The sequence below is a fragment of the Lissotriton vulgaris genome, unplaced genomic scaffold, assembly GCF_964263255.1.
Source record: "Lissotriton vulgaris unplaced genomic scaffold, aLisVul1.2 SCAFFOLD_5717, whole genome shotgun sequence".
NCBI classification, from domain to species: domain Eukaryota; kingdom Metazoa; phylum Chordata; class Amphibia; order Caudata; family Salamandridae; genus Lissotriton; species Lissotriton vulgaris.
In genome coordinates this window covers 1-119,000 of record NW_028246336.1, presented here as the reverse complement: position 1 = coordinate 119,000, position 119,000 = coordinate 1, and the positions used below count along the sequence as shown (strand labels likewise).

Genomic DNA, 119,000 nt, shown 5'->3' with positions numbered 1-119,000 from the left:
CTCAGGGCCTCCACAGCATCACTCAGGGCCTCCACAGCATCACTCAGGGCCTCCACAGAATCACTCAGGGCCTCCACAGCATAACTCAGGGCCTCCACAGCATCACTCAGGGCCTCCACAGCATCACTCAGGGGCACCCCAACATCACTATGCGCTACCAGAGCATCACTGAACGCCACAGCATCACTGAACGCCACAGCATCACTCCGCGCCATCACAGCATCAATCTGTGCAACCATTCAACTACAACTGGTTCAAATATGTTCGCTCAATGTTTCAAGCTTTGTTACAAATGTCACAAAAAGATGTTAATATTTCACTTCTGATCTTGGATTTTCATCACAATAAAATACACTGAACATATTCTTCACAAAAGTTATTTACAAATGTTTAAGCTATTGCCATTATAAATTACAATCACTTTTATTTAAGTATTATTTATTAAAAAAGATTAAAAGCCATTGTTATTTGTAATATCAATACATCTAAGTCACGTAAATACAAAACATGTTGCATTACAAATGCTATAGGTGTCACATTTGCGAAAGATATAACTATTGGCATTGTAAATGACAAAGCTATTAATTTAGCTATTTTCAAAACAAACACATAAATAAAAGAATTGTCATTTACAAGACCAATAGCTCAAACTTTCCTAATGCAAGACCTATTGCATTGCAAATGCTTGTTAATCATCAGTCTTTGACCCAGTACAAGAGAGAGAAAGGCAGGAAAAGGTGAAAGCATTAGGAAGAGAAAGACGGGAAAATACTTGCGACAAAGGGAGAAAGTGGGGATGAAAACAGAGATGCTGGGCGTGCATGGTGGTGGGTGAAAGCAGCCAGAGGTTGAATCTAGATTAGATGGCCCCGGTATTCACCAATCCTGATATTCAGCTGCAGCATTGACGGGATTCTGAGACAAACTTTGGACCCCAGCACTCATTATTTTACAAATTAAGCAAAGGACTGTCTAGTCAAGCTTTGGAGCCCTCCCACTCAGAAAGGACTCTTTTCTGTATCAATACGCTCTGGACTCACCCCTTTACTGTCAGTCGCCTCCTTCTCCTCTTTGTCTGAAGGCATTTTCTGTCCCCTCTTTGTTGGAGCAGGGGCCCGACGTAACAACAATGTGCAGAGCTGGAGAACAGGAAAGAACGAATAAACAAAGAATTTGCACTTTGAACACGTTATCAAGCTGGCCAAAGGACATTATTTATAACCAGGCCTAGCATCAGCTGGGCCATTAACACCCTTTCCTTTCCAGTCCCCAGCGAACATTGACCAGACTGTCCTGTCCACACACACTGCATCTGATGTTATTGCGATCAAACGTGCCAGATCAGCACACAAGCACACCCCATCAAGGAAGAGGGAGTGTCAAGCATTTCGAATCAGAAGTCCCTGATCCCCAGTCGACGCACTGTGGGATAATGACCAGAGAGCATATTAACAACAGAATGTTGCGGCGCTGCAACGATTTAGGTGCGCCGTTTTTACAAGAATATGGTGCACCCCTGTGTTTTTCCTTGCGCCGGCGCCAAAAAATCTGCCTGATGGCAGCGCAGGCACCCTTGCACCACCAGGATTTCATTAGGTTTAAGTAATGTGCTTCCACTGAAAAGAGTGCTTGTGTTGCTGCACTTTTGTTCTTGTGGCTAAACTAATACTCAACACAGCAGGACTAAGTTGTTTCTAGTGGCATGCTAATGGTCATGGCTATATGCCCGATCTGTTGAGGAATGTTATGATATAAGCAGAAGGGCTGAGGTATTTATTGTGAAAAGCTGATTTTGGTGTCCAGTCTGGCCCTGCTCCTGCACCTCTTCTTCCTCTCTCTCTCCGAGTTCACTTACACACTCACTCACATTTCCTACACATTCTTCCTCCTCAAACAGACATTGTCTTTTCCACCTCATAGATGTTTGACCTTCTTCAAAGAACTCTCCAGTGAGGCCACCAGCATTGATGGACCAAAGCCAGGAGGATCCTCAGGGAACAGGAGCTGGTCCTCATGAGGGCGTGAGCATCAGGACATAAGGCGCCCCTCACTAAGCATGGGCGAATTTTGCGAATTGGCAATTCGCGAATTTGTGGATTTGCGAATTGGCAATCCGCAAAATTCGCGAATTCTCGTGAATTTGCGGATTTATTTGTTTTTGCGTGTTTGCGGGTGTTCGCGAGGCACTTTGCGTGTTCGCGGGTGTTCGCGGGTGTTCGCGAGGCGCTTTGCAATTTCACGTTTTTTTTTTTTGCCTGCCTAATCACTGCCACCCTCTTGTTTTTTATGTCCATCTGCCCTCTGTACCACTTGTTTCTGTGCCCTCCTGCCCTCTGCCCCACTAATTTTTTGTCCCCTTCTGCCCTCTGTCCCACTTTTGTGCCCTCCTGCCGTCAGCCCCACTTAGAATGGCGCTGGCAAGCTGCCAGCGCCATTCTAACACCTTAGCAGCTATGGAACGTCCAGCTCCAGTGCTGAACGTTCCATTGCGCAGGTGCAGTTGGAACGTCCAACGGCCGACGGCAGCACTCCCGAGGTAGTGGTGCCGTCGGCCGTTGGACTGGGCGCAGCACTTATGAGGCTAAAATAGTTAGAAATAGCTTCAACAGGAAGCACTAATAGATAAAGTAAAGCAGGTGCTCCAGTTGAAGGTCAAATTAAGTTACACAATCATTAATCACCCCAAGTTTGGGGGTGATTAATGATTGTGTATCTGAATTTGAGCAGCACCTGCTTTACTTTATCTATTAGAGCTTCCCGTTGAAGCTGACTTTTGTAACTATTTTAGAATGGCTCTGGCAGCTTGCTGGCGCCATTCTAAAAGAGTTACAAAAGTCAGCTTGAACTTTTGACCCAATCCCCGTTCGCGGATTTCCGTTCGCAGATTTTGTGGGAAATTCGCGAATCTCGCGGATTGCGAATTTACCGAAAATCCGCGAAATCCGCGAGCGGAACAGATTTTCCGCCCATGCTTACCCCTCACAGATACTTGATCCAAATGTCTTTGATTCTGAACCTCAGGGAAGGGCTATCCTGACAGGGAAGTCTTGAGGGACCAAAGCCCAGAAGGATGTTTAAGGCAGAGAGAAATCTTTAGCAGGGGATGATCCTCAGAAAAAGCTGCACCCCTGTCCTCAGGACCTAGGTGCTTGATCCAAATGTCCTTGATTCTGGACCCCATGGAAGAGGAGGGGCTATCCTGGCAGGCAGGTCTGTTACTTAGAGGAAGAGTGGCTGGTATTTCATGCTTGTAAGGGTCCCATGGTCGTGGTACCTGATCCTCCGGCCTTGGGCTCTCAGACCTTTAGGACTGTGCTAGACTAAGGACAGGGGTGCCTGTTCTTTGGGACATGGGTGAGTTGATGACGCTTCCGCCAGATTACCTGGTCTCTGTTGCTGTGTGGACATCGTGCTTACCGCGCAATCAGGAAGTCAAGGAGCTCCCTGTCTCCTTGGAGTGTGCTTGGTGTTTGAACATGTCAAGGAGGTTTATGATTTGTTGTGGTAGTTAGAAAGGTCCTCTTCAAATTACTTTGTGCTGGACAAGAGCCCAAGGCGTGGCCCTACCATTGTCCTTCTCGCAGCTTGGCTGAATGGGGGAAGGTAACTCCCAGCAGCTGGGGAAAATTACAGGAGGGAGTGAGGGAGGAAGTGGGGGATGAGAGGGGAAATCACTGCCAGAACAAACACCCACTGTTTCACTGGCCATTTAGCCGTTCAAACAAAGTAAATACACCTTTCATTAAATCACAGGGACATGGCACGCAAAGAGCGGAGGAGTCCAAATAAACAAGAGCGGCACAAATTCTACAACTTGCTGAAGACAAATGACAATATGCCCCTACCTTCGCTGGCAGACCCAGTGCTGTGGTCCAGCACTGACTTACTGGCCCACGGTCAGTACCCTAAGCCCATGGTCGGTTGTCTGTTTTGCCTGTAGAGGGCAATAGAGTGTCAGATTGATTATACAGGCTCAGTGCCTCTTAAACAGACCTAAAGCAGCCATACAGGCCAAGAGACGGTTCATATATCAAGGGGGAGACCTCAGATGAACACATACAGCTGCATATATCCATCCACTGCCTCATATGTTCATGTCATGCCATCATGTGCCAAGCCTGCTACATATGCAGATGTTCCTATGGATCCCCCGTGTACAATCTCCGATACCCAGGACTACTCTTGTGCTCATATTCCTCCAACATACATGACCTAGTTCAGTTTCACATTCATAGTACTTAAAAAGCCCAGTTATCAGATTCATATATATTAAATTTGTCTGCCAATGCTAACCATCTCACTGTGTCGCAGTCCCAGAAGAAGCCATGCGGGCTGGCAGCACCACCTGGCTCCAGGGATAGGGACCCGATTCCCTCCATTATACCTTGGATGTCTGCTAATGGGCCCCCTTAGCTCAACTGCCATATGAAAGCTGATCATGATATGTTTGTAAGGGACAAGTTGCTTAAATGGTCTTCTTGATATTTACGAAACATATATGTCGGTATTAATTGTATCCGAGAGGCCATCATCCAGGTGGTGATCGCCACTGTGCTCTCCCACCTGGATTATGCACACTCTATTTATTTAGGCCTACCCCTCTATCTGCTGAGGCGCCTTCAGATGGTGCAGAACTATGCGGCTAGATTGATCACGGCGCAACCTAGATGGCAATCAGCCACTCCATTGCTTAGGAACCTTCACTGGCTCGCCATGGCCCAACGTTGCTCCTTCAAAACTGGCTGCATGATTTTTAAATACCTCCACTGCAAAAGCCCTACATTTATTAATAAACTCATCACGAAACACATTCCTTCCCGCAATTTGCGCTCATCCCATCTGGCCCTTCTCCAGATACCTGCTTTTAAACGCAAGCGTGCTGGGGGTTGCTGATTTGCTATTCTGGCACTCCGTCTGTGGAATACCTTCCCCCTTGAGATCCGGACTTGTCCGGATCTCATGTCGTTTAGGAAAGCCTTAAAGACCTGGCTCTTCAGACAAGCATATCAATAATCCCAGCACACTTCATGACTTCAGGCATCGTTCTCTGTCTTTTATCAGCGCCAGGAAACCAATCGGTGGCAGTGCGCTTAATACATTATTTTTAACATAACATAACATCTTATGTATATAGCGAACATTATTATGACCCTTGTGTGGATTTGTGCTTTGATGGTTTTAAAAACTCTTTTAACCGAATAAAGCTTATTGTTGACACTGACACTGTGACACTGTGATCATGATATGTTTGCTTTGTAGGTGAGGGTTAGTCAAGCTGATTGGCTGGGGCAAAGACTGAAACTGTGAGTGTTCTTGTTTGGTTCTGCTACATTAAAGATGCTCTGTTTTTTAACACTGGCTGATGGCTAGTCAAGCGCTAGCCAACTGACTTCACACTCTCATTGTGGCGAAGGGTGTTCTGCTCTTCTTTGTCTCCCTTCCTCATGGGAAGGGACAGGCCAGATGTCTGGTTACTCTGTCATTTTGGGATGAAGTGAAGTGTCTGTCAGATGCTTTCTCTGCCCGAGGGTGCTATACTCACCAGGAGTTACGTCAGGGACCAACTCCAGATGTTTAAGGAGACAGAGAAAAGTTCCACCAAGCTCCTGGAGTGCAGGCGTGCTGCAGCTGCTGCTGCAGATGGTCAGAGGAGTGACTTGGAGCATAGTTGCTGCAGTGATCAGATATCCCTCTCAGTAGGTTGGGCTCAGCACTTCATGTAACTAGTTGCAGGAATCAGCTTGAGGGGATGATCCCTGAAGGTGGTCATGTGGGCGATGGAAGGAGCCATCTAACCCCAACACCCGACTAAATCAGCACAATAGGGGGGTTTGTGAGGGAAAATGACTGGTGCGAGATTTAGACCCCTTTCCACGTGCATGCAATGAACAGTCAGTATGCCGGAGTGGAGTCATTATACAGCTGCACAAGGGGAAACATGGATTTACTCCATTGCTAGAACCCCTGAATGGAACTGCAGTCTGCTGTCTGTTTGAGGCTCATATCAAGCTTGACAAAAGGGCTAAAAGACTTGCCCCTCCTCTGGAAGTAGGGGTAGAAGCCCCCATTAGGGCTTAAAATGTTAACAGCATGGTGTGAGAGGTTGGGTTAGCCACCCTCTGCTATATTTAGGTGGCTCTTGTCCAGGACCCATTTTCACGTCTGACGTTTAGGCTTACCCAACAATAAAGTTTTGCAAAACCATGACAAAACAAAAGAAAAACATTGACAAAGGCAAAAGGCTGATGGCCAACTCCAGCCCTATCCGCTTTGTCCGTGCTTGTTAATGGTGCAGGAAACGTGTGAAGGCTTGTGCAGCTAACAATAAGATCAGCCAAGTACTGGGACTTTGGAAGGTATTACGCCGCCATTGTATGGCCATATCTGAAACATGCTTTAATGAATGTTGCAAAGGCCTCTCGATAAGCTATATATACTGGCATTCCAGGCATTTAGTCAACTAGGAAATGTTTAACAAGGGGGTTGTTTGGTACTTACTATCTCCAGTGCTAGCACTCAAGTAAAGGGATTGTCTGGTGTCCCTGGCTTTTCAAGATGCCTATTGCCATTTCACTATCATTTGACTCATAGGCGTTACCTCAGTTTCACAACAGGGTCCCAACACTACCCGCTCCATGTCCTACAGTAGCCCTGAAGACCAGTCCTTGAGTGCTCCCCAAGGCTTTGTCTCTCAGAGAGAAGGATTCCATTTATTGCATTCTTGGATCATACCTGGTGAAGGTGGTCATCGGTCCATTTTTCTCCGTTTTTCACCATATCTATTTTTAGAGTCCTGTTGTGTTATGCCCAACATTCCCAAAGTACGGCTGGGGCACTGCGCAACTTTCATGATGGCTTATAGCAATTTCTAGAAGATCTGAAAACCAAGGTTAATAGGGTGATAGATGCAGGAGATATTAATTCGGGGTCAGGGTAGACATTTATCGTGTGTTATGGCTGCAGTATTGATGTAATTTATCTTTGTTTATCATCAATTTTGGTTTTGATAACCTACTTCTAAATTGTCCTTTTTGTACATTTTTTTACTTTTTTGATTTATTTTACTAATGTACATTTGATTGTGCTTTTATGGATGTGAAGCCGAAATAAAGTAATTTTGACTGATAGTAATTTGGGGTTGATCAGCATGAGGATGCAATGTTCAAGAGAGTGACAGATGATATTAATGACCTGATTTCGAAGCAGCATATTCATGGACCACTCAACCTGCATGCCACCAACAAGCTTGGATGGTTACTTTTTGTCTGAGACATATGTAAGTGGTGTTAACACCTTTACCTTAGTTTGATCATCCTTTTATTAGCAAATCTTTTCACTTGACAGCCCAGGCTGAATACAATGCCCAGGGAACAAAGGAAGTCGATCACAGTCTCCTGATATACGCTTATGCAAGTGGGGGGGGGGGGGGGGGGGGTGCTTCCTTGGTGGCCTCGGTATACTCTCTGTTGACCTGCCTCAATTCCTCTCCAACAGCTGTTATATATCTAAAGCAGTCACCTGAACCCAGTTAAAGCATTCAGTTAATTTATTGGTGGTGGGTCAACACTCCCATAAGGCAAAGTAAGGCTTATGGCACCACCTAGTGATAATGCTAAATAACCACGAAAGTCATAACAATTGTAATTATGGTGTCTTGTTACAGGCAATTTCAGCTGCCTATTTCTGCATGGATTATATTAATTCATGGCCTCAGGACCACGACATATTACGGAATGTTATACCTTTGCAATTCACTTCCCATGATGATGTTGGTAAAAAGGCTAGATACTGTAGTCCCTAACCTGCCTGTAATAATTGCCTTTACTGTGCCTTCTTTTGTGTTTTACAAGCAAGTCAGGGTAATTGGCCTGTTGCAGCTTGCATGCACAGCTCTCCAGCGGAAACATGTTATGTTGGCCGGAAGTCTGCAAATCTTTGCACTGTTCTCTTCACCTGTATGGATCAGTTACCACTTATGATGAAGCAGAACTGGGATATCCGATGATCTCTCAAATGTGCCTCTATCCTGACCTGCATCACGCTCTGGTAGATCGAAGCTGCTGCAATCCAGCCCTATTAAGTGTTCTTCATGAACTGGTCTAAAAACATGGAGAAAAATATTCAGTTTCACAATCAAAATGTTATCCTGATGTGCATCCTAGATCAGAGACAATGACAAATGCATCTGAATATTCCTGACTGTAGTACACCTTGGTATCCCATTGCTGCGATACCTTCCTGGCTTACAATGCAGCCGTACTCTGATTTGCAGTGCACCCAGGTACCCTAGTATTGAGACAACCACACATAGTCCGCGCCCTAACGCGCAGTGCACACTAGTCTTTGAGTACAGACACATACAAAGATTACTCACAAACCCTTCAGTTTTGACTCGAAGAGTTAACTGTGAGTGTCAGTGTGCACTACTCTTTGAAAACAGGCACATGCACAGTTTACTCACACAGCATTTCAGGTCTGACTCACAGTGTTGTAACTTCGAGTCTCCCCCTAATGTGCAGTGTGCACTTTTCTTTGGATACAGACGCATGCACAGATTACTCACAAAGCCCATCAGTTCTGATTCGAAGTGTTGTAACTGTGAGTGTCCGCCCTAACATTCAGTGTACATTACTCTTTGAGTACAGACACATGCACAGATTACTCCCCAAACCAATCAGTACCGAGTTGCAGCATGAACTGGTGTCTCACTACTGACAGGCTCACAGTACTCTTAAAAATCCATTTTGCTCGCCTTACATGAGTGTGGGTTAAAAAACGGTCTCTTGTTCTGATAGGGTTGCTTGCGTGCACGTTAAACGCCTGTCTCTTTTTCTGGTAGGGTAGCTTGAGTGCACGTTAAAAGCACGTCTCTTTTTCTGGTAGGGTAGCTTGAGTGTACGTTAAAAGCCTGTCTCTTTTCTGGTAGGGTAGCATGAGTGTGAATTAAAAGCCTGTCTCTTTTTCTGGTACAGTAGCTTGAGTGTACGTTAAAAGCACGTCTCTTTTTCTGGTAGGTTAGCTTGAGAGTGGGTTAAAAGCGTGTCTCTTTTTCTGGTAGGGTAGCTTGAGTGTACGTTAAAGCCTGTCTTTTTTCTGGTAGGGTAGCATGAGTGCACGTTAAAATCCTGTCTCTTTTTCTGGTGGGGTAGCTTGAGTGTACATTAAAAGCCTGTCTCTTTTTCTGGTAAGGTAGCTTGAGTGTACGTTAAATGCATGTCTATTTTTCTGGTAGGGTAGCTTGAGTGTACATTAAAGACCTGTCTCTTTTTCTGGTAGGGTAGCTTGAGTGTACGTTAAAAGCCTGTCTCTTTTTCTGGTAGGGTAGTTTGAGTGTGGGTTAAAAGCCTGTCTCTTTTTCCGGTAGGGTAGCTTGAGTGTACGCTAAAACCCTGTCTCTTTTTCTGGCAGGGTAGTTCAGACAGTGAAGGTGCTTGTTTGAGTAACCTGCAAGTGTGTAGGGTTGAATTTCTGGTGGTCTTTCCATCCAAGGGTCAGAAAATGCATACTAATAAGTTATGTATTAATAACACGTCAGTCAATGACACAGGTCGATTCTGTTTAAAGTACTGTGCAAATGTCTTGCGTTTTATCTGCACACCCCAATTGCTTGTTTACCCCAAGTGCTTGTTTAAACCACTGCATATAATTGTGCAAAGAAACCCTTTTCAAACACAGAGTGCTCTTTGTGCTGTGTAAAAAGAACTAAAGATAAGCTGGTGAGATAGTTGAGTGAGTTAAGTACATGCTGCTGAGGTCTTTGTGTAACCTAAAGGTCACAAATGCTGGTTCAGCAAGATAGCTTGTCAGGTTACATAGCCTGCCCCACAAGTGTAAGTAACCTCTGGTTTAGTTTTCAAGTTTAGTATGAAAGCTCAAGGGGTTAATGCTCCCGTGGGAGGTTTGTGATGGGTTCACAATATCCCATTCAAGTCTTGTAACACAAGGGATTCGTGTGTCTGCTGCACAGCTAGGCATGTAACTTTCAGGACACTTCCAACCTCATTAAGTCAGGAACTTAGCCTAATGCGCACACTGTAACGATCTGTATGGCAATGCAAGAAACAAGCATTCCTACTCAGGTATGATTATTGGTGTTTTTTCAGTGGCGTTTCAAAGGTAAGTAAACTACACAGCTTTAGCACTTTTGGGATGGCACCAGGGCAGGTGCAGACTGCTTCAGAAGAAGTCACAAGCTACCCTCGATCTATGGTCTGCCCCTCCGTGAGCCACGAAAAAACATGAATTTACACTGTCAATTACTATACAGGTTGAATATAGGTGCGTTACGCCCATAGGGCTAAAGGGCTTTTGCATTTTATTAGGTCTCGCTGTCGTGGGCCGCGCACATGCGCAGTGTCGCAGACGAGATTTAATGATTTAGAGGCTTTCATGTATCTGGCTTTAAGCCCCGTCCCTCTTTCCCATTGGCCGGCGTCACCGTTTATACTAAACGGTAGCCAGCCATTGGGAAAGAGCTTTTCCTGACCTAGACTTTTCTATTTTTCAGACGACCCACTTGGACGGGCTCACCTGATTTACGTTTGTCGCAAAAGCTTTCTTATCTTTATGGGGCCATGTGTTTCAAACACATGTCCCCATAAAGACAAGAAATTGGTGGACCGTGCTTGTTCAACAGTTCCCGTTCCTCTGAGCTGGGAAATTCCTGTCGGGGAGGCGGTGCAGTATAAAGACCCACCAGGGCTGGGAGGAGGGACTCTTCCTCTCTATCCTAGTTTAGCCTGCAGCAAGGGGTGGAGGCACTGTATAAAGTAGCCACATACCGCAACAAGCAGATTCAGCTTGTTGAAGAAGAGGAAACTAGTAGAGTGGAAACCCAGAGACCACACGCCAAAACGCCGCAAATCCACTCATGTGTTATCTCTCACGGACACAAGTTCCCAAAGACCGCACACCTAGAGAACCTCACTGATTCTGCAGTAGACCCTCGCTGTCCGGAGACAGTTCGCGCCTGGGGATATATTTATTTCTGTGCCTGTTGAGTGGGATGTGGTGACTTCTGGCACTCTGCGCCATCCTGGCGTCTGCAGGTGCCGAATCGGTAGGTGGAAGTGAAATTGGGATTGGTTATATATATTGTGATCATGTCTCATGGAAAATGTGCTTGGTGGGCTATGTGATCTGTATTCGGGCACCAGATATATTAAACTTTCCGTAGTGTCTTTACCTAGTGGTTGTGTTGTTGTTGTGTATCGGAGCTTTAGCCCAAATGGCATTAATGTATAATCTTACTTTTGGTTTCTTTGCTTAGTTTTAAAATGTGTTACAGGTCTGTTTTTCAGTTCACTGTGGTTGAGTTTTTCTGTACTCTGCTGCGGATTCAAACTAGCTCCCTGTGGGTGTTATATTTTAACAGGTTCGGGGTTACTTGTGAGATATCTGCGTCCATGCGGTTGTAGTTTATGTTTAGGGCTGTGGGAACGGAGAATAGCTACCTTCCTTATGGTCGAGTGTTCTATGAATAGGCATCAGAAGTCCAGTGCTTAATTTGTGCCGGTGCTTTCCAGTGCTTAGCACCGGCACTTATCGGTCAGGGCCGGGTCTACACAGGATATCAGCTGCTGCCTGCTCACTGACTTCACACAAGTCTTCCCAGTGGCGTAGAAGAGCTGATAAGCGTTAAGCCATAATGGGACACTCCGCATAGTGCTCCGAGACGCAGCTTCTTGCAGGGCTCAGTAAAGTCATAAATAGTTAAAAGATTTCTGCTCTCAGCTCTGACCGGCTGAGAGAGCAATGTAACGAATCTGCCCAGCCAGGCTACCACATATATATTTCTGCGGCGCCGCGCGATGACACACTGCTACAATGTTGCAATTCCCGTACGTTTAGCTCTGGCTGTCACCCTGACGTCACAGGCGGGCCCTTCAGGTATTGTGCTAGTACTTGCTGGCGCCATGGTGGACCATCGTCACATCCTGTCTATCTGAGGTAGGGAGGGAGATGGCTGGTTGCTAGATTTGCCGCCCGCAAATCATTCATAGATTTCGCAGCTTCCTGCTGCAGCTTGCACCTGCCGAGGGACGCAAAGGAAAGAGTCAGTGACCCGAGTTGCACCAGTTGTTGCAGGACAGCCTGTCACTGGACAGTCCCGCTCTGGACTCATTGAACAGCCTGGACGACTCGCATCTCAATAAGGGAACGTGAGTGATAAAAAACAACTTTTGCATTTACTTTCATTTGCCGTTTTTTCTTTTGTGCTAAATGTCTATACAGAGACATGTAAATACTTCCTGCCAGATTCATGTGTACTAAGCGAGGGAAAAAAATAATCTATTCTGAATCCCCACGGAGGCCTGGCAGAGACAGGCAGGGGTCATAGCGAGAGCTAGTTTCACAGCTTCCCCCTCCCCCTGCAACCAGCAGCACACGGTTTATTAATCCAGCCTTTGCAGAGGTGAGCAGCCCTGGAATTGCCGCTCGCATCCTCAAAGTAAATCAGTGCCTCTAAACTCTAAAGTAATCTCTAGCTGCTGAATTAGCTTGATATAACTCCAGCCGCTGCCTTTCCAATACACACGTGTATTTTTTTATGGGGTGTTTATGCTGTTTCACACTCGTGAGCACACCTCTGATGCACCACTACAGAGGTACTGAGTGTTTACCTCCCCACCCGCTTGCTAAACATACAGCGGGCTCGTAATAGCTGCAGGCAAGTATTTGTGAAAAACTCCTCCTTAACCCCACATCGCCTTCTGGCAGAAATCTGTTTATTTTTAGAGTCTGCCTTTGATTGACGACAGAGTCCCCAGAGTGTAAAAGAGCACGGATGGGCGCAAATCCTGCTAGAATGTTCTGCAGGTACGTGTGGACAAGTGGTGACTAATGTAAATATGCCCATAAAAGCTCTTATTCGCCAATCAGTTCACCCGATGACCTGGGATCTCTACTACCTTACCCTGACCTACTCACTGCTTAGGGGACATCCTTAGGCTGCTTGAAAACATATGAGATTAGATTCAGAGAGATAGAAGGGAAGAGAGGAAAAGGGAATGTTGGGAAAATGTGATGTTCATATAACAATATGTCATGTTACGTTTACTTTGAAGTGCTGGTGGTGAACAGAATTGTAAGGGAGTATAGGAAAGAGAGGAATGTTCTGGAATATTGGGTAATGAGACATAGGGGAGGCGCCATAGGCGGCTGTTTCAAATTGCCTTTCCTGCACTGCCTAAGGACGATTCAGTATGCAGAATTGTATATATAAGTGTAGCAGTAATTGTGAACGCACCATTTTCGACATTGACACACAGTATTACTACACGGGGCCGGAAGAGATATTTGTAAAGCTTCTCCTCTGCCTTGTAATCCCACGACCGGACCACCCGACAGGTGGTCCACCGGAGGAATTATTAATTGCCCTGCTGAAGAGGACACATAATGGCGCCAGAGAATGCCCTTTAAATCAGCTGGGTCTCTCCCTGCCTGCAGAAACTAATTTAAGTGTTGCAGCAAACTATTGTATTGTTTTAGTTTGGAGGGGTAGGTGCTGTAGACTCGCTGACTCAGGCTGGCAGGATGGCAGCCGGGCTCAGAGCACGCAATAATAGAAGTCATTACGTGCCATTACCAGCCAGAATACAGCACTTCTCGCAGACTTCTCGAATGAAGACATGCTGCTTAGCTCCGCTGACGTCTCTGCTCATGCACACACACACATTCTGTAATTCAAGTTCACTTTTAAGTTGTTATAGGCTTCTCATATTTTATATTTTGGTATATTGATTATTATAGCGCACTATTCACCCAAGAGAGTATCCGGGTGCTTGGGCAGTTGTGTAGGTGTGAGTTACTCTAGGTGCTTATGTGAAGAGCCAGGGCTTCAGCTTCTTGTGGAACTCAAGGAGTGATGAGGTGGCTCTGATGTGTTGAGAGTTGTGGATGTCAGTAGACCCAACAATGGAAGTGGGTGGAGCCGGGGAAGTGGGTGTTGCCTCCTAGAAAAATGTTAGCACCTGCACTTCATATTTTACAAATTAAGCACTGCCCGTAGTGCTACGTGCAGTTCCTCAACGAACTAAGTGACCCTTTTCTATGGCAGTGTTTGATTCCTTGAGGTAATCAAAGTTTTCTTATGCTTGTTAGATTTTGACTGTGTTGCTCTTTACAGCTGAACTTCAGTGGGTGCGTTCTCAATGAATGGTGGTTGGTTTAGTAGTTTGTGGGGTCCTCAAAGTTAGAATGAGTCTGCCTGCTGTAGTTGTTGACTTTAGTTCTTGGGGTTTTGTTCCTCTATTGTTTCAAGTCCCGTTGTAGTTTCCTGGTATGTGTTCGGGTTTATTTGTGTTTTGATAAACACATTTTTATTTAGTTTACAGAAGGAGAACACCAGCCAATCCGCACCGTAATACAATGATCAAGGAGTACGTACCCAAATTCTCATTACCCAATATACAGACATTGATAAACAGAGATAAGACGGAAACAGTCGGACCCCCCATAATTATGACCCCTCTCTCCAGCCACTTCCCCCAAATTCTGCGGTATTTCATTGGGCAGCCATGTGCCGCAGACATAACCTTCTCTTGTTTGGCCCACCAGTCCACCCCGTCCCGCCAACGTCTCACAGTTGGGGGTTTGGGGCATTTCCAGAAGGCCACAATGTCTCTCTTGGCCACCACCATAGTTGTAGTGAAGAACAACTTTTCGTTGCATGACCAGTCTAGCTCATCAGTGATGCCCAGGATTGTGTGCTTAGGATCGTGTGGAACCCCCCACCCAAGAACCTCCGAGAGTTCCTCTTGGATGCCTTTCCAGAATCTCGCTAGGAGGGGACAACCCAGACCATGTGAAGGAAGTCAGCGGGTTCATGGCCACATCTGGTACAGGCTGAAGACGGGCTAAGCCCCACACGATGGAGGCACACAGGGGTAAGGTATGCGGCATGTAGATAGTAGAGATGTACCAAGCACAGTCTAGCGGAGGTGGTGACTGTTCTGGGGGCCATAAGGGCATCTCGCCAGTCTTTCTCTTCCAAGGGGCCCACCCAGTCTCCCCATTGCGTCCGCAGTCAGTCCAAGGAAGTCGAGGTGTTGTTTATCAGTGTGCGGTAAATGCGGGAAATGCCACCGTTCCCCAGGTCCCCCAACATAATCTGGGCTTCGGGCAGGCTGTGGTCTGGCAGCCATGTACCCATTGTAAGATGTAGGCATAGGGCATGTCGCAGCTGAAGGTAGCGAAATAATTGCGAGTGGAGCAACGAGTACCTGGTTTGGAGATCTTCAAAAGAGTGCATGTGGTCCCCCATCAAAACGTCTCCCAGCTGCTAGATGCCTATGCGGTCCCCAGCGTCAAAGCCCCGAAGCCCGGTCACCTCCTGGAGCCAGGTCCCTTGCCACAGGGATGTGCAATGAGTCAGTGTGCGTGTCTAGTGGGTGTGCCGCAGTGCCGTCCGCCAAGCCAGTAACACAGAACGCATCACTTCCGGAAGGCGTGAAGGAATCGGAACCCCAAATAGGAAGGATTGGATTTTGGCGAGGCCCAGCTCCCCAAGCTCGAGCCTAAAGGCTGGATCGGACCACCCCTCGTTGAACCAGTCATGGATGGAGAGAAATCACGTGGCTAGATAATATAGATAAAGGTGAGTCATCCCCAAACCTCCGTCAAATGAGGGGATCCTGCTAGTGTTGAGCGCTAGTCTGGACCTACCCTTCCCCCATAAGAATGTGCTAGTTAGGCAGTCGAGTTCACGGAACCAGGCCCTGGGGAAGCACAAGGGGGTGTTCTGAAGCATGTAAAGAAAGCGGGGAGCACCATCATCTTAAAAAGGGCCACCCTCCCCATGGGGTTCAGGGGCAATTACTGCCACCCCTGGAGATCCGCCCTAGCTCGCTTCACCAGAGGCGTGACATTGAGTGCCCAGCTGAGCTCCGGTAGCAAGTTCACCCAGATTCCCAGATATTTGAATGATTGACAACGTAGGGGTATTTTGGACTGCCAGTTAAAGCATTCCCGGGAAAGGTGGAGGGGAACCATGACTGATTTGTTGGGATTTAAACGGAGGCAAGAGGCCTGCTCGAAGGACCGCAAGATGCAAAGGCAATGGGGGCCGACCTGGCAGGATCTGCCAGGTGAATGAGGACGTCGTCCGCGTAGAGGGCGATTTTATCTGATGCAGCGCTGGGCCACTCCCATCCCCGCATCTGATCGCAAGACGCTAAAGGCTCCATCACTAAGGCGAAAAGCAGGGGGGAAAGGGGACAACCCTACCTCGTCCCTCTGCAGATCGAGAAGGGCTCTGACAGGACCCCGTTGACTAGAACGTGAGCCCAGGGGAGGGGGCGTATAGAACATTGACCATGGCCCGGAAGCGGGACCAAGGCCCATCATGTCGAGAACATCATGAAGGAAGCCCCAGTCCACTGAATGGAAGGCCTTCTCAAAGTCTACTGAGAGATGCGCTAGGTATGGGGCGAGGAGGTGGCGGTGGGCCAAGGTGGAGTGCAGTCTGCAGAGACAGTGTTGGGTGCCACGAAAGGGCATGAACCCACATTGGTGGGGGTGGACCAACACAGACAGATGGGGTTTGAGTCGCTGGGCGAGGATGGTGGCGAACAGTTTGACCTCAGTGTTGATGAGGGCGATGGGGCGGTAATCAGGGCATTGAGGCGAGGGGGGCTGGGATTTTCGAGGACCACAATGGTGGGCATGTCTGTTTCCAGAGGGAAGGAGCCTTTCTCCACAGCCTAGCAAAACAACGCATCTAGCTGAGGGATCAAAACTTCCCGGTAGTGGGCATAGAACTTTTGAGGAAGGCCATCTGGACTCGGTGTCTTGCCAGAAGAAACAAGAGCGATTGCATCACTGATTTCCTCACGGGAAACGGGACGGTCCAAATCGGACTGGGTGGCGGCATCCACACATGGAAGGCAACTACCTTCCACATCCATCAAGTCCGTAAGGGACAGGGTTGGGGCTCGGGCCTCGTATAGCCTGCGGTAAAAGGCGGCAAAGACCTTTGCCATTTCCAATGGGGCAGGGCATGGCATAGTGATCCGTCTGGTGCCGCTATCTCAGGGATTATGCGGTTCGCCCTTGGGTACGTAGCCAGGCGATGATGTAATAAATGCTCACCTGGGTTACTGCAAGGTGTTGTGTTGCCTGCCCTAATAATACATCGATGACATTGATTTGCCTGTGTATCAAAAAAGCTTAAAGCGTGTCCTACTCCAAATAATTGCTACATCGGGTAATAGAGGTAAAATACCTTACCAGTACTAGTCATCCTTAAACAGATGCTTGAACTTTGAAGCTCTGATCAGGTTCCGTTGTGGTTCTGTCCTATTAAATGAAGCTGTAAGCAAAGGAAACTGGTTGCAGACCAGGCGTCTAAATGATGCAAGTTGCTTCTATGGCAATTGAAAAAAGTCTTCTTTTCAGACCTTTTTCTGGTACCTGAATTCCTTATTGTGTAGGCCCTTTCTAGTAAGAGTGTACTCTCGTATGAGTTCGGATTCTGCTCCATGAGTTTAGGATGTTAGTTGATGAGTGCCTTATGATCCTGGCGTAGAAGGTGCTATACAAATGCAGTTGTTATTAGTAGGTATCATGATGTGCCTTAGGCAGACAGGTGTCCTCAGAAAGTGTTTGAGTGGGATCTCGCTTTTCAACTGCATCCTATTTTGGTGTAGATTTGGTTGGCAGAGGATGTATCCTAAGGCACGTTACCTTATTGCATTGCTTAGGAAGAGAGGCCTTTTCAACAGATCCATTCTTGGGTGTGACAGATGTTTTTGAAAGTGACTTGACAGGATGAGCTGCTGCTAATCATGCTTAAAAACATAAGGGGGACCATGCTCAATGAAGCCTCCACACCTTGCAAACACCTTTTAGTCAAATGTTCTTTGGTCACCTTGACGGGCTTCTGCTCCCTAGCAATAAATAGTCTTTAGTGGTAGGGAACCTTATTTTTCTTGTAAATTTACCTGTCTAAACAAACTTTGTTTTCTCAATCTAAATAATAGCTTCTCTAGATACTTGGCCAGGTAGACAACAAATGTGGTTCTCTCCTTCAACTAGACTTCACAACCTCCTTCTCTCTCTATGAACCGGACCGGATCACCATAATTTTTGCTTTCTCCATCAACATTGATATCATTGTACCCTCCACAAATAAAAGCCATAAACAGTCTATTGCAACACATATAAAACCTGGCTCATCCACCTTCAAAAAGAGTGCAAATAACTTTGAGCTTCCTTTCCTCTCTTCACTAGATGAAGACGACTCCGGACTCTATGCCCGGCTCAAAAGCATTACCTGGCTGCATGCCAATCATTTTTCCATGTCAAAACTGGGAATCTTTAGCCGCAGAGAAAATAAAAAGACTTCTCACAACAGTGTTGCTGTTCTGATAGCATCTTTGTTCGATCTATACATTTCCTCCACAGCAGACAGCATCAGCCACATTTAACTCAAAGTCCTAAAAGAAGGCATGGGTCTTGGCAGGTGCAGCCCAAGGGTGATGCGCTTCCTTTCAAATGAGCTGTCGCGGCTTCCTCCAGCTCAGAGTTGGCTTATTTCATCGCTCCCTGTCTCTGCGCTCCAGCTACTGAGGATCTACAACATTAGCCTGGTGAAAAGCAAAAACATGTGGAATGCTTATGGAGGAACAACTCGCGAAACACCCCTAAGTTTAACAAGCATTGGCATAGCCAATAGGTCTCGCTTGCGCGCTGCGTAGGCGAGACCTAAAAAAAGCCTGTGACATTAGCTAATTACTGCAAGATTGTCAGAGTGAACATTCTTTGAACGGGATCTCGTTATTACGAATAATAATAAAAACGGAGTCAATGAAAAAAATTGGCCGGCGGTGAGAACCAATGCCAGACTGCTCTGTACTACAGGCACCAACGTACCGCTGCCAGACTGTCATAAACAAGTGTCTACAGGGACGTGGGCCTGTTTATTTCTGTCTGCCCTTTGTCAGCGTCTCCCAAGACCAATACACCGTTTTGTTGTTCTGTACCTTGAAACTGTTGTCACAACAGGCTCCTTCTGTTACTGAAAGCCCTTAACCCAATACTACCATAAACAGCTGTCACTTTTCTGGCTTACATCTTAGATATATTACAAATGAGTATATTAAAATCAGGCATAAGCGTTACCTGAACCTGGGGCTCCCACGCCTTCCCTGGCTCACGCCGGCTGCTCCTAGCCTACCCCAAGGGCAGACAGCACCCCTAGAGGCAGTGTCTGCAGCCCGCCCCGTGCAACCTGCCTTACGTCATTGCCCCACCCCTTCCAACCCTCTACTTTCAGAGTAGCTTGAAGTTTACACTCATTATGTATGTGGTTGTACTGAAGAGGACACGTAGAAATAGTATTAAACGTACACGTATTGCCTCCCTGGTCAACACGCTTGGTCTCTTCAGCTGCTCCAGTTCTAATGACATTTCACCCCTCTAGAACATGTATATGTGACATCATGGCTCGGCAAAAGACTGAAGCACTACCAACGCTGCAGTGGTCATTGAGAGGGAGTCTCATGCATAGTGGCATCCACAGGGGATTCTGCAAAATTAAAAACATAATGGTGACCTCTGTCTCTACGGGACACATGTTATGTTAAGTGCATTTGTAGCATATTCCCACCAAATACATGGTCTGACGCGCTTTCGTAGTTCTGAGATTCTCACTGGCTGGTGTCCATGTTCTCTGTTGGCATTTATTGTTGCTTGGATGTGAGGGATACTGGAAGTTATTGGCAATGTTGGGGAAAACTAATGTATAGCTCATTGATGAAAAAGGATAATAATAACAGCTGGCTAGATCCTGTCATAGACCTGCGTGCCTACGTACACTGCTGTCGGTTCCATTCTACTTGGGCTTCCAGCTGCCCTTGCTCAGCATCAGGATGTTAGGTTTACAGACATCTGTGTCTAATATGTGGCTTTGATGTCCCTCTATGCATAGGTGATGTGCATGTCTGCATTCCAATGTACCACAGGTGGCAAACGCTTAGCCAACTATATAGGTTGAAGTTGTGTTGCATCTTGTGTGCATGATGGAGCCGGGAGTTCTTGTATAAAATATACTTTTGTTCGGACGCAGGTGTTCTGTCCAGGAAGATCTACGAAATGTAAGGCTGCCATGATGTCCTAGAGATACCCAGGTAGCAAGAAGTGTCATCTCTGCAGTTACAAGAGGCAGAGCCCTAGCTCTCATACTCCAGCACACAAGAAAACTAATTGACACAAGTAGACACTCACAGGTTTGAACTTTGTATGCAGCTGCTGCCCAACTGTCAGCAAACTTACCGTGCGCCAAGACCGACTGCCGTACTTAACAGGGGCGTTAAAATATTCATGTCCCTGAGGACTGAGAACCCTGCAAACAGAGCAGATGATTCTCCCCTCAAAACACAGGCAGTATATATACAATCTCCATAGTCAAAGGTTATTTGGTTCGCCGTAAAAGAGGTCTGTACAAACCATGTTTTCCGACTTAGCAGGACTGCAACAGAATTTAAGTAAGGCTTCCTGCATTTAGAAACGGCCCCAGCTTTCAGACACAATAGCAAGTGAAAACCTTAAAGTTCAGCCTTGCACGGTTATATATGGTAAGCAACGTGAGGGGAGAGCAAATGTCTCAAAGCAGAAACTGCATTTTTGCATTCTTCCAGGTCACACGGGATAAAAAGTGACCTGCACTGATATTCTTGAATGTCCTGAGACCCTCTCTTTGCTGCCACGATTGCAATTGCCAGCTAAACCACTAGTGGCGCTATTTTGACTTGAAACCAGTAGAACTGGTTTCTAGACCACTCATTCCCCTACTAGTCAAGTCAATAATACTTATTTGGTTTCATTAAAATCATAAAAGGGTGGGAAAAGCTACCGGGGTACATAGAGCATCAAGCGTTTGATTAAGTTAAAGCCATTTGCTTTGCTAATGGTATTGTATAACAAAGCAAATGGCTTCAACTTAATAAAAGGCGAGACCTATTGCATTTTCAATGCTTGTTTTTATTGTCACAGTGGGAGAATGCATTTAGTGAAAAGGCATCTCATGAGTGTGGCTGCCCCCTTTCCAAAAGAAAAAAACCTGCCATTTGCTGTTTAAAGAATCTGCAAAGACGTCGCCTTACGTCTGTAAATACAATGGTGTCCATTCATCTGTAACTTTACTTTTCTGCCTTTGTTTCCTCTAATTATTAGTCATGGGTCACAAATGCAGCCCTAGAACACATTTAAAAGTGCTTTCGAATTAAATATGCTGTTTGAATTATGCACAAATAAGTGCTAAAAATACCAGCTTTAGGGGATCTTTCCTTATTTTTGTACTGGCTAGGGCATCAAAATACCGGTGGTGCCGGTAGAAATCCGATCAACTTGCAGCCCTGTGGAGGAGACAAAGTTTGTTGCATTTCCTTCACCCTCCACCCCTGATTAATGCCATAATAGCAATAGTTTAACTGATGTTAGTTCTAAAACTCTACACCAGTCAGCAATACAATGCTGAGTCACTTGCAGGTGTCTGGGAATACATCTTGCATTCAGACAACTCACTCCTTATTCTCACCGCTCATCCTTCACTTTCACGCTCACCCTGCACTCATAGCATTCACTCTGCACTCACACTGCTCACCATGTACTCACACCATTCACCCTCCTCCTACCCTGCACTCACAGAGAGAACACTGCTCACCATGCAGGCACATCACTGGCGTAACGAAAAGTGAGGGGGGCCTCCCTGCACGGTACTTAGAGGGGCCCCCTCCGGGCTCAATCAGGAGCTCTCCGGCCACAGTGCAGTGCCGAGGGGGCCTCTTGGACCTAGAGGCCCCCACGCACCGCGGGGGCTGAGTGGGCCTGTGTTACGCCCCTGAGGCACATGACACTCCACTCACTTGTCACTTTCCCGCTCACCCTACACTCACAGCGATCACACTGCACTCACGTTGTTACCCTGCACTCACACTGTTCATCCATCTCTTACCCTGTGCCCACACAAGCACACCAGTCACACTGTTCTCCCTCCACGTACCCTACGGTCACATGAGCACACCACCCACCCTGTACTCACAGTGACCACACTACACTCACACCACTCACCATGCACTTACGCTACTCACTTTGCACTCATGACACTTCAATCACCCGTCACTCTCACTGCTCACTCTGCAATCTCACTCGAACAAGCACATCGCTCACCAGGCATTCATTCCTCCAACTGCACTTTCACCTGCACCCAAACTCTTATGACACATTACTCAATGTGCGCTCACATAGGCACTCCTGTCACTCACACAGCACTCACCCTGCACTCACGCCATGCAAACAAGCACATCACTCACCCTGGAGTCACACCACTCACCCTGCACTTACTACTCTAATCTTGCACTCACACAGACAAACCTCTCTGCCTGCATTCATACAGGCACTCTGTTCATCCAGTGGTGTAACGAAACTTGAGGGGGCCCCACTGCAAAGTACATGGAAGGGGCCCCCTCCAACCACATTCAGGAGCTCTCAGGCGCGGGCAATGTGGGAAGGAGACCCCCTGGAGCTCATAGGCCCCCCTACACCATAGGGGCTGCTGGGGACCTCGTTACGTCACTGCTTCCCTTCACAGCCACAATTACTGATATCATGAAACTTTAGAAATACTACCTGTAAATTTTAAGCTAAATGAAACACAGCTTTTGTTTATATAAACCACTCACTTCCAAAGCTAATGAGAAGAAACCGTCTGTATGTTATAGTGGAGAGGTTGATTGATCGCAATCCCTTCTACGCTCTGTTCACTCATTACTTTCAGTTGCTAATATTCAAGGCCACTGGAATTATGTAGCAGGGATAAATCAAAATCAAATTATGTGGCATGGTTGACTATATTATGCTGCAAGAAAAGGCAAAGTATGCTGTATAATGCGGCACAATGATGGGATAGCATTGCCTCATTCTTTTTTTATTTTTACTCCCGTTATAAATGCTTGGGCAAATGTTTTATCCCATTAATACAAGTTTTGCACCCAAAAACATAGATAAGCAACTGAAACGTGACCTGCCAACTTTTATGAAGGGCCTTCTACTGCACAGCAACACATTTTTGAGTGTTTAGAAACTTGATCCGTTTGAGCTAATCAATCAATCAGAGTACTTGTAGAGCACGCTACTTACCCGTGAGGGTCTCAAGGCACTGAGGGGAGGGGGGTGCTGCTACTGCTCGAAGAGCCAGGTCTTGAGGAGTCTTTTGAAGGCGAGTAGGTCTTGGGTCTGCCGTATGTGGGTAGGGAGGGTGGTCCAGGTCTTGGCGGCGAGGTAGGAGAAGGATCTGCCATGGGAGATCGTTCGTTGGATGCGGGGGACAGCGGCGAGGCTGTCGGGGGGGGGGTGTACAAGCGGAGTCTGATGTTCAGGTAGGCTGGTCCGGCGTTGTGGAGTGCTTTGTGTGCATGGGTGAGGAGCTTGAAGGTGATCCTCTTGTCGACGGGGAGCCAGTGTAGGTCTCTCAGGTGGGGGGTGATGTGGCTGCTGCAGGCGACGTTGACGGACAGTCGGGTGGAGGCGTTTTGGATGCGTTGTAGTCGTCGTAGGTGTTTGGCTGGGATTCCTGTGTATAGTGCGTTGCCATAGTCCAGTCTGCTGCTGACAAGGGCCTGTGTCAACGTTCTTCTGGTTTCGGTCGGGATCCACTTGTAGATCCTGTGGAGCATGCGGAGGGTGTTGTAGCAGGAGGAGGAGACAGCGTTGACTTGCTTAGCCATGGAGAGGGAGGAGTCGAGGATGAATCCTAGGTTGCGTGCATGGTCGGTGGGTGGTGGTGCTGTTCCTAGTGTGGTCGGCCACCAGGAGTCGTCCACAGGCTGAGGGGGTGGGTCTGAGGATGAGTACCTCCGTCCAGTGGCGTCACTAGGGTTGGTGTCACCCAGTGCGGGTAACTCATGGTGTCACCACCTCACAGCTTACCCCATGAATCCATGATGGACCTCATCGAGGAGATGTATTCATCTGTGAAGCACCCACAGAGGGGGGTCCTTCTTCTTCTGGGGCCTTTTCCAAGCCCACTCCTCTACACCGGAGTCTAAAGCACGGCAGAGGTGTTACCCATCCTTTCATAACTCCTCCCAGTGTGTTCATCTTACTGTGCTGGTTTATCCTCTTCTGGTTTAGGGTTTAGTGTTACAGCGACATTGTCTGTGGCAACAAACAATATGCAGAGAGGTTTGCGTGTTTTCAGTGGCCTTGGTGAAAGGAAACAAATACTCCCTCTGCCGTTTGAACTGCATTATACAGCTTTAATCAGGGCTCCAGTGCCACTGCACCCTCTGCACCAAGGGAAGCTGTGCCCCTGTGTGTTTTCTTTTCTGTACAGATCTCGCCCTGTTTTGTATTTCAGTACAGTGTGTTCCAAGTGTGCTTGCCTGCTTTTGGGGGTGGTGTGTCGCCGCCCGCCGGTTCATATTTGGGTTGGAGTCTTTCTGCGTTTGACGCAGTCTCCCCGTGGGGTCTCCTGACAGACGGCCCCCCAGTGGTCTTTGCACGGGGCGGTGTATGCTCGTGCACGTGCCTGCATTCGATGCATGCAGGTTTCTCGTAAATGCGTGTCTCTGGCATGTACTGGTCTCTGGTTACGGACGGCGGCAGGAGGAGGAGGAGGTCAATTATGTATTGCAGAATACAGTTTTTAAAGCCCCGAATTAGGCCCTCGTTGTGATTAAAGGACAGGACGGGCTTGGATCTGAAAGAATTCTAAACTCCCTTCGGAGGGGAAAGCCTCATACTTATGGAAAGCAACCAGAAAAAAAATGCAATTAAAGTGCAGTTCATATTTAGCAGCATCGGTTAGTAGGCTCTGGCATTTACTGATGTAATTCTTCCACATTTTTTTCACGATTAGTCAACAGGTGGTTGCACTTCACTGACGCCCAGGTCTCTTTTTTCAAATAATTTGTCAGCCCTTTTCGCTTTTAAAAAGTATTTTTTGCTTTCAGTGGAAGGGGAAGTTTTTCTTTTCTTTTCAGGCGTGCACCTGAATAGATGCCTTTAAGGTTCCGCCCGTGCCTTTATGGAGCAGCCGGATGATGTCACCGTTTCGCGCTCACTTCAGAGGCTTGGGTAGAAAGGTTTCACCAAAGCTTGCTGGTCCAGTGTGAAGTGTGAGATGTGTGATAACAACACATTTCTAACGCTTTTAATGCACTGTGTAATTCCAGCTCAGGAAAAGGAGAGCTCGCTCAGGGATAATGAGTCAGTATTGGCGTCATCCCATGTGATGGTGTCACCCGGTGCGGTCCGCAACCCCGCACCTCCCTAGTGACGCCACTGCCTCCGCCTTGTCCGAGTTCAGCTTCAGACGGCTGTTCCTCAACCAGTCAGCGACGGCCTTCATTCCCTCGTGGAGGTTGGTTTTGGTGGTGTGTGGGTTCTTGCTGAGGGAGAGGATGAGCTGGGTGTCGTCGCCATAGGAGATGATGGTGAGGTCCTGATGGCGGGCCACTTGTGCGAGGGGGGCCATGTAGATGTTGAACAGCGTTGGGCTGAGGGATGAGCCCTGGTGGATGCCGCAGATGATGTTGGTGGCTTCGGATCAGGAAGGGTGGGAGGCGGACGCTCTGGGTTCTGCCGGAGAGGAAGAACGTGGTCCAGTCAAGGGCCTTCTCTTGGATTCAGGCGTCTAGGAGGCATGTCTTTAGAGTGCGATGGCAGACCGTGTCGAAGGCGGCCGACAGGTCCAGGAGGATGAGGGCTGATGTTTGGCCGTTGTCTAGTTGGCGCCTGATGTAGTCTGTGGCTGCGATGAGGGCTGTCTCGGTGCTGTGGTTTCGTCTGAATCCCGACTGGGATGGGTCCAAGATGTTGTTGTCTTCCAGGTGGCGGGCCAATTGTCTGTTGACTATTTTCTCGATGACCTTTGCCGGGAACGGGAGCAGGGAGATGGGGCGGAAGTTCTTGAGGTCCTTTGGGTCCGCCTTGGGCTTCTTGCGGAGAGCGATGATTTCGGCGTGCTTCCAGCTTTCCGGAAATCTCACTGTTTCGAAGGAGATGTTGATGACCTTCCATAGTTGGGGTGCGATGGCTGCGTCTGCTTTGTTGAATATGTGGTGTAGGCACGGGTCTGACAGAGATCCTGAGTGGATGGAGTTCATGACCTTGCATGTCTCGTCGTAGTTGACGTTGGACCAGGAGGTCAGGCGGATGGCGCTGGTGGTGTTCGCAGGGGAGGTGGAGTCTGGCGTAGTCGGGCGGTCGTGGTGTTGAAGCTGTCACGGATGTCAGCGATCTTGAGGTGGAAGAAGATGGCTAGTGAGTCGCACAGTTCTTGTGAGGGTGGGGTGTCGTTGGCGTTGGCCCTGGGGTTGGATAGTTCCTTTACGATGCTGAAGATCTCTTTGCTGTTGTGTGCGTTTCTTATCCAGGCGGACTATGAAGGAGGATCTCTTGGCTAATCTGATGAGGTGGTGGTGTTTGCGGGTGGCGTCCTTGTAAGCTGCGTGGTTGTCCGGTGTGCGTTCGTGGAGCCATATTTTCTTCAGTTTCTGGCATGCCCGTTTGGAGGCCTGGAGAAAGTCGGTGAACCAGCTGGCTCTCTTGCTGGCGTGGTTGTTGGAGGATTTCTTGAGCGGGGTGAGGGTGTTGGCCCAGTCGTTGATCCTTTGTCTGAGGTTGCTGGCTGCGGTGTCTGGGTTGGTGGGGTCGGTGGGTGGGTTCTGGGAGAGGGTGGTGGACAGCCGGTCTTCGGTGACTTTGCTCCAGCAGCGGCGAGGCAGCTGTTGGGTGCAGTGGTGCGTAGTTGGTTTCTTGAAGGTGAAATGGATGCAGCGGTGGTCGGCCCAGTTGAGGTCGGTGGTGTGGTTGAAGGCAACATGGGTGTCTGTGGAGAAGATGGGGTCCAGCGTGTGGCCGGCGGCGTGGGTGGGTGCGGTGACAAGTTGTCTGAGGCCGAGGTTGGCGATCAGGGTGGCGGAGTTGGCATCGTTGTTGTTCTCGAGGTGGAAGTTCAGGTCCCCGAGGAGCATGTAGTCCGTGGAGGAGAGTGAGTGGATGCTGGCGAGGTCAGCGATGGAGTCGCTGAACTGAGCCCGGGGTCTGGGGGATCTGTAGATGAGTGTTCCTCTGAGGGTGGTGTTGGGGTCGGTGTGGATCCAGAAGTGCAGGTCTTCGGCGGTGTTGAGGGTGTCGTCTGCGTGGGTGGCGACCTTGAGGGTGGATTTGTGGACGATGGCTATTCCTCCTCCGGTTCCGTTGGCGCGATCCCTGCGGGTGATCTTTTAGCCGTCCAGGATGGCTATGGCGATGTCGAGCGCCGAGGAGTGGTTCCATCAGGTCTCGGTCAGGAAGGCCACGTCTGGGGCGGAGGTGTCGAGCAGATCCCAGAGCTCGATGGCGTGGTTGCGTGCGGAGCGGGTGTTGAGTATGCAGCAGAGGTGGTTGGGTCCTGTCCTTGGAGGTTTGGTGGTTCTGTCGCAGGGGAAGCTGAAGGTGCGGCAGGAGAAGGGTCCATGGGTCTGTTTCGGGCGGCCTGGAAGCAGGTGTGGTTTCAGCCGGCGTTGAGTGCGTGGAGGCTGCTGGCATCGTAGTGTAGTCTGGTGCGGTGGCGTTCGCGGGGTCCAGGGGTTCTGGCACTGGGCGCGTTCCAGGCGCGGACAGGCGCAGACGGACTTGCCTTAGGCGCGCCCGCTGCGCACGTCCGCTTCGCAAGTCCGCTTCGCAAGTCCGCTTCGCAGCCACGCAGCTGCCGCTATTTGAAGGGGAGCTGGGAGGGAGGAGCAGCTGAGAGGCGGTAGGAAGGGGTCAGCGAGTGGGCGCAGTAGGCGGGGCCGCAGGGGCAGCAGCGGCGGAAAAGCGAGTGGGCAGGGGGGGCAAGCCAAGGGCACAGGGCACAAAGCGCTGGTTGGAGCTGCAGCGGGGGGCGGGGAGCGACCTACTTGGAAGGTCAATGGTCGCCCTCCTCACCGTGCAGCTGCCGCCACTTTGAGGGGAGCTGGGAGGGAGGAGCAGCTGTGAGGCGGGAGGCAGGGGATGACAAATGGCCGTGGGGGAGGGGCAGGGCCGCAGGGGCAGCAGCAGCGGGAAAGCGAGTGGGCAGGGGGGAGCAAGCCAAGGGCACAGGGCACAAAGCGTTGGTTGGAGCTGCAGCAGGGGGGGGGGAGCAACCTACTTGGAAGGTCAAGGGTCGCTCTCCTCACCGCGCAGCTGTCGCCAATTTGAGGGGAGCTGGGAGGAAGGAGCAGCCGGGAGCCGGGAGGCGAGAGGCAGGGGATGGCGAATGGGCGCGGGGGTGGGCCGCAGGGACAGCAGCGGCAGGAAAGCGAGTGGGCGGGGGGCAAGCCAAGGGCACAGGGCACAAAGCGCTGGTGAGGGCTGCAGCGGGGGGGGGAGTGACCTACTTGGAAGGTCAAGGGTCGCTAGAAACATTTTTTGTTAAAATTTGCAATTTATGCAGCCGGTGATGGATTCTGTGGCAGATGTGGCATAATTATGTAGAAAACGTTGAAACTGCAGAAGCCATAATGCCAGTGGCCTTGCTAATATTCAAGTCCACTGCACAGCTGACTAGCATTTGCACTCTGTAGCCCCACTGTGGTACATCCCTGAATTACAGTTGTACATCTGACCAAAGCCACCAGCGCTGTTTCTGATCTTTCCATGGTCTGCTATAATTAGGAAAATGCTTTAATGAAAACACGTCCCCATTATGAAACCCCAAAGCCTCCTGTAAACACTTTGCTGCCCAATGGGTCTGGTTCTTTCTTTTGATAAAATAAATAAATAAAACACTTCACCTCACTATCATCATCTTTTAAAAAAAGTAAATCTGAGCTCACAGAGAGGAGATTTTCTGCCATCCACGTGGGTCATGATCTGGTACTAGGTGTTACCATTATGTCAACTACCCTGAATTCTGTGGAAGCGAAGTGATTGCTGGCCCTATTTACAATTTCTGACCACATAGGTCTGTTCGGTCTCATCTAGAGAAGCTTTTACCTATCTCCCCTAAATGCAGCCAACGACAATCAAAATGCCATCTGTTTTCACAAATGACCTGCTAGAAATGGGGATCTCTGGTTGGCTAAGGCTTGCGCCAAAGCCAGGCAGAGACCACCACTCTAGTCAGGGCTTGGGAGTTACACGCCAAAGATAACCCCTGCTCACCCCCTTGGTAGTTTGGCACGAGCAGTCAGGCTTAGCTCTGTGGCGATGTGTAAATCATTCGCACAACACACACAGTAACAACATACTAGGCACGCCACAGAAAGAGCTCCACACAAGGTTATATATAAAAACAGCCTTTGTATTATCATAAAACACAGAGATGGTAATCACACAATATACACTGTACCAACTGGCACGGGCAATATTTACAGGGGATTATTTACACATGACAGGGCCATGTGGGCCACTGTCAGAAGCATCACTTGATAAAGATTAGTAAAAGTCAGAACAAATCATAATCTTAGAACACAACCAGGAATCACTGGCAAGACACTATACTCAGCGTCAACCTGTAACATAAATCCTAAAAGGCACTGTATCCCATAAGGCAAGAACTCTATCCTGCGCCAACCTCATAAGCTAAAGTCTGGTAGACCATAATCTCCTAAACAGAACTCGCATTAGGAAAGAAACTTAATAACATAACCTTCAGTAGGGAGTAAATCAAACCTAGACCACAGTAGGAGAAAACCTAATAAGCATAAAAGCACATCTATAAGCATAAATCAAGGTGCATAAAACATACTACAAACATTACATTTCCTAGCACCTATAAAAAGCACACTAGGGCCTTGTGCCCTACAACCCTAATATCCCCTGGGCCCACTGGCCATCTCTAAGGGGCTCAAATGCCCTCTGTCCAAAGTCAGGGTGCGCTGCCAATGCAGCGACAGTCACGGGGGCGCACTTGGTGCAAACCTAAATATGGCAGCTGCCCACTACTTGCTGGGCATCTGGGAATCTTCAATGAAGGGCCTAAACGTGCAGGCAGAGAAGGGGCAAAGGAGTGCGTCTCACTCCTGGGCTCAAAAGCATTTCCCCTAAAAATGAAGTACCTAAACGGTGCAGCTGCCCACTACTTGCTGGGCAGCTCGGAAGTAGAATTGCGGCATGGGCCCTCACTGGCCCTTAGGATAAATTGCGCCCAACGTTGGACCCTCATAGGCTCTGAAAACAAACATGTGCCTGGGAGCAGTCAGGCTCCTGAAATAATGTTGCCAAACTGGGGTAGCACAGACCCCCGAGGACCCCACTAGGCCCTGTAAGTAAATATGGCCAAATGTTAGAGCCATTTAGGCTCTGGGGACAAAATCTAGGGACAACACGGGCCCTGAAACGACTGGGGCCTCGTTGGAGCCACGGAAGCTCTAGGAATAATGGGGCCAACAACAGTGGGGTGGGCCCAGGGGGCAGGTACCGACAATGTGCCCGACACTACCCCCCTAAACAATAAAGCATGGGCCCCTCTGGGCCCGAGTCAACAATTATGGCCAGGGTAGAGCCACACATAGGCTCTTTAAACAAACTGTGCAGAACGTTGGAGCGGCCCACTGAGCACAAGGGCCGCTCTGACTCTGTGCTTCATAGTGGCACCTGACAACAAAACTTGCTCCCTCAGGGAGCGAGAGCGACATGTGGCTATGTCCCCTGCCCAGCCCTTACTCACCGGGCACCGGCGCAGGGGACTCCTCTTCTCTGGATGCGCAGGGGGGCAGGCACCGGCAATGTGGATGGAGTTCATGACCTTGCATGTCTCGTCGTAGTTGACGTTGGACCAGGAGGTCAGGCGGATGGCGCTGGTGGTGTTTGCAGGGGAGGTGGAGTCTGGCGTAGTCGAGGCTGTCGTGGTGTTGAAGCTGTCACGGATGTCAGCGATCTTGAGGTGGAAGAAGATGGCTAGTGAGTCGCACGGTTCTTGTGAGGGCGGGGTGTCATTGGCGTTGGCACTGGGGTTGGATAGTTCCTTTACGATGCTGAAGATCTCTTTGCTGTTGTGTGCGTTTCTTATCCAGGCCGACTTTGAAGGAGGATCTCTTGGCTAATCTGATGAGGTGGTGGTGTCTGCGGGTGGCGTCCTTGTAAGCTGCGTGGTTAGCGAGAGCGACATGTGGCTATGTCCCCTGCCCAGCCCTTACTCACCGGGCTCCGGCGCAGGGGACTCCTCTTCTCCGGATGTGCAGTGGGGCAGGCACCGGCAATGTGCCTCGCGCCCCCCTCCATAGGACATAGGCAGAGGTGCTTGCGGGGCTCTCTCCTCACGAGAGCCCCGTCTTCTCTATGCACCCGGTCCCCCATCTCGGGACCGGGACTTGGGATGTAGAGCCCTCAAAGCTCCAGGCTAACTCCACTTCCGGGCAGCTTCTTCGGCGGCGACGTGCGCAGGACTTCCCTCGAAATCAGAAGTCCCGCCCGCCGTCAGGCACTACGGTGCCTGACTTCTTGTTTTGCCACCGGCTGCAACGGTGAAACGCGGGGTGGGCACCCTCTCTAGATTGAAATAATAATCCGGGCAAAATCGCAGGGTGGGCACCCGCGCACAGAAACAATTAAATAAGCGGGTGGCACCCGCAATAGGCCAAAGGTGCAGGGACGGGAAATCCCTACGAAGGTGATTGCAGCCCGGCGCAGCGAGTGCAAGGCAGGAGCACTTCCTCCTGGCATAAAGACAGCGCTCTGCTAGAAAGGAAAAATAAAGCACTCACGAGGCGCTGGGGGGCACAAAAAGAACACAAATTCCCCAGAAATGGCCCCTGAAGCAAAAGGGTCCCAGTAGTAAGGTCCTCACAGGTGAAGAGGGCAGAAGGGTCCCAAGGAGAAGTCCTCCAGGTATCCAGAGGCAGGGCAGGGCCCAGGGAGGCAAGCCTTCCCCTGGGCCCCAGCAGCAGCAGCACGCCCCTGGTAGATTCAAGTAGCAGAACAAGAACATTTACTTGGGGTCACAACCCCTTATTTATACTACATTTTCTTTTGTCGAAAGGGTGCAGGCAATGGGAGAACCAGCTACAACTGTTTTGCTCAGCCCCTCTCTCCCTTTCACTGGACAGGCTAGAAACATCAGACGCACCACAGGGGGTGGAGCCAGCATTGTGGAGGGAAGGCCCAGCCCTATTCAGGTCCCAGGTGCAACTCCTCCCTCCCATCTGCATGCAGATCTCTCTATTTACCACTGGGCAGACCCATCCTGGCTCCTGGAGCCAACCACACCAGCCAGCCCCTGTCACTCACAAGCCAGACAGGCAATTCACATCTCACAGCACACAGAAATGCCAACTTCTAAAAGTGGCACTTCTCCACTAGACACAATCAATCTGGGCACACCATTGCGCAGCATTTATCCTCACGAGTTCGCACATACCAAACTCGACCCTGCACTCCCCACATATCAGGAACTACCATGGACACACATATCCCCCATGCATTCCTATGGGAGGGCAGGCCACTCTCAGCACATGCACTCAGAGTGCGCACGCACTTTACACTGGGCCACAGTGCTAAAGTGCGCAGAGGACTAAAATCACTACCAAGATGCCAGAGGCTAAAGACAAAAAGTCTGGGGGTGAACCTGCAAAAAAGGCCCAAGTCCAACATGACCCCAGCTCAGAACAGGAAGCTCGACCGCTTGGGTGGTCATCATTCTAACCCCAAGCCACCTAGCAGCTGGTATAAACCATTGAATTCAGAGTCCTCACACACACAAACCCATGCCCACAGTGTAATAATGTCACACTGCAGTCTCCCTTTCTGTGGCAGGAACTGTCCTAACTATAGAAGGGTTGCTCTCTTCAATCCCTTAACCTGCATCCCTCTTGATACTGAATCCTCAGGTCCTGGGCTAAACTCAGATTTTTCTAAATTCCAAACTTTGCCCCTCGCTGCAGTGATATATATCAAACAGCTACAAATAAGCAGCCACAACAATTAGGCAAAGTAAAGACAAGCTTTAAAACATTAGGAGGCAGTTTGGGTCAACCAATGGGGCTGCAAAGCAGTTGACTGGGATTGCAAGCAACAAAAGTGGTAGCTATTGCTGTCACAGCCATCGTTTCTAGTACTACCAACACTTATCTCCTCTTCAAGTCTTGGTAAGAAATTTAAATAAGATTCCAGGAAGTGGGCATAGAGAAACATTAGTTTTTTTCTAATTCCTAGCTAGGTGTCCTCCTTTAAGGTATTATTAAAAAATAAAATACATAGTTTTGCTATTGGGTGTGGACAGGGTATGTTATGCATTTATCCCTTTCTACGTAAGTTTAAAATAGGCTTAGCCTACTGTAGAGTGTGGATGTAGACACATTACATAGATTGGCTTTTCAGTCCCAACATGCAAAGCTCTATGACTCTTGTCGAAAAATCCAGGACTGTCTTACCGTACTTCTGATGACATGGGGCCAGTTGGTAATTCAGGCTAAGCAAGCCCGGAAGCCCGACTGGGACATGTAGCCCCTCTCAATACTGTCCACAGAATATGATCTGCTGGCCAGTTAATCAGCACCCTTCTCTTTAAAACAGCCTCTCCTCTTTCACAGTTTCATGTTGACATTTCTTGTGTGCAAGAAGTTAAAAGTGACTAAGAGTTGGCTAGATTGGAGGAGAGGGGCAGAAGCGAGGATTAAATACCTCAGCTGTTAAGACTTGTCACCCCGGTCAGATAACTTGGATTCCCTCCTTGGGTTTCTAGTATCTTCAAAGGTGTCGCACAGGCAGTTGTGCACCATTTAATTAATGAAGAGCCTCTGAGGCCCGGTCGTGCCGTTCGCACCATTTAATTTATTAAGAGGTCGGGCATCCGCACCATTTAATTCATGATGAAGAGGCTTGCTAAGTGATGTGGTCCCAGGAGTCCGCCCCCCCCCTCCCCCCCCCCCCGCAAAACAGGGGCTGCACGGGGCCTGTGTTACGCCCCTGTGTTCATCCTGCCTGTACACAGGGACAAGAGTCTGCAGGAACTCACCACTCACTTCACACTAACTCCTCTCACCATGCACTCACAGTCACTCTAACAGATCATCCTTAACTCTCCCTGCCCGTCCTGCACCACACACAGGCACATCACTCGCCCTGCATTTACAACACTCACACCACCATGCACTTACCCTCTCACTCTGCACGCACTCTCACCTGACACTCACATGGGCCCTCCTCTCACATTGCATTCATGCAGCGCACCTGACACTCACATCGGCACATTTTTCACCCTACACTCGCATCACTTACACTGCACTCACTCACACTGTTCACCATTGCCCAGCACTTACATGAGCACACCTCTTACTCTGCAATATAAACATTACACAATACATGAATATGCACATATTTCTACAAAGGCACCCACAGCATGCATGCTCTTCCGGTAGTACTAGATGCCTACTTTTCCTATTCCATCTGCATCAATGGGGCTGGTGCAAGAGGCGAGAGTGGACTGAGAATGTGGGGTGGCACAAGGAGTCTGAGGCTGTGATGGATCGAGAATCATGTGAAGCCTTCAGCCATTCCTGGCTTTCGATTCACCACAATGCTTCATTCTGGGACATATAGTTTTATTTTTTACATTGTAAGTTGGGTCTCAAAAACACAAAAATGCAAAGTGTTCCTGGATAGAATCCATCCCTGCTGTAGAAGTCAAGCATTTCATAAGATCAGTTGGATGCTGTGATATTACATGTTAGAACGTGGATTCGTTCACTTCCAACACCGTAACTGCTTGATCCACATATGAAAACAAGTCTAAACCCTGCACAGCTATTTTAAGGAAGTGTACCTTCCTTTCACATCATTCTTGTAACAAACATTGACACAGCAATATATTATTTTTGAATAGTTTATAGAGAATATGTTTTTATTAAGCTTCACTGAAAGGTCAGGTAGGTTTAGCAGAAGCAGCGTGGCAAGCTTTTCTAACACAATAAAAGCAGATTGAGGAATGGAACTATGAATGTCAGTGTGTTCGTGTGACACAGCGCAAATGTACGGATGAGTGCAAGGGATATATTGAGAGTGTGTGCGTGAGAGAATGTGTGTGAGTGTATGTGTGTTATGTGTGAAGTGTGCTGCTGGTCTGGCATACTGGAGGTTATTCTTGCCTTATGGAAAAGGACGCTAATAGCATATAGATGGGAGGAGTTACCTATGGCAAACTGTAGGCCCTGACATTCTTCTGTTAAGACACCATCAATGGCTGTGGGGGTTCAAAATGTGTAACTGAGCAAGCCGCTAGCCCAGTCATACCCAGCAGCAAGAAAACAGAACACGTGCCCCCACACCTGGTTAAAGTTCCTGATATGATGCACATGATTCTTACAATATGGGATGGATCCATAGCAGAATGTTGGAACTGATATTTGAGGTAACTCTTGTCATAGGATTTCCTGTACTCATTTTATAGGGGTGTCAATGGCAAAATGCTGACCCTTGTATACCGGAGGGAATTTTTAAGATATACATGGCTGTGGCTGAAGTATCCATGGTCAATTTCTGGCACTGTCTTATTGAATTGAAATAATCTTTATTCGGTAAAAAATTTCACCTTAAAAGAATAACATTTCCAACAATATGCATTGCAATCCATTAAAAGATAAGGACATTAAATAAAGCCTAGCACAATAAAATTCCTGATAAAAATGGAACCTTATATGATTACTGTACATTGGATGTTTACTATAGGCCCAATTACAACTTTCTCAACAATACATTGTAGGCTAAGTAATAAAAATACAACAAGCTATACTAACTCAGCTTTACATAGGTCCAGTGGCCAGCGAGTGTCGACTATCTATTTATCAGGGGGGGGGGGGGGGGGGGGGGGTCTGCTGCTTTAATCTCCTAGTACGGGTCAGCCATGCGCTGCCTAGAAATTTGGCCACCCTGCAAACCATGTCAGTTGAAGTTGAGTCAGTGGTGAGGACTCGTAAAGCCATTCTATGACACCTCAAACCCAACCCCTTGCATACTGGTTTCAGCCATATCTTCCTAGCAGTTTTATATGCGGGGCAGGCAAACAGTAGGTGCGCCACAGACTCCTTCGGGGCCGCGCACCCAGGGCATTTACGCGATGGACCATCAGCAGTGGACCACCCCGAAATAAACTCCTGAACCGGAAGAGTCCCATACCTTAGCTTTAAATAAAGGGCTCTGTCCAAAGGCTTAGTTATGAGGTCGAGGAAAGGTTCCAACTTTCTGGACCACTTAACCTTTAAAAACCGCTCCGTGAGTGAACCTCCAATCCCGCTGCGTATTGACTCTGCCTGTACCCAATCCCAGTATATCTTCTTAATCACTGGTTTGGGAGGTGGCATTTGGCTCTCCCATACCTCCCTTAGACCCAGTTGCATCACCAGCCTCCTCAAATTATACAGCCACCTGATCTTATTACCGGTATCTAGCAATATTAGTTCATCCAATACGGCTGCATAGTTAGCCAGTTCCTCGGTCCTTCGCAGCCTCACCCAGAACAGTAAGGGGCGCAGCCGCACTAGCTCTTTAATGGATCTCCTACCTAGGTCGAGTCGCAGGGGGATTAACGGAGTGGAAACGGGAAGAGCCACCAAATCCCTAAAGAACTTATTTTCCGCTATTACTAACTCAGGCACGTTTTCAAACTCCCACAACTCGGAGCCATATAGTGCAGACGGGAGTATCTGGCCCTCGTAAATCGCCATAACTGGGGCCACGGGTTTGCTTGTTGATTCCCGATGCTCCCTCAGGGTCACCCCTGACACCCTTTTATGGCTGAGTAACATTTTAGCCAGGTGATCCTTCCAATTCATCCGACTATTTACCCTTACCCCCAAATAGTCGAATGATTCTACCAGCTCCAAGGGTGCCCCATTGAGTGTGAGATTGTTTATAAATCTTTTAGAGGGTGAGAAGGCCATGAGCTTGGTTTTTGAGGTATTGATGGTGAGACCTCTATCAGTACAGAAGGTGCTAAAGCGATTTAAAAGCCTTTGAAGTCCCACCGGGGATTTCGAGATCAATAAGGTGTCATCCGCGAAGAGTAGAGTGGGGATTCGTTCCCCCGCCAGGGCTGGTGCGTCGACCTCTTCCCCTCTCAGATGATCCACCACCCCATTCACGAACAGGGAGAAGAGGGTTGGTGCCATGACACATCCCTGTCGCACTCCCCTCCTCACGGGCACCCTTTCAGTTAACTGGCCCTGAGAGCCCCATCTGATCCTCGCGTAGTTCCCCTCGTGGAGCCTTACGATGAAGCTCAAGAGGGGCCCCTGGAAGCCCATCTTTTCCAATGTCTCCCATAGCCTTGCTCGAGGGACCAGGTCGAAGGCCATCCTGAGATCTATGAAAGCCATGTAGAGGCTACCTCTATTGATGGTAACTGACTTCCAATAGATCCCAAAGAAGCGGAAGACCTGGTCCATCGTCCCCACCTTCTGGCGAAAACCTGCTTGGAGGTGGGAGAGGATATGTTCCTCTTCCATCCAGGCTCCAACCCTTGAGATGATGACCCTGCCAGCCACTTTCTGAATCACATCTATCAAACTGATAGGTCTGTAATTGGCAGGGTCCTCTCTAGCCCCTTTTTTAAACACCGTAACCACCTCAGCACCCTTCCAAGAGTCGGGCACGGAATGCCCCCTGGCGATGTAATTCATTATGAGGGCAATTAATTCCGCCCGAGCCTTGGGTTCCTTTATCAGTAGGTCACCCGGTATCCCATCTGGGCCTGCCGCCTTCTTCGGGGTCAGATGTCTAATTGCTGCTAGTACTTCCAAGGGCAGAAATGGTTCCTCGAGCTCCCTTATATATCCCCCTTCTCCACCCGTGTCTATCATTAGAGGAGGATCAGCTTCATTTCCGCCATATACTGCAGAAAAGTGGTCAACCCATTGCTTACTTGTTATATGGGAGGCTAAAGGTTGTGAACTCTGTTGCCTAGATTTGTTAATTAGGTCCCAGATTAACCTTGGGTTCCTCGTGGAGACGGCCCCATTTAGATCCTGCCAATATTTTTCTTCCCACTCTCGTTTGGCAGCTTCTACAACCCTCGAGTAATCCTTCCTAGCCGCTCTAACTAGTGAGGGATCTTTTTTGAGCAGGGCAGCTGTTAACTCTTTCCTTTTACCCTTACACTGGTAATTGTACCAGAGATTAGTGGAGATGGGAGGTATATTGTTAGCTTTAAAGCTATTCCCTTTTAAAAATTATTGGCTCACCTGCTCTATTGTGTTCTTATAGGCTCTATCGAAGGCGATCGGTGACTCTGGTACGCTTCTCAGTCCCTGTTCCCGTGCTGACAGGTCCAGGGTCAACTCTTCCACAAGGGATTTTATGCTCCCCAGTTGCTCTTCCTTTAATTGGGCCTTGTCCCATTTCAGCCTACGATTACTATTATAGGGTACCACCTCTTTAGTCAGCTTCACGGGAGCACACAGTCCCACCCCCTTTGGGTTACCCCCACCTAAGCTTTGTGCAGAGGGGGTTGTGGTCACTATCCTGTGTAGCCACCACCTCCATATCTAACAGGTATTTCCAGAGTCTAACATCTAATAAGATATAATCTATTCTAGATGGGCCACTAAGCCTATTAAATGTCATTGCACCTTCCCTATCTGAGTTAGTCCTACCATTAAGTGCTCTTAGGTTAAACTCCCTGGTTAGGGCATTGATTTGTATTGCCCTAGCAGACCATTTTCGGATAGGGGGTAATGACAAGGCTGGAATGGACCATCTAGAATCTTCCACCTCAATGCCCAAGGGGTCATCCCCACTCAGAGGCTCGAATGTACAATTAAAATCCCCACCCACTATGATTTTTGCAGAATGTGGACACCTCGCTAATGCTATATCCAAACTCGTTAATGTAGCTGAGGATGTGTCCCCCGGTGCCCCTCTAGCATAGACATTGAAGAGTTCCAACCTTCTACCCTCAGCCAATCCCCTACAGGAGAGGTGTAAGACATCCCTACACACAGAGTCATAGGTGGCAACATCCCAGTTCAGATCAATTTTGATCCAGACCAGTAGTCCTCCCGCTGGTCTACCCTTCCCACCACTTACTGCAGGGGAGAAATATGTGGTGTATCCTGATTTGTATAGAGGGAGCAGGCTCCATGTTTCCTGGAATAGGCAGACATCGAACTTCTCGATTAATATATGCCATTCCGGAAGCACCATCTTCCTTTTTAAACCTGCCACATTCCAGGATAACAAGTGAATATCTCTGTGGTCTGTAAGGGTCAATCCCGGGGCACCCTTTCTCCCTCTCCTTTCCCCCTCGTCAGTGATGGCAAGAGCGACCACATGGCCAGATGATGTCGATGATAGAATACTATCACCTACCTGACTATTATCATTCCCTCTTGCCTCCCTTAATTCCTCAAGCACGGTACCCTTTGAGGTGACACTACTTGGACAAGCACCCCTCTCCCCCATCGACTGTAGACTTCAGTCGCAGTCTTCCAAGCCCGATAGCAGCGGGAACCTGTTACCCATCTCCAGAGGGGTGAAGGGCCTCAGGTGCTCCATTCTGCTATTGGGGTTTCTATTGCTTCTCTGGGGCACCGAAGACCAGCCCGAGTAGTCAGGCGCTTGAGCGGGGTATTGTCCATAAGGGGCATACCTGCTGTTGTATACGGGCGGGGGATTGAGATGGGGAGGGTGCAAACCGTTTGGGAAAGGTAGCGGAAACACCACTGATCTAGGGTAGAAGTATGTCAGAGCTCTCGGGGTGATGCAATTGTCTCCACTTCCAGTGGGCCAGTTTAATATATAATCCACTGCCCGCGGTTTTTTCAAAAATAACCACCACCAGATCACAATTGAGCCGCCTGACGTGTACTATTTCCCCATCGATGTTATGTGCAATGGGCCTATAAGTGCGCAGCCAGTGCATTATTTTGTTTTTCAATTGAGCGTCACCTTCTCTCTTGTTTTCAGATAATGGCGGGACCCCAGTCAAAACGACCACAAACGGGACTGCTTGTGGAGGTATCTCCACTTGCGGCCTTTTGGTAACTGGAGCTCTGTTAAGTCTTCCACTACCCTGTTCCTCCCCTGTCGATCCCTTCTGTGGGTCACCCACTGGACCGGATACTGAGATATTTTGAGGCTTTGGGAGGGGCGGTCTTTGATGATCAGGGGCAACCCTACCGGGGAGCTGTGGGTTAGGTTTGGGGGGTGGAGTTTGCACTATAGAAGCTTTGATAGGAGGTTGCTTAGCAGTGGTTGTTGGTTGGGTGCCCCCTGTGCCTTGGCTAGAGTAACCATACTGCTTATAGCCGTCTCTAAGATGGTAAGCCTAATCTCCACTTTTTTAATACTCTCATTAATGGGCATGAGTAGGGATCTGAGTAGGAATTCCAGATTCCCCAGCGAAGTGGCGGGGGGTAATATGTTTGAATGTGGGGCCCTAGAGGTGGTGTCGTGATCTATGGTATTTGTACCCAAAACAGGGGGAGCCACTGCTTGCGATAGTGTCAAGGGGGGATGAATTGCTGTAACTTCCACAGTTGTCATATCGGAGCTGGCAGGGGGCTTAGCAACTTTCCCAAAGTCAGAATGAGGGATTTTGGCTTTACCCTGCCCACCCCTCAGTTTCCTTCTCTTCTTGCATGGAGGAGGACCATGCGTCTCTGTTGCTGCTGTCAGTTTCCGCCTAGGCTTCCTTGATTTAGCTGCAGTGGGGGCTGGGTTATTAAATCCACAGAAGTGCAACTAGGACTGGGGAGGGGGGGACACTTTCAGCCCAATCAGTGGGCAAACATGTAGAGGGAGGGGAACCATCCCGCAGTAGTAGTGGGACGCCATCCTGCGAAGATAGATCCTCGCTGATGTTTAGAGAGCCACCCTCCTGAGTGCCGCAAGTGGCAATAGTATCAACCAGTGGCCTGTTTTTCATGTTCTTGACTGAGCGCCGGCGTTCTGCCCTACGCTCTGCCAAGGAGGTTTCCCTGTCTCCATCTAGCAGGGCCCTTGAGAAGTAGTTATCCAGAGTCCCATTTCGTGTACCCCCTACCTTCCCAAGACAACCCTCTACAGCCAGCAATGCCATGACCACCACCTTTGTTACTGACTATAGTCCCAATATTGTAGGTGAAAGAAGGTAGGCCGAGCCCGGCCTACCCTGGCCTACGAGGGCCTCAGCAGGCCCGCCCTTTGCCCGGGCTTCGCCCCGAGCTTCGTCCCGCGCGTGTCCCGCTGCGCGAGACGAGTTGACTAATTATATCCTCCCTGGTGGGGGGGCGTGGCCGCTGCGGGAAGAGGCTGCAGGTGAGGAGAGTGCCTCGCAGTCCCGCAGCGGTGAGGGCGGGTCCTTAGTTCAGCAACAGCAGCTCGTTGGCAAGAGCCGCGTCCAGGGGAGAAAAAGTTCCAGTCCAGCGACGTGGGTAACCGATCAGCAGAGGCAGGAACAACGCCCAGTCAGGTCAGCCCAAAGACTCTGACTCTGAGTAGCACCCGCGCAGCGGGTGCTGCGAAAGTTTATGGAAGCACCGGGCAGGGGGGGCGGGCCGCTGCGGGAAGAGGCTGCAGGTGAGGCTGCGAAAGATTATGGAAGCGGCGGGGGGCGTGGCCGCTGCGGGAAGAGGCTGCAGGTGAGGAGAGTGCCTCGCAGTCCCGCAGCGGTGTGGGCGGTGTGGGCGGTGAGGGCGGGTCCTTAGTTCAGCACCAGCAGCTCGTTGGCAAGAGCCGCGTCCAGGGGAGAAAAAGTTCCAGTCCAGCGACGTGGGTAATCGATCAGCAGAGGCAGGAACAACACCCAGTCAGGTCAGCCCAAAGAGTCTAACTCTGAGTAGCACCCACGCAGCGGGTGCTGCGAAAGTTTATGGAAGCACCGGGCGGGGGGGCGGGGCCGCTGCGGGAAGAGGCTGCAGGTGAGGAGAGTGCCTCGCAGTCCCACAGCGGTGAGGGCGGGTCCTTAGTTCAGCAACAGCAGCTCGTTGGCAAGAGCCGCGTCCAGGGGAGAAAAAGTTCCAGTCCAGCGACGTGGGTTATCGATCAGCAGAGGCAGGAACAACGCCCAGTCAGGTCAGCCCAAAGACTCTGACTCTGAGTAGCCTTATTGAATGTGCTCCTTGGCCTAAGGGGCTCAACCATGAAAAAATAAATACCATGGTATAGTGGAAGTAATATCTGACTTAAGACATTTGGAAAAAACTAAATATACTCCTAGGAAAGGCCAGGCTTCCCTGGTGCACAATGAAAGTATTGGAATATTTCATGAGTGCCCTATAAGGGTCTGCGGCGTTTAAGTAATTTTGATCCCAAAAGTTTTTAAAAATCCTCAGGGAGGAAGTCTACTCTCCCTTACGTTTTCTACAACAAAATTGTTAACTAATTTTGCTTGCTGGAAGTTTGGGGGGGGTGGGGGGGGAGTATCACACCCCACCACTTGCATAGATCTTTTTTCTTTTTTTCTCACTGGCTAGGAGGTTAGCTCTCATACCTTTTCTGGAAATACTTGTCATGCCTCATTGCTGGGAGCAGGACTGAAATTAGGGCAATGAGACCTCTGTAGCCGCACCTGGCATTGACTTTGGTGGTGGGGGGGCACTGACTTTAAAAATCATTTTTGGTTTAAAAGTACATGAACTTGCTTGTTCATCAGGTAGTTTTCAGGCAACAATACAAATGTCAAGATAACTTTGGTGATTAATGTTCCTACCAGTGAGAGTATGGAGTTTTGTCTAGTGGCAGTTTTGACTCATCGTAAAGTAACTTGGAGAGGGTTAATGTGCCTGCTGCAAAGAATGTGTACCATGCAGATCACAGAACTGAGTGTGAGTGAACCGAGTAGCACTAATGTACATCAGAGAGAGGCTATGAAGAGATGAGGTGCACTGTTGGAGAGTGGTAGTGAGGGAATTCATGGAGAAGGAGGTTATGGGGGAGGAGAGCGCCAATAGACTGTTTTAACAGACACCAACAGCGCTTGAGCTGGCCCTGGCTGGGAGTCTTAGCCCACCTCCCCCAAAGTTTGGGTCTAGTTGCGTCCTTATTGTATACAGACATCAGTAGACATTTGGAAGCCAAATTGCTTTCTTGTAGCATATTTTCAGACTAACATTCAAATGCAATACATTGCAGATACTACAGTGGTACATTCACACATATGTGGTCAAGTGTGGCACAACACCCCACTGCAAAAGCCCTCTCTACCGCCAAAAACTTTGCACCCTCCTTTGTCCAATCTGCTCCAAACGTTGTTAAACACTGAACTGTTGGGTTTTCACCACAATAATGACACATTTGATGCATATAAATTCGGGTGGTGGTTGGTGGGCGGTGGGAAAAAATTATGAGGGCTGCCCAACCAAAGTTGTTTGAATGTGAATTTCCATGGTGAACACGTTCTTGGGGGGTGGGGGGTCAAAAAAGGTGAATGGCTGGCTAGTCACCAGATTTGGAAGACATGTGGAGTTCGTTCTCATTGGGTGCCTTTTCCAGGTTTGGTAATTATGTTTCAGCAATTTGTCCCAAAAAAATGGTAACTGTTTGATGCCAATGCATGAGAAGATTATGATAATTAAAAAAACGATTTGTGGTTAGGTTTATCTAATGTTCTCAAACAGGAACTGATATGATTGACTGGAGTCTCTGAGTCACAGAGCAGCCATCTTGTTTCCCTCGCATACAATTATGAACATCAACACAGTCACAGACAAAATGTAAGAATACAAAGGAAATGGGCAAATAGGTGGTTTCCCCTCAAAAACATGAGTTACCTTCACCAGTCGACAATGGTTGTCCAAAATGGGGAGCGTGTTCTTTTTAGAAGGGGGATAATGCCCCATTAAGAAACCTCCACGTTTTTGGAAACAGCAGGAATAAAGAAGACAAAAAATCAAATTGTAGAAGAGCAGCCCCAGTGAAATGAATAACTGGGGCGATTTGGGACCACCCACCTATGCAGGTTCACTTTCGGGCTATCATGACAGCATGGTGACAAATCATTGCCAAAGCTCTCATAGACGAGACCTATTAGCTTTGCCTATGCTTGTTTTACTTTGTGGGTGAGCTGCCTTCAGCTTTGGCAGCATTATAAGTTTTTAGAGGACAATGGAGTTTTTATTGGAGTTTGAAGCTAAAGTCCTCATGAGGAATAGGGAAATGCAAGCATTGGCAAGGCCAATGGTCTGGCTTTTAAGTATTATCACATCCGAACATAAGAAGGTATAAATGCACAACTGTGCATACTTGTTTTTGCACGAGTTAGCCCTTTAAAACCACGCCACTTGACATTGCCAATGCTCAATTAAACGTAAAGTAATGTTGTTGGCAAACTTACGCTTAAAAAGGGAATTTATAATATCTTACCTGTCCAATCTGAGAAATCTATTTTGGTCCACATTCTTGTAGTAGTGTGATTTCTTGTAGTTGAAGGTCATGCTAATGACTTGGATTTGATAAGTGTAGCGGAGTGTATTTGGTATGTTGAATGATGTACATGCATAGACTAATGTTGATGTTGTGTCCAGTGAACATGCGTTGGGCTCTGTGCACAATGGTTCAAAGGCCATGAAGATGTGTATACAGGGATATTATTGGACTGGGCGTCTGATCTGCAGGCACTCATTTCTTAATGTCTTGTGACTGTCTCCTCAAACATTCAGACTCCTTGCTGAAGACTGCAGCGCGCACTGGATGGTAAACATAGAGTTTTAATGAACTGCTGTTTGGAAGGCGTATGGATGAGTACATGAATGTCTATAAATTAATGATGTTTCAATGGAGGAGCTGAAGGACGAAAGTCTTCGGGCATTTGTTACACTGTCCCTTAGTACCAGTTCTTCATTTCTGCCTCCTTGCTTTTCTAGGTTCGTTATGACTCTAGCTATATTTCAGTGCCCCCTAATACCAGAAGCCATCTGAACATCTGCACCAGCGCTCTGCAGCAATACTCTTAGGCCCAGATGTGTGGTTTTTCCATGCAAAGCAATACATTAAGACACCTTGCTGTGCTGCACTGCATGAAAGGGAGAGGGCAGTAATGCTCCATATATATCGAGTTATGGCGGATTGTGGTCCGCTGCCTGCATTGGTGCACACAGTGCAGCCTATAGTCAATGCAGGCATGCACACAGCGGTGCAAGAGTGCCTGCATTAAAGGCGGGATTGTTTGTGTGCAAGAAGGGGCACATTCCTGCATGAAAACTATTTTTATAGGCGTTTTTCTCTTTCTAAGTGTGCTGCAGAATGCCTGCGGCCTAAGTGGTGCTGCCAACTGTTCCCTTTTAAGAACATTGTGGAGGTCCCCAAAGTAAGTGGGCTTGTTTGTTTGTGTTTGTGAATATGTCATCAGTGTTGTCATCAACGATGTCATTTGAGAAGCCAACAGTGATATAATGGAACATGTCACGAATAATGTGAGCTCATAAGCAGTGCATGCTGGGGATATAAGTTATAGTTCGCTCAGTAAATGAGAAGTGGTGAACAGGCTGGGTTCTAAGCTCACTGGACCACCAAATGAATAAGATTGCGCTGCTTTGGTCTATTCAAATGTTAGAGATTCACTGTGCAGTCTTTGATCATCATTAGGCTGGACTATGGAATCGTGCTGCTATATTTGGGTGCCCACAAACAGCTAGTGAACAGGCTTCAGATTGTGAAAAAAACGGCAGCCCACCTTCTCTGCCATGTTCCTAAATCTGCTTCCATTTCCTCTCACCTATGTGCTCTTAATTGGCTACCCTTTATTAAGTGAGTAAACAAAGTGGAATCCACTCAAAGTGATAGTGATCCCTAGAGTGATGGGGAACACACAGTGTTGTTTAAATGCCCCTCACACACCAACAGGCCCCTTGGTGTCATGCTTCATCATCGGGGCCTTCGCACCCCTCTACGGGATGCGGCGTGCTGCGACTCGCGGATACGCAGGAGCACTTAGAGGTGAACTATGTGTGGGGGTGTGTGTTTTTTACCAAAGTGTGAGTGAGGTGAGGTGAAAAAAAGTGAATGGTTAAAAAATACCTGGCACGTGGGAGGAAATTTTTTTTTTAATTAAATCCCCGGCTGGTATTATTAAAAGAAGTGCAGGGCGTGGTTAGATAGATACGTATTAGGGTATCAAAACCACTGTTAGAGTGTCGTCAACATGTTTCGGAGGTCAAAGCCCCCTTCTTCAGGACAAGGGTTATGCACTTACCCAAGAAACTTAAAGGACATACTGGTGCATACGAGACCTCCTCCTAAAAAACCTTTAGCGGTCACAATGTCACCCTGGGATGCCCGCCCAGTTGTCGGACATTACCCATGTGGCTCTTGTTCGGTATGTCCCTTAACAAAGGTCACAAAGGAAATACAACTGTTGCCAGACTTCAAATGGAAATTGCAAAACCACACCAATTGCAACACAAGTCATGTGATATATATGACCACATGCCCATGCAAAAAATTCTACATTGGCATGACATGTAGAAAAGTTAAGCAACGCCTATGTGAAAACCGAAGCAATATCAAATGTAAGAAAATCACGACCAAAATGTCCACTCATTACTTGGAAGCAGGACATACTATCAATGACCTTGAATGGGTTGTTCTGGAAACTTTGACCCAGAGAGACCACAATGCAGAAAGAATCCTTTTTGAGAAGGAACAAAGATGGGTTCATAGACTGGGCACAGACCGGGAGGGACTCAATGATAATATCCCGTGGGGTAGTATCTATAACTAATGACCTAACGATGAACCACCCAATCAATGATCAGATAACTAGGTTACTCTCCAACAGTCACCTTAAATTACAACAAAGAGTCAGAAATTAAGGATAATCACAGTACTATCCTTTGCCGCAATATCGTGTTATGAATAAGTCCTTACATAGAAACCGGGTGAAAATAAAGACTATATACCTTTGTTAGAGACTTAATAAATATCGAAATGACAAGAATGAATTTTAACCCCCTATAAACGATCCACTGAGATATATCTCGTATTTTACCAAATACCACTTCCAGCAAAGATTGGCTTTAAACAGAAAAAAAGACTATGAATAGGCGATGGTCTGTCTACATTACCTTCCTTATTTAAACACATGAACCCGGAAGTAGTACTGTTTCCGGGGCCGCAGTGGCAGAGTCAGAACCAGTCGCATGACGGAGTGACCGCAGGTGGCAGGAGACACAACCTCGACAAACACGTAACGTATTAAAACTGTGATAACTTAACTGAAATTTAACCTATTATAGCAGGCACCGCTGACCCACGCGGATCCCGATGAGGTTTTAATGAAACTGTAATAAGGTACGTCGAATGTGTTTAAACGCGTCCGATTTTAACATAATCTAGCTGTATGCATGGGACGAGCCCCCGAAGGTACATGAAATACGCCTTCATAATTTCGAGCCGAACAGTCTGTTTGAATGAAATTAACAAAACCCGATTATGTATGTAGTGGCTTGTGAGCGCGAAACCTAACAACATTGAGACCTTGAGCACTACCCTTAGAAGGTACATGAAATACGCCTTCTAAATCTAAAAACAATTGGACATACATAGACCTTATTGTGTGCATGGGAAACGACGCTGAAGGTACATGAAATACGCCTTCATAAGCATGAGTGTTATGTTTTCGAAAGCAAGACAGTTATCGAACACGAGTGCAGGAATATTACATCTGAAGGTACATGAAATACGCCTTCTTTAAACTGCCCTTTAACGATAAAACTGCTTGAAATGAAGCTAGAAATTTAAATTGTATGGTAAAATAAATGCCTAAATGTTTATTAAGACTGAAAAATACGATGTTTGCCATAATTGAGAGAGTTGCCCTTATCCTTGACATAGGGAGTTAGATCTGAAGTATAGTCACTTATTGAGTTGCTACAACTTTGAGCATTTTTATTGGTTCTTGGTATAATCCAATGCCTTTTTAAACATTATATGTAACCCAAAAAAAACCCCATCCCTTTGTAAAGTTTCTGTAATATAAATCTTTATCCTTCACAGGTACCATAGGCCCTTTTAGGAACTACAAGTAAATAAGGTACCTTCAGACAGTTACACTAAGCAGTACTTAGGAGTAATTTTCACTTTTTGCACCTCACCCCCTGGTCCTGAAGAAAGCCCACCCGACCTACTGGCGATTGAGGGCTGAAACAAGTCAACCTACTTCACTATTCTAGTGTGAATGAGTCATAATAAACTCCAAGTCACCTACATTGATTTTGTTGCCTCTTTGAAACCGGAATGAATAAAAGAATTGTGTCTGGAACCTAGAGACTTTTAACACACCTCACTGCATCACGAGCACCATTTCTGGTCACTACTGTTTTAACAAAGGGTATCACCTCCTGGTGGAGGTGGCATAGCCACTAAACCCTATGATTATGCAGACACGTGTGAGAGAAAGCGGAGAAAAAAGATATACCGCTCAACGTTACCACCAACCAACACGTGCATGAGGGTTTTTTATTGGGACTTGATAGAACCACTCATACATACCCAATGTTATGCAGGACAAGTGATCCTTCTCCTTTGATTAGTTGATATTAGATTCCAGGGAATTGAACGGATCACAAATTTCCCTCCCTCCCCCGCATTGATTTGGCATATTTCAAACATGCACAGCTTCCCTTCACACCCATCACTTATTCATTAGATTTTACCGTATCATTTGATGCAGGTTCGAAACACAATGTAAACAATCACTATAAACTGTAGCTTGGTTAATAGCTCTTGTATAGTGCGTTTATGGCCACCCAAAAAGCACTACATTTCTGTGCAACCAGAAGAGTTTGATGGGTGTAATTGTATGTCACTTTTGTAGATCGGTTTTAAGTGCATAAATTACTTTCCCTATTTTTATTTCAACGATTAGTTTCTATGGGAAAACTATGAGCGAGCTACACAAATGACCCCATGCTGAATTCAGAATTGTGCCTTCTTTTCAGAAATGTGGAACTTTCCAAGTTGACTTATGGGTTTCACGCATCTTTCCCGCACAAATTGTAAGCAGGTATAAACTGCAAACAGGGAAAATGCAGACCATTTGGGAAAAACTGTGTCAACCGTAGGGGGAAACTGTGACAAGAGGGTAATCTTAGCACAATTAACATTTTGTTGATGCTAATTTTATAAAAAGACACCTTTTTGCATGACCCTTTTTCCCCATTTCAAAATTAAAAACATTTGGCACATTTTGGCAATTTTCTCAGTTCCTTTGAGGATAAACTACAAACCCTTGGCACTCTTATAATCCTCTTGTGTGAAAATAAATTAGACACATTTAGTCTGGATATCTTTTACCAAAAAAAAAAAAAGATATGGAGGCTTGAGAGGAAGATACCCCAAATATTAAACGAAGGCTTATCACAGGAGACAGTGACAAGGGTGAGGCGACCCTTGGCACTTAAGAGGTTAGGGCCAGTAAAATGAGTGTCTTGATTAAGAGCGCATACTAAAGCGCCAAGCAGCAGGTCAGTCTCTTGATTGCACCACTTGTATGGTCTAGAGTTGGGCGAGTCCTTGAAGCCTTGAGCTTAGCTCACGTGCCACTTTGCCTGGCTCTGGATCAGCTTGGGGTCCTCTTCAGCCCTCAAGCACAAAACAAGCTGAAGTTAACAATCCTAGTAGTGGTAATGTAAGTAACACCCAGGTAATCACAGGAAGGGAGAGATGTGGCCTTGCAGCTAAAGATGCCGACCAGGGAACTGGTTTCAAATCATGATTTTGCTTAATTTCCTGGGATTACCCAACTATAATGAGGTCTCGCGACCTATCAATGCGCGCAAGCGCATTGAGCGGAGCGAGAATTCAAGTGCTCAAAATGCTCGTGAAACCAAGGGTTTCATTCCTGCGGTTTTGTTTGAGTTCACGTGAATCATGTGACCAAACAAGCACGCGCATCAGCCTCCCTCCCTCCCTTCCTCCCTCGTAATTGCATTTTTTCACAGCTGCACAGCACATCAAAGGGCTTCTCCAAGCGTGTGCTGTGCGGCTTCTCCTCCCCTAATTAATCATGGCTGGCTTTCAGTTTCCCGGCCGCTCTTGTTTAAATAAACTGAGGTCTGCTTTTGCAATCGTAATCTCCTTTTAATCGCACAATTCGGTAAAATTGACCCCACCGGACGTAGCTCTCATAAAAAAACATGATTATGTAACCGAACACTCCGATGGATTTTTTTTTTTTGGTCCGATTCTTTTCTAATGTATGCGCCTGATGTGACTCCACTTGATATGCTTTTCTATGGAATATTTTCAATGCAAGACTTCGTCTTTTACTGACGTTATTAAATAGTTGTCCAAATACAGCTTTTTTGGGGAGTGATTTTTTTTTTTTATTCTAAGTTGAGACAGAAAAAAGCCTTACTCTGGCTTGAGATAGATGTTGCTTTAAAAGTTTTTCAAGCTGACCGTAAACGTTAACTCGCTGAGACGCTTGATCAGAAAATCCAGACCAGTCTTTATATTTTGGTATTTGTGCTCTTGATTATAGTTTGGCTGGAGGTTACTGACAGGAATCGGTGGGAAGATCCTGCCACAGCCCGCAGGCACCAACAGCCATTTTTGCTTAGACTGGATTTCTCTCGTTAACGTGAAACCCAAGACTTGACTTTATCTGATTACGTCAGAGAAAGGTCCCGAGGCACCACTCCCTCAACTGCATTCCCCAGCCGACACCGGAACGAGTGCTGCTCAGTTATTGTACAAGGGGCGTTTAACATCATGTTCACATGAGGTTCTTTAAAATCTCATAAAATTCCTTATCTTGCGATTTGCATCCTGTGTGTCCGAGCCCATTGACCACCCACGCGGCTGTCAAACCGCTTGCACTGACCTTTCTGCCTTCGGTGACCTCTAATCAGCTGTAGCGATTGAGGTACGGGATTAGCCCAACCAGTGGTAATCTCTTGCAGGAGAGACTTTGGCAAAGCGCAGGTTCAAGAACAAGTGAAAGACTACCGAGGCTTTGATAGTAACCGTGCGATACTGAGTCTGCTATATGTTAGTCGATGACTTGTATATTAATTCACAAACCACTACTCTAAACTTCCTTCTGACTTATTGTGACATTTTGAGCCTTGGCTTTTCTAAATCGTGTTCTTTATTTACACCCAAGTTCAGCAGATGCAAGCATTGTAATGAGAACACTGCGTGCGCCCCAGCACCATTTCATGTTTAACCCTTAACTGAGGCTGCTTGTTTAGCGAGCATGTGACCTTTCCGCTCAGAGGGCTGCCTGACTTCGAAAGAATGCAACCTCATCAATAGTTCACGTGCTGTTTTTCCCCCACTGAATTTTGTCTTGGAGGCCTAGTTGTACACAGTGTTATGGTAGACGCTAAACAATGTGGCTGATTGACCCTTTAACGTTTATGCTATCATTCATTTCTGACCTCTAGTTTGGTGCCATGCAATCCATGTCATCACTCTACCCACAACCAACCTAGTGATTATCTGCCATTATTTGATTGAACGATCTGTAGAGATGTACACAAGGTCTCTGCGGTCCTAAAGAATGAAGTAACCACTGGGCGAAACGTGTCAGCTGTTTTTCTATTAGTAAAGCTAAGCCGGCTGGTTCAATGCCAAATAGATATTTAAGTATTAACATGATGCAGTAGACTTTGACGTTTCTCCAGCCGTGGACTGGGAGTTAGGGGAGCTGTTATTGTGCTGGTGTAGCTTGCTTGCATACTTTCAGCTTGGCTATTACACATGGTTTTAGAGGGAGGTTTGCATTTAAAGGAGTGTCATCAGGCCAATTGTCAATTGAGTTATGGTGCAGATACTATCGAGATCCAAAGGAGTATGTATGTCCCTTTCTTTATCAATGCTTTCAACCCATACCTTTTGCACATCTCAAAAATTGAACGCATTGTAAAACATGGAAGTTTAAAAGCATGGTTGCTCTCATCTGGTCCTGGTCATGCTATAAATAAAGTCAATCGGGTTTGGCATTTGGGTAATAAGTGGCAGTCTCATGGTTCCTCAGGGAGCGTGATTTCCTGCAACTGCCTTTGGGATTTAGCCCCTTAACGTAATTTGCTGTGATATCCAGCCATTCTCCCTGTCATTGCATCTGCTAGAGTGAATGATGTACTTCGTGAAGCAGGTGTTTGGGAGGGGAATAGTGGTGGAGGCTGTCTGATGCCATTAATCTACAACATTCTAGTTTATCCTTTGCTTTGTTTGGACGTACTCCCTCTTTCATCGGAGTTAGTGCTTCTAGATGGCCCCAGATTCCTTCCCTCCACTGGAGTCATTTTGTGAAAGTCCTCAGTATAACAAATTTAAAAAATGAGGTTTCTTTTCCAGGAGGGTGGAGTGTTGGCTGTGGTTAAGAATCCGGAATTCATCCTGGACACATTATTAGTAGAGTTTGTCTTGCTGGTGCACATCATTATGTGAAGCTTCTTCCATTCAATGCATGTTGCGCCTGTATATTGTGGCCATGTTGCAAGTTCTATCCTCACCAGCAGTTATTCAGTTGAAAGACTGATCATAAATATATAATCTGTTTAATGAAAGATGTTGCCAGGTTCCTTAAGGTCCGACTAAGACGTCAACATATTTGAGCAGTGTGTGTAAAACAATAAAATATGGGATTTTGCCCTGAGTAGAACCCAGCATGTTACCTACCAGGGTATTCCATGGTCTTTGACCCTTTGACACAAAATGCCAGGCGCTGGAAGTTTAGGGCCACAGGTATGTAGGTGTCATTTTGCAATTTCCTAATATAATTTTTTTTGATTCACTATTAGGAAATCACAAACCCCTATGTACTAACATTTGTGACACACATTTAGCGATTCTTAATGAAATAGCAATTGGCCTACCTCATTAATATTCATGAGTTGGGTCACAATTTGCAGCCCATTGGAAATCGCTAAAAATACAGTGATGTGGCATGCTGGGGACATCAGACCACCATGCCTGTGTTTGCTGTTAAATAAAGCAGTGTTTTTATTTAAAAATGTGATGCGTTTCAAAAACAACAAGCACTGGCGTTGCCAATAGGTCTCGCAGTAGGAAAGTTGGAGCTAATGGTTTTGTAAATGACAAAGCCCTTTATGTTTTTAAAATGAAAATAAAAATAAAAGGTATTGTTATTTGCAATTGTAATAGCTCCAACTTTCATACTGCGAGACCTATTGGCAACGCCAGTGCTGGTTCTATATATTGCTGCTAACTAGGACACACAGTTTGTGGTCGCAGGCAGAGCAGACACCACTGGTGTAACGAAACTTGAGGGGTCCTCCCTGCAAGGCATGTGGAGGGGCCCAATCAGGAGCTCTGCAGCCAGAGCGCTGCGCTGAGGGGGCCCCTTGGAACTTGTAAGCCCCCCCCCGCACCACCGGGCTGCGGAGGCCTGTATTACGCCCCTGGCAGACACCTCACATCATCATCATTTGGCAAAGCGGTGGCACAGCACTTCTGAAAGAGACTGAGGCATGACACTGAAGGCTCTTACTAGGCAGTTGCAAATGGCTAGGTTTCTGATGTTTTGACTTTGCTTAGCGTTTTTTCACTTTATTATTACAGAGTTCTTTGCATTCTTCACAAGTTACTCAGCTCCCCTTGGTCCTACAGCCACAAGTGAAAAGGGAGTAGAATCGAACATGGATAATTAATGAAGATCTGGTTGCCTAGGAATGTGCCAATATCTGCTAATGTTTTAAAATTAGCGATCATTGCAGTGGTAATGCAAAGGCGCCTGCAGGTGGTCACAAGGAGGAGGAGATGTGGGGGAACCTTGTGGCTAGAGCGGTTGACTTTAGAATTGGGGAACCAGATTCGAATTCTGGCCTCACCTCAACATCTAGTGATTCTGGGCAAATCGTTTAATCTCTCTGCTTCTACAAAAAACACAACATGAAACGTATTCTGATGCTTATGTAGAGCGCTCCAATACCCTCTGGCCAGGTTTGCACTATATAAAACCATATGAAAATAATTACTGAAACATGAATCGCAGGTCAGCTCTGGCCCCAAAATATGCACAGTATATATATATATATATATATATATATATATATATATATATACACACACACACACACACACATAAACGCGGCCCACCTCCCAAAAATTATTTGAAAAAAATAAAAAATTAAAATAGGAAGGCCGACCCTGGGGGATGGGATCCCCGGGGCCATAAGTGGCCTGTGAGGAGGGGCCACAAGTGGCCCGTGAGGAGGGGCCACGTGGCCCCACTCCCCAAAATGTAAAAAGAATGTAATTTTTTTTTTTTTTTAAAAGGCCATGCCACGGGTGATTGGGTCTCTAGGGCCGATTAAGGCCTCGGAGGGGGGCCACGCAGCCCCCTTCCACATATTTGCAATTAAAAAAAATGAAAGGGCAGGCCCTGCGGGATGGGGTCCCCCAGGGCCAAAAAAAAAAAAGAGAAAAAGAAGGGGGGCTACACAGCCCCCATTCTTAAAAAAAAAAAAAAGACCAGCATTGCGCTGAAGGTCACGCCCCCTTCTTGAAGAACTCTGCAAACATGCCCCCTGGCGCGTTTGCAGAGGGGGAACAAATTCCCCTTGAATACTGGGGGTCCCTGGGGGCCATCTAGACCACCAGAAACCTCCAGTATGCGCCAGGGGGCTGGGTTGCAGAGAGGTGTTCTGAGGCCACGCCCCTTTTTACACCTCTCTACAACGCAGCTCTGTGGCACTTACTGGAGGTAGCTGGTGGGCTAGTTGCACCCAAGGACCCTCAGTATTCAAGGGGAGTTAATCCCCCAACTTAAAACGCGCCACAGGCGCATTTGCACAGTGGTGAAGGGAGGGGTTGGGGCCTGAGATCACATGTGTGCAAACACACCCTGTGGCGTGGTTTAAGTTGAGAAATTAATTCCTCGTCTATCCTGAGGGTCCCTGGGGGCCAACTAGCCCACCAGGTACTTCCAGTAAGCGCCACGGAGCTGCGTTGCAGAGTGTTGTAAAAAGGGGTGTGGCCTCTGAACACCTCTCTGCAACGCAGCCCCCTGGTGCATACTGGAGGTACCTGGTGGGCTAGTTGGCCCCCAGGGACCCACAGGATTTAGAGGAATTTATTCTCCAACTTAAAACGCGCCACAGGGTGTGTTTGCAGACATGTCACCTCAGGACATGCCCCCTTCCTTCACCACTGTGCAATCGCGCCCCGTTTGCGTTTTAAGTTGGGGAATTAATGCTATTTGAATACTGTAGGTCCCTGAGGGACAACTAGCCCAACAGGTATCTGAAGTATGCGCCAGGGAGCTGTGTTGCAGACAGGTGTTCAGAGGCCACGCCACTTTTTACACCTCTCTGCAACACAACTCTGTGGCACTCATTGGAGGTACCTACTGGGGTAGTTTGACCCTAGGGACCCTCAGGATTTAAAGGGACTTAACCTCCCAACTTAGACTGGTCACAGGGCGTGTTTACACAGTGGTGAAGGGAGGGGACCGGGCCTGAGTTGACATGTGAAAACACGTCCTGTGGCGCGTTTTAAGTTAGGAAAATACTTCCCCTTCAATCCGGATTGACCCTGGAGGCCAACTAGCCCACCAGGTGCTTCCAGTACGCACCACTGTGCTGCGTTGCAGAGAGGTGGTCCAGGCCGTGCCACTTTTTACACCTCTCTGCAAAGCAGCTTTGTGGCGCTTACTGGAGGTACCTAGTGGGCTAGTTGGACCCTAGGGACCCTCAGGATTCAAATGAACTTAATCTCCCAAATTAAAACTGCCACAGGGCGTGGTAATACGGTGGTGAAGGGAGGGGGACGGGCCTGAGGTGACGTGTGCAAACACACCTTGTTATGCATTTTAAGTTGAGGAAAAAATTCCCCTTCATTCATGAGGGCTACTTTGGGCCAACTAGCCCACCAGGTGCTTCCAGTAAGCACCACTGCGCTGCGTTGCAGAGAGGTGGTCTAGGCCCTGCCCCTTTTTACATCTCTCTGCTACGCAGCTCGGTGGTGCTTACTGGATGTACCTAGTGGGCTAGTTGGACCCTAGGGATTGAAGGGGAATTATTTCCATACTTAAAATGCGACACAGGGCGTGTTTGCACAGTGGTGAAGGGAGGGGATGATGTAGGAAAGTGGCTCTATATATACTGGACCGAAGTAAAAACAGCCGAATTACGAATTCAGATTTACTCAGATCTCAGTGCTGCATTTTTTAGCCTAGTACTGATCCTGAAAAGTAATTCTAACTGCACTTACCAGTAACTTGAATTTCCTTCAATAGGCTAACATTGACTGGTTACACTTGGAAATTCTTCTAAGTGTGGAGTTTTTGAACTTTAAAATATTCCTCTAAAATAAGGCAAACTACGAATTCCTATTTACTCACCTGTTATCAGTAGAAACCTCAGTTCTGCATCTTTGAGCCCAGTACTGATCCTGAAATGTAATTCTAACAGTACTTACCAGTAACTTGAATTTCCTTCAATAGGATATCATTGCCTGCTATATAAAATATATATAAATATATTTAAAAACATATAAAATAAAAACAAACAATATTAGAATTTCAATATTTTTAAAAACATTTTTTTCAATGTATATTAAAAATATGTAATGTAATTTAAAACTAAAATGTCTAGAAAATAAATAGTTTAAAAAAAATAGTTAATCCGCATCAAAACAATAAATATAACAATTAATACATTTAAAACTTTTCATTTACAAAACCTTAGAAATTCACTGAAAAAAACATAGGTTTTAGGGGTGTTCTAGTTAGCTTGACATTTCACTCGTACAAAACCATTGAAATTCCTCTGTTATAGTTAGTTCTACTAACTATAACTCGCTCGCCTGCAATCCACTGGTGATGATGTCACATATTACATCACTAGCACCCCGTCCCAACCTTCTCCGGGAGCAATCAGGCTTCCCCGACCCCTGCCTGCCCCGACATTGCCCAGCAGCCCCCGGCTGCTCCGTCCCCCGCCTGCCCCGACATTGTCCCCCGGATGTCACAAAGGCCCAGTGTTGAGGCGCTCTGTATAAATCTCCATGGCAGATGCTGTAAGTCCCCGTCCCCCGCCTGCCCCGTCCCCCACCTGCCCCGACATTGTCCCCCGGAGCCTTTCCTCAGCCGATGTAAATTGTACCCTTCTGTTTTGTTGTAACTCCCCGTCCCCCGTCCCCCGCCTGCCCCGACCCCCGCCTGCCCGACATGGTCCCCCAGAGCCTTACCTCAGCCGATCTAAATTCTATCCTTCTGTTTTGGTGTAAGTCCCCGTCCCCCGCCTGCCCCGACCCCTGCCTGTCCGACATTGTCCCCCGGAGCCTTACCTCAGCCGCCGCTTCTCAGTTCACCGCTCCTCGCCGCTGGTCACCGCTCCTCCCGCCGGTCCCCTGCTCCTCACCTCCTCCCCTGCGCCATGTCCGCCGTTCGTCACCGCTCCTCCCCCACGCCATGTCCGCCGCTCCTCTTCGCGCTCCTGGACGCCGCACCTCCCCGCGCTCCTGACGTCAGCACGCAGGTCGCGGCTGGCGCTACTTCGAGGGGACTACTTTTTTTATAATGTAATTTTTTTAAATATAAGGTATTTTTTAACTTTATATAGCCTATGTCCATCTGCACAACCTGAAGATTACAACGATGTATCGGGTATGTGGATTGGCGCTGTGGTTCCCGAGTTTACCCGCCTCAAAGTTCTTCCTTTATAATAGTAGTATAGATAGACATGGTCAGTGACATCACTGATGACCTCATCCAGTGAATGTGGTTTGGTTCGATATTTAAATAAGTATTATATAAATAGAATCTGCATTGAAGACTGAGTGGCTGTATAAGTGTCATTCACTGCAACTCATGGCCAAAAAAGGAGACAGCACAAGAATCTAGCCTTCATCCACTGTGTGCCAAGAAGGAAGGCCACACCGCTCCCACATCTGCACTGCATGGACGAAGGTGGAGGCTGCCAGGTTTCTTCAGGTCTTTAAAAAGAAGCGTGTTTTTGCAAACTCTTCAGCCAAAATCTTTGTTCAACGCATGCATGCAATATTGTGTAACAGGAACTATAATTAAGAATTTTATCTCAGACAATCCTGTAACGCCATTGTTCATGGTCCTCATTCAAGACCTTTGTGGCAAGTCTTCTTCCAATAACTCTGTTAAAGGCCTTTTATTCCTGATACTTATTCAATACCTTTGTTTAACCCCTTTATTCCAGAACTGTGTTCCATACTTTAACTCCTCTACCCAAGGCCTTTGCTCAATACCTTTGTTGAACCCCTCCAACCAAGATCTTTGTCAAATACCTTTGTTCCACCCATCCATACAAGACCTTTGTACAATAGCTTTGTTGATTCCCTCCATCCATGACCTTTGTTCAGTACCTTTGTTCAACTCATCCATCCAAGACCCTTGTTTAGTACCTTTGTTCAACTCATCCAACCAAGACCCTTGTTCAGTACCTTTGTTTACCACCGCTATCCAAGACCTTTGTTCAAAACCTTTGTTTAATCTCTCTGTCCGAGATCTTTGTTTAACCCCTCTATCCAAGACCTTCTTCAAATAACTTTGTTGAACATCCTCCAAGAACTTTGCCTAAGTTGTGCATTCAAGAGCTCTCCCAAGACCTCCATCTAAAACCTCTGTGAGAAGTTTTCTCCATGACCTTCTGTCCTGATCTTCACAGTCATGGTCACTCTTTCCATGAATTCTTTGGACTTCAGGACTTCGTCATTTTCTGGGTATCTGGTACGGTCACAGTTTAGGCCATGTGTTCCGAAACGCCACCTAAAGTAATGTCATGACATGGAGAATATACAAAGATACCTACATTCGTGATTTACTACTTTTTGTTTCCTGAAATATTCAGTGAATTGCTTTTTAAGGGAGTTGAGCTCATATCAGACTTCCTCTCTGTTCCCATCCCCTAGCAGGCAGGTGCACATCACTCGACACTCATAGAGCTTGTGCGAAGCTAAAAGAGAGGGTTTGGGCCCCATTTGTGGTCTGGAGCAGCAATTAATCTACAAATCACAAAAACCCTCTCCCCCCCCATCCAGTTGGACCCAGGAACATAAAACTGGAGTCATATAGTGCACCCGGAATGCGAATAGCAATGAATAACCAGACACACAAGTTCTTCTTAAAGAGTGCTTTAGTCACTAGTGCAAAACATGACAGCGTATAAAATATTCATACTCTGTGGAAAGCAAGGACAAACAACACATATCGAAAGAGTACCCAGTAGGGAATCACTTTTTTGTGACTGGACTGGACGCAAGAGACATTTCAAGGCAGACCTTGCACCAAGCTCACTCATGAATGGACGTGTTGTTGTGCAAACACCAGTGCACCACATTCTCCAAATGACTTTGATACACAATCTGTAGTGCGCAGATCCAACCAGGAGAATTGGATCTATATGGGGATATCAAGGGGTCTGCAGGAAGGCTGGTGCTTCTAGGAGAGTAGGGGAGAAATAGGGTAAGTCACACATGACAAACTGCCCCAGCCCGTCCGACCTACCGGGATATCTCTTTACTTTCTCTAAAAGGCCTATTCACTTCTATGTGAATGCAAATGGCCATATAAGAGCATGCACTGGTTTATTAATGCACACAGAAGGAATGGTGCAATAGCAGTGTTACATCACTCTCCTGACAAATGTGTTTCTTGAACTGAGCCTGTGTGCACGTGGACTGTGTAAAACTCTACTTCACCCTTCCCATCCAAGAACACACTGTTCTGCTTTCGGAAGTTTCACAATTGTAGCTGGCCTTTTTTTTTTTTGCACTACCGCTCAGTTCACATGGGAGCACCACAGACACTGGCTATCGAAGAGGAAGTAAGGAAGTTAGAGCATGGGACAGCCCATGTTTAATATTGATTATTTTAATCAAGCGACAGATCTTATTATTACCAGAATTAGTTAACACTCGGCAGGTGGCACTGCGGGGGCATTTCCAGAGACCGCAGGTGGCACTGCGGGGGCATTTCCAGAGACCTTACTCACTGAACCGTGTGTGCCATTGTAGGATTCAAGTACAGGTCTCACAGCAGTGCTGGCTAAGACTCAGTTGCTTACCTGCAACATTGTTTTGCAGTTTGTCAGTGGTTGCAGATTCACATGGTGTACATACTACTGCCACCTAGTGGTTGGATAAGGCATTGTCATCAATGTTTTCCAAGATAACAGATGGAATATCTTTGCAGATCAATACACCAGTAAAGGTCGACCCAGAATTGAACCTAATCCCTCCCTTTAAAATTGCTTAGCCAGTTCATTGCACCCTAATCAGCTAATTTCATCATATGCACCTGTGCTGACAGGGAGGCTGTGAACCTATAGCCAATAAGTGGCAAACTAGTGTTGCAAGTAAATAACTTTATTGCAGCTTAGAGATTCGATTGGTTCACATGCGTTGCCCTGTGTAGCAACCAGTTGCAAAGGACAGGAAAACACCAGGCATAGACCATTTATGAGAAAAGATTGCTTAATGCTGCCCTAGCCTACATTGGCAGCCAACGAGCAATGGAGCTGAAACAAGATTACTTGTACATGTTTTAAGAGCAGTTTATCACGTCTCGGCCCTGTATAATTCAGTAAATTGTCTACTTTCCCATAGTACAGCAATGGCGACCTTCCCTGTTGTGGAATGTGCTGTGCTTTCAGTTAGCATAGAACTGCACAGCACAAACCACCTTGACAGACTGGACTCAGACATACTTCGAGGCGAACACACTGTTTAATAATGTATCTACGGCCTTTTTTTTGGAACCGAGCTGTTCTAGCATCCAGGGAGTGCTGTATTTGTTTAATTAACAGAAGTGGCCGCAAAAAGTTAAGAAGTTGAACAAATGGCTTATTGGTTACAAGCTAAACACCTATTTAACAAGATAAAAGCATTGGCCTGTGAACGATCTTATTTCTGTGCAGTAGTTTAGAAAGTTCCCAGACACTTGGTACTTGCGAGTCATTGACTTTTGTAGAGGGCGTGATGACTACGAAGAATCGGAACCTCTAAATCCGTAGTACACACTGCGGCTGCGCACAGTTGAAAAGATGGGCCCAGGAGTGCCTACTTCTGTGGATTGCTTGTGCTGGAGTAGTAAAACCCCTGCCTTCAGAATTCTAGCATGTCTCGCAAATGTTATATTTTGGGCACCAGCCCCCTCCTGGGTATCACGGTGGCGTGGAGTTGACCCCTCTGGGTGGTGTTACTCCGACCTCGGAGGTAAGTTGGCAGGTACTTTGGTCCAGTGGTGCAGTAGTGCGGTTTGACTACTATCAAGGTCCCTGCCGTGATTCTGTGTAGGAAGAGCAGCGGTTGCGAGATGTTGCCTTACTCGTTAATGTGATGGCCTTCAAATGCGCACTGCGTCATTTCAAGGCATTGCCCGGCTATAGTCCTTCAGTGCCAGTCATTTGCCCTCTGCCGGGTATCCTCGAGAGGCATTCTGTAATCCGGGGCATCACGACCCCTGAGTGCAGTACCACTGGCCGTGCAGGTGCCAGAGATGTGAAGGGGCACACCTGGGTTCCCTCTGCACCGCCCTCTCTCTGGAGAGCCCATGGTCATACGAGTCTTACTGCCCACAGCAACGATGATGTAGGTGACCACACCCCCGGACAGCACTCATGGGGAGCGAAAAGCAGAACAGTAAGTGGGGCGTTTGGGTGGGTTCTTTATCATGTGTTCCCCTGGGAGAGCCTGGTCCAATGGCAGCAGAACCTTGCAGCCTGTGGTCAGACTGACCAGGTGGAACCAGGCGCCAGAAGGGCTTCAATGAAGAAACACTTGCACAAGGTCCTCTAATCTTGATGACGTCACTTTCAGTCAAAGCCCTGTAAGGCAGGGCGTCATCTCATGGCGGTGGGATGCTGTCACTAACCATCCACGCTGTAGCCCTCGAAGTACCATGCATGGGGTCAGCATCTTCGAACCAGTCTATAAGGAGCAGGCTTTCAGCCTCATGTCGCCCGCTCACCAGATTCCTCCTGTGAATAGACCCCCGAATATCTATGGGCGCAGAAGGTTGTGCTAACACTAAAGCCAAACTACTCAGCCCCAACACCAGACACATCAACGCCATCATAGTTGATGGAAACGCCCAACACTCTCCAAGTGCCCCCCCGCCCCCTAAGTTTGCTTAATACAAGTAGTGAGGTGAAGGCATCCAGTCGAGGCACCAGCCACCGGTCAACGATGGAGATCTTATATGCAGACTTCATTAGCATGTTCTAAGGAAGCAACACCCCCAGTGCTCGTGCCATAGATTTGAAATACAGAAGGGAACAACGCAGGGATAGGCGAGAACGGACGCAAAAAGCATCAAATCAGCGCCCCTCATGCCGGAAGTTCAAGTTACTAAGTCTGTTCCTCTGCTCCAATCTTCCCCGACCAAAGGGGGTGTGTGTGTGAATGTTCAACACACATGAAAGAAAATATGCCCAGCGTGCCGATGACTGCAGGAAAGTCCCCCAAATCTCTGTTCATGTTCTGATAAAGAAAAGCGGAAAAAATTATGTGCGGCCGATTCCCCTAACCAATCACGATGATGATAAGAGACATCTAAAAAATGCTGGGTATCCGAGAATAACCCTGGGTCCATTTTGAGGGGGTTAATACAATCATGAGCCTTGTTCACAGGTTAATTTTCTAAAGATTTAAGATTCCCCGTAGAACCACTAGATGGCAGTAGAATGCAAGGATTATTAAAGACATTGGATGGCAATTCAGACTAAGGCTCGTGTAAAGCAAGTGAGGGTGTTCAGCCCTGAGATTTAATTAACAGTTACAAAATATTGAAACAGAGAAAGAATCATGCCACACCTTCTACAACCAATGTAATTAAGAAAAGTTTTCATGGGGTGTAAAATGCAAATTACTTGAAAAGCACGTGACAGGGCTCGACGCACCTAGTCTAAAAAGGGTGAACAAATTAAAGACAAAAAGATCCATTTTGTGCTGAGTCTTTTGTCAACCTGTAGTCAAACCAAGAATAGTATTAATCTAAAAAACAAACATGATTCTATATCCTATATTTAAAAATATTTTTATTATAAAAAATGTTGTGACAATACATTCATAAAATGCTCATCTCTAATTTAGTACTTAATAGAAACAGAAATAGTATGTATCAGCATGAATAAAAGATTTTTTTATCATATGTACATAATCCTACTCTGATAAACCATACACAAGTACAAATACAATGTAAATGCTAATTCATGTAAAGATTTTTTCTCTTTGCATAAGGATCTCTATCACATAAAAATCTACAACCTTTATTCAAATATTTAATTTACTAATTGAAATAAAAACAAATGTTGACGAGGCGTTTCGTAAGCTTACCAAATTGGTCTCAAGAGACGAAACTCCACCGCCAAAATGCTGCGTCACTTGTTTTTATTTCAATTAGTACATGAAATATAGAATAAAGGTTGTAGATTTTTTATGTCGTAGAGATCCTTATGCAAAGAGAAAAATTCTTTACACGAATTAGCATTTACATTGTATTTGTACTTGTGCATGTGTATGTTTTATCAGAGTACATTTATGTACATGTGATAAAAAAATAACTGCCGATACATACTATTTCTGTTTCTATTAAGTACTAAATTAGAGATGAGCATTTTAAGAATGTATTGACAATTTTTTATAATGAAAATATGGTTAGATATAGGATATAGAATCATGTTTGTTTTTTAGATGAATACTATTCTTGGTCTGCTTCTGGTACAGTGCATTTTGTTTGACTAAAGGTTGATAAAATAAGATTCAGCACAAAAGGGATCTTTTTGTCTTTAATGTGTTGAACTACCCAGTCCCTTTTGGCTCAATGTGGGTGACTCTCTGTTTTTGGACTAGTAAGGGTGAAAGTAGCTAGTGAAGGAGAACCTGAAACATGGGAACGAAGGCAGCCATGACACAGGAGACAGTGAGGGGTTCGGCCGCGGAGCGCAAACAGATGGTTAACAAGTGGGTAACGAGACCAGCAGACAGACAGCGATGGGACAAGAGATGCCCGAGGGAGTGTGAGTGGTCAACGCGTGGGCTCGGGGTGCCTGAGCAGCAAGTCAACGGGTGGGCCCATATATCACGCGTAACCAGTAAATACTGAGTGCAGGGAGACCCAGGGAACACCAGCAACAGATAAACCAATTGGTTCAGGAAATCGAACAGCAAGTAAATCAGGGGTTCAAGACATAGTGAGCCAAGAATAGGTGAATGGGAATTCCACGTGGAGCACATGCAGCGGGTTAAATTAGTCATTTTGATAACACCATCCACAGGTGAAACAAGGGGGCCTGAAAACACAGTGGAGCAGGTGCACAGACCTGGAAACAGTGATGAAATGATGTATTTGGGGACGACTATAGATCCAGTAAACGAGACCCCTCCCCCCACTCACCAGGAAAATAAAATGGCCAGTATGGAGCTGGGCATATGCATATATGTGTAAAAGTGCACACTGCAGGTATGAGGAAGGTGACAAGTCAGGTGAAGTGCAGAGGTACAGGGTCGATAGCATGCTTCTGTCAGGAGCACATGTGACGTCATCGTGTGGAGCTTCAAGTGAGGCACTTTCTGTGAAGAACTCAGGGTGAGGCTCTTCTGGGCGGAACTCAATAGGAGGCACTTGGGTGAGGAGCACAACGCGAGGCCATGGTGTGCAAAGCTTTAAATGAGGCACTTTTGTAAAGAACCCGAAGATGAGGCTTTTCCGTGAGGGGCTAAAGGTGAGGCACGTTAGCCCATTGTGGGCGCATCTCTAACGCTGTGAAGAACTCATGTTGAGTCGCTTCTGTGAGGAGCTCATAGTGAGGCACTTCAAGAGGCGTGCGAGGTGAGGCTGGTTGGCGAGGCCCGTCGGCGACGAGCTGTGGTGCCGCTCATCGATGAGGTATATCAATGACGAATGTAGGGTGAGGCACACCAGGGAACAGAGAGAAGCATCCAGGGCGGTTCTCTGTGGCCAGAGAGTCCATCCAGCATGTGTTGTCTCATCTGTGGCCACGCCCCTTTGGAGAAGAGGTCCAGGCAAAGGCACGTGATCGCTGGCAACAGAGTCCAGGGAGACACCGGTGTTTGCTGGTCAGTCAGGTACAAGCTGAAAAAAGTCAGTCAATTTCTTTCAAGAGAGACAGAGGGCAGCTCGTTGTTGGAGTCTGGACAGAGACAGGCAGCAGACCGTCAGCCAGGCCCACACGGTGTTCCACAACCTCTGAAGAAAGACCTGTCAACAACAGAAAAGAGAGGTTACTGAAGTGCCTGTGAGCATTTAGTCTCCTTCCTGCAACCAACCTTGCTATGCATGCAACAAACCTGAGGCTACCTCCTGCAAGTCTGACCAGTGTACTAACTAACCAATAGCTAAGTCACCCCCAACCACATCTGCCCTATTGCAAAGAGACACCCAGATATACTTCAGACCAGGTTTGGGAGCACATGAAACAGATTTCCACATAGATGGAGAAGCCAGTTCTTTCTGGCAAACTGAAGCAAAACTCTTCATTAATTGTATATATTGTCCTGTGCATTTTGGTTTCTTCACTGGGGGTGGTGAGGGTGCATGGGGGACAGATTACTCCAGTATAAACTATGAATGGCGCAGAGAGGTCTGCTTAGGGTGTGGCTCAAGAGTCCCCCGACAAAGGGAGGAAAAGTTAGAATCTACCTTCACGCGGAGAAGTCTCCCTCACGCTCTCTCTAACCTTCACCCATCACAAGTTAACAGTCGAGGACAAACAGGGCTGTGTGCTTAGAGTACAAAATAAGTAGAGGAAATGATGTTGCGGCTTCGGATCCACTTATCTGGATCTAGGGACCCACTGTGATAACCACAGGAACTCACCAAGTATCCTCAATGAATCCTCTACTCCCTGAAAAAACTGGTGCTATCCGTACTTCCAAGAATATACCAATAATTTGACTGCCAGCTAGAATTTTAACCAAGACACCTTGAAGATGACACCACATTTTTACACCCTGGATAACTACTCTGGTACCCTTTGACTGACTTGAACTTCACTTGGGGGAAACTAGAATCACAATTCAACCTCTCATTGTGTCAGATTTGGTGTGGATTGGTCAAAGGAGTCAAAAGTTATAACACAAGTCCTAAATCTTGTTACTTTCTGCCCAAATAAAATACAGTCTCCATCCGGCGAGTTTCTGAATGAGGAACTCAAAAACCACTTGATGAAAGTCACCACATCTTGCAGGCAGGTATTGCTCGCTTCATTTGGGGCCTTTCTTTAGTTTGGTGAATTTTCATACAGCATTTTTTTTAGATAAGCACAAACCAAAAGTCCAGTACACAAGCACCAAGGATGCACATATATAATGGTTGTGATCACGGGGCATTAGTTCACAAACAATGGAAGCAAAGGCCACTGTGCATGCACTGAGTAGGCAAATGTGCAGAGTTAGCATACACGTTTTCACAAGTATTCCAGATTTTTGCAAACGCAAAAAAAAAAAAGAAATCAAGTTCCCCTTGCCCAGTCCTCCATCTCTAAAAAAAAAAAAAAAAAAAAAAAAAAAATTCTAGAATGCTCTTTTGTTCGGTGACATCAGCAAGGTTTTGAGATTCATTGCGACACCATTCACCGGATGGCCCCTCTAACATCAAATGGTGTGCTGCGGGGCAGTTCAGGACACCGATGACCACAAATGTGAGCCAAGTTTTGAAATCTATTTGGATGAGATTGAGCCGCCATTCACCGGATCATTGTACATAAAATTCAGGCGGAGTCCTCTGGCACTCGCAGCTTTCACCTGTAAATGGAGATCTCTCCCAGAGAGTGGTGCAGCTTGTCTGGCCTGCGGAGAGGTTCAGGAGACCGATGCCCACCAGCTGTAGCCCAGACAACGGAGATGCGGGATACCCCTGTGCAGACTTCTTGGACTACGGCTCCATAGACCAGCCCTGCCCGTCTGCAGGTCGGACACGGGGTCTTGTGGGGTCTTTTCTATAGCCACATTCTTAGAAAGAATCAGGTCTATTCGTGCCAGGATACTTATGCAAATGTCAGAAGCTAAACGCGGAGTACAGGAATTGACTATAGTTATAGTAGCTGCTATTGTTCATTTTTGTCTAGCTGACTGACTCACAAACACTGTCAAGAAATCTTGAATCTTATAACAAACCAATGTTTTTAGGTAGCTTTGTTTTTAAATTGTGTATCACCTTTAAAATGGGCCTCGATCACAGCTTTTATCCAACCTACACATTTTTAACATTGTGGCACTTTTATCCGAAAATCTTAGTATGCATTTTTTGATTAATATTACAATCGGTTTCCTATTATATGTTGCTTTTATGGTCCTTGACCGAAATAAAGTATTTAAACGGAAACCGAATTAGGCAATAGATGGAGCACCCTTGAGACTTAAAGTTTACTTCTAGCTCTCAGGTCTAATATTTAGCTCAAAACCACTGCCAGTCCAAAGAGTTAATGTTTAAGGAAAGAAATGGCTGTGGCTCAAGTTCACAAGGTTACCAGAGACGAGGCTCTGGCACGAACAGCAAAAACCCGAACTCCTTTCTACGGTCTTGCTGCAGGAAGCTCCAACTGATACAATACTCCACAGCAAAAAATCATTGCTCAAGATTGCACAGCTTTGGTGTCAGTCTCAGTTGTCTTGCTCGTGGTTGTGGCTTTCCTCACTTATGACCCGCCCATAGGAGCTTTTTGGTTTCACTGTCAGTAGATTTGTCATTTTATCTGCTACAAACGCAGCACTGCACCTAGGATAATAAACACATGTTGAAGCAACAGTTTGTTGCATTTCAGTGCTCCCTAGTGGTCATTAGAAAAACTGCAGTAGAAATGTGGAAGCTTCAACATCAACCTTGACAGACAATGAAGACTACTATAAACAAGCTCTGGCAAATGCAATTAGTCTCACTGGTATGTAAACATGAATGATACTGATGGGCATTGTCAATACGTGTTTTAATTTAGTATTCTAGATCACCAACATGCCATTGTCTGTTGGGGAACACGGTATTCAGTTCAAAAGAAAAGGTGCCCAAAGGCTCAAAGTTAATCAAACTGAATGAGTGATGTGGTGCCCAATACAGTATTCCTCTACTGCTGCCCTTGCCATCTTAAGTGTTCAGTAGCAGCCTGCCCAAAGAGTCCGGAGGCTGGGGTTCGAGGCACGTCCTGGGGCCTGGATGCCGGACACGCTCCCAGTTCTATAAGCAGGAGAAACCTGCAGTCTTCCAGTAGCAACAGTTGTATTTTGCAAACAATTAAACCAGAAGCAAATTTCACTACTTTTCTGTACCTGCCGGATGACTATCACCAAACACTTCCACCTACAACAGAGACATGCCAACTACCTCGGAAAGTGCGCAATTTACACAGAACCAACCCTAATATTCCCCAAATAGATTTTTTATTTCCATCTGGTCAAGTTAAAGTTTAGTTTGTGTCTACCTAGCAATAAGCATACATTAGTTTGGCCATACCCAGGCTGGTCAGGTCTCCCCATGAATTTCATAATAATGAAATGAAATACCAGCTTTTGTAAAGCGCACAGCTACCTCCAGAGAGGTGTCCCGGTGCGGGGGCCATCGGGAAGATTAAGCAAGCTATTGCCCAGAGTCACATGGTGCTGGGCTAACCTGCCGGAGCTGATCGAACCGTGAACCTCGTGGTCCAGAGCAGGCACCCTGGCCGCTGCACCACACCTCTTCAACACCATAGCACCTTGGCATGCCTAAAGGTTGGTAGAGTTGTCTTGTTTTGTTTTCAGCTATGCATAAAGAATCTAACCCTGCGATGTTGCAAATATAAGAGCAATTTCCTATTGGGGGGTGAATGTTAGTTGTTCAGTGTTGTACATTTTGTGAAAAAGAAAAACGATACGAGTTCTTCCATGGTGCACACAAAGGTTTTTTTGGAGAGGAGCAAAACTAGATTTGGCGACCCAAACCCAGGAGAGGAGGTGGCAACCAAGGCAGAAACCTGTAGCCAAGATGGAAAGCTGCAACCAAGATGGGGACAAGCAGCCAAGACCGAACCCATCACTCCACACCTCCACATGCAGCCGATGACAAAATTCCTCATGGATAACAAAATGGCAAAAGACTTATACATTTTCAGAGCACAGGGCAGCAGCTCCCGTCCGTACGGCGTAAGGGGCCACGCCCCCTACCTTTTTTCAGGCAAGGAGAGTGTCTGTCAGGCTGAAAAAAGGTCAACCTGACAGACACTCTTATTGTTCAGGTCAGGCAGCCAGCAGAAAGACATGCGAAGCTCCCGGCTGCCTGAGCTGAACTTTGCCAGGATGAGATTTTCACAACGCTGTGGGTGCGACGTCCTCGCCTGGCAAAAGCGCCTCGAGGCCTCCCCCCCGCCCATGACAAGGGGGAGGGCAACTTATTGCCTCGGGCCTGGGCACTTCAGTTCTAAGCTCTGAAGTGCCCAGGGTAGAGTCTCAATCAGTGACACCTTGTCACAGAGTGGAGTGGGCTCAGCAGTCCCACTGACCCCATTCCACTCGGTGATGAGTGGAGACTGCTGCCTTCCCTCATTGGCTGACCTTAGGTGTGAGTGAGGTGTACGTCTGCTTGTGTACTCCCCCCCTCCCCCTCCCCCCATTCCCTGTAAAAACTTACCGACAGCCACTAGCACAGGGCATCCAATAGTGATTTGCTCAGCCTTATGCTCGCCACACACTATTAGCTTGAAATCACGAAAGTTGAGAAGGTGCCAGGGTTAGATCACCCCATATCTCTTTATAAGCTATAATAACTCACATTTTAACAGGTACAGTCTTGCCTGGCCAATACTGACCCTCCAGTGGCTGCACGCTCAACCTCTGCCAGGCTGCTGGCCTTGCAACAAGTCCTCCGGTTCTGCGATGCATGCGGGCGCTGGGTCCGGCGTGGAAGTTGCAAACCACCGTATGCAGGGGAGGAGGCGACAGCAGGAGCAGGAGAACAGCCGCCGGCGCACCACTGCCGTGCACAGCACAAACATGATGCAGTTAGCACCACCTTGGAAGGTGTTCCCAATGCCCTGCAAAGATAATGAATATGACATTAATTGACATAAAGCCACTATTATGGACTCATTTGATTTGAAAAGTAACTGCTACACATATTATGTTCCTCAGAGAAGATGAGCAGATGCTGCAGAAGCTACAAAATAACATTTTTTAAAGTGCTAATACAGGGCATATATGCCTGCAAGAAATCCAAGGAATGAACCCAGAAGCAGCCTTTCGACATGCAGCACATAAAGAAATGAATGAATTAGTACATAGTTCATAAGGTCCTGTAAAATACATAAATCTGTAAGCATTAGAGCCAAGTAGCTGCTGCTTGCAGGCATTGCATAGCACAGACTCCTGCAGGACACAGACCCTCAGATCAAGTGACACTAAGTGTTCCTATAAGCCCCTGGGACTTTTAGTCTGCTTCCACCCAAAGACACCCAATGCCACACTCTCCAACAAGCCCTAGAGCACCATTGCATCTTTAGGCACTCTGGCAGGTATTGCGCATCTGCAGGCCAGTGAGCCTGTAGCTCCTGCTGCCAACATCCAGCGCAGCATGGCACACATCCGGAGGCTCCAGAGCTTTACTTCAAGTGATACTGACAGACATGGCTGGCCTGACACTCCGGTGAGGCCTAGAAACATGGCTGCTGGTGTGCTCTCCTTTGGCCACTTCAGCTCCAACCTGCTGGTATGCACACGCCCGGTCCCTTGAGCCCTGGTCGCTGCTGAGGTCTGTAGACACTGCTTAGCCATGAACTCCCAGAAGCTCCAGTACTATTATACATCCGCTTCCTGCTCATCGGGTACTTCACTGCACGCAGACCTGACACGGTCAGCTGAATAGGCACTTGCAGTAGCTGCACAACAGGATCTGCTCGTACAGTCAAGTGTGCTGTGAACAATGGGGTCTCCCATAATTTGGCACAACAAGTGACTGAGATAGAACAGTGTCAAGTAGTATGGATGAGGGAGATGCCTCTTTAGGACCTGTCTAGAGGCAACAGTGACTGGGCAACAGTGAGTTAAATCCTCAGTGGAGGAACTAAACCAAGCTGGCAACCTCGTGTTAAGGGCCAATGCGTACTGCCCTACACAGACCACACTGAACGCAGGGTAGTGCATTGTGTGAAACTGTCCATGATGGATGGGACTGGTCCTTCCATATCCCTCACCATGAAACGTGCAAGACTCACAGCCCCTTTGTGTATTGTAGAGGCTGTCACAAGCTTCACTTCGATAATATGATACCGTTTTTTTGTGGGACAAAGACAGCCCCCTATCACTGCGCCAAGTGAAGGAACAGTTGAACATCAGGAGCTGTATTACTAAATTGTCGCGAGGCAGAATGAGTGTATGCATCGCTTTTTTTTGTGCTCCATGGCAACACATTCTATAACACTTATTGAACAGATTAATATTTTGCACCTGTGTGATCTCAGTAACAAACGGCCCCATGAAAATGAGGGATCGCCTGCCTCTGCCTCTGTGTTGTATCACAAACACCAGTGCAGTGGCAAACAGTCTACAGGTAGTTGCACTGACCGCACGCTACTTCCTATTTGAGGTTCCTCATGATTCACAGTGAGGAAATGCAAGACAATAGCCCTGCTTTGAGGCTATTTGTGGGTGAGCAGGTAGTACCTGGGGTCAGCTACAGAGTTCTTCATACCTGGGTGATTGGCTGAGGATCTCAGAGGGCCAGCCGAGGATCTACGGAGGCCAGCCGAGGATCTACGGAGGCCAGCCGAGGATCTAAGAGGGCCAGCCGAGGATCTAAGAGGGCCAGATGAGGATCTAAGAGGGCCAGATGAGGATCTAAGAGGGCCAGATGAGGATCTAAGAGGGCCAGAGGAGGATCTAAGGAGGCTAGTGGTCTACCTTGGGATTGCCTACAGTTGTCTGAGGGACTTTATGGATTGGATGGTGATTTAATAGGACCACATGGGCATCTGGGGGAGCGGAGACTTCCTGTTCCAGAAAAGTGCCCCAGAGAGTGGGCATATGATATTTGCGGGCAAGAAACGGGAACTGTTAACAGGTGATTGATGGTAAATCAGTTGAGGCTGAGAGACTCCCAGCAGCCAGCAGAAATAAACCTAATGGGACAGGTGGCCTACAGAGTGTCTCTCAGGGATGGCAGAAGACCCAACAAGAGTGGCTCTCAGGGATGGCAGAAGACTCAACAAGAGTGGCTCTCAGGGATGGCAGAAGACCCAACAAGAGTGTCTCTCAGGGATGGCAGTAGACCCAGCAACCAACCGCTGCCCCACCCTAGGAGTAGATTTGTGCCTCCACTCTCCCCCAGCATACAATGTTGGGGCGCTAGGAACTGAAAGTAGACCCCTACTTCTACCTTGTCTCCAATACAGACTGCAAGAGAGAGGAGAGACCGTCTCAGAGCAGACCCCAATCTACCTGCACCAGTCGTCATCGTCCATTTGGGCCAGATGGCCACCTAAAGTATGCCATCCCTCCAGGGCCAACTTTCTACTGTCCATGCTATACCTATTCTATCCCTCTAGTTGTTGCTGTTCAGGCTGTAGCTTTTTCTGTATAAAAGCATACACTCATGTGCCTGTTCTGCATTACAGGGAAAGCATGAACTTCTGTGCCTGTTGTTTATTAGAAGGAAAGCATGCCATCCTGTGCATATTCTGGGTTAGAGGGAAAGCCTGCACTCCTGTGCATGTTCTCTGTTGTCACATGGCAGGTTTAAGTCCTGGGGAGAAACACTGCCATTTTACATGCATAGGTTTCTTACGGTTCCTTCTTTTCTACACATTGACTTTTGACACATATTTGCTTGCATGACTGTGCCGGATATAGTTCTTAGAAACCACATTTGTTTACATTTTAACTTCATCAGCACATTATCACGACACCTTGAACATCTAATACAAAGGATAAAGTTCACTGTGCAAATGTTGTTTGTTGAGCATCTGATAGGCAACATAGCTATCATAAGAGGATAAACAACGACAGCCTAGCCGAAGTCTCGGCATGGTAGCATGGATCTGTTTATTATATATTTGTATTTGTATTTAATTTATTTATAAAGCGCTAACAATCATCCTAGGTAGGATATCACGGCGCTGAGGGGTAGGGGAACCGCATTGATTACTGATTATTCTGGTTTAGGGAAGAGTAGTGTCTTTAATTGTTTCCTAAATGATAAGAGACATTCTGTCAGTCTGAGATTGGGAGGTAGATCATTCCACTTGGTTGCAGCTAGATGAGAGAAAGCCCGCTCTCCCATCCTGACAGTCTTCACGTGGGTAGTGTTTGCTCTTCCTGAAGTTCTGGATCGAAGGTTCCTCGATGGTCTATGGAATTTGACTTTATTGTGTAGAATGGTAGGGCCTGTATTGTAAAGTACCTTGTGTGTGATACACAGTAATTTGAAGTTGGCTCTTTGTCGCATTGGGAGCCAATGTAGTTCTCGCATGCAACTTTTGGCCGAATCATATCTCTTCTTATTGCATACAGCCTTTGCCGCGGCATTTTGCACTATCTGCAGTTTAGAGAAAAGATAGTCTGCCATTCCAACAAACAGAGAGTTGCCGTAGTCCAGTCTGCTCATCAGCAGCGACTGGACAAGGGTCTTCCTACACTCAGTCGGAATCCAGGGGAAGACTCGTCTGAGCATTTTCAATAATGCAAAGCCTCTGCCACAGACAGTGGAGACATGTGATTTCATGGACAGAGCACTGTCCAGTACCACACCCAAGTTTTTCGCTTTTATGGTAGGATTTGGGGGCAAGCCCAGGTTACTTGGCCACCAGCTGTTGTCCCAGAGCTGGGGATTTTTGTCAAACAGGAGGATTTCTGACTTGTCTGCATTTAATCTCAGACAGTGCTCTTGCATCCAATTGGCCAGCTCAGTCAGGCATTTTAGTAGTCGAGTTTTAGGATCATCTTTCTCATCAATGGTGACCATCAGCTGGGTGTCGTCAGCATAAGAACACATTTCAACACCCCACTTTCTTCCAATGGCTGCCAATGAGGAAACAAATACATTAAACAGGGTTGGGCTTAATGAAGCCCCCTGAGGAACCCCATATTTAATGTTTCGCTGGGGAGAAATGAAATCACCCAGACACACTGATTGTGTTCGATCCGCCAAAAAGGATTGTAGCCATCCCAATGCCTAGTCTCGAATACCTTTCCCTTCCAGGGCTTTCAGTAGTTGGTCGTGTGGTACGGTATCAAAAGCCGCCGATAAATCCAAGAGTATCAGGACGACTGTCTTACCCTGATCCACCTGGGCCCTGATATTATCCGTCACCGCCAAAAGTGTTGTTTCAGTACTGTTGTTCGCCCTGAAACCTGTCTGAGAGACATCCAACAGTTCATTGGCTTCCAAATAAGTGGATAGCCGTCTATTGACCAGTTTCTCCAGCACTTTTGAGAGGTAAGGTAACTGGGATATTGGTCGATAGTTGGCAGGGTTGTTTACATCTAATCCTGCTTTTTTTTACTAATGGGGTGACTAGGGCCTGCTTCCAAGATCTTGGAAATTTAGCAGAGCCTAAGGAAAGATTGAGTGCTTTCGTTACGGCAGGGCAAATTACAGGGGTTAGCTGAGAAAAAATGTGGTGCGGACATGGATCTAGTGAGGATCCTGACTTAACTTCGAGCATGACTTTGCCTACCTCTGCATACACATGAGTACATCCATATCCAGATCAGAGGAGCCCTCTGCTGTCACTGCAGGGTCGCTGCTTGTCAGAATTCCAGCCCAGCTGTTTCCGTTTCCATCTGCGAGGAGGTATGTCCAACTTGTGACCAAGACGGTGCCCTGAAGACACTTCCCCTCAAGTAATGGGAAGTCAAATCATCCAGTAGGGGATTTTGGCAGATCACCCGCCCTAGGCAGCTAAGTTAAGGAGCACATAGTGGGGGTACACTAGTACAGTACTTGTATGCCAGCATATGTACACACTAGTTTAGCACAATGGTTGAATTGTTAATCCTTTTCACTATTGTTGTGATGCCAATAACTCATTTGCTTCCATCTATTAATCATTGCAGCACATATATTTTACACAAGAACTGCAAGCCAAGGAGAGCAAAACTCCTTACTTAAAGTCAGACTGGTCCTGGCTACCGAGTGCCTTGAATGTCAGGACAGAGAAAGGTGTAAGAGAATGACAGGATATAAACCGTCTCGCTGACCACAAAAATAAAGGTGACACCCGTGCATGGTATGTAGAGGCTCTGGCACTAAATGTAGACATCTGCTCATGGAACAGAGGGTTTGGCAGCAAAAGTGGACGATCGTGAATTCCTAACATATATTGGAAGATATCAGATTTCAAGAAACATGGGCACAGAAGGAAATTAAGTTACCAGCATACTTATGCAATATTAAACCAGCAATTAAAACAAAATTGAAGGGGCGAGCAGCAGGAAGTTTGGCCATATATGTTTCAGTGGCCTTAAAAATAAAGATCGAAGAATTGGAAATTAACCATTCAAACATTCAAGCAATTAAGGTCTGGCCAGTTAGCACAGGAAATAAGATCCCTTCTTTGATGATAATAAATGTATACATTCATCCTCTTGGCAGCAAAAAAAAAAAAGAAACAATAGAGATAATACTGAGCCTATTAACATTAAGCACGATGAATCCAGTCCCTTGGATAATCTAGACAGAGGAAATAAATATGAATTTCTTCCATGGGGCGCCTAGGGATCAAATATTGGAGGAGATTGATAAATTTTGGCATATCCCGGCATTTGATGCAACTAAACAACGATTAGACAAAATGGGTAAAGATACAGTGATAAACCTGGAGCATCATGGCCTTCGAGTTTTGAATGGCCGAGTGGATCCGGACATCCCAGCTCAGGCGACCCATTTTACGGCACAATCCGAAGCTGTTATTGATTACACTTTAGTGTCTCTCCCATTATACCAATCAATAATAAGCTATAATGTGGGAAATAGACTGGAAAGTGATCACCAACCACAAATGAGCAGCCTCAATCTTCATATTACCCGACACGAACAAAGCGCCCCTGAGTTAGGGGAACCTATGGGTCTGACCTATAGAAGGATAAGCTGGACTGTAAATAATATACAAAAGATCGAACAGCACGCAAGAGGCCAGTGGGAGGAAGAGTTTAATAGAATAGATCAAAATCCATTAACCCTCTGGGAGCAGTTCATAACTAATAAAGTGGAGAAAAATGCTGTGCGTTCAAAAGGCATGGTAACATCGGCTACATCTTTTCCCAAAAAAATGGCTGTTCAACTTAAGATATCGAAAAGTAAATTGAACAATGCGCTGAGGGTCCTTAGAAATCAAGCATCCTCTAATGTCAGGAGTAAGATATTACCAAAACTGAGGTCACCATCAAAAAGAAGTATGGATACAAACAAAAACTGAGCTTGATCTGTTCTTGTGCAAAATTAATTATGCAGCAAAACGTAAAGATGCACGTGAATTTTGGAGACTGATCAATCAAGCCAATGGTGGGAAACAACAACTGATGTCAAATATATCGGAAGAAGTCTGGGAGAAGCATTTGGGATCAATGACAGGTTACACCAGAAATATGATAAAGCCAACAGAAGTAAATTCAGTAGAAAATACAAGGGTCAATGATAATGAAAGGAAAACCCCCCAGCAAATGATCCAGTGGACAACAGTGGAAAAAATTATAAGTTCCAGCAGACGGAGTAGTGCACCAGGGCCAAGTGGCCTCCCTCAAGCACTATTTAAAGAAAATCCACAATATTGGGCAAAGAACTTGTCAAACTTGTTCAATAATGTTTTATGGAAGGAAGAAGTCCCAGACAAATGGAGGGGCTCAATTTTGCCTCCGATTTACAAAGCTGGTCAAGTCTCGGATCCTGCTAACTATGTTTTCTATTGGAGGGAAAGCATGCACTCCTGTGCCGGTTCTGCATTTGCGGGACAGCATGCACTGGTGTGCCTGTACTATGTTGAGGAAAAGTATGCACTGGTGTGCCGGTTCTCTATTGGAGAGAACACATGCACTAGTATGCCTGTTCTGCATTCGAGGGAAAGCATGCATTCCTCTGCCTGTTCTGCTTTAGAGGGAAAGCATGCACTCCTGTGCCTGTTCTGCATTTGCGGGACAGCATGCACTGGTGTGCCTGTACTATGTTGAGGAAAAGTATGCACTGGTGTGCCTGTTCTCTATTGGAGAGAACACATGCACTAGTATGCCTGTTCTGCATTCGAGGGAAAGCATGCATTCCTCTGCCTGTTCTGCTTTAGAGGGAAAGCATGCACTCCTGTGCCTGTTCGTGCGTTAGAAGGAAAGCATGCACTCCTGTGCCTGTTCAGCCTTAGACTGAAAGTATACACTCCTGTGTCTGTTCTGTGTTACAGGAAAAGCATGTACTTCTTTGCCTGTTCTGTATTAGAGGGAAAGCATGCACTCCTGTGCCTGTTCTGTATTAGAGGGAAAGCATGCACTCCTGTGCCTGTTCTGCATTAGAGAGAAAGCATGCACTCATGTGCCTGAACTGCGCTACAGGAAAAGCATGCACTGCTTTGCCTGTTCTGCGTTATCGGGAAAGCATGAACTGGTGTGTCAGTTCTGTGTTACAGGGAAAGCATACACTCCTTTGCCTGTTCTGCATTGGAGGGAAATCATGCATTTCTGTACCTGTTCTCTATTTGAGGGAATGCATACACTCCTTTCCCTGTTCTCTATTGGAGGTAAAGCATGCCCTCCTGTGCTTGTTTTCGATTAGAGGGAATACCTGCACTCCTGTGCCTGTTCTTGATTGGAGGGAAAGCAAGCCCTCCTGTGATTGTTCTCAATTGGTGGGAAAGCATGAACTCCTGTGCCTGTTCTCAATTGGTGGGAAAGCATGAACTCCTGTGCCTGTTGTCAATTGGAGGGAAAGCATGCTCTCCTGTGCAAGTTCTCGATTGGTGAGAAAGCATGCACTCCTGTGCCTGTTCTGCATTTGCGGGAAAGCATGCACTGGTGTGCCAGTACTATGTTGAGGAAAAGTATGCACTGGTGTGCCTGTTCTCTATTGGAGGGAACACGTGCACTGGTGTGCCTGTTCTGCATTCGAGGGAAAGCATGCATTCCTCTGCCTGTTCTGCTTTAGAGGGAAAGCATGCACTCATGTGCCTGTTCAGCCTTAGACGGAAAGTATACACTCCTGTGTCTGTTCTGTGTTACAGGAAAAGCATGTACTTCTTTGCCTGTTCTGTATTAGAGGGAAAGCATGCACTCCTGTGCCTGATCTGCGCTACAGGAAAAGCATGCACTGCTTTGCCTGTTCTGCGTTATCGGGAAAGCATGAACTGGTGTGTCAGTTCTGTGTTACAGGGAAAGCATACACTCCTTTGCCTGTTCTGCATTGGAGGGAAATCATGCATTTCTGTACCTGTTCTCTATTGGAGGGAATGCATACACTCCTGTGCCTGTTCTCTATTGGAGGTAAAGCATGCCCTCCTGTGCTTGTTTTCGATTAGAGGGAATACCTGCACTCCTGTGCCTATTCTCGATTGGAGGGAAAGCATGCACTCCTGTGCCTGTTCTTGATTGGAGGGAAAGCAAGCCCTCCTGTGATTGTTCTCGATTGGAGGGAATACATGCACTGCTGTGCCTGTTCTCGATTGGTGGGAAAGCATGAACTCCTGTGCCTGCTCTCGATCGGAGGGAAAGCATGCACTCCTGTGCCTGTTCTCGATTGGAGGGAAAGCATGCACTGCTGTGCCTGTTCTCGATTGGAGGGAAAGCATGCACTGCTGTGCCTGTTGTCAATTGGAGGGAAAGCATGCACTGCTGAGCCTGTTGTCAATTGGAGGAAAAGCATGCACTGCTGTGCCTGTTGTCAATTGGAGGGAAAGCATGCACTGCTGTGCCTGTTCTCAATTGGTGGGAAAGTATGAACTCCTGTGCCTGTTCTCAATTGGTGGGAAAGCATGAACTCCTGTGCCTGTTCTCAATTGGTGAGAAAGCATGAACTGCTGTGCCTGTTCTCGATTGGAGGGAAAGCATGCTCTCCTGTGCATGGTATCGTCGATTGGTGGGAAAGCATGCACTCCTGTGCCTGTTCTCAATTGGTGGGAAAGCATGAACTCCTGTGCCTGTTCTCAATTGGTGGGAAAGCATGAACTGCTGTGCCTGTTCTCGATAGGAGGGAAAGCATGCTCTCCTGTGCATGTTCTCGATTGGTGGGAAAGCATGCACTCCTGTGCGTGTTCTCAATTGGTGGGAAAGCATGAACTCCTGTGCCTGTTCTCGATTGGAGGGAAAGCATGCACTCCTGAGTCTGTTCTCGATTGGAGGGAAAGCATGCACTCCTGTGCCTGTTCTTGATTGGAGGGAAAGCAAGCCCTCCTGTGATTGTTCTCGATTGGAGGGAATACATGCACTGCTGTGCCCATTCTCGATTGGTGGGAAAGCATGCACTCCTGTGCCTGTTCTTGATTGGAGGGAAAGCAAGCCCTCCTGTGATTGTTCTCGATTGGAGGGAAAGCATGCACTGCTGTGCCTGTTGTCAATTGGAGGGAAAACATGCTCTCCTTTGCATGTTCTCAATTGGTGGGAAAGCATGAACTCCTGTGCCTGTTCTCGATTGGAGGGAAAGCATGCACTCCTGTGTCTGTTCTCGATTGGAGGGAAAGCATGCTCTTCTGTGCATGTTCTCGATTGGTGGGAAAGCATGCACTGCCTCTACTGGACCGCTACCTCAGTGGGATAGCTAGGGGGGGCGGTGTGCTAAGGGTGGCACCGTTTTGGGGAGGTGAGCAACTCGTGTCTGTCTACCACCATCCCTCCGCAAACAAGTCATCCGTCGGCCGCCAGCCACCACCCACCCCCAACCCGTGGAACAAGTCCGCGATTGGCCACCCCTCCACTTGCTCTCACCTGCACCAGGCGGCAAACCTAGGGGTGGCAGAGGGTCTAGTTTTGCCACTGCTCTAGTTGTACTTCGTGCGTTAGTGAACCATGTGCTGCTCTTGCCTGTGTCGCTATAGTGTGGGTGATGGAAGCTGTTAGCCAGGGCCGCTCTAGGGTGGTGCGATCGGTGCCACCGCACCGGGCGCTGACTTGGGGTGGGGAAACCATGTTTATTGTTTTAAAAGCTCCAGATGCCACGTTCCTTGTCCAGCAATTTTCAAGCATTATTAAAAATGTCACGATAGATAACTCCAGTGATTAATGTTGTTCCTGGTGAGAGACCCGAGCTTTGTCTGGGGAAAGTTTTAACTCATCATAGCCAAGAAGGTTAATATGCCTGCTGCAAAGAACTTGTCCCATTCTGCATACACTATAAATAGGTCAAGCGGTTATCGCTTTTGCCAGCAAGATCCTTTTGTTGCTTGCAGTTTAAAAGTTAAAATCCTAATATAGAGCAGTGAGACATTTACTGCCATCAAAGAGCTGCATGTAAACTGCAAGAAATATATTACAGCTACATGCTTTTGCCCAGCCTTTCCTTATCCTAGTATTGCAAAAATGTTTCATTTGGGTAGAAATCAACTCTTATTATTAACCCTTTCAATGCTGATGACGAGCTCAGCTCGTCATCACCCACGGGTGTCGTGTGCTGATGACGAGCTGAGCTCGTCATGGAAACAGCAAAATGATCATTTGCAGCACAGCGCAAAAATCCCCGCAGCAGCCATGTGGTTAAATAAAACCCCTAACAATGATGTTACATTTAAAATTCTTAATTTGTGTTTTTCCAGACCAAGGACTTTTGAATACTGTCTACAAGTATGAAAGACTTGTGAGTACTACACATTGTAGTCCTCTGTCTTAGGTAACATTTCCTATTACACCGATTTACACACGCATGATTGTCTCCGTGCAACGTATGTGTGATGTAAAGTGTCCTGAGACCCTTACCTGGTATGAGGGGTGGTAGAAAACTAAATGAATCTAAGAGACAGTGGTTATGGAGACTTGGGGGCATTGTCAAATGGTGGTAGTGAGGGAATCCGTGGTGAGGTGGTCATGGGGGGTCGACATCAAACATTTTCGCACAGGGCGCCACCAGTACTAAAGCCGGCCCTGCAGTTAGTGACGTTGATGGGTGTGCTGTAACATCTGATGACTAGATGATGACATACCACTCAATATCAGGATTATTCGGTTATCTTTAATCAATTTTGGCCAAGTTGGAAAGCTAAGATTCAAACCTAGTTATGTTCGCTCCTATGTATGAATGAAACCTAGCTACAACACAATACCTTCCACTCAGGAACCACGAATGAGTATTCACAGCTTCGACGGACAATGAACCAGTTCAGAAATCTTTGGAAGTTTGCAGACCAGCTGCAAAGCCTGAATTAGCTTCTCTTCCTAGAAGTGGGCAGCTTGTTTCTGGTGATTTTCAAGTTCTGCAAGATACACAGACTCCAGCACGGCAGACGTCTCTGCTACAATATCTTGTTGAATGTATTATTTGCCTACAGAGTGTCGCTGCTTTGCAACATTGTAACATATTTCCATTCAGAGATTTTTGTTGTTGTTAGGCCATTATTTAACACAGTGGGCCTTGGGTATTTCATATGCTAATATTCGTGTAAAATGTTTGTCTGGATAAGATAAAGTCATTCAAACACTTGTTGCCAGACTTCTCAGCAGCTCGTTCCTCCATAGGCACATTGACTGTCCTTATTCGGAGAAGTGGATTTCTGGGATGAAAATCAAACAAGTCATTGACTAAATGTTTGTAAGAATCATTCAGATAGAATGAGGAGTAAGATTTTTTTTGTTGGAAGTAAAAAAAAAAAAAAAACGCGCCATAGTACTTTAAAGACACGCCAGATAATCATGGCCAGCCAACTCCTGAGAAAAGCCATTTATCCAAGAAAGACTAAAAAGACACATTATCAAAGCCCTTTTTATGTCTGGCTTGATGGCAATGCTCCATCACAAAATAAAACAATGGGTAAAGTGTTGAAACTTTTCAAAAACTCACCTCCAGTCACAGATCTGGGTTTAATCCATCTTTATTTTGCTGGGCACATCACCCCAGTTTGGACCCAGCCATATACAAATCAGTCCTGACCCTGCTCCCCATGGGATCAGTCCAGTCCGAACTGCCACACCGAGTCCTCCTTAGACCGGAAACAGGTATCCTAATATCAAAACTGCCTGAAAAACCTATAGCTACCAATGCTTTAAAACATACATGGAGTGAGTGTTGGATTCTCTCATAGGAATTATAGTCTTTCACTTCATGCTATGTGTTGTTTAGTGTACCCTTCCGCCTCCCATGGAGAGCTTGCATTACAGTGCATGCAGGACTATTTACATCTCAAAGCAGACTGATTCCCCACGCATCAAGTTGTTTATGTCATTATGCATTCCATACTGAGCCGTTTTCCACTGAAGCAGGCGTTTCTTTAATGTTTCGGTCAGGACTCAATTTGCAAGTTAGATTGGTAAGCTTTGCCAATGCTTGCTCTTTGATATTTCAGGTCGGGTAGACCAGAGAATAGGAATGGTACTGCATTAATCCTGTACCATGAGTGCTAAACACATAGTTACTTGGACTGTTCTTCTATGGCATACTAGAGAACTGTCATTATAAAGTGTCCAGCCCAGCTGACCAATCCTAGGATGTATGGATGCCAATGGGAGCAAGGAGACTACAGCACACCTCACCGATTCTCTGGGTACTCAAAGCGAATCTGCCAGGAGGCGTCTCCGGTCCATGCTTGGAGCCGGTCAGGGTTGTGCTTCCTAATCCTCCCATCAGGAGTCTCTACACAACATGTATAGAGAGGCTCAACCTGTGATATGGGACAAAAGACACCATACAGGCTTTCAGGCTCCAGTGGCAATTAAAATCAGGGCATTCGACCAAGTAGGGAAGGTTCCAGAGGAATAATGCAAATAAGAAACACAGGCCATACCACCTGGGTGGAATTGTAATATAAAACCATAACTGTGGTTTATTAAGATCGAAGATTGGCACACTTAGTTCAGTGGGACCATCACACCCCTGGCCCCCCATACCTTGTGTGCCAAAGGCGCTTGTTACCAAAATACCACAAAGTCAGATGCCACATGTAGTTAGGAACACTCAGCCAATCAGAACACAGCAAGCACACCACACGCTGCGATCTCCCACTCCCCATGCTGGACATCTGCACACATACACACTGGCCCACACTAGCTCTCCACGTGGTTGAGAGCCACCCGTGTCCCTCTTATCAGATAGTTATATTTATGGTTCGTGCCTAGGCCTTGGTCTTCATGCTTTATAAGAATGTGTAATTGTTTTATTGTACCTCAAGAACTGTATATATTACAAGCCAAAACCTCTGTACATTGAGACTGTCTTCAGACATGACTCAGATGATGCTCTCCATGTCGCTGCGTTTAATTAGTCTTTTCATTTTTTCAGGTCAAATTCCTATCCAAGCAACATTTACACATGCAATGTAGAGCAGATGGAAATTAGGATACTATTCCAAAGGCTGGCTCCACTATGCAGGTTACTAAAATAAACATTATTATTAATAACCTCTCAAGGAGGCTGCCTACCATCACCTCCTACATAATTCTTCAAGACAAGACTCAAGTAGGAACCTACGTGCAAGACGACCAACAATGAGAAGTTCACCGCAGGGGATTTGCAGAGAGTCAGGATGAAACGCACGGTGCTCCAGATGCGCAGGACGATGAAGATGAGTGGGATGAGGATTAACTTCTTGTCTGCAATGGCAGTTCTAGGAGGGCAGGCAGGTGTGGAGGCCAGAAGAGGGCGGTATTCTGAAAGAGCATCATGCTGAAAGAGAAGAAGGTGTGGATTAAAAAAAGAGTGCGGGGCTATGAACATTTGCCAACCTACCAATGAGGCACACGAAGAGCCCAGCAACCAAGTAGGGAGAAGCTAAGAACCATCAATAAAGGGGGTGGGGGTGTAAATAAACTGTCCACCTAACAACCAGTAGGGTGCATAGACCAGCCACCAAATATGAGGTCCATAGATTATCTTCTAACCAAACAAACAGGAACACAGATTACTCACTAATCAAAACAGTAAGAACCCCATATCACCTATCAACCCACCATTGAAGAACTTCAGAGATCTCCAACAAACCAACAGTGTGTGCAGATTGCCCCTGCACGAATAATTGAAAAGCAAGGAGGGTAAACTTACTAACTAATGGATGAGAAGCATAAACCACCAACAAACAAGGAGTATATAACAACATCAACAAACCGAAAATGGGCAGCAGTATGCCTACCAACAATAAGAGGAAGGAGAGTCAAGAAACTATCCAATGATTAGCATCAAGAACCAATCTATGAATTAGTAAAGGGGCATGGATCACCCATAAAACATATGAGACACAAAAAAGTGCCCACAAAACATGCAATATGTATGGAACACCAATAAATTAAGAAACAAGGAACAGTGAATAGCCACCAAAGACAAAGCATAACTTGCCAGCTAACAAAAAGGAACATATTTTCTTGTACACCCACAATATTCAGAAATGTGTTTTAAGAATTTCTTTGGTGTCCAGAAATATTAGGACATACCCTGAACATCCAGCATCTTATTTTAGCTCTTCAGACATATTTATCAAGCCATTTTCCCGATCGCAAACGGGCCGATTCTCAGAATCGTCCCGTTTCCAAACGGGAAAAGGCCTTTTGGGATGTATCATCCTTAAATGCAATGTATGAACCACAGAAAAAGTGCGATTTGGCCTCAAGGAATCGCACATTACCACCAACTTCAAGTTGGTGGTAATTTGCGGTTTCTTTGAAAAATGCACTTTTTTGCATTTTTAAAAGTGCCAAGTGGCGCACCTACATGCTCTTGGGTCATGTAGGTGCGCCACATGTGCCCACATACATATTTCAGGGGTGCAACAGGGTTTCCTTTTGACACCCTGGCACCCTTGAAATTGCATTTTCAATTTGCAAATCTCTAATTGCGAATCGCAAATTGAGAATGTCTTCCCATTCATTCCTATGGGCCTCCTAGCCCATAGGAATGAATGGGAAGGTATTCCTCGATTGCGATTCGCAATTTGCAAATCGCAATTAAGGAATGCCAAGAAATCGCAAAATATTTGGACATTTTTTATTACTCCCGTTTTGCGATTCTCAAATAGCGGTTCTCCAAAAATTGCTATTTGAGAATCGCAATAACAGTATTTGATACGTATGCCCCTTGGTTACTAAACTTCTTAATTAAGAGTAAGTGGACAGAAAGGAAGAGGAAGACTCAAACCACATCCAGGGTCTTCCACCCCAACACTTGAAACCATATTTTTAGTCTAAGAATTTAGGATTACATTGAGGTAGACAGCACTGATGTGCAGCAATGCCTTCTAGCCTACTACCCTTAGTATCACCTACCGCTCGGTTGATGTGCTTCTTAATGAGGATGTAGAGGATGGGAAGGATGATGTAGGCCAAGATCTCCCACACCTTCCCAGCCAAGAGCATCCACAGGATGCTGTCGGATGCATCTATGCTGATCCAGCACCAGCCCACCGACACAAATGAGGCATCATAGCCAATCTTGTTGAGGGACACCGCAACCACAGTAATAAGAAACGGGAGCCCCCAGCTGTGGAAGAGAGAGCACAAAAAGTCAGGGACAGAACACCTTCCTATCATCAGAAGATAATCTTCTTTAAGGAGTCTATTAACATCAAAGTTCACAGTTCACCAACAGCTTGAAAATGTAAACATAAGCCGCTTTTATAGAGGGAGAAGGGGACAATCTCAATAAAAGGTAACTTTAATACTTCTAGGGAAAACGTAAATACCATTAAGAAATTTGAACATGCATGGGTCAATCCAACCCACATTGAACAGAGTTTACCTTCTGAGGCAATGGGTGGCCCAAAGGTTTGCTCTTTTTTTGTGCTGACCACTTGATACCGTACTATCAAAACAGGGATGGGGCGGGCGGGGTGGGGAGAAGAAACTGTGCATAAGAAACGGTGATGGGGCAGGTTGGGGGGAAGGAACTGTGATGGGGCGGGCAGGAGGGAAGAAACGGTGACAGGGAGGGCAGGCGCGAAGAAGCGGTGACGGGGCGGGGGCGAAGAAACGGTGACAGGGCGGGCAGGGGCAAAGAAATGGTGACAGGGCGGGCGGGGGCAAAGAAACGGTGACAGGCCGGACGGGGGCAAAGAAACGGTGACCGGGCGGGGGCAAAGAAATGGTGACAGGGCGGCTGGCTCTCCAATTCGGATTTGAATTTGGGCTTTTTGGAGCTTTTTTGATTTCATAAAAACTGATAAATAATCTGAGCCTTGTGGATGGCGTGATTTGGATTCCGTTGGGCGATGTGAATTGGTCCGTCATTTATTTTTAGTACGGGATACAACAATGGTGTCCTTTTAATACTTGTACGCTAGTATATTAATGTACGTTTATACTTGAAAAGTTTAGACGAGTTTGTGATTAGGTTTGGTATTTTTCAACGAAGGCCTCTTCGAATTGTGGGTGAGATTTAAATAAATCTAATTTTAACAGCGTTATCTTACAACTCCAAGATGGCGACCTTTAGTAAGACGGGAAAGTTTGGTGATGTCCTATGTTTATTTCTGAGCCCACTGAGAAGTGTGCCGCGATCGGGTATTTAAACGCCGGATCATGGCGGTCCCGGTTGAATATGAATTTGGAACCCACTTGATGTTGAAGGGAGTACTCTCCCAGGTAGGTGCATAGAGGAAGATATGGGTTACCTCATAGTATGTCTAATATCTGAGAAATGCCGATATATAGTTTTAACAGGACTTCAGGCATTTGAATTTGGGTTTACATTGAGGCATACACAGATAAATTCTATAAAACGGAAACTCAGGCAAGAACCTATCGTCTTGGGTTTATATAACCTTTTACCCTTCTTTTTAGATCATAATTGTTAGATATGTTACGTCTCAATTAATATAACGTTTTAAGATATTGCCGAGACTAGGTTATTATTTTTCCTGCCAACCCCCGCTAATATAGTGGGAGTTTAGGATGTCTGGCTGGTCTTTGGAATATGCAGATTGTGATAAATATCATGGTATACAGCTATAATGAGTTTGGCTGTTCATGTCAGATTGATTATCGTTGTGCGATTTGGGGTTTTAAATACGTTGGAAACATTAATACATTTTTGTGATCTTAATTTGCTCCCCATGACCCTCAATTAGTTTTGGTTTTTATCCCTGGGTGCTGCACTGTGTTCGTAGGATATTGAGAAATTGTATATATAGGTAAGATTAAAACGTTAGGATATAGCGATATGATCTTTTGATATATATATCGTTTTACCTCTCTTTCTCTGCAGATATAATGATTATATTATTCCGCCTGAACAACTTTGATTTGTGAAAACAGATAGAGGTAATTGGCCTTACATAAATGGGGGCGGGTTCCCTGTACTTTCCCTCTAATCAAAGGACCCGTATTAACTTTATTATAACAATGACGGGCATTGTTGGTGAAGTATCTATGAGGTTCACTCACTTTATCTCTCCCCATTTATTAGGTCTCGCCTGTCGATGCGCATGCGCATCGAGCAAGGCGAGAGTATTGGCACTTATCCGCTCTTTATCCACACTGCAAGGAATCGTGGCGATTCCTTGCAGTGCACGATAAATTTAAGCTCAATGCGCATGCGCATTGAGCTTAAATGCGCGTGCACATGCCCCCAGCCGCCTACTCTCTCTCTCAGCCTTCCCACAACTCCGCCCCCTCACTACTTGATTGCACGGCCGCTAGGCCGTGCCTCCCCTACTCTCCTCCCCCCTCCTCCTCTCCTCCCATGCCTGCCTGCCTGCCTCAACTCTCCGCCTCCCGATCTTTTCCTAGCTCCTGATCTTCTCCTGCCGGGGTTCCGATTTCCCTTGCACCCCCGATCGTCCCCTGATTTCCTCTTGTTTTAGAAAGTCACTCTACTCTTTCTGTCCCCTTAATATCCATTTCCTGCCTCTGACCACCCTACCCTTTGATGTCTAAGACCCTGTGACTCGCAGCGAGTGTGGATTTACAGCTCAGCCCCTCCCCCCTCCTCCTCTCCTCCCATGCCTGCCTGCCTGCCTCAACTCTCCGCCTCCCGATCTTTTCCTAGCTCCTGATCTTCTCCTGCCGGGGTTCCGATTTCCCTTGCACCCCCGATCGTCCCCTGATTTCCTCTTGTTTTAGAAAGTCACTCTACTCTTTCTGTCCCCTTAATATCCATTTCCTGCCTCTGACCACCCTACCCTTTGATGTCTAAGACCCTGTGACTCGCAGCGCCCTGTGACTCGCAGCGAGTGTGGATTTACAGCTCAGCCCCTCCCCCCTCCTCGCTCCCCTGCCAAGGAGAAGCGTGCAACAAAAACAGAAAAAAAAATTGAAAAAGTAGTAAGCTGGCTCTGTGCCCATGCTGGGAGCCGCTCGGGGCTCAAGGGCTCAGCTGAGGGGCTTCCTCGCTCTGGCTGCAGACCAACTTTGATGTTTTTGAGGGGCAGTGGTGGGATGACACAACTAAACCATTAAAGACCACGTTTTGCGCAAAGAATCTGGCCTCTATGCCCCCGTTTGTGCTACGCTTTCTCCAAGTGCCGGCAGAACATGTGCCGGATTCCTGGCTTGGGTGTTGCACATGAATTGTTTTCGTGTATTTTTAGCTCTGGCCTTTCTTGTGCGAGAGACAATGCATGCTGTTTTCAAGGTTTTAGTTACAGAGGCGCCAGTCATAGGACCGCCAACACGGAATGTGAGCATGAGTCGTGGAACTTCGGCCATTTAGGAAATCTTTCAAGACTTGTCTTTATGCTCTTTAACTTGCTGTGGAGGGTTTCCGCGCAGTAAGACATGTCTGTTGCTAGCGCCAGGACACCCTCATAGGTATCCACTGTGCCCTATAAATCACTAATAACATACATGTATACCCTGGACACAAAAGGTAGAAAAGTGTGAACATGGTGGGAGTACCCTGGAACCCACCCAAAGGTACATTTGTTTTTTTCAGATGTGACCCCTCTATTATTGACACAGTTCATATTCTGGACAGTTTACTGTCCAGTCCAGAACGGACGAGCCCTGGATCTACGAGGCCTTGAAAGCTACACTTTTAATTATAGTTCCCTTTTTTGGTGCTTTCTATAGCTAGGATTGTCATTTTGCAGTTACCTCGTAGCGCTATTTTTTGTGTTATACAAGTGCGTGTGATGAAAGTAGCACCTCTGGAAGATCACGTTTATGTTTTTTGGACAAAACAAAATATTGTGTAAGTATGCGTGTGTATTGGAATGCACGGATAAGACCAATTGTAACTGTGATTTTATCTTTCTACTTGTGAACCTACTGATGCTTACGGTTACGTCACTGTTTCTCCGTCTGTTACTGACACTTCTTGGCGCTGTGTGCTATGCTGCAGTTTTATGCCGCCTCATAGTAACCCTGTATCCGAACACTTTAGCGAATGTCACTTTTCTTTGTTTCAGACAGAGGGGGAGCCTCGCTGAGCCTTTTTTCCCTTTTTTAGGTCTCGCCTGTCGATGCGCATGCGCATCGAGCAAGGCTCAACTCCTCACCCTCAACACCTCAACCTCACTCACTCTCAACACCTCACCCTCACTCACTCACCCTCAACACCTCACCCTCACTCACTCACCCTCAACACCTCACCCTCACTCACTCACACTCAATCACCCTCAACACCTCACCCTCAATACCTCACCCTCAACACCTCACCCTCAACACCTCACCCTCAACACCTCACCCTCAACACCTCACCCTCAACACCTCACCCTCAACCATTCACCCACACTCACCCTCCCTCACCCTCAATTCCTCACCCACACCCTCAACACTTCACCCTAAACACCTCACTCATCCTCAACGCCTCCCCCTCCCCCTCACTCACCCTCACCCTCACTCACCCTCAACACCTCACCATCACTAACACTCAACACCTCACCCTCACAAACTCTCAATCCCTCAATCACCCTTCCCCTCACTCACCCTCAATACCTCACCCTCACTAACACTGAAACACTCAATCACCCTCACTCTTACTCTCACTCACACTCTACACCTCAGCCTCACGCTCACTCACTCACCCTCAACACCTCACCCTCACCCCCTCAACACATCACCCCCTCACCCTCACTCGCCCTCACCCTCAAACCCTCACCCTCAACACCTCACACCCTCACCCTCAACACCTCACACCCTCACCCTCAACACCTCAACCTCACTCACTCTCAACACCTCACCCTCACTCACTCACCCTCAACACCTCACCCTCACTCACTCACCCTCAACACCTCACCCTGTCTCACTCACACTCAATCACCCTCAACACCTCACCCTCAACACCTCACCCTCAACACCTCACCCTCAACACCTCACCCTCAACACCTCACCCTCAACACCTCACCCTCAACACCTCACCCTCAACCCCTCACCCTCAACACCTCACCCTCACTCACTCACCCTCACCCTCACTCACCCTCACTCACCCTCACTCACCCTCACTCACACTCTGTCACCCTCACTCACCCTCACTCACCCTCAACCTCACTCATCCTCACTCACCCTCAACACCTCACCCTCACCCTCACCCACCCTCAACCCCTCACCCTAACTCACAATAACCCTCCCTCACCCTCATCCTCACTCACTCTCACTCTAACTCACCCTCAACACCTCACTCACCCTCAACACCTCACTCACCCTCAACACCTCACTCACCCTCAACACCTCACTCACCCTCAACTCCTCACTCACCCTCACCCTCACTCACCCTCAACACCTCACTCTCACACAGTGCAATAGGTCTCAGAGGATTTTTAGTTAAAGCTTTTACAATTGTTTATTGCTTTTTTGATTTGTAATTCTTTAGCATTGGCTACAAAAAATAAAAATGCAAAAGATTTACAACAAAAAACCCATAAACAATTCTAAACGCACTAACTCTAATGCTGCGAGACCTATTGCATTTCTAATGCTTGTGTTTGTTTACATTCGATGAAGGATGTATCTTGGTATACATACACAATATTAGAGGCTGAATAGGCTTTATAAGTTGATTTAGCAGTTGGATTATGATAATCAAGTTGAATATGGTTTTAATTTATATTTTGTTTCTACTCTAGTTTATATTATCACATGAGAAATATTTGATCTCTGGAATTGGCTATCGTGCCTTTGAAGAAAAATATCTTTATGGTGAGTAAACGGTCTGATTTTCAGATAAATGACGCTTCTTAGAGAGTGGTCTTTTTTATAAAAAGTCGCAAATGAGATCGTTTGGTTTAATTTCGATACTAAGGCCTTTGAATATACTTTGAATGAACATCCAGACTTGGTAACTATGCGATCTCGTACCATTTCTTGTTTCTCGTTCTGCTAATATCTTGGGAATAAGGTTTCTGTTAACAGCTTGGGTGATCATCTATACTGGATACCTATTCAACCTTGTGTTATCTCATACTTGCCTCCATTTCTTTTCTACATAGCAATGGATCCAATGATAAATAATATCGCTTGGTTTTGCCTTCTGCCTATGTTACGTTAAACTACCGATTGGCACTCATGTGACCTTCTTTCTTTCGTGCACTTCTCCATTCTGTCTTTTTCGACTAAACTATGGTGGTGTTAGGTGTGTTTTTATAATTATTGGTGATGGTGTGGTTTTATGAATTTCTAGAGAATTGTATATATTATATATCTCTCTTCATTTTTGTTGTAGCCCTGAAGAAGTCATTGGGTGACTGTTTCCCGTGACAAAACACGTGTTGGCATTGGTTTCTGTTCTGTTGGCTACATTTTGTAGGAATTCTATGGATTATGAAGATTGAGATTATGATGAAGATCATTTGATGTGTGAAGAGAAAAGAAAAGATAAAGAAAATAAAAAGATCTGATTTAATGAACTCTGCAAAAGAAAGAATTTGATTCGGTTCATCTTTTCTCTTAAGAAACTACTAGAAATTGTTTGTGCTCGGGGACAACTTACCCTTTTCAGGGCGGGTGACAGGGCGGGGGGGGCCGCAAAGAAACAATGACAGGTCGGGCGGGGGCAAAGAAACGGTGACAGGGCGGGCGGGGGCAAAGAAACGGTGACAGGATAGGCGGGGGCAAAGAAACGGTGACAGGACAGGCGGGGGCAAAGAAACGGTGACAGGACGGGCGGGGGCAAAGAAACGGTGATAGGGCGGGCGGGGGCAAAGAAACAGTGACAGGTCGGGCGGGGGCAAAGAAACCGTGACAGGGCAGGCAGAGGGGAAGAAACGGTGACGGGGCAGGAGGAGAGGAAGATACGGTGACAGGGCAGGCTGAGGGGAAGAACCAGGCGGGCATCAAGAGCCAAATTTCGGGGGGGCTGAAAAAGATTTGGGGGTGGGGGGTAATTCTTCCAGCCGTAACCAGAGCGGCTGTAAAAAGGGATTAAAACACATAAAAGCCTCATTTACAAGTACTTGGTCTTTTAAAGACCTGTAAAGTACTTGGGTGCAGCTGCAGTTAAACATTGCCAGCCGGCGAAGCTATCTAAGCCCAGGCTGACACAAACGACGGGGGGGCTGAAGCCCGGTGAGCCCAATGGGTGTTGTGCGCCTGGAAGAAACAGTGATGGGGTGTGCAGAGGAGAAGACACAGTGACGGGCGGGCAGGCGGGAAGAAACGATAACGGGCGAGAGGAAGACACATTGATGGGCGGGGGGAAGAAACATTGATGGGCGGGGGGAAGAAACATTGATGGGCGGGGGGAAGAAACGGGGACGGGCGGGGGGGGAAGAAACAGGAACGGGCGGGGGGGAAGAAACGGGGACGGGCGGGGGGTAAGAAACGGTGACGGGCGGGGGGTAAGAAACGGTGACGGGTGGGAGGGTAAGAAAAGGTGACGGGCGGGAGGGTAAGAAAAGGTGACAGGTGGGGGGGTAAGAAACGGTGACGGGCGGGGGGGTAAGAAATGGTGACGGGCGGGTGGGATGGGGTAGAAGAAACTGACGGGCGGGTGGGGGGGGGAAGAAACGGTGACGGGTGGCTGGGGGGAGAAACGGTGATGGGCGGGCGGAGGGGAAAGAACCAGTGACGGGTGGGCGGAGGGGGAATAAACAGTGACTGGGTGGGCGGAGGGGTAAGAAACAGTGACGGGGCGGGCGGAGGGGTAAGAAACAGTGATGGGGCTGGCGGAGGGGGAAGAAACAGTGATGGGGCAGGCAGAACTGCAGACGGGACGGGCAGAAACGGAGACCAGGCGGGCAGAAGCAGAGGCGGGGCAGGCGGGCAGAAACGGGACGGGCCGGCAGAAATGGAAACTGGGCAGGCAGGCAGAAATGGAAACAGGGCAGGCAGAAATGGAAACGGGACAGGCAGGCAGAAACGGAAACGCGACGGGCAGGCAGAAATGGGACAGGCAGACAGAAACTGGACGGGCAGACAGAAAGTGGACGGGCAGACAGAAAGGGACAGGCAGAAAGGGACGTACAGGCAGAAACGGAAAGGGCAGGGGGGTAAGAAATGGAGACGGGCGGGTGGGGGGTATGGAGACGGGGAAAGAAATGGAGACAGGGCAGGTGGGGGAAGAAACTGTGGCGGGGCGGGCAAAGAAACGGTGGTGGGGCAGGCGAAGAAGGGGGGGTTTCGGGGGGCAGCTGACCACAGGAGGTCCCCACCCCGGCGGTTTGGAAGGGGCGGGTGGGGGGGGGGTTTGTGTTGCAGACCAGCCGGCGGGTTTTTTGCATTTTGGGCTACTTTTTCCTCCCAAATGGAGCCCAAGCATAAATGCTTTGGGCTCCGCCTCCCGGCCACCATTTTAGGTTTGGTGACCTGGTGGCCGGAAGATTGTGATAGAAAGTTTTTCCCCACCCTCCCTCCCCCTTTTTCTGGATTTATTAGTTTTTGTAGGTTATTTTTCTATTTTTTCCTTCTCTGGGTTTTGTTGGAACAGGTGGACATGGGGGCTTTATTGTTACACTTGTCGCTTGGAACAGGTGCAGTGCGGGGGCTAGTGGATTTTTATGATGCTATCCCCGCCATGGGGAACACTCCTCCTTGCATTGCTCAAGAGACTGAAACAGTCTTGTATATTTATCTGTTTTTAATAAAGTTATTTCGATCACTTTTTTTGTTGCAAGTTCGATGTCAAATATCAACACATTGCTTTCATGTATTAACGTATTTACATCTCTGTCCAATGCATAAAAGGCAAATTATGTATCCCAATGCATTTCGGGCTATCCTTCAGCCCTTCGTCAGGGGTCAACTCTACGAAAAAAGAAAGAATGAAGTGGCTCTTAACCTAGGTGTCATGATACGTAAATGCATATAAAAAACAATTCAACAATCATGGTTATTGTGCCTGGGGTTGAATGATGTGGGCTCTGATAAACGTGATTGACTACGCTGAAAGAAGTGCTCAAAGTAGATAAGATTCCAAATGTGACTAATTGTGCCGGTAGTGCCGATATATTCTTTGTTTTTCACAACAGATTTTATTGATTGATAAGGTAGAAGCAGGTATACAGTACTCCACAATCAGGAGGTCACTGTAAAATTATCAACACATATATATCATTGTATCCCAATCAATAAAAAAGAAACGTTTCTCCCTAACCCCCCCCCCCCCCCCAACTCCCACAGCCACCCAATAACCCCACTACCCGCCCCTTATCCCTCCCTAGCCCGGTACACGCGATCATGTCAAGCCCTCTGTACGTGCTATCCGGAAATCCAGTACCACGCGCCCTCTAGGCCTGGCGTCCATCACCCAAATCTAGATCGTCGTCAGGCTCTGCCGGTGGATCAAGAGTCAAACCCCTGTAGTCTGCCCACCGCTTCCAGATTTTAAAATGCTTCCTGGGACAACCTCTGGCCTCGAACACTGTGCGTTCCAAACCCATAAAATAGTCCAATCCAGCTTTCCACGCACTCAGGGGGGGGGGGGGGGGGCTCGCTCATTCTTCCACACTCGAGCCAAGTCCAGCTTGGCCACCACCAGGCCCAACAGCAAGAGATGACGTTTGTAGATATTTCCACCAACCCCCTCCAACACATGAAGGAGACCCAGACGATGGGTGCGGGGGAGATCCCAACCCAGCACTTCCAACAAACAACTCCACACACCATTCCAGAACCTAGTCAAGCCAGCACACGACCACACAGTATGGATTAGGGTACCAGTGTCAGCTCCACAACGCAGGCACTCCGGGGACCCGATTAGGCCCGCCTTCCACAGTCGCTCTCGTGCATAGTAGGCCCTGTGCAAGTATTTAAATTGGATTAGTCGGAGTCGCACCGCAATAGCCGTCCCACGTGGGGACTACAGTGCCTCCCTCCAGTCGTCTTCATCCAAGGGCCCTACGTCCTTTTCCCAAGCATCCTTCAGTTGGAGCAGGGAGGAGGAGCAGTGGGTGACCAGCGTCTGATATATGCGGGATACCTTTTTATCCCCAAGATCGCCCATGAAGACCTTCGCCTCCACGGGGCTGAACTCCGGTAGCGACTCCAGCCCAACCAGGCTAGGCGCCAATGCGTGACGAAATTGTAAGTATCTGAAGAATTGAGTTTTAGGCATGTGAAACTCTAGTCACACCGAACATAACGTCTCCAAGCGAGGAAATTCCTATAGAGTCCCATCCGCCAAACCCTGTAAGCGAGGCCAACGCAGGGAGTCGTCCATTCTGCCACAATGGGGTCTCTGCCGTCAACTTCCCCCACCAACCCATCCGACGCAGTGCATGTCTCCAAACTGCAAATACCACTTGCGTGGCTGACGGCAGCCGCCTCCTAAGCCCAGCCGAATATAGGATGGTATGCAATGTGTTATTCCCCATCAGTGAGCGCTCCAGCGCATATGCCGGGTCGCCACCATCCCCATACCACCAGTCGTTTAAAACCAGCAGATGCGAGGCTTGGCAATATGAGAGGATGTCCAACGTGGCCAGGCCACCACAATACGTGGATAGGAAACACGTGCGTAGCGCCACTCTAGCGGCTCCCCCTGCCCACAAAAAGCGTCCCAGGGCGGAATGGACCTGCCGGAACCACCGTGGTGCAATTGGGTGTGGATGGTTCTGTAATTGATAAAGGAGGCGCGGAAGGGCAACCATTTTAAAAATCGCCTACCTGCCATAGATGGTAAGTGGCATTCGAGACCAAGTTTTAATGTCCGTTTGGACCCTCTCCCATACCGGCAACACGTTGCGCTCCCATGAGACCGTCGCGGACTCGGACAAGAACACTCCAAGATATAATATGCCCCCGGCCGCAGTTCGCAAGGCTGACGCCCATGAACCCGTGTCCGCCATGTCACCCAGCACCCATAAGGTGGACTTACTCTGTTTAAGGTAAAGGCCCGACACCTCACCAAAGATGCGCATTATGTCCATCATTCGGGGCCCAGATCTATTCAGGTCAGTGAGGAAAAAGAGGACGTCGTCCGCATAGAGGGCGATTCGATCGGTAAGGCCCCCCTCCCATACAAAGCCCCGCAGCTGCGCATCAATGCGCACCCAAGAGGCGGGAGGCTCCATGATTAACGCAAATAAATATGGGGATAGCGGGCAACCCTGTCGGGCCCCCCTGCCGATGGCAAACCTCTCCGAGATCGCTCCAGAAACACGCACAGACGCCGTGATATCAGTATAGAGAAGTTTGATATAGGATATAAACACCGGGCCCAGATTAAGATGAGGCAGAAGCGCGAATAAGTTGGTCCAACTTACCGAGTCAAAGGCCCTATCTATATCTTCTAAGAGCAGGGCCGCCCGCTCTCCCGTGGCCCTTATCGCGTCTACTGCAGTCTGTGCCCTGCGAATATTGTGTTGCGTCGCTCTACGTGGCATAAAGCCGGCCTGATCCGGGTGGACCAGATCGGCTACATATGGGAGGAGACGATTCCCCAACGCCTTAGCCAACAGTTCAGCCTCGATGTTAAGCAATGATATAGGGCGGTACGAGTCGTGACGATCAGGGGGCCTACCAGGTTTCTGAAACACCACCACCTCAGCATGTCACCAGTCAGCCGGCAGTCTACCCACTTCCCGCGCTGCCTCTAGTGCGATCCTATAATGGGACCCCAATTGGAGATGGAACTTCTTATAGAATTCACATGGGAAACCGCTCGGTCCGGGTGCCTTCCCAGCGTTGAGCTGCCCCAGTGCATCACCCAGTTCCTCCGCCGTGAGGGGAAGGTCCAACGCCTTTCGAGTCTCAGTGGAGACTGCCCTCGGGGGCAAGTCGGCGATAAATTTATCAATCGCCTCAGCCGAAAGGCAATCCTGTGGCGCATATTGCTCCGCATAATAGCTGGCAAAGCCAGCCGCCAGCACTGCCGGGTCCGTAATGGTGACACAGTCTCCATCCGTAATCCCAGGTAGGGCAAGCGGCTGCAGGGTACGCTGGCACAGTTTGTGAAGCATAGTACAAGACTTGTCTCCCCATTGATATACCCTACTCCGCGTGGCCAACCACGCCTGCCGAGCCTCGTCTAGTAACACTGACGCATAGGACTGCTGCGCCTGCAGAAGCCGCCGCACCGCCACTGCGTCCTCCTCCCCCTGACAACGCTGCTCCAGCGTTTCCACCCGGGCCGTGGCCTCCACTATGGCTTCTCGACGCCTCGAACGGGCTGCCGCACACCACGCAATATCAATTCCCCTCAGGGTAGGTTTCATGGCTTCCCAGACGACCATGGGATCCGTGCCTTCCACCAGATTTTCTCGCCACTAGTTAGCAATCGCACCACGCATGTGTTGCACATAGTCGGCTTGCTGAAGGTGCCAGGAGGACATACTCCACCGGAAAGCCTGCCTCGCCCTATGCAGGTCAACTACCACGGCCACAGGGGAGTGGTCAGACAGTCCCCTAGGCAGGATAGCAGCCTCCCGTACTCTATCCAGGAATCCACAAGGCACGAATACATAATCCAGCCGGGAGAAGGAACCATGGACTGCAGAGACATATGTGTATTCGCGGGCCCTGACATGCATGTGTCGCTAAACATCCGCCCAGCCAAGCCCCTCCACCATGGCGCGCAGCTGAGTAGGGACAGCAGCAGCAAGCGCCTCCTGCATCCTCCGACGGTCCTCACGCATATCCATCACATCATTCCAATCTCCCCCCAGTACCGCTAGGGAATCCGGAATGTCAGCCCATACCGCAAACAAACGCTCAGCCAGGGACCACTGCAGGGGTGGGGGGGGGGGGGGGGCGGGGGGGGGAGCATAAAAACAGCCAAACACAATTGATTCCGTGCCCACCAACCCCTGAACAAACACATAACGGCCCTGGGGGTCTATCCACTGTCTCTCGTGCAAGTAAGCCAGCCTCCGATGGATTAGGATAGCAACGCCCCTGGAGCCCCTGGAGAACCCTGCATGAAAAACTTGTTGGTAACCATACCTCTGCAGGCTTAGCACTTTCGTCCCCATCATGTGAGTTTCTTGCAACAACAAGACATCGGCTGCTTCCCTCCTACCCCATCGCAATATCGCCCCCCTCTTGATCTTGTCCAGCATCCCTCGAACATTCCAACTCACTATACGTAGTGACTCCCTGGGGTGCCCCGAGGTGGAAGCCTCAGCCATAGTCCCACGAGACCAAATACCAGAGCACCCCGCACCAGGCCCAGGCGCACAGCACATCACATCACATCACAGAACAAGGCATTAAAGGTTGCGTGTACCCCCAACCAAACCCACCCAGACCCCCCCCCCACTCACCTGCCCCCCACACAAACCCCTCAACTTCCCATCCCCGGTTCTACACCTCCCACCCCAATACCTCATAGAACACTGAAGTATCTGTCGCGGCATGGGCAACCTCGGGCCCAAAACAGAGCGCCCAAGGCCAACCATACCAATGGATCCCAATTACCCACTGAACCAAGAACCCCCCCTCCCAAGTTAACTCCCACTCACGTAGGAGGCAAGTAGCCCCTGTATTGAGGCACCCCGAACCCTTCCCCACAGTCCCACCCAGTGTCAGGAAAACAAACTAGTTGTGGCAATATATTCAGCGTTCAATCAGCAGTACAGCAGAACACAGTTGAAAAACTCCTCTCCGCTTGAGCACATGGCCTCTGTAGAACGGCATAGATCCCCACAGTCTCTCAGCGGCCCTTTCCAGAGTGATTAGAGTCAGTAGGCGCAGCAGATTGAGTTTCACTGCGAGAGGTAGAGCGTTTCCGAGATCTAGACCTCCTGTTCCTTTTGCCACGGGCATTCTGGTCCCCCCCCCCCGGTCCTGCGATGGATCTCTCGAGTGTCCCGGGTCCAAGCCCGGTTGAGCATGGGGCCTGACTCTCACCGTTTCATCAGTCCACTTGAAAACGTCCTCCTGCGTATCAAAAAAAGTGAGTCCGTGATTGGAAGACCACCCGTAGGCGGGCCGGGTAGAGCAAGGAGTATTGAATTTTCAGGCCTCGAAGTTTCGCCTTGGCAGCCATAAAGGAGTGCCGCTGTTGTTGTACAATTCTGGTGTAGTCGGGGAAGATCATGATCTTCTGGTTTTCAAAGAGAAGGGAGTCTTTGGCCCTCGCTTCCCGCAATATTGTGTCCCTGTCATGAAAGTTCAGGATTCTAGCAATCACCGGTCTGGGCCGCTCTCCCACCGGCGGCTTCTGCGTCAGAGCCCGATGGGCGCGTTCAATCACAAAACAGCGGGACAGGACATCCGGGGGGAGCCAACTCTCCAGCCACTGGGACAAGAACTGTTCCATGTTGCCCTTCTCACAACCCTCCGGAAAACCCACAAAGCGAAGGTTATTTCTGCGCGCCCGCCCTTCAGCATCCTCCACACGAAGCTCTAGGCCCTTTTGAATGTTTTCCATCACCGCCATTTTCTGCTTCAGGGTCCCAACATCATCCTCCACTACCGAAATCCTAGACTCTGCCTCCGTGATTCACGCCACAGCGTTGCGCAGGTCCTGGCGTAGTAGGGTCACGTCTGCTCCAACCGCTCCAATCTTGGCATCTAACATATCCCTGGACTGGGTTATCGCCGCCATCAGCGCCGCGTTATCTGGCCCCGACCCCTGGCCTCCCGATGCTCCGGGACCCCCGCTCGGTCCTGTAAACTTGTCGATGGGCCCCTGCTTAGCAGGCCCACCCCTCAAGTCTCGCCGGTCAGTCTGGCCAGTCTCCAGTCCGCGGCCCAAGGGTGCCCCGTAGCGCTGTGTAAAGCTAGCAGATGCAGCTACACACCAGGGGCCGCTGCTCCTCAGGCCCCACAGTGTTTCCGCTCCGTCCGATATCGGACCCCAGCACCATCGGGCGGGAACCGCCAAACTCGAGGCCCCGGCTTTACTGGGTCCAGGTGGGCCACGGGGGGGGGCCACGGGGATGGGGGAGCCCCGGTCCCCCCCCCGGCTTGCCATCCGGGACTAAGCCGCAGCAGATTCCGCCGCACTGGTCGGTGTAGGAGCGCCGCTCTCTGCATCGGAGGACTCAGGGCACCTTCAGCCACAATTGCCCCACAAGCGGTCCGCTGTTCGGGTCTGGGGGCCAGGATTATAGGTCGGATAAAGATCGGGCCGGCGGGAGCTCTAGAAAGCCACGTCCGCCATCAACGCCTGCTAAGCCACGCCCAGTGCCGATACATTCCAATTCTGATAGTGCCCGACCCGTGTTAAAACAAGGGTGTCAGAAAGGAGTGTTTCCATAGTAAAAAGCCACAGTGTTAGACAGCAGAATGAAACCAATAATCCCTGTGTATGGCCGGCGGAAACCAAATCCGCATAGACTCACTGCATTCTGTAGCGTTTGTCTTCCGTGAGTCTGAAAAATATGAATTGTGCACGCATCCGATTAACACCTGAATCTTTACGATCTGAGGATAACGTGTCCCCCATTCTGAGGTACTTACTAGGTTGTAGTTAGACGTTCCACATTGTCGGTCTGCCGGGTGCTGGTGAAAGTAAACGCCGTTAGCCCGGAGTGTTGGTTAATGTGAAAATAAAGGATGGACTGGCCTGCGGTTACGGGCGCCATCTTGAAATGGTGAAATAGTGAGTGTTCAAAGGACGGACTGCAAATAGATGCAATATGATGTGTGATACGTGAAATGTAAAACAAAGACTACAACCTGTGTGAAGAATAAGGTGCCTAGTGAGGGAAGAATATCTATATACACAAAAAATATAACATTCATAGAATTTACATATCAAAGTAAGAGCTACAGTCCGAGTATATAATTCATCTCAGAAGAATTATTACAAATAACATAGGAATTCCATCCTATCATTTAGTCTATGCGGCTGCATCGTCGCCATGTAGCGGATCCAGTAGTTTTCACGTTTCAATAAGATGTTTTTGTTGTGTCTGGATGGTTTCACTTGTTCCAAAACCAAGTATTTCAATTGTGCCACACTGTGATGGTTTTCCGTGAAGTGTGCTGCTACTGTTCACTTAATATTTTTTGTCCGGATGTTGCTTTTGTGTTCCAAAATGCGTGTGCGTATTTTTCTTTCCGTGTGGCCTATGTAACAAGAACCACATGGGCATTTGAGCATGTAGATTACGTTGGAAGAATTGCATGTGGCATTAACCTTCAGTTTCACTTTATTTCCTTTCATGGGATGATTTGTGTAATTTCCAGTTATGACGTTGTTTCAGTTACTGCAATTGTGACATGGCATGAGACCTTTATATGTTTGGGCATCTGTTTGATCACTAGGCTTTGTGAGTATTTCTTTCAGATTGCGTCCTCGAGTGCAAGCAAAGATTGGAGTTTGTGGAAAAAAAATTCTGAAAGTCAGGTTCAGTGCATAACAGTGGCCAGTGTTTCAAAATCATTTTACGAAATTGGTTGCTTATAGTGGTATATTTGGACACCACTACCATGCGTGTGTTTTTCGCTTTGGGTTTGATCTGTAAAAGTTTGTTACGGTTCACTTTCTCACATCTGGCTGCTGCCTGGTCTAAAACTTCCTGGGGGTATCCTCGGGCTCTGAATCTTTCCAATGTCTGTCTTTGTTGGTTCTCACTTTCTCCTGTGTTGGATACGATGCGTTTCACTCTCAGCAGTTGTGAATATGGTAAATTGAGTTTAAGGCCTGGTCGATGGAAACTTTTGAAATGTAGTATGGAGTTGCGATCTGTTGGTTTTCGAAATATGGTAGTGGAGATTTTGCCATCTTGTCTATGTACTGCTACGTCCAAAAAATGGATAGTTTTATCATCATATTCCCAAGTAAATTGGATGCGGTCATTAATGTGATTCCACTTTTCCAAGAAATCTGTGAGACTGTCTCTGGTGCCTGCCCAGAGTAAAAAAATATCATCGATAAATCTGAGATATAGTTTGCCATGTTTCTTCCAAGGTTGACTCTCTAAAATATGTGTCTCTTCAAATGTTCTCATGAATGTATTGGTGTAAGTTGGAGCCGCACAATTACCCATGGAAGTACCGCATTGCTGGTGAACCAGTTCCCGTTTACAGTAAAGTAACTGTGATAGAGTGTGAATATTAATAGTTCCATTAGAAATACTTGCGTCCAATGTAGATTCTGATAAGACTTTTTCTGCTGCCTCTATACCCAGATCATGTGGTATAGATGTGTACAATGAACGTACATCTACTGTACATAATGACAACTCTTGTTCTTCCAGTTGGTCTGAGCAAGTGTTAAGTTTCACTAAAAAATCAGTGGTATCTTGTATGTATGATCCTGCATCAAGAACAAAGGGCTGAAGATATTTATCAATATATTTGCCTATAGTTTCATGTATACTTCCTTTAGTCGACACTATGGGTCGGAGAGGAGGTTTTGTTGGGTGCTTGTATATTTTTGGCACCATGTACATTACAGGTGCTGTGGGATTGTTGGGAACTAAGTATCTTCTTACTTTGTCGTTGATTGTGCGGGGATAGCATCATAATAGTCTTCATCCTAACTCACGCTGCAAGGTACAGACAGCGATACCTCTTCAGCACGCCACAAATCATCAAAGTGATTACATTTGTTTACGCAGCAGTGCAAACCCCACTTGTTAATTTTGTTAGTGGATTTTTGCCAGGCTGGTCAAGATTGTGGTTGTCATTTGATAAGTTGTGGCATCGTCAGGGGAAGTTGGGCAGGATAAGTTGTTGGGGTGGTTCCATAGGTTGGGGACCAAGAGTTGTTGGAGGGCAAACGGGGGAGTTTGGTTTATGGTTTGGGGGATATGATAAGTTGAAATGTTTATGCAGGGTTTTGCATTGTTTGCATTTTTATAATGGTGTAATGTACGGGTGGGGGAAGGGCTGATGACGTTTTAGGGGTGGGGTTGGTGATTGGGGGTTAAGGAAGTTTTATATTTAGTGAGGATTAGTTTTGTAAGGCATTGGCCGAGGTTTTAATTTGTTAATGTGCACCTGTTTCAATAAAGCGGCCTTTTTCACACACAGTAACGGTAACTGGGACAGGCGGGCAAAGAAACAGTGACGGGGCGGGCAAAGAAACAGTGACGGGGCGGGTGGGGGCGAAGATACAGTGACAGACGGTTAAAGAAACAGTGATGAAGAAGGAGGGGCAGGGGCATGTGGCGGGATAAGAAGTAAATGGATGGGAGGGAAAAAAAGCTACAAGAATAAAGGAACAAAACAAGAAGAAAAATATGGGAGTGAGAACAAAGAACACTGTCTGAATATATAAGACAATTCATGTATACTTTACCATTAGCAAAACCAAGAAAAAAATATGGAAACTGAAAGTGTAAATGGGCAATACAAAAAAAAGGTAACATTTGGTACGCGAGCAAGACATGCACTTTTTAAAAGACAGTTTTAAAAATAAAGAAAAAAAGAAGCCCCCAGAAGAGAAGCAGTGGAATGAGACAAGTACTTGGGACATGCTCCATGGGAGAGTAAAACATACCAAAAAAAAGTGAAACCAGGAAGCGCTGACCATAATGAGATTGACAAAGAAGCCAACCAATGGTAAGCTATGGGCTTACTGTAAAGCCCACGGAATGTAAACAGACTGTCTCGCAGAAACAGGGCATGCACTAGCTAGGAGAGACCTAAAAATGCTCTCTTTAGTTTAAACTCTTTTTATAGTTAGTGCACAACAAGTACTAAAGCTTAGTACTCCTTTTTCGAAAAGAAGAAACTGTGCAGCTGTGGGGCCCTGGGTGTCAAAATAAATAAAAGCAAGCATTGGCAATGCCAATCGGTCTGGAGTGGTGGTAGAGCGGGACAGATTGGAGTGGGGCAGAGTGCAATAGGGTAGACTGGGTGGATTATAGTAGGGTAGAACACAGTGGAGTGGAGGCGGTGGGTTGGTGTGGATGGTGGGGTAGCTTGGAGTCTGGTAGATCGGGGTAGAGATAATGGGATATTTTGGGGTAGATTGTAGTGGAGTGAATTAGACAGGAGTGGAGAGAATTGGAGTGGGGTAAATTAGGGAGAAGTGGAGTAGGGTAGATTTGAACGGGATAATTTGGGTGGATTATGGCAGGGTAGACTGGAGTGAGTGGGATAGACTGGAGAGAGATAGATAGGAGTGGGGTAGCGTGGAGAGGGGTAGATTGAAGTAGAGCTGGATAGAGTGGTGTGGGGTTGATTGGGATGGGCTGGGGTATATTGGAGTAGGGTAGATTGGAGATGGTTAGTTTGGGGATGGAGTGAGGTAGGGTAGATTGAAGAGGGATGGATTGAGGGAGTGGGTTGGATTGGAGTGAAGGGGAGTAGGATAGATCAGGTAGAGTGGAGTTAAGAGTGGCAGATTCTGTTAAAGTGGAACACATTGGGTGGATTAGAGTGGGAAGATTGGAGTGGAGTAGAGTGGTGTGGGGTATACTGGACAGTAGTCGGGTATGGTGGAGTCTAGACAGGAGTAGAGTGAGATGGATTGGAGTGTAGAATCATGGGGTAGATCGGGTGGATGTGAGTAGGGTAGATTGTAATGGAGTAGAGGACACTGAAAGGGGTGATTTGAGGGGGGTGATTTGAGGGGGGGGAAAGTTGGAGTGGGATAGATTGGAGTGGAAGGGGTTGGATTGCAGCGGTTAGGGTGGGGTAGATTGCAGTGGAGTGTGGTAAATTGGAGTGGAGTAGATTAGAGTGGAGTAGGTTGGATTGGAGTGGGGTAGACTGGAGTAGAGTGTTGTAGGTTGGATTGGGGGTTGGCAGATTGCACTGGGGTAGATTGGAGTGAGGTAGATGTGAGTGGGGTAAATTGGGATGGTGTAGAGTGGAGTGGAGTGGGTTAGATTGGAGTGGGGTACATTTGAGTTGATTGGAGTGGTAGATTAGAGTGGAGTGGATTGGGGAAGACTGGGTGAATTAGAGTGTAGTAGAGTGGTGTGGAGTGGGGTAGACTGTGATAAATTGGAGTGGGGTGGATTTGAGAGCCGTGTGGTAGATTAGGGTGGAGTGGGGTAGATCGGAGTGGAGTGGGGTTGATTGGGTTAGATTGAGTGGAGTGGGGTATATTTGAGTGGCTATGGAGTGTGGTATATTAAAGTGAGGTAGATTTGAGTGCAGTGTGATAGACTGCGGAGGAGTGGAGTAGATCAGTGGGGTTGACTGGGTTGGATTGGAGTTGAGTGTGGTAAACTGGAGTGAAGGTTGGTAGATTGGAGTAGGGTAGGCTGGAGTGGAGTATATTGAAGTGGAGTGGGGTAGATTGGATCGCAGTGGAATGGATTGGGGTAGATGGAGTGGATTGTAGAGTAGCGGGTGGGCTAGACTGGGATACATTAGAGCGGGATAGACTAGAGTGGGGTAGATTGGGGTGGGGTAAGTGGTGTGGAGTTTGGGAGCATAGAGTGGAGTAGCATGTTATGTCATGGAGTGTGTAGCGTCGATTGGAATGGCTTGGGGTCACATGGCATGTCATAAAGTGTCTTAGAGTAGATGGGCTTAGAGTGGAGTGGAGTGGCATGGCATACAGTGGAGTGGCGGAGTGTGGAGTATGCATGGTGTGGTAGCGCACTGCCATTATAGACAACACATTTTCAATTGAAATGGCCATTACAGTTGCACGAAAAATGGCTTTACTGTACACAAATAATATGTGTGAAAGGGTCATCACCTAGTATATTGATGTGTTTTGATCATATTCAAATATTTGTTTCCACCACACTTCAGAATAACAAAAAAAGTGCTTCATTTGTATATATTCTGAAACATCAGCACACATCCTATGCTCATTCCTCTTACATTGATACTCAGCCACATTGTCACATACATTCTCTCATTTTTGAAGTCTGTGAAAGTACATGAAAGAAAAGTAAACACCAAGCTTCCTGTGAGACAGAGCTTGACATTTGACCTCAGTCTTTGAATGCACAGCAAATGTGACAAGATAAGAAAAAGATTTAAAGGCATGTTTAAAGAAAGAGAGTTAGTGGAAGAATACAATGAATAAGGCTTTGGAAACAGGAGGTACGAACTCAAACTGGACAGCCTAAAGCAAATAAAGCCAGAATATAGAAAGACAGAAAATGTGAGTTACAATCCACAAAGCAAATTGTAAGCAATGGGCAGAATGCTTTACTGGGTCAGCTTTCTGAATGTTCCCAAGAGGTCATTAGCAAGCTTCGACCTAAAAAGAAAGTGTGACATAGGTAGTAGGAGAGGGAAGGGGCAGGGTGTTAGAGCAACAGATGGGAAAGCAATCAGCCCGGCAGAAGTATGCAGCTGACGGCCCAAACACACAGAATTAGGAGTAAAAGGTAATAAAGCAATGATGTCAGGAAAAGGGTGGTGGGAGAAAATGGCAAAGGGATTGACTAGCAACAAGCCATCTGCAGAAAACAAAACAAAAAAAAAATTGCAATGCCAACAAGTCAGCAACCACTAGCAAAGGTGAGACCAACCTACTTCGTTAATGCTTGTTTAATTTGCCATTCTAATATTGCTGTCAACCACATTGGAAAACTGCATTAATGCATCATATTGTAGGTGCGTGCATGGAGGAGCCCTTTTGGAATGGTGAAATTATTCATTTGTTGTCACCATTCCAAGACTGCTTTCACACGTATATCATGATGCACGGATGGATAGCCATTTTTAATTTACCATTCCAACATGTCAGCATACCGGAAACAAGCATTTGCAATGCTATAGGTCTTGCATTAGGAAAGTTTGAGTTATTGGTCTTGTAAATGACATTTTTTTGTATTTATGTGTTGTTTTTGAAAATAGCTAAATTAATAGCTTTGTCATTTACAATGGCAATAGTTATAACTTTCGCAAATGTGACACCTATAGCATTTGTAATGCAACATGTTTTTTATTTACGTGACTAGATGTATTGATATTACAAATATAAATGGCTTGCAATTTTTTTTAATAATTAATACTTAAATAAAAGTGATGGTCATTTATAATGGCAATAGCTTAAACTTTTGTAAATAACTTTTGTGAAGATCATGTTCAGTGTATTTTATTGCGACGAAAATCCAAGAACAGAAGTGAAATATTAACATCTTTTTGTGACATTTGTAATAAAGCTTGAAACATTAAGAGAACATATTTGAACCAGTGATGCTGTGGTGGCGCTGAGTGGTGCTGGGGTTGCGCAGAGTGGTGCTGTGGTTGCGCAGAGTGGTGCTGTGGTTGCGCAGAGTGGTGCTGTGGTTGCGCAGAGTGGTGCTGTGGTTGCGCAGAGTGGTGCTGTGGTTGCGCAGAGTGGTGCTGTGGTTGCGCAGAGTGGTGCTGTGGTTGCGCAGAGTGGTGCTGTGGTTGCGCAGAGTGGTGCTGTGGTTGCGCAGAGTGGTGCTGTGGTTGCGCAGAGTGGTGCTGTGGTTGCGCAGAGTGGTGCTGTGGTTGCGCAGAGTGGTGCTGTGGTTGCGCAGAGTGGTGCTGTGGTTGCGCAGAGTGGTGCTGTGGTTGCGCAGAGTGGTGCTGTGGTTGCGCAGAGTGGTGCTGTGGTTGCGCAGAGTGGTGCTGTGGTTGCGCAGAGTGGTGCTGTGGTTGCGCAGAGTGGTGCTGTGGTTGCGCAGTGGTGCTGTGGTTGCAGAGTGGTGCTGTGGTTGCGCAGAGTGGTGATGTGGTTGCGCAGAGTGGTGATGTGGGTGCGCAGAGTGGTGCTGTGGTTGCGCAGAGTGGTGCTGTGGTTGCGCAGAGTGGTGCTGTGGTTGCGCAGAGTGGTGCTGTGGTTGCGCAGAGTGGTGCTGTGGTTGCGCAGAGTGGTGCTGTGGTTGCGCAGAGTGGTGCTGTGGTTGCGCAGAGTGAGGATGTGGTTGCGCAGAGTGAGGCTGTGGTTGTCCTGAGTGAGGCTGTGGTTGTCCTGAGTGAGGCTGTGGTTGTCCTGAGTGAGGCTGTGGTTGTCCTGAGTGAGGCTGTGGTTGTCCTGAGTGAGGCTGTGGTTGTCCTGAGTGATGATGTGGTGGTGCTGAGTGGTGCTGTGGTGGTGCTGAGTGGTGCTGTGGTGGTGCTGCTGAGTGATGCTGTGGTGGAGCTGAGTGATGCTGTGGTGGAGCTGAGTGATGCTGTGGTGGAGCTGAGTGATGCTGTTGTGGTGCTGAGTGATGCTGTTGTGGTGCTGAGTGATGCTGTGGTGGTGCTGAGTGGTGCTGTGGTGGTGTGGTGGTGCTGTGACAGGCGGTCACATCTGTGCACCTAGGATATCCTTGAATTAAGCCACAGGGCTCCAAATCAAACCTTTTACCTCTTTGAGTTAACCCCAGATCTGTTGTATACACGGGTTTTCTCATACTGCCAGGGTAGATGCTCAAGCAGGTTCTTGCATGCCTACAGCTTGGAATACCCCCCTCCCTCCCAGAGGCACCCTCTGTTACCGCATCCTTGGGGAGGGGGTGGGAGAAGCGCTCAGCTGCATGATGCGGTACCACCCTCCCAGGCCAGCAGGCTCCAGGCAGAATGGAGCTTTAGAAGGACCTCGGTAGGGGCATAAGCAGGCCGGCGGTACAGGAGGGCCCCGAACGCTTAAGCGGTGGGCCCCCATTCAGCCCAAGATCAATGAATACCAGTGAGATATGGGAGACTCAGGGGCCCCATCACTTAGCCTTACGCCAATGGACCGAGGTTCGCAAAAATGTTAAACTGTGAACGCACACAAAAGCAAAAATATGCACAAATATCTCAAAGTAGTAATCTGTATTTGATGGACAAATTGAGTAAACGTGTTCGGTGACATTCAAGCAGCTGGATAGGTCCCTGTAAAATATGAGGCAATATTTTCAGACAAGCATGACAAAGTGTTTTTAAAATCAGGAGAAACCGAAATGCAAACCTGTTTTGAACATAGCGAATACCCATTTGACTAATACATCCATGCTCTGAGAAGATGTTATCTCCTTTGCAAAAAAAAAAAAATACAATGGTGTAAAGAAGTACGTTAGAAGCCTAAATATCTCACTAACATCTTGGATTAAGTAATTTAAAACTAAACAGTAAATGAATACATTTTAGGAGGGCTGGGTAATAAAAAACACCCCTCTGAGTTCCATTTTCTCTGCTCAACCGTAGAAATTTAGACTATCCAACAAATAAATGCATGTGTGCTGAGAGGGTCTGAGCGCTGCACATAGAAGCCATGATGGTTTTAAGTTATTAACAGATCAAAAAGAGATGGATGCCGCTCTGCTTTCCTTAATCTACATCACAGCTTTCAAAACTGTGGGGTACTGTGTCGCGCTCCAACCGTAGGTGTGTCGCGTGATGAAATGACTTCTGCCGGGAATCGGCAGAGTCGAGCTGCAGGGGCTCTTAGAAGGGGTAAAACAACAACAAAGCCCTATTATAGGGCTTTGTTGTTGTTTCACCCCTTCTAAGAGCCCCTGCAGCTCGACTCTGCCGAGCATTTCACAGCTCATTAACATGCACAAAGTCTTTAAAGACCTGTTAAGTGCTCGGGTGCGGCTGTGAGCAGTCCCGGGCTGCCAAACACGACGGGGTGAGGGGGGGATGAGTGGGGGTTGAAGCCATCTGATGCCAATGGGGGTGGGGGCTGAAACCCTTTGATGACTACATCAACCTCTTCTCAGTGAGTCCCCTAAATTAAGCGGTTCTGGAGTTCCTGATTTCGCCCCTTCCCATGGGACTGCCGACAGAGGGAAACGCTCTGGTTTACATTGTCCACCCAGGCTCACAGGCTATCTTCAAACTTTGCCTTATTACACAGCTGTGAGAATAGGAAGTGATCAAATGCACTGAACACGGGTGCGCTGTAGCATAAAACTCCTATTATGAAGATTAGCACAAACAACCGGAAATTGCGCAGGCCCGGAGAGATCTCTAGTGCAAACCCCCGTCCCCCAATCCCCTCTTCTCCCAGCTTTAATGGACGGACATGCACCAGGGCGCAGGTGCGCTCTGATACTGTATCTTGGTTCAGTCGATGCTGCCTCCAAAATACGGCCAGGGCTGTAGGCAGCGCAAGGAGGGTGGGTTAAAAATAGGATGAAGGGTCTGCACAGAGCCCTGCTGCTGGGAAGACACCAGGGCCGGGAGGATCACATCTGTATTTGGGGAATGCTTCAGAGGAGCAGACGATAAGAAAAGAGAACAGGAGGAGTGTGAGCTGATCAGCCAGATGTGTTCGCGGCCTTTGAACGGAAGGAAGGGGGCATCAACCAGAGTTTTAAACTACAAGAGATGCCAAAAAGCAGACAAGTGTCTTTAGCATTAATAACTCTAATATAAATACAAGTGTGCTGATTGTCTCTAAAATAAATACAGGTGTGCATCATGAGCAGCAGTTACAGTACTTTGAGCCTGTGTGTGATAGGTGTCAGGAAATTATATATTTTTAGCTAGACGGGCAGACGTTTGTCGTTTTTTCCCCGCCCGAGGCCCTCTGGTGGAACAATATAACATCAATAATTTGAATAGTTTCTTCCAAAGGTAAACCTTCTAACGTCACAGTTCTCAAAGAAAATGGCATGGTGTGTGTGGGGTGTGCCTGTGGGGATGTGTGTGGGGGGGTGTGGGGTGGGTTGGGTGGGGTGTGAGGGGGTGTAGGGGTGTGTGAGCGGTGTGTGTGGGGGTTTGTGTTTGGGGTGTGTGGGGGGGTTGTGTGGGGTGTGTGTGTGTGGGGTGGTGTGTCTTTGGGGTGGTATGTGTGGGGTTGTGTGGGGTGTGATAGGGGGGGGTTGTGTGTGTGTGGGGGGGTTGTGTGGGGTGTGTGTGGGGTGTGTGTGTGTGGGGTTGTGTGGGGTGAGTGGTGTGTAAGGGGTTGTGTAAGGGGTTGTGTGTGGAGTGTGTGTGGGGTGTGTGGGGCCTGAACCCTCCATAGGTGGTTCGGGCTCGCTCGCTGCGCTTCCTCGCATTACCGTGTCCCAAGAAGAGGAAGCGTGATCCATACATGTTAACAAGTTAGATGCAAGCAAATGAGAGTAACATTGGCAATTAATGGGTAGGCATTAAGCCCACTGTAAGCTAACAATAGGTCCCACATCAGACAGCACATGCACTGTTTCTACTCAAAAGGATGGTAAAGAAGCTATGCTTCAGAGAAGAAGCCAACAGAAGAGGAAGGAAAGCAAGCAAAAGGCACTGGCTGATAAGACTACCTAAAATAGGCAACAGGCAAGCCCAAAGCCCACTATAAGAATTGGTTTTGTACACAACAACTTATTGACAACAGACAGCTCATGCAAGACCTAAAAAGAAGGCACACAGCAGCTGACTTCGAAAGAGAAAGCAGCTGTTTAGGGAGCTTGTGAGTGAACAGAGAGCTATGTGGAAGCCTTTATTTATAGTTTGTGAAACAGATCTCAATGGCACACGCCCGGAGGGATGGCCCGCAGACGGTTATTTTGATACACAGGACATTGGCGCAGAAGACAGAAAGGAACCATTGGCTGTATAGTTGAGCCATTTTTTCTAGTTTTTGCAACATTGTAGTTACTCCTCTAGTGTTCTCCAGCTCTGTCTTTGCTCTGCCACTGTGTTGGAATGTCCACCCCATGGACATTGAGAGTTGATGTTTCTGTAGTTGGAAATGCTTAATAGTTTAGGTTGTCTCCCTCGGTAAACCACCATCATCAGAACTATAAATACACACACACACACACACACACACACACACGCACACGCACACACACACACACGTGCCATGCAAAATCTTTAATAGTACACAAAATAAAACATGCTGATGTTTGCAACAAAGCTTGCCACTGTAACACAAAGCCGAGGGCACCAGCATTTTCAGCACTAGGTTATTTTCTGGGGAAGAAACAGAAATCCACAACGTTTTGGAAGGAAAAGAAGAATGTAATCATTAGAAACACAGGGACCAGTTATTGCTATACCATTTCAGGTATACAACGTGACATTAGGAACGTATGTATCATCAACGCATGCTTAATTAGTAGCAGCGTTCACTTTACTCATTAATTTTCAACACTTTATTATTGTTTATTTCCAAATTAGAAACATTAGGAGTGGCAAACACAGGGCTGGTCCCTGTGTGGTCCTGAAGAAAAGCTTCGGGTAGCTCGAAACATGTTGATCTCATGTTGATCTTACACTGTGGGCCAGCTCATAATAGTTAGGTCCGTCAGTTTAACCCTCTTTTTAGACATACCAAACTAGGCGCTAGAATAACATTTGTTAAGGCCCACTAGCGAGGTATTTTAGACACTTTCATCCACTCTCCCACAATTTGCACTACACATAGTCTATCTATAAGTGCTCCTAGGTAACTCTGCAAGTCGCAGCACGCCCCAGTTCGTAGAGGACTGGGATGGCCCCTATGATGAAGCATGTCACTGTGGGGAAACCCTGGTGAGTGAGGGGACTCAAGAAAGAAAAAGCTTTTTTTTCCATCAAGGTTTTTTTGACTACATGAGTCAAGAGCCATCAATCGTTGAGCTAGGTCTCTAAACCCAACACCTTGGGTTTTTTTTTTAAACTACGTACCAGGAGGACAACCTAGCTTTTTCATTCCTCCAACTTCCCCAAGTCTGTACTCCCCTTATATTGTTCGTACACACCGCCTGATGGGAGACTGCAATTCACATACTCCGAGTTGAGTGATTTTTTTTGTGAAATCCGATCCATCTGATGTGTACTGGTATTTACGTATTGTTTGAGATATTTTTCGGGGGCGGTGTCCGCTCTCCATTCTTTTGTAAAACCCTTCCATTGCTTCTGTTGAAAGTCCGTCCTTTCAGGGGTCAAGGTGTTGGGTCCAGCAGCACTTTCCTCTGTCTGTCTGAAGTTCAGCAGTTACGACCGTTTAACTGTCTTTTGTGAAGATGTTTCCGTAGTTTTTTGCGTGGCCTCCGATTCATGGGCCACAGTTTTTAGCTCAACATTGGATTTCTCTTTCTGAGCCACAGCAGGCACAGACATCATTCTTGGTTGAGATCTCGTTGCTTTTGTGCCTCCATCCGAGTTGTGTGTGGCAGTATCATTCTAACATTCCTAACTGACATGATGTCTCATGGACAGCTTGGGGGCCGGATGGCGAGTGACTGCCCTGGGCCCGGATTTTCTCCTTTGTGGGTGATCTGCTTCGTGATTCTTTAGATATAGGGAAGAGTTTTGATCCTGCTTTGGTCTGATATTTGTACAGGTTTAGCCTCTTCAGATGTTTTTGTTCTTATTTTTAAACTTCTTATACAGGTGGATCAGAGCCGATAGGGCCCAATGATTCAGTGACTGAAGCACCCATTATCACCTCCCGCGAAGACACACCATCCTGTGTATTTGAGGTTTCCTGCATTTAGTTGACCAGTGACCCTTCAGAATGAGAGTCCTTAATTGTGTGTGTGGTAGATTTAGATTTAATTTCAGTGCGCTTCGCATCGTTGCTTGTGCCCGGCAGGGCTCTGATTTCGGGGTCCTCTGTCCAAGAGTCTACCACAGGGACCAGCTTGTGCCTTATCCTAGAGTGGTCTTTCATTGCTTTCCACTCCGTCACCAGGTCTGCCATTAGACCAGGCAGAACCATGATCTTTTCTAGCAAAAGTTGGCAGTAACACATATCAGGGCGCTTTTCCGCCATTCACTGGGCTCTCATAATGAGAGCGTTTAAGTGGTCTAGCCAGGTTTCAATTGTTTTAACATAATTTGCCAGTGTTTGAAGGACTCATTTTTGCGTGTCAAGTTGGACCGCATGCATTATTGCAGCCCGACTCATCGTGGTCAGGGGGTTGTCTAAGGCAGACTACCAGCACCAATTGTATCCTTAAGAAATGTCTTCTGTCTCTGCTGAATGTTGATGGGTTGTTAGCTTTGGCTCCTGAGTAACACTGGATTTAACTGAGTGAAGATTCATGGTGGATGAGCCTTGTTCGCTGGCCTTAGGAGAGGAGGAGCCGATTACTTGGTGCCCACTTGAGGCTGGTGAGTGTTGAGGGGAGTTATGGAAAAATGCATTATTAAATACAGAGCCAAACGGGTCTGCCAGGTTGAGGTTTGGAGAGCTAATGATGTCAGTCCCCGTCCAGATGGCTTGACACAGATGGAGCTGCAATGAGTCCTTTGCTCCGAAGTCTCCAGGAAAGTCCCCTCCAGGAAAGTCCCCTCCTTGGCTTCTGCCCTGTGCAGTCTGTGACTTTAAAGCAGGTTCTATTAGGATTCCTGGGGAGAGGGGTCAATTCATATTCAAGGGCAACTTTCCCACCTCCACTTTTGTGGCGTGATTGTTTACTGTGGCTCCTAGGCTGGTGTACATTTGTGTTGTGCGAGATGCCCGGGGGTTGCACGCTTTCCAGTTACTGTTTGAAGATGCAGCTGTGCAGCGGTTTAGTAGCCCTTCCAGGGGCTCTGGCGAGCTGGGCGAGATCTTCCTTGATGGGCTGAGAATTTCACCATCTGCAGCTTTCTGTGATGAGGCGCCCTGGGTCCAGGGCGCGCTACCTGCCACCAAGGCTTGAAAATGGGGGTCATAGGGGTGTTGCTGGTTGTCTTCAGGGCCGGACTGGCCATAGCGGGCACCGGGTGATCCCCCAGTGCGCTGCACGGGTGGTGGCCGGTTTTGGCACCCTGAGGGGCGTTTTTTGTTACAGGGCTGTTTTTGCAGTAGCTGCAAAATCGGCACTGTACCAAAATCGGCCGAAAAACGGCACCGGCAAAGAGCTCGGCTGCACCTCCAGCTGTCCCTACGATGTAATAGTGAACCGGTTTCTAAATGTGGTGAGATACACACCATAATATTTGTTGTAGGTGCCTCCAGCGGACCGTTTGATTTGAGTTGTTGGTGTAAACTGTCAATTCAGAGCCTGCTGCCAGTCATGAGCAGGAAGGCTTATGAAGCAAAGGGTCGTCCGGAGAGCTTGACCACTGCTTACACCATTCACACCATCCTTGGATTTTAGAGGCGGAGAACAGGTGGCGGAATATGTTCCAGAGATAGAACGACTTAAAGGATTACGATTCCCCCATCTTGTAGTTTTCCAGTAACCGGTCAGTTTCTCTAGAAGACTTTTCCTTCACTTAGAAGGATGAGCTACCTTTCGATAACGCCGGCAGTCTATTGTAACTAGATTGTTCACAACTTCATGTTGTCCTGAACCCCTCCCAGCAATATATAGCAGGATCAGATCTCTCATGTGTACTGTAAGCACTGCAAGCTCCTTTAGACTCTACTTGTATTGGACCTGAAAATCTACATTTCGTGAGGAAGTACATTGGTTAGATGTCTTACTCTTAAAGAGAGGAGTGCCAAATTCTCAAACTTTAAGACTGGTCTAGGAATCCTTGGTCTCAAGGTCTGATCCAGAAATGTGGCTGGAATCTACATCCGCTTTCACTAGTTTCCATATCAAGGAATGGCCCTGCCGGGTGCTTTTCCTTCTGTGTAAGAAGTTAGCCGACTTGGTCTAGATGTTATCAGGTGAGGACTCCTGTACCTCCAGAGACCGCTTGTACGAGACTGAAAGGTGTTTGCATAGTCAAGTCACGGAGAAAAGCATCCATGGTCACCTTCAGTAGGTGGATCGGATCCTCCATTTTCATGGCTTATTTGTTCTTTCTGGGTTACCCTCGCTACAGGAGTTCATAAGAATTTAATAAGAGGGCTGGGGGAACATGAGTGGAGGCGAATTATTTTTTATTTTCTCTCGCCAGCATTTGCTGAATTCCCATAGGGGCACATCCCCATGTCTTTGCTCACTTGTATTGTAAGTGGAATTGACATATTCAAGACTGGTAGGAGTGTTATATGCTGCTGTACAATGATTTGGAAATTGTTGTGTTGAGTTAACCCCAAAAAGGTCAACTCAAGCTGCACCTCACCCACTGGGACCAAAAAGGCCAAAGCTTATCTGTGGTTGCTCGTGTTCCGGATCAGGTGAGATACAGCGTAGCAGTTCGGGCAGGACTTTTTCCTATTGGAGCAGGGTGAAGGCTAATTTGCACATGGTTTCTTCTGGTTTGTGGTGGTACAGTGAGCAAACAAAATAAACAACCAATGAATTGGATGGTGCACTAGAGTATTTCCCAAGGGTGGAGATTAATTCAAGCATTCAACCCACCACGTTATGACTTGTTTTTCAGGATATGTTGACTCCGTGTGATCTTGTTTTTCCGTTGAGGTAGGGCCAAAGCCTTGCCTCCTTTGGGTTTCCTCAGAAGTAGAGGTCTTGGACACGATTCCTTACCACTGTTTTTACAATCCACCCTCCCTTCAGATTTGGAGGAATTCCTCCCTGGTAAAACAAAATCCCAAATAATAATGTTGTTGTTTACTGGAAGGTAGGCGGCAACACCTTCGAAGGGGCCAGATAAGTATTCAAACGGCATCTCATCATGCGTCCTGCCAAGCCAGAGATACTCAAAGTACAGCCTGGGACCACTTGCAGCTCTTTTGACTTAAACAGGCGACCCGCTGGTAACAGCAGCACTGGGTTGCTGTTCACTTGACAGAGCATAATATTCAGAAAGTTGTTAAATAGGCAAGCATGTTTTACACATTAACTTACAGCATGGGTAGCAAAGGTGTCCTGCACCACTGTTCTTTAGGAACGCGATCATTTTTAAAGACATTGTGCAACAAACATGTAAAATATGATAGATTCTTCAAAAGGTTAAAAAATATATATTTCAGTAACTTTCAGAAGTATTTCACCTTGGCTTAGTACATAAGAGGATATCACTGTATTTAGAAGTATGTATTAGTGGTGATAGTTTTCAAACATGAACTTAGAAACATGCATGCCTCCTCTGTTCCCTGTCAACAAGACCTTTAGAGAAGCAAGCAGCAAATAATTTCTTAAGTGTACCCTGTGGATGGCCTAGTTTATTGCTATACTTGGAACAACATTGCAGTTTGGTAACTCAAACCCAAAGAAGGTGTTGTACAGCACATCCTGAACTCATGCATTTCAAGGTCTTCTGGTATGTGATAAACAAAGCAAAGTGAAATTAAAAATTGCCTCGGATCACGCAATTTGGTCGAGTGTGGAAGCCAGGGTTGATTCCAGGTTTTCTGGTTTCAATTTAGTCACAAGATTGATATCTCTTTCCCTCGCACTTTTTACATCAAACTGTAATGCTTAGCCGTTAATTCTTGGAAGATGAGCTAAATAAAGGGCTAGTGTGTTTTGGGTTTGAGTATCCACAACAACCTCAAGCTGAGCCAGTACCAGGCACGTGGCTCAAGTCGCCCACCTCTATCACCTAATGGCAATTAAGGAGACGAAGCCATAGGAAAGATTTGATTAGCCTCTCAAAATAACTCCACAACTCCCTGCCCCCTTTATGTACATGCTTTGCTTCCTCAATGCCCACCTAACCCCTACCCCACCCACCCCCTCCACCCACCACCCACCAGCACCCCCCTCGCGCTCGTATGAATGCAGCCCTCTGTCATGCCACATACAATACATTTCGGGCCATGGAAAACATTTGTGAGTACCCATGTACCCCTGTGCCAGGCAGTAGCAAGCTGATTTTTGGAATAGTCTGGAGCCGGGGCCTCCAACCGGTCAACCGCGAGCTACCGGTAGCTCGCAGAGACCCCAGGAGTAGCTTGTGTAGCCCTTCATGGGCTATTTACTTTTCCGGCTGCATTTGCCCGCCCTCACCCAAACCAGCCGCTCTGATTGGAGCTTAGCTGAGGGTGGGGGCGGGTGAAGAGGATGACGCTCCTCTCCTGGAGCGGCAGACTCTTCTTGTGAGAGTCTGACTCCTGTGACGTCATCAAGGGCAGAACGGCACGAAAAACAAGGTAAACAGAGGGCAGAAGGGCACGAAAAACGAGGGAAACAGGGCAGAAGGACACAAAAAACAAGGGGAAAACGAGTGAAACAGAGGGCAGAAGGGCACGAAAAACGAGGGAAACCGAGGGAAGAAGGGCACGACACGAAAAACGAGGGAAACAGAGGGCAGAAGGGCTCAAAAAACGAGGGAAAAACGAGTGAAAGAGAGCAGAAGGCCACAAAAAACAAGGGGAAAACGAGTGAAACAGAGGGCAGAAGGGCTCAAAAAACAAGGGAAAAACGAGTGAAAGAGAGCAGAAGGCCACAAAAAACAAGGGGAAAACGAGTGAAACAGAGGCCAGAAAGGCACAAAAAACTAGTGAATCGGAGGGCAGAAATGCACAGTATGGGCTCTGATGAAATTAGGCTTAAAGTCAATGAAACTGGGCGTGGGGGGGGGGGGGGGGTCTCTCGGAAAAATGCGCGAGTTGCTTCGGGTTCAGTAGCTCACGACGATTTTCACTGGCCAGAAGTAGCTCCGACTACACAAAAGGTTGGAGACCCCTAGTCTGGAGGGTCGATTTGGGCGGTTTCTGTGTTTTATGATGCCGCCCAGTGGGTGCCTCAGTGGCCTTTCTGGAGGTAGATGGGCGCCCATTATCTCCCTTTTATGATCGAGCAGACGTGTCACTCCCTTTCTCTTGCTTGCCTGGCCCATTCATATATGCATATTGAGCGGGGGCAGGGGCCTGAGCAGAAGTGGCCTCACGCGCTTTCAGGAGTGTTTCGCCAGGGTAAACTAATCCGTGCCCCCCCCCCCCCAACCACCTTTTTAATAAAATTTCGCATAAACAGTGTTTTGCAGAAAGGCAATATGCAAATGTGGGCCACTTTTTTTTCTGCGTGCCTGGGCAGATTTGTAATCCCAATCCAACCCTGGTAGCAAAGCCTCATAAGCAAAAGAAAGAGCAGAACAAAACAGAACGGGAAGTGATGAGAATAACCAATAATCAACCGATTCCTTCTCAGACCAGGGGGTACGGCCCCGGAACAGGAAATTTCATGACAGGACCTACCAGGCCTCTTGCTGGCTCGGAATATCCCTATGTGTCGGACACTTGTTCCCTTGTCACGTGCGGGCGCGTTCGACCACGTACCTCGCGTCCGGTGAAAGGACTCTTGGCTTCACTCCGAGGGCTGAGCGAGGGCAGGGCG

At 47.4% G+C, this 119,000-nt stretch overlaps 1 protein-coding gene and 1 long non-coding RNA gene across 2 annotated transcripts; one reads left to right on the top strand and one right to left on the bottom strand.

Moving 5' to 3' along the window:
- Window positions 1-10,733: 10,733 nt before the first annotated feature.
- Window positions 10,734-91,745, top strand: LOC147665976 (uncharacterized). The gene is made up of 3 exons (XR_015304944.1): window positions 10,734-11,059; window positions 90,891-90,963; window positions 91,487-91,745. It is a non-coding gene; the product is annotated as an uncharacterized LOC147665976 (long non-coding RNA).
- On the bottom strand, window positions 58,926-85,434 carry GPR157 (G protein-coupled receptor 157). Its single transcript, XM_086949360.1, has 4 exons — window positions 85,156-85,434; window positions 83,372-83,566; window positions 69,606-69,830; window positions 58,926-65,029 (listed from the first exon to the last, which is right to left on the bottom strand). The coding sequence occupies exons 1-3, from the start codon at window positions 85,417-85,419 to the stop codon at window positions 69,624-69,626; spliced, it is 666 nt and encodes a 221-aa protein (XP_086805486.1). The 5' UTR covers window positions 85,420-85,434; the 3' UTR covers window positions 58,926-65,029; window positions 69,606-69,623.
- Window positions 91,746-119,000: the final 27,255 nt, after the last annotated feature.

Bases quoted from the DNA above. Each gene is read 5' to 3' on its own strand.
- GPR157 (XM_086949360.1), bottom strand. From the start codon at position 85,419: ATGATAGGAAGGTGTTCTGTCCCTGACTTTTTGTGCTCTCTCTTCCAC. The intron at 83,567-85,155 runs GTAGGTGATACT...CTTCTCTTTCAG, and splicing joins AGAAGCACATCAACCGAGCG to CATGATGCTCTTTCAGAATA. The intron at 69,831-83,371 runs GTAGGTTCCTAC...TTATCTTTGCAG, and splicing joins CATTGTTGGTCGTCTTGCAC to GGCATTGGGAACACCTTCCA.